General features: G+C 41.3%; 7 protein-coding genes across 20 annotated transcripts in view; 4 read left to right on the top strand and 3 right to left on the bottom strand.

Annotated features, from left to right (window-relative positions):
* Window positions 1-19,891, top strand: part of ArfGAP3 (ADP-ribosylation factor GTPase activating protein 3) — a 41,428-nt gene extending 21,537 nt beyond the window's left edge. For 2 of the 5 annotated variants that reach the window (XM_069304583.1, XM_045750815.2), the window contains 4 exons: window positions 1,877-2,103; window positions 4,031-4,132; window positions 14,287-14,311; window positions 18,543-19,891. In XM_069304583.1, coding sequence (XP_069160684.1) covers window positions 1,877-2,103; window positions 4,031-4,132; window positions 14,287-14,295 — 338 coding nt within the window. In that variant the 3' untranslated portion in view covers window positions 14,296-14,311; window positions 18,543-19,891. Of the gene's footprint in view, window positions 1-1,876; window positions 2,104-3,571; window positions 3,687-4,030; window positions 4,133-14,286; window positions 14,312-18,542 lie in introns of all 5 variants that reach the window. The other 3 variants (XM_045750816.2, XM_045750814.2, XR_011222727.1) reach the window with 2 other exon arrangements.
* Window positions 19,892-26,937: 7,046 nt separating this feature from the next.
* Window positions 26,938-47,135, top strand: LOC123763599 (serine/threonine-protein phosphatase 6 regulatory ankyrin repeat subunit C). Of its 4 annotated transcripts, none has more exons than XM_069304582.1 (10): window positions 26,945-27,116; window positions 33,669-33,915; window positions 34,391-34,703; window positions 36,458-36,770; window positions 36,976-37,391; window positions 38,252-38,566; window positions 39,131-39,424; window positions 39,899-40,077; window positions 41,567-41,816; window positions 42,691-47,135. In XM_069304582.1, the coding sequence occupies exons 3-10, from the start codon at window positions 34,674-34,676 to the stop codon at window positions 44,392-44,394; spliced, it is 3,501 nt and encodes a 1,166-aa protein (XP_069160683.1). In that variant the 5' UTR covers window positions 26,945-27,116; window positions 33,669-33,915; window positions 34,391-34,673; the 3' UTR covers window positions 44,395-47,135. The 4 variants fall into 4 exon arrangements, with proteins under 4 accessions (XP_045606768.1, XP_069160683.1, XP_069160682.1 ...); XM_069304581.1 differs by having other exon boundaries at window positions 30,997-33,915; XM_045750812.2 differs by lacking the exon at window positions 33,669-33,915 and having other exon boundaries at window positions 26,938-27,116.
* LOC138352207 (platelet binding protein GspB-like) lies at window positions 45,213-46,663 on the bottom strand. The gene is made up of 3 exons (XM_069304486.1): window positions 46,637-46,663; window positions 45,902-46,397; window positions 45,213-45,727 (listed from the first exon to the last, which is right to left on the bottom strand). The coding sequence occupies exons 1-3, from the start codon at window positions 46,661-46,663 to the stop codon at window positions 45,213-45,215; spliced, it is 1,038 nt and encodes a 345-aa protein (XP_069160587.1).
* A 2,837-nt stretch (window positions 47,136-49,972) lies between the features above and the next one.
* On the top strand, window positions 49,973-63,347 carry LOC123763597 (dynein assembly factor with WD repeat domains 1). The gene is made up of 10 exons (XM_045750809.1): window positions 49,973-50,129; window positions 52,299-52,387; window positions 52,889-53,395; window positions 54,430-54,565; window positions 55,318-55,429; window positions 56,356-56,525; window positions 58,851-59,067; window positions 59,721-59,846; window positions 61,178-61,316; window positions 63,104-63,347. Exons 1-10 carry the CDS (start codon window positions 49,977-49,979, stop codon window positions 63,321-63,323), a joined length of 1,869 nt encoding a protein of 622 aa, XP_045606765.1. The 5' UTR covers window positions 49,973-49,976; the 3' UTR covers window positions 63,324-63,347.
* A 1,185-nt stretch (window positions 63,348-64,532) lies between these two features.
* LOC123763598 (adenosine receptor A1) lies at window positions 64,533-86,718 on the bottom strand. Its single transcript, XM_045750810.2, has 6 exons — window positions 86,522-86,718; window positions 74,099-74,626; window positions 70,386-70,591; window positions 68,168-68,200; window positions 66,092-66,298; window positions 64,533-64,743 (listed from the first exon to the last, which is right to left on the bottom strand). The coding sequence occupies exons 2-6, from the start codon at window positions 74,598-74,600 to the stop codon at window positions 64,558-64,560; spliced, it is 1,134 nt and encodes a 377-aa protein (XP_045606766.1). The 5' UTR covers window positions 74,601-74,626; window positions 86,522-86,718; the 3' UTR covers window positions 64,533-64,557.
* A 4,811-nt stretch (window positions 86,719-91,529) lies between these two features.
* LOC138352206 (uncharacterized) lies at window positions 91,530-92,802 on the top strand. The gene is made up of 3 exons (XM_069304484.1): window positions 91,530-91,932; window positions 92,057-92,271; window positions 92,416-92,802. The coding sequence occupies exons 1-3, from the start codon at window positions 91,530-91,532 to the stop codon at window positions 92,800-92,802; spliced, it is 1,005 nt and encodes a 334-aa protein (XP_069160585.1).
* Window positions 92,803-95,868: 3,066 nt separating this feature from the next.
* The window catches only part of LOC123763595 (serine-rich adhesin for platelets), a 188,763-nt gene continuing 159,631 nt past the window's right edge, over window positions 95,869-125,000 (bottom strand). For 5 of the 7 annotated variants that reach the window (XM_045750806.2, XM_069304579.1, XM_069304578.1 and 2 more), the window contains 5 exons: window positions 124,439-124,647; window positions 105,893-106,069; window positions 104,651-105,364; window positions 101,742-101,957; window positions 95,869-101,078 (listed from right to left, as the gene is read on the bottom strand). In XM_045750806.2, coding sequence (XP_045606762.2) covers window positions 99,501-101,078; window positions 101,742-101,957; window positions 104,651-105,364; window positions 105,893-106,069; window positions 124,439-124,647 — 2,894 coding nt within the window. In that variant the 3' untranslated portion in view covers window positions 95,869-99,500. The remainder of the gene's footprint in view (window positions 101,079-101,741; window positions 101,958-104,650; window positions 105,365-105,892; window positions 106,070-124,438; window positions 124,648-125,000) is intronic. The other 2 variants (XM_069304577.1, XM_045750807.2) reach the window with 2 other exon arrangements.

Below are 125,000 nucleotides of genomic sequence, written 5' to 3'. Positions count from 1 at the left end.
GAGAGATATATAGAGAGAGAGATATATAGAGAGAGAGATATATAGAGAGAGAGAGATATATAGAGAGAGAGATATATAGAGAGAGAGATATATAGAGAGAGAGATATATAGAGAGAGAGATATATAGAGAGAGAGATATATAGAGAGAGAGATATAGAGAGAGAGATATATAGAGAGAGAGATATATAGAGAGAGAGATATATAGAGAGAGAGATATATAGAGAGAGAGATATATAGAGAGAGAGATATATAGAGAGAGAGATATATAGAGAGAGAGATATATAGAGAGAGAGATATATAGAGAGAGAGAGATATAGAGAGAGAGAGATATATAGAGAGAGAGATATAGAGAGAGAGAGATATAGAGAGAGAGAGATATATAGAGAGAGAGATATATAGAGAGAGAGATATATAGAGAGAGAGATATATAGAGAGAGAGATATATAGAGAGAGAGATATATAGAGAGAGAGATATATAGAGAGAGAGATATATAGAGAGAGAGATATATAGAGAGAGAGATATATAGAGAGAGAGATATATAGAGAGAGAGATATATAGAGAGAGAGATATATAGAGAGAGAGATATATAGAGAGAGAGATATATAGAGAGAGAGATATATAGAGAGAGAGATATATAGAGAGAGATATATAGAGAGAGAGATATATAGAGAGAGAGATATATAGAGAGAGAGATATATAGAGAGAGAGATATATAGAGAGAGAGATATATAGAGAGAGAGATATATAGAGAGAGAGATATATAGAGAGAGAGATATATAGAGAGAGAGATATATAGAGAGAGATATATAGAGAGAGAGATATATAGAGAGAGAGATATATAGAGAGAGAGATATATAGAGAGAGAGATATATAGAGAGAGAGATATATAGAGAGAGAGATATATAGAGAGAGAGATATATAGAGAGAGAGATATATAGAGAGAGAGATATATAGAGAGAGAGATATATAGAGAGAGAGATATATAGAGAGAGAGATATATAGAGAGAGAGATATATAGAGAGAGAGATATATAGAGAGAGAGATATATAGAGAGAGAGATATATAGAGAGAGAGATATATAGAGAGAGAGATATATAGAGAGAGAGATATATAGAGAGAGAGATATATAGAGAGAGAGATATATAGAGAGAGAGATATATAGAGAGAGAGATATATAGAGAGAGAGATATATAGAGAGAGAGATATATAGAGAGAGAGATATATAGAGATATATAGAGATATATAGAGATATATAGAGATATATAGAGATATATAGAGATATATAGAGATATATAGAGATATATAGAGATATATAGAGATATATAGAGATATATAGAGATATATAGAGATATATAGAGATATATAGAGATATATAGAGATATATAGAGATATATAGAGATATATAGAGATATATAGAGATATATAGAGATATATAGAGATATATAGAGATATATAGAGATATATAGAGATATATAGAGATATATAGAGATATATAGAGATATATAGAGATATATAGAGATATATAGAGATATATAGAGATATATAGAGATATATAGAGATATATAGAGATATATAGAGATATATAGAGATATATAGAGATATATAGAGATATATAGAGATATATAGAGATATATAGAGATATATAGAGATATATAGAGATATATAGAGATATATAGAGATATATAGAGATATATAGAGATATATAGAGATATATAGAGATATATAGAGATATATAGAGATATATAGAGATATATAGAGATATATAGAGATATATAGAGATATATAGAGATATATAGAGATATATAGAGATAGATATACTTGAAGTGCATTGTAACTTTACTGTTTACCTATTTGAAGCCTTAATTAATTTTCCAGTCTCAGCCTCGGCCAATTACAAATACACACCAGTTGAGGACAACAAAGCTCAACAAAAGTTTGGCAATGCAAAGGCCATTTCATCTGACATGTTCTTCCAAGATCGCGATCCTAATGCAGAAGTGCGTTCTACTCTGGCTCGATATGAAGGATCAACCTCGATCTCCTCTGCTGATCTCTTTGGTGGGACCCAGACCCAAAGGAACTACAGTGGAGGATCCTTACAGGTGGGCTTATGGGTCAAGATCATGTCACTTTTAGGCTTGCAAGCAAATTTTATCCTTTATCTTTCAAGAATGCATGCAGGAACATAAGGCAGATAGATACCAGGGGCCAGATTCATGAAGCAGTTATGCAAGTACTTACGAACATGTGAATCTTTCCTTAATCTTTGACGATTTTGGTTACATTTATTAAACAGTTTACAAGCATGAAATCTTCCCAATCAACTGTTGTTATAAACAGCCTCCTAGTGCTTCGGAGATCATTAACCGTTTAATAATTGTAAACAAAGCAGCCAAAGATTGAGAAAAGATGGACAGGTTCGTAAGTACTTGCAAAACTGCTTCATAAATCTGGCCCCAGGCCCTAAAGTTATATATATACCATGAATGAAAATCTTGTATTATCTGAATGTTTTTGGCTCTTTAATGCATGTGAAATATTTCTAGATTTTCAAATTTTTGTAGAAAGGAGCAGCTTAGTGTTGCCATCTTTGGTATAAAAATATTTTGGGGAATACGTGTTGAAGGAAGCCTAATTCTTCAATATGATGTTCAGTGTCTGTGTAAAGGCATTACTTAATATTAGAAGTCGGTTATCAACAAGAGTTTAAAATAGTTTAAATCATTTTGTTTTAAACAGATTTTATCATATGGGAATCCAGAACTAAAGACAATGTCTTGTACTTAGAAAGAATTGCTCATGTTAGTGATTGATAATTGAGTACACTAATTTGATTATAGAAGAATGACTTGAGAAGTTTAGTTCTTAAAGAAGAAAGAATGATATTATAAAAATCTAAGACTTGTGCAGAACTGAATCTCATTTTTTGATGCGTGACGCATATTTTTGACTAGTAAAATAAGTTGTGCTCTCCGAGCTTAATATTTAATCCATCCCTATACTGGTAACTTGGGTTTTGGGGACACTACGCATGTACAGTGGAATGCACGCAATGAATGTAGGACTAATATTTGATCAGGTCTACCTTCATGGAGTCCACATCTGCAGTATGTAAGAAAGCTAGAGAATAGTCCAGAGATTTGTGCTGTAAGAAACAAAATGTGATTGACTGAAAGAAATAGTTCAGATCAGGAAACGGTTATGACTGAAAGTGTTAAAAGGGTATCAACAAGGTTGACAAAAGTTAGTAGTGTGAAAAGTTTGGGACTAGTGCCGTAAGATTTTTAGTTCGATGAACTAAAAGTAGGTTTTGTGCTTTTAGTTTATCGGCATTTTTATATCATTTTAAATTGAAAAAAATTTGTTCACTGGCTTTACTATACAGAATTTTGAAATGAAGTTAAAGTACTTTTATTTGGCATTTGTTTGTGGAGGCATAGCATAATTAAAAGAAGTATAAAATTAACAAGATGTTTAAGAAATGACCATACCCATGTAATTTTCACATACACATCTCTGCATTTGGAAGTTAATAATAATATTTTTACAAAAAGTAATATTTTCTTTTAGTTAGTTTCATCATGGTTGGAAATCCAGGTTGAAGAGTGTTGTCTGCTTTAGGGAATGAAGACCTGGATAGGATAAAAACAAAACACAACAATAAGGACAGAGCAGTGCTCTGTAGGTAAGGAGTATGTTAGATTCAGGAGTATTATTATTAATGTTGAGAAATACAGTAGGAACTTCTATTGCTTAAAAAATGTGGATTTGTTCTATTTAGTATTTTTAGATAAATACTACTAATACTTAGGAAATAAATTTATGTAGTACACTATATTTAATTTATCTAAGGAGTAAATGTAGGTAGTCCACACTAATGATATTTTGAAGAATGTCAGGAACAAGGGGGGGGGGGGGAACATTCCTCGTGTGCAACACAATTCCAAATGTCTCGGAAGAGGTTCACTATGTTTTTAAGAAGTGCAAATGTATTTGGTGGGGTCATACCAGTCCATCCTTTACCCTCAGGCTCCAGACTTGGATGAGGTTCGAGAATCTGTGCGGCAAGGCGTTACGAAGGTGGCAGGCCGTCTAGGTAGCCTGGCCAACAACGTCATGTCCTCTCTACAGGTATTGGAATAGTGGTTACATCTACCAGTCAGCTTATGTTAAGACACCTGATCCTGCCACTGCTATTAATTAGGCTTGGCTCCATTGTGGCTGACTTAAGTATGGCTCCTTCAAGTCTTCATGTGATTTAAGTGGCATTGGATTAATGGCATTAGTGGCACAGTTGAAAGGGGTTGGCAGTGAAGAGTTTTGAAAACTGAAGGCACCAATGACAAGGAGGCCTCTTGGTTGTAAAATACAGCAAATATTTGAAATAAAGCAATAGGTTGTGAATGCAGCAGAATTGGAATGTTAACAAAATAGTTTTAAGCAAATAAGAGCAAAAAGTTGCTTCGTGTACACGCAAATAATTACTGCACATGAGCATTAAGGTTCTGAAGCATTTAATATATAAATGCACAATCAGCGATTCACTCTATGCAAGACTTCCATGGAATGGCACTTCACCTTGTCCTAAAACAAATTTCTTAAATCTATAAAGTTTTAACCAATTGTGATCCATTTGGGTATTAATTACCCAAGAGTACCTTTTTTATGTTTAATGTTAACTTTGTCAATTTCAATTCAATTTTTTCTTTATTATACACCCCATACCCATCCCATGGGCAGTGGTGTCTGCAAATTATTTGTTAGCAAGTCTCAAGAAATTGAGTTAGCAAGTTAGTCTCTTGAATATGCTCCTTTATCTGAAATACAATTGCAGTCCATACTAGCATTTAAAGTCAATGGTGCCTTTATTTTGCTGAAACGACTTCACTAATAAATGTTGCCATTATAGATTTGTTGACCCCTGGGGGTAAGATAACATTAGGCCTATACATTATTTGTTGCTTGTTTGATATTAACGTGCTTATCTGATGCCGAGCATGTTTTCTTATACCTTGGGCTGCTATATAACTAGCATTAAATACGTACCTGGGAGGTAGACAACATTTGTGGGTTGCGGCCTGTGGAAGGTCGGTCGGTTCTGGGTCTTGGGGGGGGGGGGGGTGCTCGGTAAACCATACGAGCTTCCTGTCCATGATAACGAGAAACCATTTTTATTCCTCTTGTGCACGCTGTAATTGTGTAGGCTGTCCAAGTGCATGGTAAGTAATCTGCTATTCTGGAGGGTGCTGAAGTAATGTCTGCCCATTTGGACCATGCTTACACACGTTGCTACTCTAAAGTACTGTATACCAGTGCGGCCACTACTCTGGAGCATGTTCTGGTGGGGGACTGGTGCTGCTCTGGAGCATGTTCTGGTGGGATTGGTGCTGCTCTGGAGCATGTTCTGGCGGGGGACTGGTGCTGCTCTGGAGCATGTTCTGGTGGGACTGGTGCTGCTCTGGAGCATGTTCTGGTGGGATTGGTGCTGCTCTGGAGCATGTTCTGGTGGGACTGGTGCTGCTCTGGAGCATGTTCTGCTGGGACTAGTGCTGCTCTGGAGCATGTTCTGGTGGGACTGGTGCTGCTCTGGAGCATGTTCTGGTGAGACTCGTGCTGCTCTGGAGGATATTACATTTGTTAAGAGCATGCTGTAAAGCTAACTTGCTAGTACAGTATGTGTTAATGCTATTACTTCTCAGGTACCACAGCTTTAAACTTAGCTTTTTAAGTGATGTTTCATTTTCTTTTGGAATATGCGAGCTAAATATATTTGTATCATTATGGCATCGTGGGGGAAGCCGGTGGCTGAGTGGACAGAACACTGGACGCATGATCCTGTGGTTCCGGGTTCAATCCCGGGCGCCGGCGAGAAACAATGGGCAGAGTTTCTTTCACCCTGATGCCCCCTGGTACCTAACAGTAAATGGGTACCTGGGAGTTAGTCAGCTGTCATGGGCTGCTTCCTGGGGGTGGAGGCCTGGTCGAGGACCGGGCCGCGGGGACACTAAAGCCCCGAAATCATCTCAAGATAACCTCAAGATGTATACATTCCTCAAGAATGTATGGTAGGAATACCTCATGCTTTTGTAACAATTTGCTGCACCTTTCTGAACACTTTTGATGTTGGTTTAAATCTTTAAAGATTTGTGTAAACGTCTTCTATTAGGTCACGGAGCCCCTGATGGTACAATTTGGTCACTTTAATGTTGGGGGGTGGGATACCTTAAATGATCAATTAATACACATCAAATTTTGTACATAAATATCCAGATGCCAGAGTATAATCACAAACTTTGAGAATGAGTAGTGGACAAATGTAAAACAGATTCTGGCCTCCTGTATAAATTCATTAAAAGCAAACTGCTTGTAAAGGATAAAATCCAGTGCGTGCTTGCAAAATATGGTTTACAGGAAATCGGACACATTGTCTGGTGATTTCTGGTATTAGCAGAGTACATAGACATGCTAAACATTCCACTTAAACTTGTATTCCAGACATCTGTCCACAGGAATCTTGGCAGATATTTGGAAAAAGGTAAACATTGTTCCAGTGTCAGACAATGGTAGCAGACAAGACCTTCTAAGGTATAGACTCGTATAATTAACAAACATGGTAGTAAAACACTAGAAAAGACAGTTAAAACTGAATGGGTAAAACACCTAGAGAGTAATGACATAACACACTGTTTTTGAACAGGAAGATCATGTGTAACAAATGTAGTTTTTATGATAGTCACGGATTATACAGGAGAGAGATGGTTGGGGTTGACTGTGTATCTGGACCTAAAAAAAAAAGTCCCACACAAAAGGTTTTGGAAATGAACATGCTAGAAAAGGGGAGAGGTAGACTGCTGACATGGATGAAAACTTTGACAGAAAGATGGAGTGGTAATCAAAGCCAATGTATCTGGAGAAGTGTTACTAGTGGAGTAGCACAGGGTACAGTTCTCTCTATGCAACGCATCCTCCTGTTTAGATAGTAACCTATTGTGACGATCGTCAATAGTCACGAATTTGTATGAACTATATTTAACTTTTCGATAGTAGTATACTGACTAGTAAGGAATTTTTAGAATAAATTAAGGTAGAAAATAAACTTAAATATTCCTAGGCCTAGTATAGCGCACACATGTACTATATTAGGAGTCGGATATCGTGTATTAGGCCTAGGAAGGTTAGGCTAGGTTAGTTTAGTTTGTCAAAGCAACGCAAGTAATAAAAAAATCCGGTTTGTCCAATTCAGTAGTTCAGATTTCTACCTTCTTATTTTGTTGTACGTTGGTATATATACTATGGTCCTGATGGTTACTATAAGTACAGGTACTACCAAAACAGAAGGATGGACTGCGTTATGGAATGTTGAATAAGAGAAAATAGAATGCGCAACCTACAGATTATGTGGAAAGGAATTAAAGAACTCTAACAAAGAAAGAGATGTAGGGTTGGTTGTGAATAATAGAATGTCATCAGAGGAACATGATATACATTATGCGAGGAGCATATGCTGCGCTCTTCAATTTCAGAATTGCTTTTAATTACATGGATGGTGAAATTGTTAATGATCTTTGTGAGACTAAAGTTGAAATATGCAGCAGTTGTATGGTGCCCATATACCAAGAAGCACATCAGTAAACTGGGAAAAAGTGTGAAGGTATACTACAAAATGGCTTCCAGAATTGAAAAAACAAGTTATGAAGAGAGGCTACAGGTGTCAAATGTGCCAAAGCTAGAAGATAGAAGACATAGGGGATATGATCACCACTTGCAAAATAACGAACTGACCATATTAACAAAAAGGAATTCCTGAAACCTATAACCTCAAGAACAAGAGGTCATAGATTTAAGCTAAGGAAACCTGAGGTGCTGAAAAATATTACAAAGTTTTCTTTTGCAAACAGAGTGATAGACAGTTGGCACAAGTTAAGTGAGAAGGTGGTGGAGGCCAAAACAGTCGGTTTCAAAGCATTATGACAGTGCTGGAAAGACGGGACACCACAAGCGTAGCTCTCATCCTGTAACTACATTTAGGTAATTAGTTGTTTTGGTTGTAAATTATACCCCTAAAACATTCTGCAGTAGTGATAAAACTAGAAAGGGGCAGTATGATCACTACATACAAAATAGTAACAGGAATCTTCAAAATTGATAAAGAATTATTGAAAGTTGAAACTTGGACAAAAGTCATAGATTTAAGCATTGGAAACAAAGATGCCCAAAAACATTAGAAAGTTCACCTTTGCAAACAGAGTGGAAGGTTATATGAACAAGTTAAGGGAGAAGTTGATATATATATAAAAACCATCAATAGCTTCAAAGCATCATATGGCAGAGTACTGGAAAGATGGGATACCTCCAAAAAATAGCTCTCTCAACCTTTAATTATACTTGGGTAATTACACAACACATTCACTTTCACACATTTATCTTGCTCACACTTCACGTTCATACACTCGTAAGTGACAGTCAGTCTTGAAATTCACCACATAGTAACCCCCCTTTACGCGTTTAAGGGCTCTTGCCTGTTCTACCGAGGTGCAAGTCCAATAATGTGTACACACTACCACTGATAAGGTCAGTGATGGTAGGCCATGAGGCTCACATGCATCCATTATATCTATTAACCCCACATTTTTCACAGCCTTTGCCCCCCTCCCCCCACCTTCTCCTTCACCAACCCCTCCTTCCTCCCACCTTTATCATAATCTCCTTCATAATCTAATGTATAAGGTCACAAGATCTGTCTTAAACATCCTTACAAAACACGGAGGTGCTATTATGTTGTTGTTTAAGATTCATTACTTGGAACAAGAAGTCCCAAGTAGCACGGGCTATGGTGAGCCTGTAGTGGACTTTAGGTGCTATTAGAAATTCTATTATGTTGAAAGGGTACTATTATGCTGCCCCCTTATAATCCAGCAATATTGATTGCTATTATCCACATTTTGAAAGTCAGTATTGTAGACCCAATCCAGATTCGTAAATAATTTGGATTTGAGAATACTTTAAGTGGTTTTTTTTTTCCTGCAGTATTTTTTAGTAAATTTTCCGTATTTTTCTTAGAGCAAATGCATGTATTTTAATCAGTTTTTCCATTGTGTGCCTGTCTTCAGGAACCAGTGTTTGTTCCTTGTCCTAGTTATTTCCATGGAGTTGCATTATTAGCATTGCCTCTCCCATTTAATGGTCATCCTAGCACCCCTGCCATTTTATTCAGAAATGGTACCTGTCTTTATCTTTTCCATGGAACATTCATTCCACACACGATTCCTTGCCCAAAAATCCTGTGCCAAGTCTGGGGATCTACTACATCACCTTGACCAGCTGAGCATACAAGCATTTTGAACTTAAGATTAACATGTACCATAAGTGATTTTATGAACCTATTTGTCGCATTTTTTCCCTCCCAATTTGATGTCCACAAGTACTGTATCACAGCCTTGATGACATTCTGGTGGCTTTGGAGGCTGACACGCATAACCCCCTTTTCTGTGGGTAATTTGGTTGTATCAGTCGTTATTGAGTTAGTGTATGGCATTTCCTGGGAAAATAATAATATCTTGGCTCGGTTGCATTCTTTTGAATTTTGAGGCGGTTTGCTGCTCTCCTGTACAGCTTTCCCTCTAGTCATACTTTTTAGGAATACCATAAAACTGCCGTCTCTGCCCCTTATTTCCAATATGACTGCATTTCCCATCGTAGTTTTTTGAGCACTACACTTTTTATCTAGCTATCTTTAACCCCCCCCCCCCACCCCCTCCTCTCTCGACTGGAATATATTCGATGCTTTGTTGATGACCTCACATTCTGATGTAATACTGAGTAAGTTTTTCCCTTATTCAGCTCCATTTAGCGTCCTCTGATTATTCCACACATTTGATGGTGCTACATAGCCTTCCCGGTTTGGTGCCTTCTTTTGATAATTACTTACTTCTGCCCAAGGGACCTTTTGTTCTTCCCCAGCCCAGAGCTTGTTTGTATAAACTAGTGTTCCATCATTGAAAGACGCACAACTGATACTGCCTTTGGTACTGTGCAAGCTATATAAAGCCTTTTATCATTCATGCTTGTACCACTCCTTCACCTTCCTCATTGAAAGTTCTGTTCAATCTCTTTTAGTCTTTTAATGCATGGTTTACCCATTTGCAGGTTTCTATACTCATATCTGTTTTTTAGTAACTTACCTCTGTGAAGGTATTCCACTTGCTAAATTTTGTAAAATTCTAACCAGTATGGTGATGGCTTGTACCTCCCTACTGTTTTGTAACTACTTTTCCACATTCGTTCGCTACTGCTCTATTTATGGAGGGATCAAAGTCTGATAACATTGGGTTCTCAGCTGTATTTCCTGATCAAACCTTTGTGCTGCCTTCCCAAACAGTTTTAAGCAATTTTATCTGCTCTCAGATAGCTGCTTTTCATGTGCCAATGTTTGTTACTGTGGTTAACTTGTATGGTGTAATGGGCGTGGATTCTTTTGAACTTTCACTTTCTATGGTGATTATAAATACTGTACAATATTGTATTTCAATCTTTATCAGATATGAATAGAATTTTGCCGAGTTCTCAGTCCCTCTAATAATCTCGTGGACACTGCCACAAAAGAGGCTGTTCGTACCTGTTGCATTTTCCCAGACGTGAATTTCCCTTACTTGAATTTCTCTTATGATTATCAAATTACTGTACTCTGTTCTTTAAAATGTGACCTAACCCCAAAGTTTTCACTTACATCGAAATAGTGGTGAACGTCTTTGGGTAGGTTACATATTTGGCACCCCCCCCAAATATTTGGGAGCTGGTCGGCCGAGCGGACAGCACGCTGGACTTGTGGTCCTGGGTTCGATCCCAGGCGCCGGCAAGAAACAATGGGCAGAGTTTCTTTCACCCTATGCCCCTGTTACCTAGCAGTAAAATAGGTACCTGGGTGTTAGTCAGCTGTCACGGGCTGCTTCCTGGGGGTGGAGGGCTGGTCAAGGACCAGGCCGCGGGGACACTAAAAAGCCCCGAAATCATCTCAAGATAACCCCCCATCGTCTCCCAAACCACAATTTATTTGTAGGGACTTGATGGAACAGACATACACCTTACCGTCAAAACTGCATTCTTCTGCTAACCATCACAGGCCTTCGTGTAGAATGTTTTAAAAGTCGGGATGATTGGAAATATTACTTTCCAGCTGTACCTTAGTCTTATATCCAAATAAAATCTTTGGTGAATCCGATTCCATTGACATCACTCGGCTTGTGTGTTTTTGCTTTCGTATTTGCATCCTAAATGATATCTAGGAACTTACAAATATTGTGACATGGATGGTTCTATATAGTCTTCTGGACTTGGCACCTTCTTTTGATAATTACTTACTTACTTCAGGAGATCGTGCAAGATGAGCAAATATCAGTAGAAACCTCTAATCTGCCAAAATCCTCTGCAAAAATGCATTAAATCTTCTAAAATGCCAGTAAAATATTTTAAAAATCTCTTAAGCAGAGCATCTTTTGTCACCATGGTGAGTACCCTACAATTTGTCACTTACTTTTTTTGTGTGTGTATTTGCGAAGGAATGACCAATTATTCTGACAATACAATACAGTACTGTACATATTTCTGAACACTTTAGGACCAAGAGAATTGGGTAAAATGAGTTATGTAGCACAGTGATTACACACACTGCTCACAACAGTGTATCCAGAGTCTAATTTGTGAGCAAGACAGTCTGTTTAGCATATTTCCTTTTATCTGATGTCTGTTTACCTAACAGTAAATAGATTTCCGGGAATTAGGCAGCTGTTATGGGTTGCGTCCTGGGGAAGGTCAGTAGGTGGCCAAGGGGGAATCTTGATTTTAATGGCCTTCCTGTCCCAGACTATGGAGAAACTATAAAGTGAACCATGTTTATCCGATTGTTCAGTGATGTGGGGAATTTATGTATAAATACAAATGGTCAGATTAATGATGACCAGACTACACACTAGAAATTGAAGAGACGACGACGTTTCGGTCCGTCCTGGACCATTCTCAAGTCGATTGTGTTGGTCAGATTAATACTGCCAACCTTGTGTCCCAACAATTGCAAAACTCACACAGTATGAACTGAATAAACTTTGGCTATGGCTTGAGGTGGTTTATAACGAGCATTCCCAAAAACTGGGTCCGATGTAGCTAGATATAGGAGGGAGACCTAGGCGGTTAAAAGTAGATTTTGATTTCCAGATGGGTGCAGGTTGAAGAGAAAGAGAAATGAACGAAGTGTAATCATTATTAACCCTTAAAATGGGCATATCATCTAGAAAGACTTGACCTGTGATGTGCATAACATCACAAGATATTTTGAGTATTTTGCAACATTTGAAACTCGTGCTGGTACATGGTTTCCATTGGTATTTGAGGCCTCCAGTAAATATCACCCTAAAAGTGACATAATTTTTAGGATACTGAACAAATCCACTGTGGCCGTGATGAGGGTTCGAACCTACCTCTGAGAGGATCCCAGACGCTGCCTTAACCGATTGAGCTACAACATGGTATAAGAATTGCAACCGGGAAATCATCCTGATTTACCAAAGGTTCCTGCAGTCTCTCCGAGACACAAACCAGGGTTTTACGCAATTCCCCCATGCACCCGAGCTATGTCAATAGGCTCGGGTGCATGGAGGAATTGCATAAAACCCTGATTTGTCTCGAAGAGACTGCAGAAACCGTCGGTAAATCAGGATGATTTCCCGGTTGCAATTCTTATACTATGCCGTAGCTCAGTCGATTAAAGCAGCGTCTAGGATCCTCTCGGAGGTAGGTTCTAAACCTCGTCACGGCCCTGTGGATTTGTTCATTTGATGCATCACGCTATTGTGATTTCTGTGTGTTTTAGGATACTTTTATTATGCTCAAGACATGGTTTTTAACGATAAAATAACTAATTACATTGTTTTGAATACCAATTTTCTGTGTGCATAATAATAATGCCTGATGTAGAAGCATCAACCCAAGAGAGGAAAACAAAATTGTTCATCAAATTGCTTTAATTGATGGTATTTAAATTATACAAACAGTACCTAATTGGACCCAGTTCCTTAAACCTGATTTCTGATAATCTTGGAATTAATTAGGCAGCAGTTGTGGGTTGCATTCCGAGGATTGTTAGTTGTTGATCTGGACAGACACTTTTTCTCTTGACAATAGAAAACAAAGTAGGAACTGTTCTGAACAAAATGCACTCACTTTGTTGAAAATAATGGTGCATAATTTGTTAAATAAAATACTTTTTGGTAAGGAGGGGAGGTACTAGGAGCCCACCAGAAGTTTTTATTAATTATATTCAATGCATAATTTTTGGGAGGGACCTCTTAATAGCTCCCTGAGCTTATAACAGTGCCTTGATAGAGAATGCTGACGTTACTGGAAAATGGAAAAGCTAACTGGACTTGGCCTTGGGGAAAAGAATGGCCGGAGAAAAGAGCTTGGGACAAAGGAAGGTAGCCGTGTGCCAAACAAAGGCACACAAGTGCGTGAAGACGAAAGGACATTCAACAAAGAAAAATGTGCCAACATCAGGAAGACTGCCACAAGCCCTGAGCCTGGAGATAAACTCGAAACAAAAATGGCAAAGAAAGCCGAATTCTGATCGTGGCTTCTGATAGGGAGTGGATCTCCAGCTTGTGGCATGTTGGGCTAAGGCTTGGTGGAACCAAAGTTAAACCTTGAGTTATTGAGGCTCTGCCAAAATATATTTTACATATAATATACTGAACATTCTTTGTTTTTATTATAATTCTCAAAGTAGATTTGTTGATTTGGCGTGAAAATATTGGATTAACTGCAGAAGTCAAATGGGCAAATAAAGGTATTGTACAGGTAGTGCATTAGAGAAGTATGTATTGGTATAGATGAATTTTTTAGATTGTCGATAGCATTTAGGAAATCATTCTTTCAGTGAAGTCTCTTGATGCATTTCTCTGGATTGTGGTTTATGGAGGGAATCTTTCGTAGTTCACATTCATGTACTGTATAACTGTGACTAATTGGTTATAAAAATATCCTCTATCAGTTCAATATTTTTGTGTGTGTAACTTAACATTTGTTACTAATCTTGTATTTATTTAATTTTTTTTATCTACCTCTGTTGAGAATTTGCATACCTAATGAGCATATTTTTTTTTTTAGGTAGTAGCTTTGTAGTGGCAAATTGACAGTTTTTGAATGCCTCTTTTATGCATATAGTGTATATGATATATAATTTTTGTCCTTGATTTGCATGGATATTAACCATGTGCATTTTTATTTTTGCTCTCCAGAGAAAATGATGAAAGACTTAGACTAGTAAGTATAGTTTTGCATGTGCATGCTAACATTGCTCTTTAATGCATGGCTCATTTTAACCGCATTGCTCTATAGATAAATGACAATACATATGAAATTTACACAGTAGAATATTGCTCATAATACACAATGCCAGACAAATTATTTCTAGAACTATACAGTACTTTTTGTCTATCAATGTACAACAGCGACTCCCAATTATCCAAGCCTCAATTATCTGAATCTCCAATTAATTGCTGTGAGAAGTCCTAACTAGTTCAGATAATCAGGAGCTTTAGTTAGTTACCCATGTATTGTATTCAAAATTGATTTTGCACATAATGTACTAGGAACTGCGTAGATTATACATACTGTATTTGCAAGTTTTTACTTATTTTGTACAATTTAAATTTATTTGAATGCACAGCTTTATTTCTGCCTTTTATGCTTTACATGCTTATCCAGCACCTACCTGCCTCTGTATAACAAATATATTTAGTTTTGTTGATAGAGCCAGAGATATTTTACAGAAGAGATGGTTGGGTTGACAAGTCCCACATAAGTTGTTGTGGAAACTAGAACATACTGGAGGAGTGACAGGGAGGCTTCTAACATAGAAGAAAAAGTTTGACCCAGAAATAAGGGCAGTAATCAGAGGCAATGTATCGGACTGAAGAAATGTCACGTTTGGAATATCACAGGGTTCAATTCTAGCACCAGTAATGTTCATTGTCTACATAAATAGCCTACCAGAATGAATACAGAATTTCCAGCCATCGTGGTGTAGTGGTTAAGACGCTCGCCTGGCGTTCCGCGAGCGCTTTGTCCTGGGTTCGTATCCTGGCCGGGGAGGATTTACTGGGCGCAAGTCCTTAACTGTAGCCTCCGTTTAACTCCACAGTAAAATGGGTACCTGGTTATTAAATGATTCTTCGTAGGGGTCGTATTCCAGGGAACATAGGATTAAGGACTTGCCCGAAATGCTACGCATACTAGTGGCTGTACAAGAATGTAACAACTCTTGTATATACTGTACAGTATCAATAAAAAAATAAAAATACATGAACGTGTGTTGATGATGCTAAGATACTAGGGAAGATAAGAAACTTAAATGACATGTTATGCCCTTCAAGAAGACCTTGACAAAATAAGTGTACAGAGCAACACCTGGCAAATATGGTATTTATTCACATTAAATTATGTTCAGTATGTAACAATTCCTTTCACTTTTGTGAACTATAATCTGCTTTGCCTCATTGTTGCTCTCTAGGAGACAATTTCCCCGTTGTGACCCGATATGATCGACCTTCTCCAACATCTCAGGCTTCCGTATTTATTGTTGATTTTAATAGTATTTTGGGCAAGGTGTAGCTACTTGGCTGGTGCATGGGGAAAGGCAATCAGCCTCCTTGTTAAGAAACCTGGAATGAAGGGTACTTTAACTGGTGATTTTGAACCCATTGCTTTCACTAGTTGTGTATGCAGGCTTTTTGAAAATTATGATTAAAGCAAGTCTTGTGTAAATTTACAGATGCAGTAAATACTTGTCACAATTTAGCTTCTGTAAATGTCGTATTACAATACTACTGGTATCCTGGTGTACTTGGAGGTTTATGTTCAAACTTTTTCGGTTATACAGTAATTTAGTGGTGCCAGTGCTCTTCAACCTCAAAAGTGCGTAACATTGTGGAAATATACAAATCAGGATCACTTTATTCTGCTCTTATTAGCAATATTAGAATATCCCACTGAGTTGTTTTAAGATGCTCTTTTTCTTAATTGCTCGTAATGTTATATCTTCATTTCCAGCTTGAGTTTACTTTGCGCTCTGTTGTTGATTTCACAATTTGCTATAATGGTGACAAATTTCCCCTTGGTGCAACAGAGGCTCCTGGTTGCAATTAATTGTATCGTCTTGTGCAACCCACCATGGTTTTTGAATCCTCAGCTTCTAAACATGTGCTATGACTTTCTTCTCCATCTCTCTGCAACCAACCACTTGGGCTGGACGGTAGAGCGACGGTCTCGCTTCATGCAGGTCGGCGTTCAATCCCCAACCGTCAAAGTAGTTGGGCACCATTCCTTTCCCCCGTCCCATCCCAAAACCTTATCCTGACCCTTCCAAGTGCTATATAGTCGTAATGGCTTGGCGCTTTCCTCCTGATAGTTCCCTTCCCTTCTCTCCTAACCCTATAGGTGGTCAATTTGTATATACAGACAAATACAAATTCGTGAAAATCTGACCACGTATATATCATGGATGTCTCGAATATTACCTCCACACTCGTACCAAATAGTAAAGACTTCACTGAAAATATTGCCTCATACTTTACCTCCTGGCATACCAATAAGCATACAGTACACTTATCAAATGACATTACAGTGGTACCTCGGAATGCGATTGTCCCTGTATGCGAGGTTTTCGGAAGGCGAGGTGTATTTACTCCAAAAATTTGTCTCGGAAGGCGATGGTTACTTCGGGAGGCGAGTTTGGACGCGAGTTTGTTGATACGCGTACAGCCGACCTAGCACGTGGTGGTTCGGCGATCGTCGCCCCTCCGCCCCTCAGTTTATTATTGTCTCGCGCTCAGTGACTACCCCCACATCAATTCTTCTCGCGGATTTTCAGTGTTTTGTTGGATTTTTGGTGATTTGTCTATACAATTTGTTATTATATATCTCACCATGGGTCCCAAGAAAGCCAGTGGTAAGGATAAAGGCCAGAAAGCTCATGTGAGGATGACAATAGAGGAGAAACAAGAGATCATTCGGAAGCATGAGAACGGTACACGTGTTGTTGAACTTTGTAGGCAGTACAACAAAGCCACATCAACAATATGCACTATACTTAAGAAGAAAAATAAGATTATGGGTGCTAAAGTGGCAAAAGGAGTAAGAACATTAACGGCACAAAGACCACAAATACTTGAAGAAGTGGAAAAGTTGTTATTAATTTGGATACACGACAAGGAGTTGAGGGGTGATAGTGTTTCGGAGGCCATTATTTGTGAGAAAGCCAGGGTGTTGCACGAAGACCTTCTAAAGAATACCCCTGCAACGAGTGATGCAGATAAGAAAGAGTTTAAGGCAAGCAGGGGCTGGTTTGAAAAATTTAGAAAGAGAAGTGGTATCCATAGTGTTACAAGGCATGGGGTTATGTGATGTGATTATGGAAGGGGACTCCCCTTCCAAACAGTAACTCCTCTCCTCCTCCCCCCTCCTCACCATCTTCCATACGCCTACAGCACTCGACAGCAAGGTAAGTAATAACTGGAACACAGTTTTGTAGGTTTATTTAGATGAATTAGGTAAATTAGGTATAAAAATTTAGTTTGATGTAGGGTTTTTGGGGTAGTCAGGAACGGATTAATTCATTTCCCTTTATTTCTTATGGGGAAATTAACTTCGGAATGCGAGGCGTCTCCAGGAACGGATTAAACTCTTATTCTGAGGTATGCCTGTATTCCTGGTATTGTCTAAACTGGATTATGGCTGCCTCATTAATTCATCAGCTTTAGCTTTGAATATTTGTTTATCTTTGATTTGTGTGCACAGTAAATACAGGCATGCAATTAAGTCCTGACTGTCAAGTTTGTTAACGCTCTGAATCCTAAAATGAAACCTAATAAATACTCTAAAAAAAAATTTTCCTCCGCTGTTTTGAAATGCCTTTCCCTCTGACATTTTAATTGACATTTGCATGTTACTGTACAGCTAATTTCATGGATGCTTCAGTTTATGTATGGAGTAGGTTTTTTCAAATTGTTTTTTTCTCTCCAGATTAATTAAAATGTGTGCCATCTTTCGCTGGTCCCAATTTTTTTATAAAGTCTATATTAGAGTTTAAGGCATGACCTGGGAGTAGATGGGGTAACCTTGTAACTTGTATGGAATATGAGTTTTAAGTACAGGATACCTTTTAAATGTTTTAATATTCATGTGTGGTCAGTGCCAGCAAGTGGCTTGAAACTGGCTTGTAATGTACAGTATATGAATATTGCAACTGTGTATTGTAGTTTGAGGACATTACAAAGTAAGGTAGGTGTTATTAAAATGTTAATTTTTATTCTGATAACACCTTTGTTTTAATTTTTTTATGCCGTAAACACACTTTACTGTACACAACTTTTTGCGTCTTCCGATACAGACTACAAAAATATATGACAACTATTGTATTGACATAATATTCACAGTTTATATACCGATACAATATAGTTTTTTTTTTTTTTTTACCATATTCTCTCTTTCCCAGGACCGATACATGTAAAGGAACACAGACGTGGGCGATGGTGCATTATAACATACCCCTTCTAGCCTCTTTCACATCAGTGTATTTAGGTAAAGAAATACCGTTTGGTGAGCTTATTGGTCGCCCAGTGAGAGAGACATTTTTGTTTTGTTAATCATATTGTGTAAATTATTTTTTTTTCACATTAAAAAAAGGCTTTATTTATAATGTGATACACTGTGCATATATCTTGCTACTGTATAAATTATTTATCGTGCATTACTATTGATTTTTCTTTTTACTTAATCTGAGCTTATAATCTGAGATATATATACATATATATACTATGCAGTGTTTTTGCATTTTAAGGAATTGTATTATTTGTACAGAATGTGATCGTGTCAAACTATTTGATGTTCATGTGAAAAGGAGATTAAATGCATTCTAATAAATGTGAGCTGAGAAATGTATAAAATAACTGCTGGTTATATCTGTGAAGACTATTCCCTCGCTCAAATAACAAAAGCAGTGATACTATTACTGAAATCTTTATTCGGCTATTTTAAAGCTCTAATGGGTAACAAATATACTTTACTGCCATTTCAAGTTTTGTCAACAACATGATTAACTTCTTTTACAATGCTAAAATGTTTCTAAAATATCTGAACATCAAGCATTTTCGATTTTAGTTGGTAAAAGTTATTATTTTAGATTCATAAAGTGCATTGAAATTTAATACGAATCCATTTAACTTGTACTCATTTTGCTCATTGTGAATTGGAGCAAAATTATATATAAATCCCTAGTGTAATCCAGATCTTTGTTTTCTGTTATTTGATATGGAAAAAGTCCAAAATGCATTTAGGATTTAAATTTATAGTTTAGGTATTCATAATGCAACAGATTATTGTATTTTTGTTTAACTCTTGGAATGGATTTATGATATTAAATATATTACTTGGGCAATTTTATGGCCCCAATAATCAGACTCTTAGGATTATTGAAGATTCAAAGCTCAAGTTACAGTAAGCTTCCATATGGAGGGAAATCCAGAAATCAAACTTTAAATTCAAATTTGGCCTTAAAGCCTCCTTTAAATTGTAAAAGCTATTGTAAAGTATCATTCCATGCTACCAAATCCCGAAGGTATCCTATTTGATTTCAATACTTTTTTTCCTGCCAATTAGGTTTACAAATAATTGGCTTAGGCATACAGTACTTTATATAGAAATATTTAAAAGGAATTAAAAATAGTGCCATTGCAATTAAAAAGTCGCATCCCTTTGGTTTTAATATTTATCATTCATTTTATTTTATTGAAAGTATTACCTTGTCCTAGTAATAATGGGGATTGGGAATAAAGGCAGATTTCACATTGCATCTTATTTACCTTCTTCCCAGTTTGGTGCCTTCTTTTGATAATTACTTATTTACCTTCATTCTTATCCCCTCAGTGAATGGGTCCTTGATGTGGTGAGGAGGCTCTTGTGTACGGCCTGTTGGTAGTTGGGGTAGCTCCTCCTTCCCTGACCTGCCTGCTGTGGCTGTGCACAAGTGAAATGCCCTCCTGTGTTTTTGCCATGCATATAGACACATGTATTCCCTTATATTTCTTCATATGATTGTTGAGCCTACCCAGTGGCTGTGGCACCTGGGGGTGGGGTGTATGTGCTTCTTTGGTTGGGGATGGGGTTATAACAGGTTCAGTGTGGCCCACCTGAATGAATTGGCTTGTCTGGCTAGCTTGCCTAGTTAGAAATGGATCGAGTGGGCAAGCCGAGTTGGTATTCCCATTCGTCCTAAGATACTCTCCCAACCCTTCAGTAATGACTGGCATGTATTATATGTTGTCCTTGTTGCCCCTGATGTTGCCCATGTGCTTATAGTTCCACTTTATGACTATATTGTATAGCACTTGAAAGGGATAAGGATTTGGGATGAGGAAGGAATTGTGCCCAGTTACTTTGGCTGAATGGTAGTGATGATCTCGCTTTATGCAGGTCGGCATTCAATCCCCGACTGTCAAAGTGGTTGGGCACCATTCCTTCCTTCCTGTCTGTTACATGTGGGGGCTGAGTTAGGATAATAACTGGGTGAAGAGTACTATTTAATAGGGTTAGGATAGGCGTGGCTTCCAGGAAAACGGTTCCCAAATAAATAATGATGCAAGTACTTTATAGTCTGTTGTCTTGAGCAGAATGCCTAACCCTGAAACAGATGGGTAATGGATACTCCAGATTAAGTTTTACCTTGATATAATTTATTAACCCTAAAACCCCAAAGTACAACAGAAATACTTTACCAACTTAACCTTATGATACATCATTGACCCCACATGTGCAGGAGATAAGATTCACATACAGCAAACTAGTGGTAAAGTCCGATTCCTTAAGGGACAAATCACTGAACCTAAATGCATATAATTATATCATGTGTTAAGAGTCGGTACCTATATCTTATTACATGGAACTGAAGGTTGTGACTACGTATCTTGAGATGATTTCGGGGCTTAGTGTCCCTGCGGCCCGGTCCTCGACCAGGCCTCTATTTTGTTACCCCTTCCCCCAACCATTGTTTAACCATTGTTTTATCCATTCCAGTATTCTCCCATTTATTCAATGTGGCTGTAATTTCCTTGCCAGTGTCTCATGTGGTACCTTGTTAAAAGCTTTAGTAGTCCATGAAAGCTACATCTATCAGAAGTCCTTTGTCAGAGTAGCTGGTTACCGTTTCCAAAAATGTGAGCAGGTTAGTGAGAGAGGATCTATTTTTAACAAACCAATGTTGCGTTTATTTTACAAGATTGTTCTCATTGAGATGTTGTATGATTCCCTCCCTTAGGATTCTCTCCATGAGCCTGCAGATGTGTGATGTCAAGCTGGTCAGACGGTAGTTTTCTGCCTAGCTTTTTCCTGCCTTGTTTTTGAAAATGGGGGGTAACATTTGCATATTTTCAATCCAGAGGGCACTATTCCAGGGATTTTCTGAAAAGGAGTTTGTGGTATGCATAGTGCATTTGCCAGTTCCTTTGACTTTGGATTGAAATTTACAACAAATTGATTAAAATAACACGGATCCAACATACAATCCAACACATTCGGGGCCTATCACACTAAAATACATAGGTGAAAGGTCCCTACATCATATGTAAACAAATGCCAACAATCCTGGGTCCATCTGACACAGTGCAACACTGGATCCAGCACTGTCCCATCCCAAATCTTTATCCAATCTTATTTCTCAGTCCCCGTGGCACAGTGGTAAAGAACTCGCCCATCGCTTTGGCCTGGGTTCGTATCCTGGTTGGAAAGAATTGACTGAGCACCAATCCTTACATGTAGCCTCTTTTTCACCCAGCAGCGAATGGGTGGGTACCTGGTTAAACGATTGGCAGGTCGTATTTCGGGAAAAAATTAGGATTAAGGACCTGCCCGAAACGCTGTGTGCTAGTGGCTTTACAAGAATGTAAGAAGTCTTGTATATACAAGTATATAAATAAATAATTTTTTGTTATCCTGATCCTTTCAAAGTGCAATATACAGTCGTAATGGCTTAGCACTTTCTCCGGATACTGTATATCCCTTTCCCTTGATGGGGCTCCATGGTGGTTGGACGTGTGGGGGTTGCCAAGTCGAATGTATGTTTGCTTGTATGTCTTCCCAGAACAGGCCTCATGCTAATGGGGTGGGTGACCAAACCCCCTAAGTTGGACTGTGATGGAAGATAGAGCTCCATATCTGTGGTAGGCCCAGACCAAGCTTTCTCTTCGACTACCTCTTCTGATCCCCCCTCTCTTTCCCCAGCCTCTTCCTTGGCAAGGTCCACCTCTTGAGTCTCCAGTGGTATTTTGACTTCTCCAATGATGACCATACCTTCCCTAACGATTTGCACAGCCACCTTATGAACTCTGTGGATGCTAGAGTTCAGTTTAATCCCACCGGGACTGGCACCCACATCGTCGAGCCCCCCTCTTAGAAGACGACCATTCGTCTTGCTGCCCTTTCTTACATTAGTGAAGCCCTAGTTCGGGGCTCTAAAAATGTTCATTGAATGCTGGCATCGGTACAATCCTCTTTCCACCTCATATTGAGATGGGACAGAGAAGTTATGCCATGAGGATATTAAGTACATCCCTGAGGCCCAGGGTTATTCTGTCCTGTAGGTTGACACATTCTCTCGGCCCCTGGCGGTCATTGTCGTCATCCCCTTAAAGTGGGCAAGGTATCTTTTGATAGTAGGGGATGGAGCGCCGCCCTGCTCCTTATTGTCCTAGTTGCATTGTCCCTCTTACGGTCGTGCATGTCCTTGAATGTCCTGACTTCCAGGACGAGCGTGTGTCTTGCTTTCTGACCGCCCCTCGCGGTCACCTGTCCCTCAATAGAATTCTTGGTGACTCGGATACTTTTGATATCGTTCGCCTTATGCGTTTTTGTTTTCGTATTGGCATCCTTGGTGATATTTAGCGCCCTCTGATTATTTTGCGCATTTGATGGTGCTACATAACCTTCCCAGTTTGGTGCCTTCTTTTGATAATTACTTACTTACTTTTGATAGTAGGACCCTTCCGTCTTTGGTAATTCTTGTTGGTGTCAGATGCTCCGTTCAGGAATACGTTCATTCAACACACCTCTGCAATAGGTGCTGAAAATTGAGCTTCAAAAATGCAATGAAGTGTGTTTTTGCCCCTTTTGTGTGGTGCGTCAGACCATTTTGGGCGGAATGTCCTCGTGTCCACTGCAACTGCCGTGATGCCCACCCTGTTTTTTTCGCATTCTTGTCATTATAAATTTGAACAAACCATCTTCCACCTAAAACACTGAGATCATTTGTCTTTCCTTGAGACGAGAGACCTTTTATTTGTCTCTGCCGTGGCTTATCAGTACATATTCGCTTAGCTGTTCGTACATGGCTGTGAAGGGCGCATCGCGAGTTTTGGGGGCAAAGGTTTAAAACTGAGCACGGGGCACGAGGCTCAATCTTAGATACATATAACTGGGTAATTATAAGTAATTGTTAATTATTTAGGGTTACTTGTGCATAGGCTATTTGCATCCTTCATTATTATTGTTAAGTGCACCATTTATAATTCTCCGATAAATTCTCTAACCTTGTATACTTTAGTTACGTTCTAGTATGGTCGGGTGCATGTGCCCCTACTTACGTAGAATGGGTATAGAAGGTATACAGTAGTTATAAAGGCCGCTTAACATGTATCCGTACACATGCACACTACAGGTTGCAACTTTCTAACAACCGCGAAGCTGCAATAAATTCCACCAGTTTGTTGCAAAACGTTTCGTGCAACTTGTAGTTGCAAATATTTTATTAATAATTTAAATTAATAAAGTTATATCACCTATGGTGTTTGTTTTCACCCGACGCACAAAAATAGTTTTCGATTCTAAACATAACTCTTTTATTCGCAAAGTGCTTTCTGCTCAGTGACGGCTCCTTGTCATCCTTGTGACGCTGGCCAAACACCAGTGATGTAACATTGATGATGTAATCAACGTTGATACAATGTTACTCAAGCATGTTTGGCCATAGGCAGGACAGAAATGGTTGGCAACGCTGCCTGTCACCAAGTAGTGAACAGATACACATGCAGGCAACTGTATTTGTGGATCGTTCCATACTGGGTCAGGTCAGTAATTCGACCCTCGGGGGGGGGGGGGGGAGGATCTCGATATAGTCTAAAGTATTCCTCGACGACGTGAATAATTATTATTCGCAGAACTCAAGAGGACACATTGGCCACGAGCCCGGGGCCATATGCTGAAAACGTTCCTGTCGTGAGTCGACCGGGAATCCCGGGTCGACTCTCCCTAAAGCGATGACGTGGCCAGCGCAAGAACTCTCACATGTCGACGTAGTGTTTTTTATAGTGGATAAATACAAAGTAACTGTATAAACTGAAGACAATAAATTATGCATTATTACAAGAAAACTGTAGATTAGAAACAATTGTTAGTTTACACACATCACAATAGTGTGACGAATCAAGTGAACAAATTCACAAGGGCCGTGACGAGGATTCGAACCTGCGTCCGAGAGCATCCCAGACGCTGCCTTAATCGACTGAGCTATGACATGGTCGAAAGAGTTGAAACCGAAGTTCTACTAAACTTACTGGATCCTGCAGCCTCTCCGAGACACAAACCAGGGTTTTACACAACTCCCCCCATGGATTTGTTCAATTGTTAATTTAATTCTTATTATGCCCAGTACGTATTGTCTTGGTGGAAGGAGTTAGCCTGTCTTGGTCTTGGGGCCTAACAGCTGAGTGGACAGTGTTCCGGATTCGTAGTCCTGAGGTTGCGGGTTCGATCCCCGGTGGAGGCGGAAACAAATGGGCAGAGTTTCTTTCACCCTGATGCCCCTGTTACCTAGTAGTAAAATAGGTACCTGGGAGTTAGACAGCTGTTACGGGCTGCTTCCCGAGGGGTGTAACAAAAAGGAGACCTGGTCGAGGACCGGGCCGCGGGGACGCTAAGCCCCGAAATCATCTCAAGATAAGAGAAGGATATATTGTCAGGTTCGCTATGTGCATCACGCCATTCCTAACTCAGAATGATAGGATAATTATATTTCAATTTATATATAAATAATACGTGACACAATAAGTCCTCCACAATTCATGCATACATATTATGCCGGAATTTCCGCGCGATTGGGGAAGCTCTGCCGTAAACCCCCAAAGTGATATGTCCCACTTCTGGCAGTAGACATATTGCATAGCTTAGTTAAAATTATCCTAACTCATCTACACTTAATCTCATACGCTGTAGGGCTTTAAGGTTTAAATTCACAATGCACAATTGAGTTACGGGAATGCTGCACATGTAGGCACATGCAAGTCAACTAAGCTTATCTATATTTTGTACTTAGTAACAAATAGATACCCCCCCCCACCCCTTTGTAACTATCTAAATTGTTACTTTTTGGTACTTGTTGGTATTTAATTTACGGTACTTACTTGGTACTTAGTTTATGTGCTTATTTTACTTCCCTTTAGTTACTTTGGTACAGAGTCTAGGGTACATACATTCTTACTTATTTTGTTACTCTATGTTACTTACTATTGTAAGTTAGTTGTTGTTGTTGTTGTTGTTGTTTAAGATTCGCTACCTGGAACAAAAAGTTCCAAGTAGCACGGGCTATGGTGAGCCCGTAGTAAGTTAGCTATATGTTAGTTATCATATCTGTTATGAAACTATTTTACTGAAGTTTAAATGTAACTTTATTGTAAGTTTTCTGCAAGGTACTTAGTTTTATATTATTATTACCATATTTGTATTGTACTTTATACTATAAATTTTACTATTAAAAGTCCCATTGCATGTCGTGTTTCCTTTAACTCAGAAAATAAATACGTGATACTATAAATCCTCCATTGTTCATGTATCCTATGCGTGTATGCAGTCTTGTATAAATAATAAATAATAATAATAATAATAATAATAATAATAATAATAATAATAATAATTTATTATTATTACACAAATAATCCAATAATATATTATATAACAATAATATATTATTTGAACTAATAGTGGTTATTCTGAAATTGGTTTGGCATACGTAACCTTGGTCAGCTAAAGCATGAGAGTTATTAAAGCCATTATAATCAATTATGGCTAACTGAACAACCATCTAGAGTAAACTCAGTGCATATACAAAGATAAAGCCGGGTACACACATGTGCTCTCCCCTTGGTGTGTGGGTGTGTGTTTAGACACAGACATGTGTGTTTAGATACACATTCAGACTTGGTCATTTGACTAAGTTAATTTACATGCAAAAATTTATATTGATGCTATGATGAATAAGGGGATGAGGCTGTATATGTTGTTTCTCGTGTATATCCGCTTAGAGTATATTATAATAGACTATACTGAAGATTTACGCTAATACTTTACGATAAATATTAGGGAATAAAGTATATACACCGAAGGTTAGATACAAAACAGAAAATAGCCATTTGATATTGAAAATATTCAAGCCTTAAAATGCTGCGTATTGGCAACAGTTATTAAAGCACTTGATATATGAACGAAATTAATATTCCCATCCTTAGAGAAAAAGACAGGCAGGCTACGTGTAACATGATGGGAGTGGATCACCCATGTGGGTGAGCCTCACACTATACACTGAACGTATGCAACAATTTGGCACTCTCTCGCACGCACACACAAATATGCCATGTCGTGAATAATTTACATGCTACAGTCATTCAAACTCGTACGCTGCAACAATTATAAGCGACGTCCTTCCCTCCCAGCCATCATTTCACACAAAACAAAGACACGATATGCTTATCACGACAGAGGAATGGGGAAAAAAGAGAAAAAAGAAAAGGGACGGGGAGAGGCATCAACGTATTCCCCGGCGTTATGAGGCTACTGAGCCTGAGAGGTTCAGTCTGGTGAAGGAGTTCCCAGCAGGCAGTCGCTGGGTAACAAGTCTATAGTTCAACACTCACAACTGTGAATAATTCTTACAATATCTAGAACAAAAATAAGAGCATATCCGGGTAAACGTACAATATCTAGAACAAAAATAAGAGAATATCCGGACAAACGTAAACATCTCGGAGAGGTGAGTCTGAAATACACCCACGTTCTATGTAGATAAATCCTGCGACTCGACGAAGTTTAATGTCATTGTGAGCAGTTTGTGAGTATTAAGGAAATCATTAAGACACTGGCGGGCTCCCAAGAAACACTTCAGGTATGTATGTGTAAATGACGGCAAGCAACCATACAATGTGACCTTCTTGAGACTATAATATTACAGAGCGGCCAAGTCAATCATTAACTTACTCTTCACCCTATATATAAAGTCATCATGTGAGCGGTAGTTTATTGTGCACCCCATACTCATCATGTGAGCCGAGTTTATCGTGCACCACATACTCATCATGTGAGCTGTAGTTTATTGTGCACCCCATACTCATCATGTGAGGCGTAGTTTATTGTGCACCCCATACTCATCATGAGAGGTGTAGTTTATTGTGCACCCCATACTCATCATGTGAGCGGTAGTTTATTGTGCACCCCATACTCATCATGTGAGCTGTAGTTTATTGTGCACCCCATACTCATCATGTGAGCTGTAGTTTATTGTGCACCCCATACTCATCATGTGAGCGGTAGTTTATTGTGCACCCCTTACTCATCATGTGAGCTGTAGTTTATTGTGCACCCCATACTCATCATGTGAGCTGTAGTTTATTGTGCACCCCATACTCATCATGTGAGCTGTAGTTTATTGTGCACCCCATACTCATCATGTGAGCTGTAGTTTATTGTGCACCCCATACTCATCATGTGAGCTGTAGTTTATTGTGCACCCCATACTCATCATGTGAGCTGTAGTTTATTGTGCACCCCATACTCATCCTGTGAGCGGTATTTTATTGTGCACCCCATATTCATCATGTGAGCTGTAGTTTATTGTGCACCCCATACTCATCATGTGAGCTGTAGTTTATTGTGCACCCCATACTCATCATGTGAGCTGTATTTTATTGTGCACCCCATACTCATCCTGTGAACGGTATTTTAATGTGCACCCCATACTCATCCTGTGGGCAGTAGTTTATTGTGCACCCCATACTCCTGTGAGCGGTAGTTTATAGTGCACCCCATACTCCTGTGAGCTATAGTTTATTGTGCACCCCATACTCATCCTGTGAGCGGTATTTTATTGTGCACCCCATATTCATCATGTGAGCTGTAGTTTATTGTGCACCCCATACTCATCATGTGAGCTGTAGTTTATTGTGCACCCCATACTCATCATGTGAGCTGTATTTTATTGTGCACCCCATACTCATCCTGTGAACGGTATTTTAATGGGCACCCCATACTCATCCTGTGGGCAGTAGTTTATTGTGCACCCCATACTCCTGTGAGCGGTAGTTTATAGTGCACCCCATACTCCTGTGAGCTATAGTTTATTGTGCACCCCATACTCATCCTGTGAGCGGTAGTTTATTGTGCACCTCATACTCCTGTGAGCGGTAGTTTATTGTGCACCCCATACTCCTGCGAGCGGTAGTTTATAGTGCACCCCATACTCATCCTGTAAGCGGTAGTTTATTGTGCACCTCATACTCCTGTGAGCGGTAGTTTATTGTGCACCCCATACTCCTGCGAGCGGTAGTTTATTGTGCACCCCATACTCATCCTGTAAGCGGTAGTTTATTGTGCACCTCATACTCCTGTGAGCGGTAGTTTATTGTGCACCCCATACTCCTGCGAGCGGTAGTTTATAGTGCACCCCATACTCATCCTGTGAGCGGTAGTTTATTGTGCACCCCATACTCATCCTGTGGGCAGTAGTTTATTGTGCACCCCATACTCCTGTGAGCGGTAGTTTATAGTGCACCCCATACTCGTCCTGTGAGCGGTAGTTTATTGTGCACCCCATACTCATCCTGTAAGCGGTAGTTTATTGTGCACCTCATACTCCTGTGAGCGGTAGTTTATTGTGCACCCCATACTCCTGCGAGCGGTAGTTTATAGTGCACCTCATACTCATCCTGTGAGCGGTAGTTTATTGTGCACCCCATACTCATCCTGTGGGCAGTAGTTTATTGTGCACCCCATACTCCTGTGAGCGGTAGTTTATAGTGCACCCCATACTCATCCTGTAAGTGGTAGTTTATTGTGCACCTCATACTCCTGTGAGCGGTAGTTTATTGTGCACCCCATACTCCTGCGAGCGGTAGTTTATAGTGCACCCCATACTCATCCTGTGAGCGGTAGTTTATTGTGCACCCCATACTCCTGTGAGCGGTAGTTTATAGTGCACCCCATACTCATCCTGTGAGCGGTAGTTTATTGTGCACCCCATACTCCTGTGAGCGGTAGTTTATAGTGCACCCCATACTCATCCTGTGAGCGGTAGTTTATTGTGCACCTCATACTCATCCTGTGGGCAGTAGTTTATTGTGCACCCCATACTCATCCTGTGAGCGGTAGCTTATTGTGCACCCATATTCGTCCTGTGAGCGGTAGTTTATTGTGCACCCCGTACTCGTCCTGTGAACAGTAGTTTATTGTGCACCCCGTACTCGTCCTGTGAACAGTAGTTTATTGTGCACCCCATACTCGTCCTGTGAGCGGTAGTTTATTATGCACCCCATACTCGTCCTGTGAACGGTAGTTTATTGTGCACCCCATACTCATCCTGTGAGCTATAGTTTATTGTGCACCCCATACTCATCCTGTGAGTGTGAGCGGTAGTTTATTGTGTACCCACTACCACCAATTCTATACCAAGACCCCCACCATCGCCCCCCCCCCCACACCATCACCTGACCCCGGTATCCCATGACCTACAACATCCGTTCCAGAGACTTCTGACGTGGCTCAAACGTTCTGAGCTGAACACCCACCTGGTCGCCTGGGGGAGGGGGGAGGTGGTCAGCCCTCAGTCCAATTTGACATTTCAGGATATAGGTTGACGTTACAAACATTATGACTCACTCTGTTTATTAAAACTTTCACCTGGCAAATTAGTCGCCATACTGGCCACTAGGACAAAGTTACAATGTATTTTTGTGAACACATTTAAGTATATCTGCATTTGTGCAGCTACGTCCCTAGACTATATGAAGAGGAGTATAGCGTGTCAAAAAGCTAGCTACGTGATGCTAAAATATCTCCATCACACAGGATGGTTAGTCATACAAAAGACATGCGATAAGTAGTTTGCAGTTTTATTATTATTATTATTATTATTATTATTATTATTATTATTATTATTATTATTATTATTATTATTATTATTATTTTCTACCGCAGACGTGGCCACACATTTACAATGCTAACTAGCATATATACATTTTGTTCTGTCCTCCATGGACAGGGTGAAAGATTTGTCGAACATACAGTTCAGAGATTTATTGAACAACCACAGAAGGTGATCGTAGTGCTTTTAAAATGTTAGGCTAAGCTACATACGTAAATACATAGATACACAGATTTATGACTGCATTAATGTGAATTTATAATGGTGAAATGTAATTCTGATCAGCTTTATACACATACCTACACACACACATACATACATACATACATACATACATACATACATACATACATACATACATACATACATACATACATACATACATACATACATACACACACACACACACACACACATACATACGTACACATATATTTGTCTCTTTTACTCTGACAGAGTGAGATAGCTGACAAGAGAAACTAGTGTGCAATTAAGAACTTAACCACTGAAGGTGATTAAGATGCTTTTACAAGCTCAGGTTATATAGTTACATTACATAGTTAATCTAGGGTACAAGTCCAATATATCATCAAGTGTTCCAGTACTCATATAAAAGTTACAGAGTTCAGCATACCTCAGCCCAGGAGGGCGAAAGTCAGACAATGTGGGACATTCTACAATATAATGTTCAAGTGAGTGCATGTTTTCTTTTTCACAGAGTTGACACATTGTGTACTCGACATTTGGGTTTTGCAGTGGCAGACTCTGGGTGCATTATGAGGATATCATGAACACAAGAGTGAAAAAGGCAGCAGTGATATTGAAAGTCCCCATCTCACAGGATGGCTAGTCATACAGGGGCGTGTGTTCCGTAGCCTGAACTGGCAAATTTTGGGTGCAATATGAGGATATCTTCAAGAACACGAGAGTGAATAAAGTAATTGCAAAGCTCCAAGTACCTCATGCCAACTGGTCTGAAAGGTCTAATATCTGGGCATTCGGTGATGTAGTGTGGGAGATCATGCCGCAGTTCCTGCTCACAGAGTTTGCACCTGGAGTGCTCAGGATTGGGAGATCCGTCACCTGTAGCCACCTGCCACAGGTAACGGTAAGCTAACCTGATCCTGGCAACCACTGTGTCACACAGTCTGGTGGATGTTTTGTGCTGCCCATAGATATAGGTTTCAGATCTGAACAAATCATAGCTTTTTATACTGGTGCTTTCAGGTCGTTGGGAGTCAGTAATTTCTCTCCTATCAGACCCGAGTGTTTGGAACAATATAGTTTTGACAGCAGAGATGGGGATACCTAGATCTAATTCAACTTCATCTTTGTTACACGCTAATTGGACTGCAATGTCTGTCTCCTTATGATGGGTTATGTTTATGTGTGATGGTATCCATACAGAGGAGATTCGAAACTCTTTACTCTGTGCATCAATTAGGTAATTTATAATTGCTAGTATGAGGTTCTTGCTGTCGATCTTCCAGGAGAAGTTTTCAATTGCTTGAAGAGCAGACTTTGATCACAAAATATTATTCCTCCAATGTTTTTTAATGTACTGGTAGCTAATTGTAGTGCTGCTAGTTCTGCTTGTGTGGAGGTCAGCCAGTTGTTTAATCTGACACTGACAGTCTTTGTGCAAATGTTATTTCTATAGAACCTACATATGCGGCTGCAGTCCGTCCAGTAGAAGATTGGACAGAGCCGTGTGTGTAGACACAGTGCTCGTGAGATCTTTATGTTCGATGGCGGAGGCAATTGTTTCAAGTGTGACAGCTTTGAGAAGAGCAAGATTTTCATTATCTTTCTTGGTGACAGGTGTGTATGATACTTGAATGTTGGGGTACAGATAAAGAGGAATATCGGAGACAGGTAGATTGCATTTAAAAGGCATGTTGAGTTTGAAGAGATTGTAGGAATTTTTACTCAGCCATTTATCATAAAAAGAGTAAGTTGGCATGTCAGCACCAGTCAATAGGGTGTTAACAGCACTAAGTAATTTGTATTTGATCAATGCAGGAGATGTAGGGTCTCTCATAACTTTAAGGCAAAAGGTAGTGTTGACTTGCATGATTCTTTCTAGTATGGTTGGAAGCTTCAGTTCTTCCCTCATGTTGATGATTCTTGAGCATCTTGGGGCACCACGAATTATCCTCATGGCTTCGTTTTGTACTACTTCAAGTTTGTCCAACACAGAGACGGGGAAGTTAATTAGGTGCAAAGAATTATAATCAACTAGAGATCTAACAAACATCATATAGAATAATCTAGCATATTTGATATTGATACCAATATTCTTACCAGTAAGTGTTTTCAGTAATTTGTCTTTCTTTTAACCTACGGTGTAGATAGTTTACAATGTCACTGTTGATACCAACTCCAAGGTTTTTGGAGTTTGTATCAACTCCAACTCCAGAACACACAGTAGGCTCCACCCTTGTCTGGAACACCACAGCCAACACACAGTAGGCTTCACCAGTCTGGAACACTTCTCCATCAGTTCTTACTAGTGGCGGCCATTGTCTGGCTACCGGAAGCCCGTGTTACTGGGGGCCCCCAACATTTTCTCCGATAAGTTATCTTGCGTCAGTGTATAGTTTACTTTTATATTGTAGTCTTGGCTCATTATATATGTACAAATCTTTATATATAAAGATTTTAATTACTATATTACATATAAAAATTTGAATTATAATTAATTACATTGCACAACAATTTACCACAGTTAGGCCTACTATTATCTATATCCAGTCATCCAAAAACTGTAGTATCTATAGTTACTATGGGTAAAAGTACAAAGTACTGTTTTACACTCATGTAAGATGCACTTTTTGAACTAAGATGCTTGTAAAGGAAACAAACAAAACAAACTTTCCCTAGGCCTAGCAGAGTGCACTCATTTGTATTAAATAATAATAATAATAATAATAATAATAATAATAATAATAATAATAATATATTCACAAGACGGTACAATGGGTTGGTGACATTACATAAGATTGGTATTTGTATATTCTTGCAAAGCCACTAACACGCATAGCGTTTCGGCCAAGTCCTTAATCTAGCATATCAGGTAAGATGAAAAGGTACCTTGAAGCAAGGTGATATCAACAAATAACTACAATATAAAGGCAAATTAGGCCTACGATCGCGAATGTTAGAACTATAGGCTTGCTTGCTCTGGTAAAGGACAGGTTAGGTTTATAATGTATTCCTATTATTTATGCGCGTATATAAGTATTCCAATAGTACAAAATGTGAATGTTTGGTGGGTACAACATTCTATTTCTGTACACAATCTTCATAATAGCTTTAGGTTCTATTATTTTTGGATGATAATAATAATTCATGATGGTTTTCTATCATTGTGCAAACATTTACTACAAGTGCCATCCGCATCATGTGTCCCCGATGCATGAGGCTTCGTGAGATAGAACAGAAGATGCTTTCTCAAGCTTAGGGGTATAAACTCATGGAACCGCCTACCCGCCGAAGCCGCACATGCTAAAACTCTGTTAACATTTAAAGTACAGCTGGAAAAGATCATTAAGGCAAATGGGGGGAACTTGGACAAGCCGCCGGATTCCTGTCCTCGTCGAGGCCACTAGTGTTGGTGGTTCTCAGGTAAATTCAGGTAAATACGCCTAGCTGCATTTTTTTACGATTATATGTTATTGCCAAGATATAATTACCAGCTAATAATTAATACGTAACCTTGGAGAATAAAAAAACAGCCATAGGTCAAAATAAATCTTTATAGAAATTTCATGAGTGAGTCGAAATGGCAAAACTGAGCCCGGGTCAAGTCCTCTTGAATAGTACATCATATTTTGACGTATAAATCCCTTAAGGACAAGAACTGATGTATTAAAATTCATAGTGGAATGTAAAATTGATGTGATGTGATGTCCCCGTGTTCTATTATTCGTGGGTCCTAGGTTAGGTTAGGTTCGGGCAATTTAGTACATCCGTTTAGTGACGTTATAAACGCTGGAGAAGACGGATTGGACAACCAGCTGCAGTGCTTGTTACATGATTACAATTTTATATAACTATATATTATGTACCATTTTCCACCGCATCTATTTATCTGTTATTATTTCTTTCAGTGAGCAAACCGGATGATCTGCTACCGGGAGCGTCGAGGGGAACACTTACTGACGTTCACCAACTAACAGCTCCTGACTCACATTCCCCCCCCCACCCCCTCACTTAACTTTAACTACCACTCACACTCCGTCCTCCTGTCAAGGCCTCCTAACCCCCTCCCCCTTGTCAACCCCCCCTCCCCCACAACAAGCCAACCCCCCCCCCCCCCCCCCCCCGTAGACAACCTCCTGGCCAAGCCCTAGACAACCCCTGGACAAAAGGCTACTTCCAACGGGCAGGGCCATGCTTCTGGGCCTCTCTGGGGCCACACAGGTGGGTAGAAGAACCACTGTGTGGTTCATGCTTCACATTCTTGCTTCATTACTATTAAACATCCTACACTGTTAGCATATTTTATCGGCGGCTGCACTGATCAGCAGAGTTGTTTGTGACGTCATCTACCCGGGATGTGAGTGCGAGCGGAAGTGCTTGCGCAACGACCAGGCCCTGTTAGTTCAGTTAGGTATTTTATTAACTAAAAGTGATATCAGAATTAACCTAACATAAAATGCCCAAACCATATAAATACTCTATTCACGTAATCAGAAATATACAAAATTTGATATTTGGCCGCGAAACATTAATATAAATAATAAGGCAGAAACTCTGATTCCGTCAATCAGAACTACAGACAGTAATGTGTATTCATTTAGTTTAGTTCATTCAAGTTCAAGTATGTTTATTGAGACAAGTAAAAATACATCTCAAAGGGATAGAGTAGCTTAGGCTATTTCTATATACCCCCTTCATTTTAGTTCATTTATTGTCCGCTCCGAACATCAATTCTGTGAGCGGTGAGGATAGTTACACAGGACATGGATAGGATATCTGTGTACTCACCTAGTTGTGCTTGCGAGGGTTGAGCTCTGGCTCTTTGGTCCCGCCTCTCAACTGTCAATCAACTGGTGTACAGGTTCCTGAGCCTATTGGGTTCTATCATATCTACATTTGAAACTGTGTATGGAGTCAGCCTCCACCACATCACTGCCTAATGCATTCCATCCGTTAACTACTCTGACACTGAAAAAGTTCTTTCTAATGTCTCTGTGGCTCATTTGGGTACTCGGCTTCCACCTGTGTCCCCTTGTTCGTGTACCACCCGTGTTAAATAATCCATCCTTGTTTACCCTGTCAATTCCCCTGTATCCTGTATCCCCCATTCCTATAATTCTCCTGTGTATCCTGTGCTCTGTGCTGTGATTGAGGGAACATCTGTCTGGCTTGAGACGTTGTACTTTGCTTCAAGACGAAACATGGCTTGGCGGTTACCCTTCTTCTTCGGTGGGAAGGGAGGGATATTAATTTGGAAAGAGGCGATCTCCCACAGTTCAAAGAAGTGCCATTATTGTCGCTTGAAAGAGATGATTTACCTGAACTTACCTAAGGACCACTATCTCTAGTGGCTTCCACTGGGACAGGAAGCCGGCTACTTGCGAAAGGTCCCCTCCCCCATTGTTCCTGAGGATTTTTATGAATTTGAATGTAGCTTTTTTATCTCCTCTTATAATTTCCTGCAGTCGATATCTCTGCCTATCCACTACCTTCCCTATCCACTGTTCACTCTCCGCATACATCAAAATGCTGGACTCTCCCTCGTGGCCAGGTCATTTGAGGCACAGCACGTGACTTGCGACAGTGCTGTGTTACATCCTTCCATCCTCATGCTCTGTTCCTCGACGTGTCTCTGCTTTCTTCCCTCCAAGCCTTCCTTCATCTGTGTCTAAGGAAAATAACAAGATGGAAAAATACGCGAAGATGGTAACAAGTTGAACATATGTCCCGTATGTGTAGGGTGGATATGCCCCGTATGTGTAACGTGGATATGTCCCTTATGTGTAGATGTGTAACTAGATGGATATGTATATGCGTGTGTACGTGGGTAAGCCAGATCCGGACACTGAAACCAGACGCATGAAAGAGAGAAAGAAATATTTGTTAAAATGTTAAGATATTTTATATAAAGTTAAGATTATTTTTTAAAACTGTTGGTTGGTAAAGACAACGTTTGACAGAGGTTGGATTGACAGGAGTTGGTGGCAGCGGTGAGGGGAGGTCGACTGGATGACGTCAAGAAGGCCCTGAAGGCTGGTGGTGACCCTGGGGTCGTCATGCCACAAGATGACCCCGACTATGAGAGCGGCACTTTGGTGGCTGTGGCCACGGTCAAGGGACACGCCCACCTAATCCCTGTCCTGGTGGAAGCTGGGGTTGACGTGAACGGCCGTGGCAGGAGAGAAGGGACGCCCTTGCACCTGGCGGCTGAGATGAACCAAGTTGAGGTGCTAAAGATGCTGCTCCTTCACGGTGCCAGCATAGAGGCCTCTACTGCTGATGAATACAGTGAGTGGCACACTATTACACTCACCTCGTGTATTCATTTGTTTATTGTTCCCATTTATATTCCCTGAACACCTCTTTTCATTGTAATATTATGGTCCCCATACCCATCCTGTGGGCGGTAGCGGAAAGGTTAGTCACATAAAAGATTCAGGAAATAGAAGAAACAATAATAAAACTGATGTTGTGTATGTGTGTGTTCTTTCAGAGCAGATGCCGCTGCACAAGGCCGCCTGGACGGGAGCAGCCAGATGCGTGAGGTCACTTCTGGAGGCCGGCGCTAACATTGAAGCCAAGACCCACAACCTGTACACCCCGCTACACAAAGCCGCGCGCAAAAACCAAGTCGAAGTCATCTCCATCCTCATCAGCTGGGGTTGCGAGCGCGAGGCGCAGACGGCGGCGGGGTGGACGGCGCTGCACGTGGCGGGTCTTGGTGGGTGTGTCGAGGCCGCTCAGGCCCTCCTGGCCCACAATCTCGACCCCACGGCCAGGGACGCCAAGGGCCGCACCCCGGCCACCGTGGCCGACGTATGGGGACGCAGCGACGCCCACTGGTTCTTCAGCAAGCTGCCCAAAGTGGTCTTCGATGCCTCCTTGGCTCCTGCGACCGGAATGTTCAAGGTATATGATAACACTGACTCAGTTAAATGAACAAATCCACAAGGGCCGTGACGAAGGTTCGAACCTACGGAATTGTGTAAAACCCTGGTTTGTGTCTCGGAGAGGCTGCAAGATCCAAGTAAGTTCAGTAGAACTTCTGGTTGCAATTCTTTTGACCATGTCGTAGCTCAGTCGATTAAGGCAGCGTCTGGGATCCTCTCGGACGTAGGTTCGAACCCTCGTCACGGCCCTTGTGGATTTGTTCATTTCATGCATCACGTTATTGTGACTTCTGTGTGTAGTGACTCAGTTATCGATATATTCACTTATTTAAATTACCTACAAGTATTATTCACTTTATAGTCCGGAAACAATTAAAAACCAAACAAATATTCCTAGGCCTAGTATAGCAAATATATATTTAACATTAATCCTCAGAGAGTGTATTAGGCGTAGGATGGTTAGGTTAGGTTTTATTAGTAACAATAACAAAAAACTTTTCCAGTTTGTCCAAATTCAACAGTATCACACTTCTACACTCTTGTTGTCCATTACGTCAATATATGTACGATGGAACCCCCCCCCCCCATGGTTATTATTACATGTACAGTACTATCAAAACAGGAGGATTGGGGCCCCCCTCCGCCCCAATCCTTGGTGCATTGAAATTGAAATTGAAATAAGTTTATTGAGGTAAAATACACACAAAGGGATGAGGTAGCTCAAGCTATCCTCACCCCGTTCAGTACATCGTGTTAATACATACATATAAACACATCACAAACAATAAACATATTACCAAACATTCTGAGAGATAAACATCTACATTTCCTATCCTTGGTGCATGGTGACATATTAACTCCCTGGCGTGTACTCTGCAGGAGGACAGTCGCGCCATATATGAGGACAACGAGAAAGCTGTGCTCCGGTGGGCACAAGAGGGCAAGTTCTGGAAGCTGAAGGACAGGATCCCCAACATCCGCGACGGCCACTACCAGGACCATCGCGGCTACACAGCTCTGCACGTCGCGGCCCACCGTGGCGACGAGACCACCGTCAGGGTCCTCTTGGAGGACCGCTGCTTAGTGTACCCTGGAGCGCTCACCTACAGCGGCCACACTCCGGCAGATCTGGCGCGGCTGGGAGGCTTCTCACAGCTGGCAGATCTCATCCAAGATGCTCTACATAGCTCTAAGGTATCGGGGGGCTCTTACCCTATCTTGTAGATATTATCAATGTTATGATCTATCTCCTTGTAGATACTGTTAGCATGTGACATTCTTTCTCAACACATATATGTCTCTCATTGCATAAAATCTCGCCACAGATACTCTCTCTCATCACGTATAGGTAATCTTATCACATAAAATCATAGATACTCTCATCAAGTAGATTTTCCTTCCTTATCATGTAGATACTTTCTCTCATCACATAGATACACTCTCTCACCACATGGATACTCTCTGATCACATAGATGCTCTCTCATGATACAGATACTCTCTCATCACAGAGATACTCTTTCTCATCACAGAGATACTCTTTCTCATCACAGAGATACTCTTTCTCATCACACTAGATACCCTCTCTTTCATCACACAGATATTCTCTCACTCATCACGCAGATATTCTTATATAAACATGTTCTTCGACCCTAAACATTATGAGAAGTCATGTCCCACTTTGCTTAACGACAGATTCGTGTAGAGTTAGTGACGAGCTGTTCCAGCACCTATAATACTAATATATTTTTATGCATCAGTCAGGTGAGGTCGAGGAGCGCCATCTGTACGGCCGCTTGCTGGAGCTCATCTGTCACGGTGACGATGTGCAGGAGGCTTGCCAACTCCTGCTGCAGGGGGCTCCTCTGGAGGCCACGGCGGAGTACCCTACACACGCCCTGGTCCTGGCGGTCACCAGCAACAGGCCCAGGATCCTGAGCCTGCTGGTGGCCGCAGGAGCTCCTCTCACTCCTGTGGTGTGTGGGCTCAATCTCCTCCAGCTGGCGTGGCTCTCACCAGATGTCACCACCTACGTCAAGATGCTGGTTACGAGGGTCAGTTAACCTGTCTTAGTTACGAGGGGGTCAGTTCACCTGTCATATACTTGTAATGGGTGGAGTGACGAAGGGGGGCAATACAGCATTTTTTAAGATATGTGTGTATTTATGTATGTATACAAATGCCTACATATGCAAGTCTTTATACCTGTATGTATGATATACATGATGTAGGTTGACCAGACCACACACTTAGAAGGTGAAGGGACGACGACGTTTCGGTCCGTCCTGGACCATTCATAATCGACTTGAGAATGGTCCAGGACGGACCGAAACGTCGTCGTCCCTTCACCTTCTAGTGTGTGGTCTGGTCAACATATTTTAGCCACGTTATTGTGACTCATCGCCTGCATGATGTAGGTGTGTATGATGTATGTATATATATATTTAGATATGGATGTATGTTTGAGAACCAACTCGACCAAAATAGTTTTCGCCATAAACGTCAAGTCAGACAACGGTTTGCTTCAGGCTATGGAGCATGTGCTCGAGGAGGAAGCAGGTCGGGTGCGCGGCCAGGCCCATGGTCTGTATGAAGGTATCACCAGGCTGTTGGGGGTGGTAAAGGGCCCTCGACCCTGGCTGGCGGCATGGCCCTCCCTCCATCCCCCATCTCAACACCAGCACACTCAAGTCCCGCCATCTCCTCAGTAATTATCATGGGTGTTTACTATTCAAGTTGCCTAGTTTTTTTGTTTTCCATAACTGCCTCAGTAGCTTTCTACGTGGTGATGACCTGTGTACGATATCGGTAGTTCTACGTGTACGATATCGGCAGTTTTACGTGCACGATATCGGCAGTTTTACGTGTACGATATCGGCAGTTTGACGTGTACGATATCGGCAGCACTCCTGTCGCAGCCTGGCCTGGTGCCAGCTTTCCTTTACGGGCTATTCATGTCCGTGCCATCTCTTGGGTGGCCTAATTTCCATCAATCAATCAGCCTTCCTTGGTGATTGCCTGAGCTATGAGGCTCTTTGTCTTTGTAGCCCGCACGGCCCCAAGAGATCAGAGTCAAGCTGATCTAATTGATCACTATTGTCGTCGTCAATAGTTAAACTGTATAAGGTAAAACTTTCATAATTATGTACAAAATAATATTGTATAAGAATGATCGAGATTGTGTAAGGTATTTAGCTAGCTGATCTGGTAACTACAGCACAAGTCCTTAACATCTTTGTTTTCTGTAGCATGCCTTGTGGCTTCTTAGAAGATCCTTGCACACACATGTATGGATGAGGGCCAATCTAGCCTAGTACTCACCTAGGTGCACAGGAAATCTCCCTGATTTCCTGTGCGCCTTTCTTAACACATTTCCCAACTGCAATATATCAACTCATTCTCCTGTTTAGGTTAATAGATTTCGTAACTATGTGCACCATAGTACAAAGATTGCCATTTTAAGCAATTAGATAGAATATTTTAGATAGAACACTTTATAGAGTCGGAAAAATGAAGCTAAAAACAAATTTAAATATTCCTAGGCCTAGTATAGCACACATATGTACTATATTAGGCCCCAGATAGCGTGTATTAGGCCTAGGGAGGTTAGGTTAGGTTAGTTTATCTTTGCAACATAAGTAGAAAATAGTTTTCCGGTTTGTCCAACTCAATAATGCCGATTTCTACTTTCTAATTTCGTTATACGTCGGTATAACGAAATTACTATGTAATTTATAGTATACTATGGTCCTCATCGTTACTATAAATACTACCAAAACAGGAGGATGGGCTGAATATATATATATAATGGGTGATTGAAAATAGTTTGAAGCAGCGTTTTGTGTATCAATTTTGTGACTGCCAAGTACAAAAAGAAATTGTATCCCAAAAGGAAACTTATGATAAGTTCGTTTATAATATATTGCAGTTTCTGTTGTATATGTGATATGAACATCACGTAGGTCTTCTTCATGTTAAGTATGGTCCTGAAGCCTACTTAATTGATGTTCAGTGTGCAGTGACCATCACGTAGGCCTACTTGATGTTCAGTGTGACATCGTGATGTCATATTGGCGTTAATTTAGAGGTGTACTAGATAGCGATGTTTTAATTGAGTTTCATTATTGTTTTCAAACATTTTACATCAAACAAAAAGCTTTGCAATAATTTTCACGAAGTGTTGTCATCTGCTTCAGGTTGATGGTGGCGGCGGCTGAGGCAGACTGCAGGTTAACGACAGTGTTCCTGGAGCAGGCCGGTGCCATGCCCTTCACGGTACACCAGGCTTCAGGGCTCACAGCCATCAATGCCGCCCTCCGTGCCTCCCACTGGCACTTGGCGACTCATCTGGCCAAGACCTCAGGCAGTCTGTACATCCCTAGTGCCCCTGGTGCCATCTTGCCCAGAGACCTCCTGCCCGAGGATAAGAAGCAGAAGCTAGAGAAGGTTGGTATCTTTGGCGTTCTGGCGTGTGGAACAACTGCCTAGACGACTTGGCTGTGAAGCGATTAAACATATAATATAATCATGTTGAAGGGAGCAATAAGTGAAAGTAGTGAATTTTCTATAAATGTTCAGACAAAAGAATCAGTGCAACAGACGAAGACATGCAGCCTAGTGCGAGGCAGGACAGTCGATCTAAGTTCTAGTGATCAATATCACTTGGGAGGATCTTTAGAACTTTTAGCCTAAACGTCTTGTAAGGATGGGAGACGGATAACTGGAAATTTAGAATGGGTTAAGAATCTGAAGTGGTAGGTAAATTCTACACGTGTGGCCATGGTGCATATGCGAGGCGTCAACAGTTAGGAGTGTGTTGGTTGTCCAGCGGGGTGTAATTATTTATGTCTGGAGGAGACCTGCTCGTTCTTGCCACTCTGCTGGAAGGGGTAGATGACTCGTATGGAGGCTTTAGACATTGTCACACACCTATGTGTCACAATGTGTCATCCATCACACATGGCTTAGGTTAAACACCTTCATGGGTCTCGTCATGTGCCAATACACATGGCTTTGGATAGTTACTGCGTGCTCACTAAGAAGATACGTATCTAAATTACCATGCAGCTTGTTAAAAAGTATTATAAACGTGAATTCATGTATTAACATTTAGAAATATAAGAATGTCTTAAGATTGTAGTAAAATACTAGCCTATCCTTGATCATATTTTCATGATTTTTATTTTAAGCATAATCTTTGGATTTAAATGAAGATGATGTTCTTTAACATGTTTTTTTATTGTTGAATTGTTTTATATCAATGATTGCTTTGTATTTGTTATTTTTCTACATTAAAAACAACGATAATTTCATTGTGCAGGAAATATACGACCAAGAGAGGAGGATTCTGACCCACCACCGGGAGAAAGTGAAGGACAGGGAGGATAAGGATGCCATTTCAAGTGTTATTCACTTGCAGACGAAGTTGTATAAAGCTTACTGCAGGTCACACCACACTGGGCAGCAGGAGAGAGTGAGCGTGGCTGCGCGTCAAGTATCACCAACTCTACTGCTGGCGTCTCAGATGGGCCTGGTGCAGCTGACCTTCCTGCTGGTGACAATAGGTGGGGTGGATGTGAACATTGTGGTGGAGCCTCTCACGGGCACTACCCCACTCCACCAGGCTGCTGCCTTTGGCCACACATCACTCCTTGCATTTTTCTTGAGTATTATCGACCCGAGCCACGTATGTCCTGATAATTATAATCGTTCCCCAACCCACTTGGCTGCTTTGTTTGGTCATGACCAGACCTTTGAATATTTATCCCATCACTTCCATGGATATACTTGTAAAGCAGGGAATACACATACGGAGGTGAGAAATAATTTCATTAAATATTTACAACTATACCAGAAAGTTTGTGAGAATGCGGCAGTGGACGAAGACCCGTGGCGAGTGAACAGTTGCTCTGAAGCTGTCAAGCACCACTTTCAGTCGCTGAACATGACTGATATTTTGAACAATAACAAGGAAGTCAACTTCATGGAAGGAGAGGCGGCGGAGGTGCGATCAGCTGTTATGAAGGAGTTGCAGGTTATCATGGAAAGAGTTTCCGATATGAACCCGCTACTCCAAGGGGAACTTGAGCTTCTGGGTAGTTCTGCAGATGGCACTCGGCTCTATGGTCCTGATGAATATGATGTAAATTATGTCATTAAGGACCTACCAGCGTTGGAAGTTAAAGTGGTAAGGTTAGTTGGTAAAAATCCTCTTAAGAAAGGTCATAGTCTCAGTGTCAGAATTAAAACTAAGAATAAAGAAATAAAACATCTACTTAAGAAATCCAATTGGAAAAACATGTTTTTCGAAGCAGTACAAAGTGCTGTGGAACATCACGAGGTCGTGGACCATCGTCTCAGCTTCGTCCCGCCCGGTGTAACGCGGACCAAGGTAGGGGCAGGCCTGGCGCTGGCCTGGCAAGGGCAACAGTACCCATTGCTGCTTGTTGGCGTTGACCTGGTCCCTGTAATGAAAGTCAGGTGGCCTAAGGGGGTAGATAGGCCATTTCTCATCCCACACGACCAGGATCAAGTTTACCTGACCAGCATCGGGGGTGGAGAGTGGAGGTTCTCCTTCGCTGGAATAGAAGCGTCGATATTAAGGCAACTGGATATTCATGAACGCCGCACCTTCCTGTCTTGTAAGACATTACTCTCCTGCATGAAACCCGAGCCATGGATGACCAAACACCTCAAGAGAAGGTTCAGGTGGTGGGACTCAAGGTACTGGAATATACCTGCTCCCTGTGGGTTTGCCCTTAAGAACTGCTTCTTCATGGAACTTGAGAAAAAGAGAAAACATAGAGACATATGGACTGAAGACAAGCTTGTGGAAAGAATGTGTTCCATCTTCCGCAGGATGTGTGAAGATTGCACAGATCCATCAACAAACTCTGAGCAACTCGTTCCGCATAAAGTGTTTGCTTACTTTGGAGGAAAGTTTGAGAGACCCAAACTGGGGGTTGGAGCTCCTGAAATTGTTAAACATTTAAATAAATATGCAATGTCCAGACATACCAGCTAGCCGCCATGTCATAAATATAGTCTTGCTGTTATTAAGATTTCATTATAGTGATGGTTTAATGTCACCTGTGAGAGATGACAGAATGTCTTAAGATTGTATTATCATGGTTAAGTAGACACCAACGAAAGATGAGAGAATGTACAAGATGGTATTACAGTGGTGGATTAATGAGACCCGTGAGATAACAAAATGGCAGATTGGTGGTTTTCGTGTTGGTGTCGTGGAAAGCATTGCCATCACACCCGACAACACATGCTGGCAGCTGCTATCACAATATATCTCAGACGAAACCAGAAAGAATCTCAAATCAGTTTTACTCTTGAGTAAAACTGCACGAATTTGGGAGAAAATATCTCTATGATCTTCAACAAACTCCTTTTTATATTCATATTTATAATGGCAGACTTGAGATTGACATGAGCGTATATTTGTAAATATTTAGGGTAATGTCTCCCACCAACAACAGCACCATGAACTCAGGGACCCGGGTTCAACCCCTGGGCAAGACAGATGCGGTCGGGCACGTTTCCTTTCACCTGATGCATCTGTTCACCTAGCAATAAAATAGGAACCCGGGAATTAGTAAACTGCTGTGGGATCCATCCTGGGGAAATGTCAGTAGGCCTAGAGGGGGGCCTCGATAAGCCTAAGTGCAGGCTTCCTGTCCCCGACAACTGAAATTATTTTAGATATCTTACTGTACGTTATATACTAGCAGGGATCTGATATAAGACTGATATACTAGCAGGGATCTGATATACTAGCAGGGATCTGATGTAAGACTGATATACTAGCAGGGATCTGATATGACTGATATACTAACAGGTATCTGATATGATTGATATACTCACAGGGATCTGATGTAAGACTGATATACTAGCAGGGATCTGATGTAAGACTGATATACTAGCAGGGATCTGATATAAGACTGATATACTAGCAGGGATCTGATGTAAGACTGATATACTAGCAGGGATCTGATATAAGACTGATATACTAGCAGGGATCTGATATAAGACTAATATACTAGCAGGGATCTGATGTAAGACTGATATACTAGCAGGGATCTGATATGAGACTGATATACTAGCAGGGATCTGATATAAGACTAATATACTAGCAGGGATCTGATATGAGACTGATATACTAGCAGGGATCTGATATGAGACTGATATACTAGCAGGGATCTGATATAAGACTAATATACTAGCAGGGATCTGATATAAGACTGATATACTAGCAGGGATCTGATATGAGACTGATATACTAACAGAGATCTGATATGACTGATATACTAACAGGTATCTGATATGATTGATATACTCACAGGGATCTGATATAAGACTGATATACTAGCAGGGATCTGATATAAGACTGATATACTAACAGGGATCTGATATAAGACTGATATACTAGCAGGGATCTGATGTAAGACTGATATACTAGCAGGGATCTGATGTAAGACTGATATACTAACAGGGATCTGATATAAGACTGATATACTAACAGGGATCTGACATGACTGATATACTAATAGGGATCTGATATAAGACTGATATACTAGCAGGGATCTGATATAAGACTGATATACTAACAGGGATCTGCAGATATAAGACTGATATACTAGCAGGGATCTGATATAAGACTGATATACTAACAGGGATCTGATATAAGACTGATATACTAACAGGGATCTGATATAAGACTGATATACTAACAGGGATCTGATATAAGACTGATTTACTAGCAGGGATCTGATATAAGACTGATATACTAACAGGGATCTGATATAAGACTGATATACTAACAGGGATCTGATATAAGACTGATATACTAACAGGGATCTGATATAAGACTGATATACTAACAGGGATCTGATATAAGACTGATATACTAACAGGGATCTGATATAAGACTGATATACTAACGGATCTGATATAAGACTGATATACTAAGAGGGATCTGATATAAGACTGATATACTAACAGGGATCTGATATAAGACTGATATACTAACAGGGATCTGATATAAGACTGATATACTAACAGGGATCTGATATAAGACTGATATATATACTAACAGGGATCTGATGTAAGGCATATGCTAGCAGGTGTATTATGTCAGACTCATGTATGGTCATTTACCTGTAATGGGTTGGGACAAGTTGGCAATAATGGGATGATGTAAACAACGCTTGGAATCAAATGTAGTTAATTATTTGTAGAAACATCATGACCCATACGCTGAGTGTGGGAGGAAGTATTGCCATCAAGGATGTCTGTGAACAGGTGAACAGGTTCACTTGTGCAATGTTCAGAGACTTCAAGTTCAAGTATGTTTATTGAGACAAGAAATAAATACATCTCAAAGGGATAGGGTAGCTTAGGCTATTTCTCAGAGACTTTAATCGTGACTCAACCTTATTGTTGAGGTTCAACAACATCACACAAGAGTTCGATGAGGATTTCGTCTTAGAGTTCGAAGAGCTTAGATATTTATGTGACTGCAGGGGTGGATATTTTGTGAGCAGTTTATTATATTAAAAAGACAACCAAATATGTGTAGCTTTTAAATTGGCTTAAGCTGTAGGGAGTATTTATGTGTGTGTGTGTGTGTTACAATATCAATTGTTTCTATAATATTAAAATTGTATACACAATTTTTTTTCTCTGGGACCATATATATAAGGTAGGTTACTATAGGGTAATAAGGCAGCATAGTAGTTTATATATATATATATATATATATATATATATATATATATATATATATATATATATATATATATATATATATATATATATATATATATATATATATATATTATGTAAATATCCTCAGGGACAGATGTATTTTTCTCAATGTAAGTTATTGTTAAAATTTGTGTATTTATATTAGTGAAGCAGTGTGCTTGTTTTAGATACTTTATTATTTAAAATACTGTACTTAGATTTTAGATAAGAGGAATACTTGACACAAAATGAAATGTCATTTTTAGATACCACATGTGACATAGATATTGATACAATAATTAAAATTATATTTTTTTTTTACATTAAATTCTACCAGTAATGTACAGTGTATTATTATCATGGAGATATTTACACTGGGAACTGTACAGATCATTCACGGGGGTCCTGTTGCACAGTGGCTTAGTCTTCGGGTTCAGCCCCCAGGACAAGACAGAAACGCTTGGGCACGTTTTCTTTCACCTGATGCCTATGTTTACCTATAGCAAGAAAACAGGCAGCCAAAAGTTAGGCAACTGTTGTATTCGCCTAGTTGTGCTTGCAGGAGTTGAGATCTGGTTCTTTGATCCCGCCTCTCAACTGTTAATCAACAGGTGTACAGGTTCCCGAGCCTACTGGGCTCTATCATATCTACATTTGAAACTGTGTATGGAGTCAGCCACATCACTGAATAATGCATTCCATCTGTTAACTACTCTGACACATTTCACGCAGCCTGTCCTCGTAACTCATGCCTCTTAGTTCTGGGACTAGCCTAGTGGCATACCTCTGAACCTTTTCCACCTTCATCTTGTGCTTGACAAGGTACGGGCTCCATGCTGGGGCCGCATACTCCAGGATTGGTCTTACATATGTGGGATACAAGGTTCTGAATGATTCCTTACACAGGTTCCTGAAGGCAGTTCTGATGTTAGCCAGCCTCGCATACGTCGCCAATGTTTTTCTTTTTATATGAGCTTCAGGAGACAGGTTTGGTATTATATCAATTCCTAGATCTTTCTCTCTGTCCGTTTCATGTTGTGAGTTGTATCCTGTGTCCTGTAACTACACTTAGGTAATTACACACCCAGGAAGCAGCCCGTAGCTGTCTAACTCCCAGGTACCTGTTTACTGCTAGGTAAACAGGGGCATCAGAGTGAAATAAACTCTGCTCATTTGTTTCCGCTATTGCCAGGGATTGATTCCCGGTTCATAGGATTACGAGCCACGAGCGCTGTCCACTCAGCCGTCTGGCTCCGTGTGTGGGTAATCACCTACAGTCTTGTAATTACAGTCTTGTAAAGCCACTAGCACGCGCAGCGTTTCGGGCAGGTCCTTAATCTAAGAAAATTTTAAGGAGGTAAATACTTGCAAAATTTATAGACAAAAAAATGATGAACAGATTACATGAAATGAAAAAAAAAAGAAGATGAGAGAAAATTGTAGGTACAGTATATTAAAGCACATAGGTAGCTAAGATTGATTGCAATGACAGCTTAAAATGGTAGTTGACAACAAATTGGTAGGCACAATACAGCAGAAACAATATAAGATTGATTGCAATGACAGCTTGAATGGTAGTTGACAAAAATTGGTAGTCACAATACAGCATATGGCTAGCACATAAAAGAAGACAGCAATGAACACAATGATAAGGTTGTTTGATATTACATAAAAATTAGGAGATTGGGTAACACTAGGTACAGAGCAAATTTAAAGCTCAGTGTAGGAAACTAAATAGATGAAGTTAGGTACTTTTTGGTTTTGCTTTTAAATAAGGCAAAAGTTTTACAGTTTTTCAATTCACTAGGGAGTGAGTTCCATAAACTAGGTCCCTTAATTTGCATAGAGTGTTTACACAGATTAAGTTTGACCCTGGGGATATCAAAGAGATATATATTTCTGGTGTGGTGATAATGGGTCCTATTACATCTGTCCAGGGAGAGTTTCAGAGCAGGATTTGCATTTAAGAACAGGGTTTTGTAAATGTAGTTGACACAAGAGAATGTGTGGAGGGAGTTAATATTTAGCAAGTTTAGAGATTTAAACAAGGGAGCTGAGTGTTGTCTGAAAGCAGAGTTAGTTATAATTCTGATAGCAGATTTTTGCTGTGTGATGATGGGCTTAAGGTGGTTTGCAGTGGTAGACCCCCATGCACAGATACCATAATTAAGATAGGGGTAGATTAGTGCATAATATAGGGAGAGGAGAGCAGAGTTAGGAACATAATATCTGATTTTGGAGAGTATACCAACTGTCTTAGAGACTTTCTTAGTTATGTGTTGAATGTGGGTGCTGAAGTTGAGTCTCTTGTCTAGGAATAGGCCAAGAAACTTGCCATCATTTTTATTACTGATGTTAATGTTGTCTATCTGTAGCTGAATTGCATTTGATGATTTGCTTCCAAATAAGATGTAGTAAGTCTTATCGATGTTTAATGTTAGCACCTAGTGTGCTTGCACGGGTGGAGCTCTGGCTCTTTCGGCCCGCCTCTCAACTGTCAACAAAAGGCAGTAACAAAGCCAAAACGCGAAAACAGGACGTGCTCAGGCGGCTCCCAGGTGGAGGAGGTGTCCAGACGTCCGCTCGTCGTCAAGGTTGAACTAGGAGTTCCCCCCCCCCCCCCCCGATATTCCGACAATGGGAAACTAAAACAAATCATTGTTCTAGAACAAATCTTTGTTTTACGACAAATCTTTGTTTTAGAACAAATCTTTATTTTAGAACAAAGACTTGAACAAATCTTCTGTGTTTTGTATAGATAAATTATTATTATCTTTGGGCTTGTACCCTTCTCTTCACCCCCCCCCCCCCTCGGGAAGATACCCCCAGGTGGTGACGTCAGGTGTTGTGATGACGTCACGTGTTGTGGTGCCGTCAGCAGGGATGGCGGACCAGCTGGGGTCGCCTGCTCACAAGGCCATCAGGAAGATTAGAAAAAAATTGCGACAAATCGAGCATTTGGAACTTTTAGGCAGAGAACTAAACGATGAGGAAGCCTTGAAGGTGATGATTTTTAGTCCTATTTCTTGAAATTAAATCGTTATGATGAGTAAATTATCAGTTTAATATTGTTACTTTTAATACTAAGCACTTTAATAATTTACAATAATATTTAATTGTATCGGGGGACAGGAAGCCAGGTTATACGTACAATTCACGTTAGGCTTATACCGAGGTCCCCCCTGAGGTCGAATTACTGACCCCGCCCAGGCTGCAACCCCACAACAAGCTAACTCCTGAGTACCTACTTACTGCTAGGTGAACAGGGGTATGAGGTGAAAGCCAACGCGCCCAACCATTTCTGTGTCACCCAGGACTCGAACATGGAATTCTCGATTGTGAGTCGAGAACGAGCCCGACTGTACTACCTGGACCCTGTATGATCACTGTTGACCTGTATGTTGTCCTCCGTTCTCTGCGTAGGGGTCACGGTCTTTGTGAACTAAAGATAGTTCTTTGTACATCAAAGACAGAATACTATGAAAGCAAACTGTTGGCTGTGTATAAAACCTCTACACTCGTCAGCCGCAGTTGGAAAATGATTAATGTATAACCACCAGCAATATAGCATGACGAGGATGCTTGCCTACAATTATTACTACTAAACAATATTTACCAAACTAAACCTAAGTTAATCTTTAAGTCAACCTAACACAACCCAACCCTGAGCCACCTGTAATGCTAGTGCTGCTATATATCTTGACAAGCTCTCTTCCAATCCTCCTTATCAATTAAATAAGCCTAGGATTTGATTCACTTTATTTTTAATGGAATGAAGCCTGAACCAATTGATGATCTATACCAAAAGCTATATGTTGACCCCAACTTTAACATTTTTAGCCCACTAATATTGTACACTATTAAATTGAATGATACGTTAGATAGATTCTGTATGCTAAACTGAACATAGCAGTTGAGCAGTAGTATGTGATATGTCACTTAGTATGTATTTCATATAATTTTAGAAAACTGAGCACTTTATAGAATGCACAATGCTCTTCAAGGAGTAATTCAAGTATTTTTTAATTATAATTCATTACAGGAAAATAATGCAAACACCAAACTTATACACTGCTGTTTACATTTTCCTAATTTTATGCTGTATCCGTATTATGCAGCACTACATGGGCACATAACCAGATGGATCAACATCCCATTGACCTGTATTTAACATATCCACAATCCTTAGATTAGTTAAGTGTCCATAATTTAGATGATTAAGTTATTCCTTAAAAATTGCATGTTTTTTCAGTATGGCTCATTTTTTAAATATGTTGGAATATAGTATAAAAACTGCTTTTGATATACTGTACCAATTTGGTTTTGGGCTAAATGGAGCTAACATTTGTATTATATTGTTATATTTTATACAAAAATATATTGTTATATTATATACAAATAGTGCAACATCTTGTGGCACTGTATCCAAAAAACTTAGTTCTGAACAAGGGAAGTGCTGCTTCCCTTGGAAGTTGATATTGGCTCCAGTTGGAGCCAATATCAACCTTTTGATATCCTACCCTCAAATAATATAAAAAAGTTTTATTTATGGTACTACAGTATGGATAGATATTTTGTGAGGCCTGGTAATCATTCTTCTAAGCACAAGTTTCTCCAGGAGGCTCTAGCAACATACAAACCCACCACGTATCACCACCACCACCACATATCACCATTACCAATCATCATGTGCCAAAACCACATATAATCCCCCACTATGCTATATACTGTACTCCAAAAACCTTTGCAATTTTTACAACCACTACAAATATATCACCACTGCCCAATGCACTTTACATTCTCTGTGCACATTGCAACAGGCTGTATTTATTGCAGCTGCTGTACTATGAATAGAGCACAAACTGCTGAACACAAACTAGAGAAACACACAGTTTAGACTTAAATAAAGATGACATTTCACCAGTAAGGGATTTTTTTTCAAATTTGATAAAGCCCTTGTAGAGAAAATGTCATCTTCAGTAATATATTTCTTCTGGTATTTATCTACAATACTCCCTGTATTCATTACAACTTCGGTAGTCATTTCAATTGATGCTAATTTTAATACTGTTTGTATTGCGAGGTGCTGTATGTTGTCTTGGGTATATCTTTTTCAAACACCCTCATGCATTTAAACCATATCTTGTACTTTAATTTTCATAATATTTCCAGGTTAGCAGAAAGATTGATCTACGCAAAGACTTGCGTAAATTACTCAAGGAGCATCCTCAAGATGAAAATGATGTCATGAAGCGGCAAAGGTTGGAATATAACTACACTGTACTGTATTACTTTTTCATTTTTGTTTATTTCTTTACGGGTTTCTATGTCCATCAGAATGTTTTCCATTGTCTAGTATAATATCAAGCTCAATCTGATCCACATCTTCTTATCACCCATGTTCCAGGTCCCACTAAACATTGCATGGACCCCTATGGAGATAAAACTTATTAACTGGATAGTATTTTGTGTACACATATATATATATATAGTACAGTATATATATATATTTTTTTTTACATGTTTATTCAATATTTTGGAATCCAGTGAAGCTGAAGAGATTTTGCATATCTTAAAAAATTACTACATATAAACAGTATGCTTTTATAAATGAATATGCATATGTTGAATTTGCAACCATTCTAATGAAAGAAATTAGATTTTTATATTTTGCAGCATACATGTATTATGTACAAATATAATGGAAATGTGTAATATGTTTATACATACTGTATCTTATTAGTAAATCATGTCTTTTACAGCATTCATCATAATGAAGAAGAAAGTAATATTAAGAAATCTAAGAGTATTGATTCGTCTAATTTAAAGCAAGAGATTCCAGATGAGTTAGAATTGCAAGACTCATCCCACCAATTTGATACTTCAGCATCTGGTCCAGAGCATCAAGAACGTCTGGCAAGTTTATCATCTTCCCGTAGCAGCCCATTTGACCCTACTTCCATCCCTTCACCTGTTTTGTATCCCATTGAGACGCATGCCGAGAAAATTGTTTCGGGTGCGGAAAACACACCTGTAAAACTTCTTGCCTCTTCTGAAACTCAACATCATTGTGTTAGCCAAAAAGCTGTAAAAGTTGAGGGAAAACCTCAGACATCAAAATCAATTCCTAAAGGATCAAATGCTGATAATTTAATGATCAAAGAAAGTGCGCTAAAGAGAGAGAGTGCGTATGAAGTTTTCACTCTTGAGGGCCATAATGATATAATTTTAGGCGTTGACTGCATCGACAACTTTGTGTTATCAGCAAGGTTAGTTGGTATGCTTTTTTACTAATCTTACTTTTAATGTTGTTAAAAATATGATTTTTAATTTTTTTGGATGATTTACAGTTTCTCCACTTTTGGGGACAGGAAGTGTGTTAGCCTTAGTAAGGTCCACCTTGGCCAACTACTGACCTTCCCCAAGATGCAAACCACAACAGTTGCCTAATCTTTGGGTATATAAGTTTTTCTGATAGGTGAACAGAGGCATCTGGCGTAATTGATATTGCTAAGTATGAGTCGGCAAGATCTAGTATAGTAGTACAGTATATGGTACCGTGATGCAATATAATAATACTGTACAAATATTTTATTTCTTACAAATTACAGTGGATATGATTACATTTATTTTATAGTAGGTATTCAGTGGTAAAGTGTCCATAGCTATTCAGGAGGTAGGAACTTTGAGACTTTTCTTAAAATTTTAAAGTGTTGGAATCATCTTGAGGTTATCTTGAGATGATTTCGTGATTTAGCGTCCCCGCGGCCCGGTCCTTGACCAGGTCTCCTTTTTGTTACACACCCCCAAGAAGCAGCCCATAGCAGCTGTCTTACTCCAGAGTACCTATTTACTGCTAGGTGAACAGGGACATCAGGGTGAAAGAAACTTTTTGCCCATTTGTCTCCGCCTCCACTGGGGATCAAACCCGGAACCTCAGGACTACGAATCCGAAGCGCTATCTGCTCAGCTGTCAGGTGCTCTGTCAGGACATACAGTAAAACCTAATGACCTGATTTCTATTTGCATGTCCTCCTCACCAAACATCTAAAAAATAACTACAATACTTAAATGAGTTCTACCAGTTGCTTTCGATGTCATATGAGTTCCACCAGTTAACTTGAACAATAAATGGCCTATGTGAAAATATTGGTGTTTCTAATACAATACTAAGAATGAAAATGATAACTGCAGGTTGTCCCAACAGCTGCATACCAAGGTTGATGACAGTGCCAAGGACTATAACTAATATACAAAGCTAAAAAGAATTACTGAACCCAAAGTTTATGCATATTTCTTGCAGTCGAGACACAACTGTACGTGTGTGGCGAATTGGCAAAACCAAGGAAGAGAGAAGTCTCCGAGGACACACAGCAGCTGTTACTGCTGTAGCATTTTTACCTGAGCCTCTGGCTGCAGCTGTACTAGCGAAACTCGAGGTAAGAGGGTTGGAAGCAAGCTGCAATAAATTCCATTATGTAAGATACAGTAATGCTATAATAAAATTAAGTGGATTACATAATACTTGATACTTTGAGATTTTGATAGTTGAAATAATTAACAAATTGCTTTTAAATAATTGAAGATGTACAGTACTGTAATTTTATTGTTTTGGGCTGTTTTTTCTTTTTGTCATATATATTTATAAAGTGGAACCACTGTCAGATTTCAAAACAAACTCCCAAAATGGAGTAGATTACTTGTAATATGTAATATTTTGCTGATGCTGAATGTTAAACAGCTATATAATTCTTGTGTGAAATGGTACAGCCTGAATTTAGATGCCATCCCATGGTCATACCTCCATTATTCTCAAACAGGTTGTGTATTCAATCTCGTTATGACTGTACAGTGGCATTTCCACAATGCTGGATAGTATTCTCAGCTCAATTTTTATTCAGTTTTGTATTGGATGCTTATTCTATTTTATTAGATTATTGGAGAATATTTGACAAGTTCATGGCATTTATGCGATTCTCATTTTATCCAACATTGCAAGTGCTTTAAGCATTTTTATTTTTAAGCCTCTGGTAGGCCAGATATGGGAGAACCTTGTCATAAGGCTAGTATTATAATGCCACTCATAAAGAAGATAATGAGTGTGGACAAATGCATTTGATTTTCTTGCTGAAAAGTTTTATATATATTTTTTTTTATATATCCAATACTATATCTTAACTTTTTCTCCTAGACAGATTATGATGATCTGCCATTCGTCCAGGGACGAGTTTCATCAGAGTGCCGTATTCTGGCTGTGTCGGGGGGTTTGGACTGTATGCTAAGGGTGTGGGATATATTGTCAGGTTCGTTTTATGGTATTGTATATTTTAACTAAAAGATTTGCATATAGTTGAGGTAGGATAGGTAGTGAATGGAAAGAATCAAGAGATGTCGTCAGTATTTAGAGTCGTGATCCCACCCAGGAAAGCTACTTCTCCATAAAGATTACATTTTTCTTACTGGATTTCTACATCTTTTTTTTTTTTTTAATTGAACATTAAATGAAATTATGTATGGCATTTGTAGGACACTTGAAATTATTTCTTTCAGTTTATAAGAATTTGCAAATTAGTTCATCGAGACTACTTCCATCATAGCCGGTTGTAATGAAGAAGTAAGTGATGTTTACATTTTCTTTCTCTTGGTCCTCATCCTTACATATGGTCCATCACACACAGAGATCACACTAACGTGATGCATTAAATGAACAAATCCACAAGGGCCGTGACGAATCCTCGGTTCGAATCCTCGCCACGGCCCTTGTGGATTTGTTCATATGGTCCATTTTTGAAACTGTGCACATGTATAGCCATAGGCAGGTCCATCATTATGCCTTGGCTGTTGTGCTAGCTAGACCAGCTGTGAGAGGCATCTCATTTAAATATATGCATTACAAATATTCTTCTCTATTTCCAAACTTATCTTGTATTGTATAGAAATTCTTCCTTATTGATTCCAAAGTCTGGGTCAAGTCTTAAGTAGTTAAATGGCACGGGATGTATGTCTAGGAATCTCAGCCTTACTTGAACTTGAAATAATCCTTATTTAGCAATTTTTATTGTCTTAAGACTTCAAATGTGATTTCTTACCCAATGCTAAGTTACTTTGATATATATACATTGACTGCAATTTGATATAAAATTAGTAAGTAGGTGATCATATTCACTCCTAGAAGGCACTAATTGGAGTCCTTCCCTCAATTTTGATTTATAAATAATTTTTCTTTCAGGGGAAAGTCATGGTTCGATCTATACATATAATGGAATAACATGCCTGAGCTGCGGAACATGGGGAGTAGTGACAGGAACAGAAGGAGGAAAGCTTGAGGTTTGGTGTATAGTCAGTGGTCAGCGCCTTGCCTTTGTCAATGCATTTCAGAGTCAAACTACTGCTCTTTATGTAAGTTAAGATGTGAAAAAGTATTTTGACATTTTATGTTTGAAGTCGCATTTTTCTCTCATTTTTTATTTATTTAAGAGAATGTGTCATGGACATTGTAAGACTATACAATATCATTACCTCATCTCCCACTGTCTTGGGTTGGGAAGGCTGTAGCCCATGGACAAATTTAAGGGAACAATATGGGAAGGAAAGGTAAAGACTTTACTAAAATTACACTCATTCATTTGCTGTATTTTACATTTCATAGCATCACTGGTAAACAAACACTCTTCACCAGGGTATCATCTTAACTTGACCAAATTTAACTTGTCCAAATTTAACTTGTCCAAATTTAACTTGTCCAAATTTAACTTGTCCAAATTTAACTTGTCCAAATTTAACTTGTCCAAATTTAACTTGTCCAAATTTAACTAGTCCAAATTTAACTAGTCCAAATTTAACTTGTCCAAATTTAACTTGTCCAAATTTAACTTGTCCAAATTTAACTTGTCCAAATTTAACTTGTCCAAATTTAACTTGTCCAAATTTAACTTGTCCAAATTTAACTTGTCCAAATTTAACTTGTCCAAATTTAACTTGTCCAAATTTAACTTGTCCAAATTTAACTTGTCCAAATTTAACTTGTCCAAATTTAACTTGTCCAAATTTAACTTGTCCAAATTTAACTAGTCCAAATTTAACTTGTCCAAATTTAACTTGTCCAAATTTAACTAGTCCAAATTTAACTAGTCCAAATTTAACTAGTCCAAATTTAACTTGTCCAAATTTAACTTGTCCAAATTTAACTTGACCAAATTTAACTTTAACTCATTTAACTTGACCAAACCATTTCATTACATGTGGTGGACATAGGTTTGACAGACTACAAAGAAGCAGTCATGGTTCTTAATTGTGATTACTATGATTTGTTCACCTCTTGTATATTTTGGAAGTTGTAACCACCTGCACACATTCTAAATCAAAATTACTTTGCTATTTTAAATAATGCGTTCCATGAATGAATACTGTGACAGTGTATTATAGTTAACATTGATTTAAGGTAACATGGGTTTAGGTTGGGAAAGTCGTGTGAGACAAGCACGTGGAATAATGAGGCCACCATAATATGCCAGGAGAGATGAGTAGGTAGATGGTATCTTCCTAGATTGCCAAATACTTTTGACATGGTTCTTTGCAAAATATTAGTGCATAAGATAGAGCAGGAGGCTGAGTTAGCTATAAAAGACGTTCAGTTGGGTATGGTGGAACTTAACAAACAGGACACAGAGTTAGTTAGAAAGGAGTTGTTGGAATGGAGAAATGTAGCAAGGGTAGTCCCTCAAGGCTCAGTCCTGGGCTCTTTGCTATTTATAATCTTGTGTTAGCAACCTACTGGAAGGGTGAATTTGTACACATTACTGTTTTGTCACATAAATGTTTGCTGATAATGTAAAACAAACTAGAGTATAAACTGAGAGAAGACCTTGACAAAATACAGGAAGGTCTTGGCAAAATGCAATGCAGGATTGGGTAGGCAAATAATTACTAGATGTCAATCCTAGCAGGTGGAAAGTATATAATGAAAATGAGAAAACATGACTGGCAGGAAGCTACACCATAAGATGTAGGCAGCTGCAGATATCATTGACACTAGAGGTATATATAAAGAGGATAACATCATTAGCGTATGAGGACCTGGCAACATAAGAATGACATTCAGAAACTTAAACATGAACATTTTCAAGATAATTTACACAGTCTTTCCCAGACCACTCGTATAAAGCTCAACAATGATGAGGGAAGTAAGAAAAGGCTTGTACTGTGTACAATTGCAAGAATAAAGATGATATAGAACAGCAAGAGACTTAAATACACCAGGTAGAAGTAGCCAGGAAGTGGGGCTCGGTGAGCTAATTTTACTTTCTTTAAGTATTTATAGGTAAGTATTTTACATTATTATATTTAGACCTAATTACATGAACAATTGGTAAAACCATAGGGCATGTTGATATGCAGTTCTATGACAAAAGCTAAGATTTGGTATTATATTGGTTTACTCAGAAGCACAGTTATGTATCATATCTATATTGTTATGTACATACACTTGATTACACATTTTGATTACCTCATCCATTGTATCCTCTTGTGCATATACTGTATTTCTGAGAATTATGATACTTTGGAGAGATAAGGCATAAAGATTGCAGTCATATTACATATTATGGTAAAATAACTTTGTATAATAATATTTAGATTAATAGTTTAAATGATATTTTAATTTTTTTTTATTTGCTACAGAGATCGTAATGAAGCAGATGAAAATACTAATTTTATTCCCTTTAGATTGATGGAGATGAGGTATATGCTGGAAGTGCTGATGGTGAGCTGGGAATTTGGAGGTTTAATGCAACCCGTAGAAAGCTGGGAGTTGTTTACATCATGGAGGCTGAATCATCTACCTTTGTTCCTCTGAGACAATTAGCAGCAGTTGTGGCACATAGCGGGAGGTGTTATTTGGGAGACAGTGGTCCAAATATTAAAGTTGTGGATTGGAAGAAGGGTAAGTGAAAATTATCATATGCATGTAATAAATGTGAAAGCAAACTAAACCTAACTATCCCAGTTTCTGCTGTCCATATCATACCACTTGAAGAAACTTGAGCTGACGGAAGAGGAATCGCACACTCGGGCAGAAAGCATTAGTATAAAGATATATAGTCATATGGAAAGCACAAAACATACACCCTGCACTTTGTCTACATAATTGCCAGAATTAGGCTGTAATAGCATTACTTATGGCAGGTATCTACAGGTAATGAATCCTCTCAATAGTAAGCATTCTAATTGCAAGCTATGAAAAGGAGCTAAATCACATTCTGGAACACTATTAGTAAATGCTCGGTTACTAATAACTTTAAACCAAATGGCATGGGATACCTGGAACTTTGTAACTATTTCATTCTCTCACTGATATTGAAGATATGATCAAACCTTACCCAAAGTTTTCTACTGCAAGCTAGTAGACTAGACTCGCACTTCATGTACAACCAACCATTCTGAGAGGAATATAAGGTTAGCTTATAGTTAGCTCTTGACCTGTACTCCATAAAGCCCTTATATAGAAGACCCTCATTCTTTATGTTGTAAGGAATAATATGGAAGAGAAAAGTATTAATATAATTGGATTCTAAGTGTAATATTTCCATGCTTCAGGCCATGTGTCACGTCTGGTGAACCACGTTGGAGACATTGGCATGACAGACAGTCTAACGCTCTCACCAGACGGGTTTCTTCTTGCTGCATCCTACCTCGTTGATTCTGGTAGTTCTTCCATCAATGGTAAGTGGACAAGTGGATAATTTAGATTTTATACTAATGTACACACATAGCGGTCGGCCGAGCGGACAGCACGCTGGACTTGTGATCCTGTGGTCCTGGGTTCGATCCCAGGCGCCGGCGAGAAACAATGGGCAGAGTTATTTTCACACTATGCCCCTGTTACCTAGCAGTAAAATAGGTACCTGGGTGTTAGTCAGCTGTCACGGGCTGCTTCCTGGGGGTGGAGGCCTGGTCGAGGGCTGGGCCGCGGGGACACTAAAAAGCCCCGAAATCATCTCAAGATAACCTCAAGATATGTAAGGGGAAGCATATACATTTATTAAAACCAGTCCACTGGTATAGGGTTCAGTGGGAAACTTGTACTGTACATTATTTAGAAACCTGTTTCATGAACTCCCAAAGTCAACTTATGTCATTTGACAAATATTTTAGAAATAAATACAGTACCGTATATTTAAACAAATATTTACAGCTTTAACTTCTAGCCCTTATTTTGGATTTGTATTTATATAAATGGTATTTATCTATTTTCGTGTTGGGAGGTTATCTTAATTTAAAGGATCTGGAAATACCGTAGCACAGCGTGCTGTCCGCTCGGTTGGCCGAGCGGACAGCACGCTGGACTTGTGATCCAGTGGTCCTGGGTTCGATCCCAGGTGCCGGCGAGAAACAATGGGCAGTTTCTTTCACCCTATGCCCCTGTTACCTAGCAGTAAAATAGGTACCTGGGTGTTAGTCAGCTGTCACGGGCTGCTTCCTGGGGGTAGAGGCCTGGTCGAGGACTGGGCCGCGGGGACACTAAAGCCCCGAAATCATCTCGAGATAACCTCAAGATAGCAGTACAGTTTACCACTAGTGTTGTGTGGCATCATATTTCTGTGTTGATCTCAGGAATTGTTGCCAATAACATTGGGAGTGCCAGTATATTTTTTTTATTTCAGTATGGGCAATAGTATTTTTACATATTTTAGATGTACTGTACAACAATTTTCTATAATTTTGCATTTTTATTTTGAATTTTGAAAAACTCAATATTGTAAATATTAAGTAACTATAATTTTTTATCGTTGCTTTTCTTATTGTTTTATAACTTTTAGTAATTGTTTAGGCCTATAAGATTTAATTATGGTTTAAAACAATTCTTAATTTCCATCAATGACATTTCTCTAAGACTGTTATAAAGAAATAATGTGTTAAAGTTGTTTGAATAGTAATATTAAATTGCTCAATGTTATTAGCATCAAGGATTTTTATTGTATCTTTTAGATTGTGAATTTGTTATGACTAATTTTTAAATTCAAGTTTTGTTTCAATTGCTTTACTTTCATAAGTTCGTGAAGCATCAAGTGGCAGATATATTTGCTCTCTAACTGACAACGACGAGGGTCGCTACCTGACCATGAGCGCATCACCAGGTGTAATTGTGACAGGAGGGCATTTGTTGAAGGTGTGGCTGCGGCAGGATAGGAGGTGAGACCTGCCAAATACATCTGTTGTGTGTGTTGAGGGCATGTCTCTTGCAGAATAGGAAGTAAGACCCACCAAATACATGTGTTATGTGTGTTGAGGCCATGTCTCTCACTCAATAGGAGGTGAAACCAACCAAACATCATTTGTGTGTATTGTGTGTGTGTGGCTGCAGCAGGATGGAGGTAAGACCCACCAAATAAACCTGTTATATGTGCTGAGGGTGAAATTACTTGAGTGTAATTACCTAAGTGCAGTTACAGGATGAGAGCTGTGCTTGTGGTGTCCCGTCTTCCCAGCACTCTGTCATATAACGCTCTGAAATTACCGACGGTTTTGGCCTCCACCACCTTCTCTCCTAACTTGTTCCAACCGTCTACTACTTTGTTTGCAAAAGTGAATTTTCTTATATTCCTTCGGCAGCTTTACATTACATTGCATGAAATGGCAACTCGTTTTATTTTAAATTATTAAATTATAAGAATTATAAATTATTAAATGTATAAAATTCTAGTGTACTATATTTTGCTAATAGTAGATAAAGGAAATATTTATCATGAAAGTTTAAGCTATATAGACTAAAGATTATCAACCCATCCTCCTGTTTAGATAGTCCACATAGTTACAATAAGTACTATCATACATATGCAGGCGATGAGTCACAATAACATGGCTAAAGTATGTTGACCAGACCACACACTAGAAGGTGAAGGGACGACGACGTTTCGGTCCATCCTGGACCATTCTCAAGTCGATTGTGAATGACTTGAGAATGGTCCAGGACGGACCGAAACGTCGTTGTCCCTTCACCTTCTAGTGTGTGGTCTGGTCAACATACTATCATACATATATTGACATACTGAGGCAACCCATTGTTCTTTCAACTGAGGCGATCCATTGTTTTTCAACATATTTTTGTTTATTATAGACAAAATAAACAGGTGGCACTTGCTCCATTATATGTTAGTCAAACATTAGGGAAGCTGTCTTAAAATTGTTTTGCCAAACAAAGTTGAAAGAACACCAAAGAATACTGACACAGTATACTACCATGTCTAGTAACATATCCTAATGCTCAGGGGTTCCCAAGGAATGAACTAGCAAACACTGAGTGGATAAATGCATTGACATGCTGGTTTGCTATGCAGTATCCGCCCATGTGGTGGGTGAACCTGCGAGTACAGTACTTGCTATCTTGTTATACGAATGGTATAGGAATGGTTTGCAATTGTTTCAAAATTATGGCTGGTATAATATACCCTGGCAGATCATAATACATATACAGTACTGTATATATTTATACTAGGGAAATTCACTTACAAATTTATGAGCTGATAATTTGGCTAGACATCGGCAGCCAATGGTCCGACAATTAGCACATGCTCTTAATCTGGCCAGCTACATATTTTGGTTACTATCTCAAAATGTGTTGCATCTACAGAAAAAGTGTGTTGTGGCAATTTATAACTGACTTTTCTTGCTATTTATACCTTAGACTATTCCATAAAAATATTATTTGTATTTGTAAATTAATTTCAACATGAATAATCAAACTGGATGCCAGTGGTCTTATCCTACTATCACATCATTCTTCACCATCCTTTGTAATATCCATTTCTGGTCCTCGTTTCATGCCCCCTACATCAAGGTAGATTAAACTGTGACTCCCGCATACACTACCACACATCTCAATCCCTAGTCTTCCCCTTCAGCAGTCTGTAAGGCTCTTATTTGTTCAAAGATAGTATTATTGTTTCTTATTTCATGGGATCATGATTTATCTTTTTCAGTGCACTTCCGAAGAAAGGGAAAAGAAATTCAAATGAGGTAATTCTTCCAAACATTCTGCACAAACTATCAAGTCCAGCGGTTGACTCGGCCTCGGAGGATGAGACAGATTGGGCATCATCAAGTGATGATGAAGTACAGGAGTTTGTACCTGTACAAAGAGGCTCCTCCCAGAGTGGAGGTAACGTAGACAGTAGTGGGTGGTGGTGTAGAATCTTGTAGCTAATTATATGGTTGAGAGGTAAATTTTGTTTATTTTTCTTTTATTTTGACCATTGAGTATAACACTTCTAGTAACTGGAAAAGTATATAACTGTACTGAAAATATAAATTCATCAAGGACCTGAACTCTAGTTGATCCTCGTGAATTTAACCACATATCTTTGGGGTTAGCTTGAATGTTTTGTATATATTTACTTTATTTAGCAAGATGATTCATCAGTGGTGTATGCATATCCAATCATTCTTTTTTGCAACAGCGCATGCACCTTTCTTGCTCTGCATGTTTTTTTTCCAAGGTGTTGTTATTGTTTCAGTATTAAAGTAAAGGTGCAAGTATGAGAAGAGTACTTAAATAGGCAAGCAGTGGCAGTATCACTCGCATGACATTGGCTCAACAGAGAGGACAGTTTCCTTTTCATCTGCCCAATCTCTACAATTATTGCAAGTTGTCCGAAGTGATTCTAGTGTGATTTCTCCTGGCATCACTTCATACCCCCCCTCCCAAAATCCCTTGGGCACCATCATAGGTTGATTGATGCTGCACTGGCATTACTTATGGTAAGATTAATGTCAGCAACACAGACTGTCAGTCTGCGTTGCTGACATTAATTAGTCTACACTATTAGTTCATGGACTACTAGTGTGGCTGGATGTTCATGGGAGTGCCACAGCACCCAAGAAGTGTGTGAGGGACAAGAGTGGATGCACTGTGAACAGTTTACCTCGGGTTGCTGTTGTGGGCCACTCATCATCATAATAATTCATTGTGTCGGGGAACAGGAAGCCAGAGTGTGTTCATACACGTTTTGGCTTTTATCGAGGACCCCCCCCCCCCCCATAAAGGCCGAATTACTGACCCCATCCAGGATGCAACCCCACAACAAGCTGACTAACTCCTGAGCATCTACTCACTGCTAGGTGAACAGAAGCATTAGGTGAAAGGAAATGTGCCTAACCATTTCTGTCCCGCCTGGGATTCGAACCTGTAATTCTCGATTGTGTGTCAAGAATGAACCCGACTTCACTAATGGGACCTTAATCATATAGATGACGACAGCAGTGGCTAGGAATGCTAGAGGCATTCTGACTGATGCTGCAGGCATGGGTGGGGATAGTTGTAGCTCATGGAATGGTTTTGGATGCTTTGGATTTTGGATGAGGTGTGGTTGTTACAGTGGCAGGAGTAGAAGGCAACAACAAAGAGGGTGACACATTACTAGATGTTTAAATAGGGTTATTGATCTCCACAGTAGAGGACTGTAAGCTTGGGTTTTATCAGAGTTGATGGGGGCAGTTCTTCAGTGTGTTTTGAGTCAAGCTGGCAAGCATCACTTGGCTGAGATTGAGACTCGAAATTCAACTCTGTTGATTGTCGCAGCAGGCGGTGCCAGACGAGTTTCTTTAAGGATTTGTTGAAGTCCTGAGGGGGGGGGAAAACCTCTAGTTAGTTTCTACCGCTGGGTCACTTCTACTATTTCCCTATTTTGTTTGCACCATTTACTCACAACTCTCACAATGTGGAAATCTTTCCTTGTACCCCTGTGGCTCATATGAGTCTCCTAACTTTCACTACCTTGCACTACAGTTTTAAAATTCTGAAAATTGTCCTTTTCATTAATACATTATCAAGGATTATATTGTGCTACAGGCAAAAATGAAAACAGTGAAGATACATAACATGGGGACAGATTAAAGATGATAAATAAATACTTACAATGACAAAATTATAACACGTGACATGAACAAAGTGCGACATAGATTTATAATATTGCCCCCCTAATGCTATGTGGTTTGGACTCAACTCTAATATAAGTTTACTGACCAACCAGCAAGTATACTTTAGTCAGAAACAGAGACCAGGACTAAAGTAAACTGTGTAAATGCATCGAGAATTAGGGTGCACCTGTCAATGTATAAATATCCCTTTGCTTTTGCCACATGATTTACATATTTTGATAATGCTATACCTTTATTTACTACTTTTTTTAAATAAAATTTTAAGATTTAGGAATCTTGAAGTCATTCAAAAATGTTTGATTAAAAATTTATCTGATACTTGTATTGGATGCTTACAAAATTGTTTGTAAATTTTGTAATTAATTCTATGTGGGACAGGACAGGATTCTTAATACATTGTTTGTTCGTTTACGAGGTTCAAGCCATTCAATTAACCTGGATTAATTTTCAGAAAATTACTGCACTCTATGATAATCTCTGAAAGCAATATAAAGAAAATCTTGTACTGAATGAAGTGAACCGTATACAATAATTAAAATATAAGCCTTCAATTATATAAATTAGACAGCTTCATATTGGCAAAATATGGGAGTAATATCGAGTTGTATAAGCAGATATCGTCCGTAACCCGCTGCTCATGTCATGTTAAGTCTTATCCATGTCACCATTTCCATTTAAGCTATGTAATCTGTTCACATGTGTATATATATCCTCACCTTTTACATTTGTCAACAGTAGTTACTAATGCATACATATATATACCGTACATGCATATGCACACAAATGCACATTTGCATATGTACAATAAGTATATAAATGTAGCTATCACATACAGTATTCTTATTTTGTGACCTCATTCTAACAATTCATAAACACACCTAACAGTACATACCCAAATAAACGAACATATGTAAATCGGAAGAACAATTAGAGGAAAAAAAAGGTGTGTGTGTGTCCTATGGAGACACAGGAACAAGATATACATATTGGTAAGCACTAAACCCTAATCCCATTACTAATAAGAAGGTTACCTGCATACTGTAGGCATAGAGGAAGGGGTTGAGGGCTGAGTTTGCATGGCTGAGGATGATGGAGAAGTAGAGGAGCAGCATGGGTACTGGGCAATTCCTGCAGATGGCCTGGATGCAGTTGATGATGTTAATCGGGAGCCAACTCACCATGAAGAAGAGCACTATGATGCTCATGCTCTTGGCAGCCTTCACCTCCCTGCTACTAGCCTGTGAAGGCAAAGCAGGGAAATTTTACACGAGGATGAAAGGGTTACCTATAGGAAAGGGGGTTACCTATAGGAAAGGGGGTCACCCAAAGAAAGTGGGGGGGCATTACCTGAGGAAGAAGGGGGGAACTGAGGCAGAAGTGGGTTATCTGAGGAAGAGAGAAGTTACTTTAAGAAGAGGGAGTTACCAAAGGGAGAGGTATTGCTCATTCCTTTTTCTACTTCTTTCTTTTACCCTGATCTGGCTTAGCAAATCCTTGACATCCTCCATAACAGTGATGACTGCTTTCCGATTAACTCATTCGTCAGTTCTTTTAATCTGTCTATCCCTATTCCTTGATGATATTTTGACTGAGCAGACTGGAAACTTTCTGACCTTTGCCTCTGTTCCTTGATCCCTTCATCAATTTCAACTAACCTGACTGGAAGCTACCCCTCAGTTCTCTCCAGCTCTCTACCTGCCATGTCATGAAAAAGTGCATTCCTTGATAAATTCTAACTGTGCATGCACTCTTCGTTGTAAGCACAGCTCGGAAGAAGCACCTATTCTTGTGCTGAGGCTTGCAGGGGGTCAATTTTCTAAATGAAAGAAATGGAGATCATGTGTCTCCACTATCAATGCTAACACTCCTCTTTCCCATATCTGGAAGATGAGGAGCCATATTGCTGGTAAATTAATTCCTGAATGTTATTGTTCATTTCCATAGTTCTGTTATTGCTTACCTAATGTCAGCCATGAATGCTCTTTTACTCAAACACTTGTCTGTCATTAGCACCAGTCCTCACATCCCTTGTGACTTTTTAACCTGTAAATCCCATGCTGAATCTTGCCCGTTAAACTTGGCACAGACCCTACAAAGATACCAGTGATGCTTGCTCTGAACCTCCACTGCAGTGTCCATTAAAAGCCCTTCCCACACTCCTTTGCAGTCTTTTAATGCAAGGATTGCACACTTGCAGCTTTCTCTTTCTGTACTCATCTGCATGTGTCACCTTGTGGAGAGTTTTACTTGTTAACTATCGTATAGCCCGAACCTGTAAGATGAAATCTGTGTGTCCCAGTTTCCGCCTCTCGCCCCACCCGCCTATTTTGAAATGTCTCTTTCTTTTTGACATTGTTCCTATATTTTCTGCTCTCATATTGGCATCGTGAATGACGAGCCCTCTGATCTTGGTAATTTCTTTTGAGAATTACTTTATCGAGGTGTGTATCATGTAAAGCACTGAAATTTGTTATACCATACATTTTAATGTTAGAGTGTGGGCACTCCACTTACACTCTATACTTTAGACTATGTACTCAGCTCTATATGTGATGTTTAAAGTACTGTATATCATTTCCTACAGGTAAAAAATAAGGAAGGCATACATCCTTTAAAGGGAAACTATAAAATGACTTTAAAACATATATATGAGGTAAACACAATCATATATTTATTACTAACAAGCTGTAGACTAGAAAAACAAGGACAGTAGCTCATTGCGAGTGCAGCTGGTTATTCAAGCTTTGGGTTGCGTGTGATTATTCTCCAACAGTGTCTACTCTGCTGCCAGGGGGGGAGTGCTAGGTTCAGTGATTAAGCCAAGTTGATCGTGATGGGAGATACAAACTCGTTAAAATATGCATTTAAAATATAGAAGTGATGTTAAAGTATACTTAGCTACTGCCAAAGGCATTGTTACAAAGTTGAAAAGTGGAATTATTTATTTTTAGCTCATCTGAATGAGTTAAAAGCAGATAGTGAGGCTTGTGAGATATAAACAAGCTATGTAGGATGCTAGCAGTCTTTTTAATAGATAGTCTACAGGTAATCAAGCAAAAGCAGCCTTAAAGCTTTTATGCAATAAATCATAAATTTATTTGGTATACCTTTTGTTCTGAAACTGCAGATTTTGATTTTTTCTGGAATTAGAACATTTTGACGAGTTGAGACCACCACTTCAAGAGAAATGATAATAGTTTTATGACACCTACTCACAGTTGCAGCAGAAGACTCCATCTGAAACACTAGTTTTTAAAGATGTTAAGACATTAGATTTTTAATGTATGAGCCATATTTGGATGAAGACAAGAACTGGGCTTTCACAGATTAGTATGTCCATGGCACTTAAAGCACACTCCAGAAGGCGTGCCAAGCATATTTTACTTTAAATGAAATTACTCTGTGTGGTGACACTGTCATAATACCCACATGTGTGCACTATTTTTCAGCTCTGGATTTCGGTCTTGATTGAGCCGCCTTCTCGTGTCCCTGTTTTCTGAGACCGATTTTTATGATATAGGCTTCATTTCAGCCCATGTATGATGGGTGGTGCTGCTGCTGATACACAGCACCCTGTGTATAGTGCTGCTGTTGATCCTCCACTCTTTTATGAGACAGTTAGAGTGGCATCTGTTTGCCGCTTGAGCCAGTTATCCGCTGGCTTCCAATGCTGCTACTGCCTTGGCTGGTTTTGTTTGCTCTGCATCTTGGTCTTCTTTATTGGTTAGGGCTTCTAAGTGGTTTCATGCTGTAGACTTATAGGTCCCAACTAATGCAGGATCAGTATTGGAGGCTACTCCTTCTGGGGTTGGAGGTTTGAAGGGCTACTCCTTCACTCCTCTGTGATACAATTCCAGTTTGGGTAAAGATCACAGAACATTGGGGTTGCAGGAGAAAGGGCCCCATGGCTACCCTTGGACCCTCTTTTGTGCTTAATTCCTGGCTCTTAAGGGTTTGTTACTCCATACAATCATGTTTTCTTGTTTCCCATCTTGGCACAATATTGACTCCTCCACTCTTGGGGTGCATTGCCTGGTCCATACTTTGAGCCTGGATAAGTTACTTCCCTGTGCAGGTTCCCATTGTTTTATCTACCTTTAAGTTTGGCTTTAACTCATGGACACTTAATGGAAGAAAGCCCTGTGCTATACTGCCATAACTGCATTGTCCTTCTTACAGTTACACACCTCTTCACAAAATATCCTGATTTTCAGAATGCTTTGAAATGTTTCCTTCTCAATGTCCCATTTGAGTCAATTGTCCCTCAATAAAATCCTTGGTGAATCTGATGCCTTTGCTCTTGTATTGGCATTCTGAGTGATATCTAGGAATTTTATACCATTCTCTGTCACAGATGGTGTTGAATGGTCTTCCAGGCTTGGCACCTTTTGATCATTACTTACTGTGATGACCAGCAATACCTCTCAGCAGTACACACACACCTGGATTGATGAACACCCCTCCATCATTACATTATGCATCTGCAGTTATGAAGATTCCACTTCAGTACATACACTTGTAGCTTTCAGTAAACACATTTAATAATTATTCAACTATTTCTAATGCACATATACACAAGCAATTATCTACACTATTATTTTCAAATCCCACCTGTAATTAGCAACAGACTCTAACCACAAGGTAGTCAGCAGCTGTGACAAGTAACTCTCATACTCGACCAGAACACACTAGAAAGTGAAGGGACGATAACGTTTCGGTCCGTCCTGGACCATTCTCAAGTCGATTGTCAAGTCATTAGACAATCGACTTGAGAATGGTCCAGGACGGATCGAAACGTCATCGTCCCTTCACTTTCTAGTGTGTGGTCTGGTCAACATACTTCAGCCACGTTATTGTGACTCATCGCCTGGAACTCTCACACTCCACTATACACTTGTCACTAGTAACTCTCACACTCCACTATACACTTGTCACTAGTAACTCTCATACTCCACTATACACTTGTCACTAGTAACTCTCATACTCCACTATACACTTGTCACTAGTAACTCTCATACTCCACTATACACTTGTCACTAGTAACTCTCATACTCCACTATACACCTGAAAGAAACAATAAATCCTCTACTCCACAATTGAAAGTAACCATTCAATCACTAGATTGATCAATCATTCAATTCAACGATCATTCAGTGATATTCAATCACAATCAACTTGATAATGGACCAGGACTGACCGAAACGTCATTATCTCATCTTCTAGTGTGTGGTTTGGTCAACATTCAATCACTACTCTTCACATCTGTAACAAAAAACCTTACTAACTCTACGCTTGAAAATAATTCTTCCTCCAATAAATACGCACCTGCTTAAGAATAACATTGTAGATTCTAGCGTAGCAAATGATCATAATTGGCCCCGGGACAAATATGGTGTTGAAGGCGAGGAAGATGAGGTAGCTATAGCTCATGACCTGCGTGAAGATGCAATGGTCGTCGTACTCCTCGTGCCATCCCATCATAGGCATCAGACCCACCAGTGTCCCCGAGACCCAGCATGCCAGGATGATGCCTGCGTGGGGCACCAGTAGGAGCACCAGTAGCAGTGACACCGGCATGCAGACACCACCACCAGTAGGGGCAGGGTAGGAGTAGCAACAGCAGTGAAAAGGAAAAGTGGAAGTTATTATAGATGTTATGAGTTAGTCAATAATTGCAATACACACACATTTTCTAGATTGTTTATGAAATATTACTGTCAGTTTACAAGATTGGTTGTAGGAATAAATTATGATGTCATGGAGCATACACAGTAACAAATTATAAATAGATTAATATGAGGAATGTGTGCAAGCAATGATGTATATTTGCAAAATCTTGTTGGCATAACAGGCAAAACATAGCAGAAGCATGGTGAGTGGGAGTTAACTCATCCTTAGGCAGTGAGTAGCCTATTGCAGATAATAACCAACAATAGCCTATTGTTGGGAGAGTGTTGTTAAGATAATTAGGAGCAAGCCATTGTTCAATTAAGTGCTCATGCGTTAAGCACGTGTGGCTGGTACACAGCTTAGTCTGAGCCATTTCCCACTACTAATAAAGGGGTGGGAGGAAAGCCATCGGAATAGGTCACATTTAAGAGTGCACAGTTTGTTTTCCATAATACCAGGCTAATGATCATTTCAATGGTTACAGATGCTTTATGAGTGACTGGGTAGAAATTTGAATAAGAAATCCCATTATGGAATATGGAACACACATAAGTGGCCTCCTTAATTCTTCATGAGATAGCTTTATGCAATATTGTATGCTCGTTGCCAGCTACTTTTAATGCACAGCATTCCTTTGTTATTGTGGTTAACTCTTACAGTTCCCTTGTGGCTTTAGAGTCTTCTCGCCTTTTGGTGGTCAAAATCCAATACTGGCTGTTTCTCATCTTTAACAGATTTATGACAGTCAATATTTGCTGGGTACCTTATCTGGACCAGATGGGGTTTCACCTTGGGTGAGAATGTTCATCTGAGCTGAGTATTCCACTCCAATTGATATTCCAGACATCCTTGTGCATTGGAATCTTAGCAGATATATGGAAAAATGCAAACATAGTTCCACTACAAAAATGGTGGCAGAGTTAAATTATTGACCCCTCTAAATTATAGACCCATATCATTAACACGCATGGTAGTCAAAACACTAGAAAAAATAGTTAATCCCAAATGAGGTGAACACCTAGAGATTAATGACAATAATGGACAGACAGTATGGTTTTCAAACAGGAAGGTCCTGTGTAATAAATCTACTTTATTTATTTATTTATTTATATATATACAAGAAGGTACATTGGGATTGTGAGGATACATAGCATAGTAATTACATTCTTGTAAAGCCACTAGAACATGCAGCATTTCGAGCAGGTCCTTAATCTAAGAAAATTTTAAGTAGGTAAATACTAGCAAAATTTATAAAAATGATAAGTTACATAGCAAGAAAAAAATAAATGAGAGAAAATTGTAGGTACAGTATATTAAAGCACATAGGTAGCTCAGATGGATTGCAATGACAGCTTGAATGGTAGTTTAACAAACATTAGTAGGCACAATACAGCATCTGGCTAGCACATAAAAGAAGACAGCAATGAACACAATGATAAAGTTGTTAGGATTAAGTACATAAAGATTGGGAGATTGAGTAACACTAGATACAGAGCAAATTTAACACTCGGTGTAGGAAACTACGAAGATGAAATTAGGTACTTTTTGTTTTTGAATGAGGCAAAAGTTTGACAGCTTTTCAATTCACTAGGGAGTGAGTTCCATAGACTAGGTCCATTTATTTTGATAGAGCGTTTACACAGATTAAGTTTGACCCTGGGGATATCAAAGAGATATTTGTTTCATCTGTCCAGTGAGAGTTTCAGAGCATGGTTTGCATTTAAGAACAGGGTTTTGTAAATGTAGTTGACACAAGAGAATGTGTGGAGGGAGTTAATATTTAGCATGTTAAGGGATTTAAACAAGGGAGCCGAGTGTTGTCTGAAAGCAGAGTTTGTTATTATTCTGATAGCAGATTTTTGCTGGGTGATGATGGGCTTGAGGTGGTTTGCAGAGGTAGACCCCCCATACACAGATACCATAATTAGGATAGGGATAGTTTAGTGCATAATATAGTGAGAGGAGAGCAGAGTTAGGAACATAATATAACACACACAGGACCATAACAGGAACATAATACTTAGTTTTTATGATAGAACCTCAGAGATTCTACAAGAAAGAGACAGTTAGGTTGACTGTATTGGGATCTAAAAAAGGCTTTAGATATACTGTAGTCCTACACAAGAGGATGTTTTGGAAACTGGAATATGCTGGAGGGGTGACAGGGAGACTTAACATAGATGAAACATTTTCTAATTGACAGAAAGATGAGGGCAGTATTCAAAGAAAGAGACAGTTAGGTTGACTGTATTGGGATCTAAAAAAAGGCTTTAGATATAGTCCTACACAAGAGGATGTTTTGGAAACTGGAATATGCTGGAGGGGTGACAGGGAGACTTTTAACATGGATGAAACATTTTCTAATTGACAGAAAGATGAGGGCAGTATTCAGAGGCAATGTATCTGACTGGAAGGGTTTTACTAGCAGAGTTCCGCAAGGTTCGGCTCTTATGCCCCAGTAATGTTCATCATCTGCTTAAATGATCTACAAGAAGAAATACAAAATTATATGAACATTTTTCACTTGATGCTAAGATACTGGGGAAGATAGGAGACCTAGAAGATTGTCATGCCCTTCAAATTGATCTAGATAAAATAAGTGCTTGGAGTGCCATGTGGCAAATGGAATTCAGTGTGAATAAATGTCATGGAATGTGGAATTGGAGAAAATAGACCACACACAAATTACAAATTATGTGGAAAGGAATTAAAGAACTCTAATAAAGAGCGAGACTTAAGGGTGGTTTTGGATAGTAGACTGTCACCGGATGAACACACAATGAACATTGAGTGAGGAGCATATGGGTTGCTTTCCAACTTCAGACTCGCTTTTAATTACATAGATGGTGAAATACTAAAACTGTTCTTGACTTTTGTGAGACCAAAATTGGAATATGCAGCAGTTGTATGGTGCTCATATCTCAAGAAGCTCATCAATAAACTGGAAAAGGTGCAACGGCATGCTATAAAATGGTTTCCAGAACTGAAAAACATAAATTACGAGGAGAGGCTAGAGGTGTTAAATATGCCAAAGCTAGAAGATAGAAGAAAAAGAGGTGATATGATTACCACTTGCAAAATAATAACAAGAATTGACCAAATTGACAAAGAGAAATTCCTGAAACCAGCAACTTCAAGAACAAGAGGACACAGATTCAAGTTGAGAGAACACAGGTGCTGAAAAAATATTGGAGTGGTAGATGGTTGGAAAAAGTTAAGTGAGAAGGTGGTGGAAGCCAAAACTTTTGGTAGTTTCAAAGCGTTGTATGACAGAGTACTGGGAAGACAGGACACCACAAGCATAGCTCTCATCCTGTAACTGCACTTGGGTAATTACACACATATAAGCAAAGCATTTGCATACTCACGTTTGGTTATTTTGACATTCAGTATTCTGATGTAGCTTATCGGGTGAAGAATGGCCCAGTAGCGATCCACACTGACAGCCACCAGGCAGAATACCGAGATTACGCATAGAGTAAGCAGTGTTGAGAGCATCAGTAGACATGCCCATAGTGGCCTAGGCAGTCCCACTGACGTTAGGATGGCGAAGGGGATGCCTACTAAACCCACCAGGAGGTCAGCCAGTGCCAGGGACACTATGTAATAGTTTGTGAGGCGGTGCAGTTTCTGGTCTACAGTGAAGACAGCGATGGTGAGAGCGTTGCCAATGATGGATATGATGGCCACTAAAATCTCACTGGTGATGTAGAAGATGTCCAGAGGTGGCAGCCCAGTGACCCAAGAAGTGGAATTAGATAGTGGTTCTGTGACATTATCAGGGAGGATGAAGCTATCTGGTTCAGGCACCTGCGTGACTCCTTGGTGTGTCAGGTTCAGCACCGATGCACTCCATGTGAGTAGATCCATGACCACAGTTGCACTGCTCTTCAACACTGCAAAACAGTCTTCTTTTGTATTTAGATTTAAAACAATTCTCATGTTATATTTTTCACTACAGTATCTGCAATCAAGCTCTGACCTACATGAAAAGTTCACATCACTTACGTGATTCATTAGGAATTTCTCTCATATTGTAATACAAAAATCAGTTTTGCTCATTATCCTTAACAAAGTCATTTGATTTGTGTTAATTCCCTCCTGCTATGGAATGCCTTTTCCGTTAAACAAATTTTCTGCCATTCACACACTACTGCTCTGTTTACAGATGGGTTGGAGTCAGCTCACAGTGTTTACTCTTCTGTATTTCCTGATCAAACTTGTATTGTGCTGCATTTTCCCGGCAGAGCTTTATGCTATTTTGCATGCTTTATGCCAGCTACCTTTTATGTGCCAATATTCCTTTGCTAATAGAGTTGACATAGTGGCCTCATAGATCTAAAATATTTTAACCCTTCCCATCCTATGGTGGTCAAAATCCAGCACTAGCTCTTTCTTATCTTTAACAAATTTATAACAATAGAATTTTGCTGGGTATTCAGCCATATTGGTGTGACCTCGAATGAGCTTATGTTCCCTGCTGTTAAAGTGGCCATTTCTTCCTTCTTGTCCCATAAAAGGATTCCATATTCAGTCAGTCATATTGCAAACCTCAACTATTGGTGTGATCGTTGGTCTGGTATTATAGATAACAAACTGTGTACTGTATTCTTAAATGTGATGTATCTCCTTTCCCATAGCCTTTCTATTATACAGTCTTTCTGGTTTGGCAGTTTCTTTTGATAATTACTTAACACAATATATGAAAAAATTGTACAGCAGAAAGCAGCTTTCTGCATTAAGGTTATGAGAGACTCAACATCTGCAACACTGTCTAGAGACACCATATAGTGCTGTAAATTGGCTAGCCAGTGTTACCAATGCACCAACACATGGCTTGTGTGAAAGTTTGTTGAACAGAAGTGTTGCCCACTTTTTTTCTTTCCAACCATTTGGGGTGGATGGTCTCGCTTCATGCAGGTCGGCATTCAATCCCGACTGTCCAAGTGGTTGGGCACCATTCCTTCCCTCATCCCATCCCAAATCCTTATCTTGATCCCTTCCAAGTGCTATATAGTCTTAATGGCTTGGCACTTTTCCCTGATAATTCCTTCCTTTAAATTTAATATTCCTATTACATGCAATGTACACGTAAGTATTGCACACATCAGCCACTAAAAATAATAATGAAAATTCCCTGCATGTGATATAATTGACTTCTTTGTAAGTAATCTAACTCCCCTTAGCACTAAGCTTATGCTGATTGCTGTGTTTTACAGAAAAACAAACATGCACAGACTACTAGTGTTAAACTAGTGAACTGTCTTTAAGTTCTGCATATAGTTAAAAGCACTACAGCTTGTTACTTAAATACACAGAGTAGTATTTTCGGTTTCTCGAAGTCACCTCCTCAAGCCTTTGCAATTTCAACTTGTTAAATGAAATCCGATAATAGCCATAAATAGTATAATATAATACATGCATATAGCATGGTTTTAAAAATCCCCTTTGTGTAGATACCGTCTCACGTAGGAATATCCATCATAAAATAGCCAAGACAGCTAAAGCTGCATGTAACAAACATGAAGCTGAACTAGATCTACTGTTATAGGTGTCGCCTCCTGTATGTTTTCCTTGGGCTAACATGTATGGCTTCTGCTCTTCTCTCCTACCTGTTGAGATGTACAAGTCAAGACATTTGGTGTGTAAAGGACTCGTTCAGGTCATCGGATCACCCACCGAATGGGCCACCTTGTGTAGGTGGATATGGTTGTTTGAGCCATGGTGTGAGGGGAGGAAGAGGGGGGGTCTTCACACTGGGTTGGGCAAATGCCTGTTGTTAAGGATGTAGTGTATATTGTTATAACAACAATAGGTTCGAGACCAATCACGCATACGGTCTCTAAGCTAAGCAACATGTGTGGGGGAGCCAGTTACATAACTGATATGTTTATCTGCACATCATCTCCCATCCACTGGGCAGCAGTGAAAAGGTTATATTTACCCACATTTACTTCCTGTCCTTTTACCCACCATAATATTCCTTTTATATTTACCCACAATATTCCTAGTTAGCAAACTAGGAATATTTGGTTACAATTTCTGGTAGTAGATCATTTTGAATGAAATATTTACACATTTCTTAAACACTTATTATACAGTTGTATCCTTTTGCATTCAATCACATAGCGACAAAGGATGTGTGAATAATTTTGCTGACAGCTTACAGATGGTCAGGTCTACATCTGCAGGTCATTCAAAGTCCCAGAGACACTTATAGTTGCATCTAAGCCAGCCAGTAACAACTCCTAATAGTCTTTTTTATTTTACTGGATGATCCATAGATGTGTGTCTTCTTGCATGATAATATGTTAGATGGAATTACTAGACTTCATTATGCCTCAGATCTACAAGGTTTTGTTGAGGTTCTTAATGTATTATTGTTCTCAGACTGCTTATTGGCAATCCAAGGTTATAATCAAATCCTTCTTTGCAGGCAGATTCTTTGCCTAACTCATCAGCTTTATCATTTAGACAAATATAGTACAACCAAATTATTAATGATGGTAATAGAGTCCATTTGATGTGGATTCCATCTCATGTTGGCTTCTGAATGCATGACAGAGCTACAGGAAGGTCAAGGGAGGAAAATGATATCTACAACAAAACATGCCTAAAGATAATAGAAAAGGCAGCCAAAGTGGCAGGGAGAACCATAGCAAAGATCCTAGTGCTGTACTTGGGGATTTTAATCAGAAGGAAAAAAAATTGGTTAACAAACAATCCTGACAGTGGAAAGGAAAGAGAGAGAGAGAGCAATATTAGATGCCAAAATAGATAAATGCTTCCTGTGGCAGCATATCATAGAGCCATCATGAGAAAGTGGAAAGGATCTAACAGCTACCCCGAGACCTGGTGTTTGCCAAAAATGAAGATGTATAGAAATTCAATTTTAGGTGCCACAAGAGACCAGTGATCAGTGTGTTACCATGTTTGATTACATTGTAGAACTGAAAGAATCAGACCAAAAAGAAGGATGTAGATAGCAAGAGCACACAGAAGAGAGGGTTCCATAAAAGTTAGGGCTTATTTGCAGGATGTTCAATGGGAGAGTGAAATGGAAAGAAAGTCATCAAAGGAAATTATGGAACTCATAACACGGAAATGCAAAGTAGCAACGGGACAGTTCATACCTCTCGGGAGGGAAGTGGACAAAAGGATGGGTAAAGGAAAAGTAAAAAATAGATATGGAGCAGGTATAGGGACAAATAAGGGGGTACTTATGAGGGCCAGTAATGAGTACACCAGAATCAGGAGGGTAGAAGAGCAGCAGTGTGAAAATGACATTAAGATAAAAGCAAAACTCCAACCTCAGCTATTGCATAGCCATATATGGAAGGAAAATAACTTTACAGTGCCATGTAATCAGACTACTGGGAGAGGGAGGAACACTGTACCACTCTTGGAGAATGATGAAAAGCTATGTGAAGAAGTCAACGAGAAGTTGCAAGAGGTCTACAAACCAGAACTAGATTGATGTCCAAGGAGAGATGACAAATGTGAACCTGAAACAACACACAACATAATGAAAGTTACTATAGAAGAGGTAAACAGTTTTGCTTCACACAGTTCCTTCAGGAACTGTGTGAAGCCAAACAGCGGCAAGACAAGACCAAATATCACTGGTTACTGAAGAAAGCTGCATAGATTTTGAGTCACCCATTAGCTAGTGCATCCAACAGTACACTAGAGACAGGAGAGCTACCAGAAATCTGGAAAAAGGGAGGTCAGATATTCAATAAAGGGGACAGACATGAAGCAGTAAATTACAGACCAGCATCACTAACATGCATGCAAAATACTGGAAAAGGTCATCAGAAAAAAAAATTGTAGAATGTTTGAAAAGTAAATTTTGTAACAGAGGCACTTCACAGCTTCAGAAGGAAAATCATGCTGAAAAACTTGATTGTATTTTATGGCAGGGTCACCAAACTAAAACAAGATAATGAAGAATGGGTAGACTGCATCTTCCTAGATTGTCAGAACGTTTCTGATACAGTCTCTCACAAAAGACAACACACAAGTTCCATTTGAAAAAATGGAACTGACAACATTTTGGTATATCCTGGATCATTATCAAGTTGTGTAATGGACTTGATAATGGTCCAGGATGGACCAAAACATCATTAATTCCTTTATTTTGGGTTGGGTGAAATACACATGATGGAGAGAAGTGCAGATAACAGGAAAAACACTGGACTAAGTACAGGAGTACCTGATGGACAGAAAACAAAGTCACAATTCAGAATATGTCAGGCTGAAGACGAGTAAAAAGTGGTGTTCCACAGGGCTCTATCCAAGAACTGTTACTCTGTCTAATTTATGTAAATAACTTCACAGAAAGAATGAGCAGCTTCCAGCTTCCACTGATGTCTCCTTATTTTATCTTCCTTTAATTTAAAGTCTTCCTTTGCCACATTGCCAATTTTTTCAGATGTTACAAAGTTATCGAGTAGTCAGAACTTAAAGAGATTTGTAAGGTGCTGCAAGAAGACCCTAACAAACTTCAGGAGTGGGCAGATAAACAATGGCTGGAATTCATTTCAAATAAGCATTAAGTAATGAAGGATGAATAAGGGATATACAGTTGTGTGATTACTTACAGGTCTCCTAAGGGAAAGGCAACCACAAGAAATACAAAAAGAAAAAACCTGGGAGTGGATATAAACCCAACACTAATATCAGAAGCTCATCTAAACGATAACATCAGCACCATATGCGAAATTTGAAGACATAAAAGAATCATTTAAGAACTTAAATCAAGGAGGATTTCATGTCCGTATAGAATGCCTATGTGAAACCATTACTTGCAGCACCAGCATAGACCCTATGCCTCGTAAAGCACAAGAAACAACTTGGGAGAATTCAGAGGTTTGCACCTAGATTAATGTCAGAATTGAGAATGCTTAACTATGAGGACAAGTTCAGAGAATGTCTTCTCACAACCTAAGAGGAGAGAAGAAACAGAGGGAACATGATTACTGCATATAAGATGTTGATGGGAATAGACAATGTGACAAAGGAAGACTTTAAATTAAAGGAAAATAAAATAAGGAGATATCAGTGGAGGTTGGAAATTCTTCTTCCTTGTATAGGTGGTCAGCAAGTGGAATGCATCAAAGGAAGAGATTGTCTTAAGCCAATTCCATCTACAACTTTCAAAAAAGTATGATCAAAACTTTAATATTAAGAGATGTAGCTAGTGTGTCAAGTATAAATGGTGGGGCACAAAGGTCTAGATCCCAATCCCTATAGTCGCTGATGGGCAAGCACTTATAATTTATTGTGTTGGGGGAAGGCAGCCAGTGTATACATGTATACAGTATACATGTAATGCTTATGTCAAGGTCCCCCGATGATTGAATTCCTGGCCTCAATTTCCCAAGATGCAACCCCACAATTAGCTAACACCTGGGTAGCTACTGTAATTACTGCTTGGTGAACAGGTACAGTAGGTGATAGAAAACACACACAACCATTTATGTCCCACCAGGGATTTGAATCCAGAATTCCCAGATGTGAATTGAGAACGAGCCCAACTGTACCACTGTATTTGCACTTTGTCCAAAATGAATTTTTCCACTTACACTGCTTGTAGAATGTTCTGATTTTCAGATTGATCATAAATGTTATTTTCTCAATATTCCTCGAGTCACTAGACCCATTATAAAATCCTCGGAAAATTGATATACAGTACAGTGGTACCTCGGAATGCAAGTGTCCCTGTATGCGAGTTTTTCGGAATACAAGCAGGATTTCCTCGAAAAATATGTCTCGGAACGCGAGGGTTACCTCGGGACACGAGTTTGTTGATACGCGTACAGGCCGACCCAGCACGTGGTGGTTCAGCGATCGTCGCCCCTCAGTTTACCACTGTCTCGCACCCAGTGACTACCCCACATCAATTCTTCTCGCGGATTTTCAGTGTTTTGATGGATTTTTGGTGATTTGACTATACAATTTGTTATTATATATCTCACCATGGGTCCCAAGAAAGCCAGTGGTAAGGATAAAGACCAGAAAGCCCATGTGAGGATGACAATAGAGGAGAAACAAGAGATCATTCGGAAGCATGAGAACGGTACACGTGTTGTTGAACTTTGTAGGCAGTACAACAAAGCCACATCAACAATATGCACTATACTTAAGAAGAAAAATGAGATTATGAGTGCTAAAGTGGCAAAAGGAGTCAGAACAATAACGAAACAAACACCACAAATACTTGAAGAAGTGGAAAAGTTGTTATTAATTTGGATACACAACAAGGAGTTAAGGGGTGACAGTGTTTCGGAGGCCATTATTTGTGAGAAAGCCAGGGTTTGGACAGATTTGTGGTGAGGAAATCGAGCAGTGAGCCTCAACCAGGACCTAGTGGCACTCAGATAAAACGTCCCAGGGAGAGCACACCAGAAAGGTCTTCACTGCCTGATGTGATAATGGAAGGGGACTCCCCTTCCAAACAGTAACTCCTCTCCTCCTCCCCCCTCCTCACCATCTTCCATACGCCTACAGCATTCAACAGCAAGGCAAGTAATAACTTGAACATAGTTTTGTAGGTTTATTTAGATGAATTAGGTATAAAAATTTAGTTTGATGTGGGGTTTTTGGGGTAGTCAGGAACGGATTAATTCATTTCCCTTTATTTCTTATGGGGAAATTAGCTTCGGAATACGAGTTTTCGGAATACGAGGCGTCTCCAGGAACCAATTAAACTCTTAAACTGAGGTATGCCTGTACTTGTATATCCATACATACTTATATTTTAAAATGATACATAATAGACAGTACCTTTGTGTCTACTTTGACACACAAATACAACCTGTTAGCACGAAAAAACTAAATACATAAAGTGAGAAACAATGAAAGTAAATCAAAGTTATTTTTATGTGGCACCTCAACTCATTTTACCTAATAACATGCAACTTCTCCAGGCTACTACAGCTAAACCACAAGAGCTAGAGAATTTTTATTTGTATTTTTATGCTTCCTGAAGGCTAATTCACAATGTCACAAGAAAAAAAATAATTGTTTCAGAACAATGTTTATTTTGAGCACACTGGGTGATGTCGGCTATTAACAGTTAGCAGCCAAAAGGTTAAGCTGTGACAGCTGCATTTCCTCTAGATAAGTACCAAACAGGATGTACTACGTTTCCTGTGGTGCTTTGGTTTGTCTAGGCTGGTAAATGTCACTGCAACACCAGATAAGACTTACAAGCTTCCTGATGCGATGTCAACATCCAAGCTCCTTGATGCAATCCAACATCCTGATGTGAAAGGTCCTCGAAGACCCCCCATAACAGTGACCATTTCCCCATCTGCATAGCCCATTTTTCTCTTTCCTCTCCTCTCTTTCCCTTGGTGACGGTTTGACAAGATGGAGTGGAATCTTTTTCACCCTCCATGCTATTCATCTTATCTGATCTGCCCTACCTTCTTTTTCATGACACCTTATTAGACGCTGCCCTCCACACTCTTCCTCACTATTCATCACGTGGCATAAGGAAGTTCATTCCTTGTGGAATTTGTACTGTGCTCGGGCTGTGAACTGTAAGCATGTGGCCTGGAAAAGACACCGGTGGCAAAAGACACACGAATCTTTTATTTCAGGAGTGTGTGGTGGACTGTATGTCGTCTGAGTCTGGCAGGCTCAGACGACATTCACTATAAGATGCTTCATCATTTCATTCAGCATGCTTTTCAGTATTGAGGGAAAACTCCAATCCTGAGGGAAAACTATTTAGGGAAAACTATTCAGAATTCGAGTCCTTCCTTATCAGCAGGGCCACTCCTACTCTCCCTTCCCTCTCTTTCCTTACTATATAGTAGTCCTGTGGAAACACTACATTTGTTATGATGCCAGACAATTTTGTTTCTGTGAGTTCTATTACATCTGGGTTTTCTTCCTTTGCCCTTTTGGCCAGTTCACTTGCTTTATTAGTAATTCCATCAATGTTTGAGTACATTACCTTGAAGCTCACTTCCCTATATTCATTATCACATACACTCCCCAGTGATGTAGGAAACCTTTCCATGGGCAGGGCTACTTGGGTAGGTTCATCCTCCTAGCTAGTGCATGCCACTAGCATGCATTGCGTTTCGGCAAGTCCTTAATCCTATGTTTCCTGGAATACAACCCCGCCAAATCGTTAAACAACCAGATACCCATTTTACTGTTGGGTAAACAGAGGCTACAGTTAAGGATCGATGCCCAGTAAATCCTCCCCGGCTAGGATACAAACCCATGACAAAGCACTCGCAAAATGCCAGGCGAGTGTCTTTACCAACAACTACTTAGATCTTGCCCGGGCTTGCTTGGGACAGAAAGAAGTCTAAGGGGTAGGGGGAGGGGGGGTGCTTCGGGTGAGGGCTTCCTGTGGGGTAGTTACGAGGGGTTGGGGGAGGTGGGGAGGGGGATGGAGGGCTTAGATCTTGCCTGGGCCTGCTTGAGGCAGGAAGAACACCAGGGGATTGGGGAGGGAGGGAGGATTTTGGTGGAATGGTGGACATTGTGTATGGGGAAGGGAGGGCTTGGGGTGGGGGAGGAGCTCCTGTGGGTGGCAGGTGGGGGGTGTTGCAGTACCCTCTGCGGTCCTTGAATTGCTGGTTTGTGGTTTCCCACTTCCCTCTGGAATTGTTGGGTTGGAGGCTGAGGTTCCCTGGCTCCCTTCCCTCTCCCTGCGCCTTTTCCTTGCATATTTCCTTACATATTGCAGTTTGCTCTTCTTTGCTAGAATGTCCTCTTTTGTGGCCTTGTTCCTGAATACTTCCTTTATCAATCGATTTTTGTCTTTGTTGTACTGGCCAAGTCAGAAAACCTCTATGCATTGCTCAGCCCCTTCCATTTGAATCTCTCTCAAGATCCCTGACACTGCAGCTTTGTCTTTAGCCCTCCATTATTCCTGCCTGGAACCGTCTTGTTCCTTAATACTTACCACGACTACAGCTATTTTCCTTTCCATTAGCTAACTCGTGCATCTTGCTGCCTCCTGTGAAGTTTCTGCTTTCACTGCAACTTCCTTGACTGTGGACATGGCTTCTGGCTCTTCCTCAGCATTTCAGAAAAGGTGGCACCGATTGTAGAGGTCCCTGTCATTGCTATATTCCCTGCTACCTGGGGGTTGGTTGCTTGGGTGAGAGTCTGAGGAGGGCTTCTTTTTAGGGTTTTCATCTCCTGCATTGCACTTAGTTCCATCTGTAATTTAATTATGGTTTCCCTCACGTCTTTCAATTCGCCACCAATTAACCTCCATCCCTGAGCGATCATCTCCATGTATGACTTGCGTGTGTGTGATTTTGTATGCTCTTTATCAACTGCTTTTCCGATGTCAACGTTACTTTGTCACTGTTTACCTCACAGTGCTCTCATAGCTCTGGAGTCATTTAATCCATTGCATCCTTTTGTAGCCAAAATCCAATATTGGCCCTTTCTTATCTCTAGCTGATTTACAACAGTTGAATTTGCTGGGTTCTCAGGTTCTGTTAAAATCCTATGAATTATATTGGTATTACCGTAAGTGACCATGCAAACACTGCCGCTAAGGAGGCTATCTGCACTTGTCTTATTTTCCCCCCTAAAAGCATTCCTTATTCATATTTCTACCCAGTCATTTATTTCTCGGTCTGGGACGGCCGGAAGGATCTTTGGTTAGATGTTACAGGTAACAAACTGCACTCTCTTAAGGGAAGCCTGTTCCCTTGGCTTTTCTCCTACCACCATAATCAGCAGTGGGAAACGGCTCTGGCTAGGTCGTGTATTAGCCATACACGCTTAACTTATGGGCACTTAATGGAGCGCCGCCCTGCTCCTCCTCGACCGAACTGCATTATCCCTCTTACTGTTGTGTACCACCGTGTAGAATGTCCTGACTTGCAGGTCATTTGTGTGCCTTACTTTTCTAATGTCCCTCGAAGGTATTTGTCCTTCATGAATCCGATACCTTTGATATCACTCGCCTTGTGTGCTTTTGTTCTCAAATTGGTATCATCAGTGATATCTAGCGCCCTTTGAATATTCGACGACACTGATGGGGCTACATAGTCTCCCTGGCTTGGTGCTTTTGATAATTACTTGCAAAATGAAATCACATCACCATGATGTGTCAGTGAGAAAATCGGTAGGAGCTATGAGGAGGATTCGAAGCCACACAACTGGTACTACCAACACACGCCCTACTACACCACGACATGGTCAAAAGCAATGCAACCTGGGATTCACCTGCATTCTCTAGGTGAGAGTTCCATTGAAACCCAGTGGGGGTTTCACGCATTGCTCCCCCCCCCCCCATGCACTCTGGTTGTGGCACAAGAGCTCTACCTCCAATGGTTCTCTTCAAATGCACAATGAAATCACACTAATGCGAAGTATCAGTGAGGTTGGAGGTAGAGCTGGACCACAACAGAGTGCGTGGGGGCAATGCATGAAACACCTGATTGGGTTTCAATGGAAGCCTCAGGACCCCTATAGGATTCAGGTGTATCCTGAGTTGCATTGTTTTTTGACCATGTCGTGATGCAGGACATGGGGGTACCAAGTGTGTGGGTTCGAATCATCCTCATGGCTAATGATTTTCTCATTACTATTTAATAAAGTAAAATATCCAGCTACGGGTATTTCCGCTTCCTCTGCTGACGTGTTAGTTTTATTCTATCGCGTAGACCATCTACGCCATTATAAACATGACTCATTTTTATATGGTATTTTCTTACAATCAAAGTGATGTTTCTGGTAAAGTTTGAGTTGCTAGTGATAAGGGAACAATCAGGGAAAAGCGCCAATGCCATTACGACTATATTGCACTGGGAAGGGGCCAGGATAAGGATTTGGGATGGGGTTAATTTAGTTCATTTATTATGCACCCCACGCCCATCTTGTGGGCGGTAGTGGAAAGGGTTACAGAGGCACATAATGGGCTCAGGGACTGAACCCCACAATTCATTTAGCTAAGCAAGTTACAATCTTGATGGGGGGAAGGAATGGTGCCCAACCACTTGGACGGTCGGGATTGAACGCCGACCAGCATGAAGCAAGACCGTTGCTCTACCGTCCACTCCAAGTGGTTGTTGGTAGTGATAAAGAGGCTCTGTGTTTAATCAAAGGAGGACGTATATAGATGTCATGCAGGTCTGGGGAATGGGAACAAGTATAGAGGTGTTTAGTATGGATGACGAAGGTTCATGGGCGAGAAACTCTGCAAAATTACACACACAACCTTAAACATGGAACACTGAAACGATGCTGGTATATAAGAGAAAAAAAGTATACGTTAAAGACTATCATGACTCCATTAGCAGCGACATGTAAGTAGATCATAGACAGCTGTTGTTAGGTCAATTTCAGTCTCATCTGTTCTGTATATAACATTGTTATAGGGTTGAATAATTATATTTTGTAGCATTATATGCAATACAGAGTCAAGAGGAACCATCCGTGACGTTCTGGACCATTTTCATAAACTTTTTATTTCATAATTTCCCCCGAAATTAAAAAAATCTTCTCGAAAGGGCACCAGCAACCTTTGACCTCAAAAAGTTATATATATTTTATCCTCTTAATAACTCGATGACATTGAGCTCCATAGTTCATGATTTGATCTTATACAGTTAGCGCTGTAAAGTCGCGCTCAGGTTGTCCACAGTTGACGCCCGACGCTAAAGCAACCAAAAAGGCCCATCTTTCCATAGGTTTTGTCATATAAAAAAAAAAGATCTCTTTGTAATGCCCTAATGTGATCATTGCAGCCAGACCTATTATCGAGCTGGCAAACTATAACAAACTAAGTATATAGTTACCTTCAGATTTATATAGGTGATTGTATAATGTCTCAGTGATGACAGACGACGCCTCGAGCCATCATGCTTCTTATAGGAACAGAACAAAGATAAACTGCTTGACGATTCGCTTATTTAAGAGATCATCGATAGAGGGAGAAGTAACAGTCGGAGGTGAGGACGGTGGAGGCGCTCTGGTCCCATGGTGGTACGGAAATGAAGAGAGAGCTGGAAGCGATAGTGTGCGGGGCGGCGGACTGAGAGGTTGGTGCATCAAGCACCCTCTCACACTTGATTGCTCTGGTCTTTATCCTCGCTTGATGCTGTTATTGGTGGTGTAATTTATCTCTCTTTACGTCTGGCAAGTTACCTATGTTACCTTCATGTACAAGCTGTATACAGCGCGGTTATATTAAAGGCGTATATATATGATACATTAATATCGACGGTGGCATTTAAATATCTCTTATAGTACGTTGCCATAATTATATATACGGTGGGTAACTTTTTTATAATCATCATAATATTATAAATATTTAATAAATTATTATTAATGTTTAATTTATTCAAACAGTTTAATATCGATTTGTTGTTGTTTGGGCAAAGAGTTTGTTACTATTGTGTCAGAGTATATTGTTAAATACTTTCTGGAGAGTTGCTACATACCTCAAAGGTTTTGATTGTCGCCATCAGCGCTTAGTTTATTGTGCACCCCATACTGGTCCTGTGAGCGGTAGTTTATTGTGCACCCCATATTGGTCCTGTGAGCGGTAGTTTATTGTGCACCCCATACTGGTCCTGTGAGCGGCAGTTTATTGTGCACCCCATACTGGTCCTGTGAGCGGTAGTTTATTGTGCACCCCATACTGGTCCTGTGAGCGGTAGTTTATTGTGCACCCCATACTGGTCCTGTGAGCGGTAGTTTATTGTGCACCCCATACTGGCCCTGTGAGCGGTAGTTTATTGTGCACCCCATACTGGTCCTGTGAGCGGTAGTTTATTGTGCACCCCATACTGGTCCTGTGAGCGGTAGTTTATTGTGCACCCCATACTGGTCCTGTGAGCGGTAGTTTATTATGCACCCCATACTGGTCCTGTGAGCGGTAGTTTATTGTGCACCCCATGCTGGTCCTGTGAGCGGTAGTTTATTGTGCACCCCATACTGGTCCTGTGAGCGGTAGTTTATTGTGCATCCCATACTGGTCCTGTGAGCGGTAGTTTATTGTGCACCCCATACTCATCCTGTGAACGTTAGTTTATTGTGCACCCCATACTCATCCTGTGAGCTTTAGAGTAAAACATTAAGAGGGATTACTAGCGACCTTAGAAGGTTCATGTGTGTACCGACGCCATGAACGGTCGTCAACAAGATAATATTAATTACCAGGAGAAAACGCTAAGCCATATTACGATTATCTAGCACTTGGAAGGGAGGAGGATTTGTGATAAGATGGAGGGAAGGAATGGTGCCCAGTCACCTGGACGGGTGCAGGGGATTGGCCTGCAAAAAACAATACTGTCGTTCTTCTGTATAGTCTAAGTGGTTCGGTTGTGTTTAATTTGTTGCCAATATTTGAATTTGGCGAAGTTGTCTAATGGATGTTGACCAGACCACACACTAGAAGGTGTGGTCTTGTAGACAAGTAGTGTAGACACACCACTTGTCTAATGGATCGTGGTGTGGTCAAATTTTGTAAAATCGTACACTAACGATTTAACGAAAATTACTGGCTCACCTTAGCCCGTGCTGCACGGTGGTGCCTAAGCTGCTCTATCCCTTTGAGATGTATTTTTTTCTTGTCTCAATAAACATACTTGAACTTTATTGAACTTGTCGCTCCAGAGTGGCAGAAGCTACAACAACAGATTCAACAAATCTCGTTTTCTGTTAAAATAGTATATATTCTTAGGTTAGGCTCGGTTAGGTATTAAAACCGGTGGCGAACCGTCCTGTATACTAAGTATCCGATGGACCAGCCCGGGCTCTGTATATTACCCATTCCATTATATGCCGGATTATTGGGATTTAATTTAATGGGATTTAGATGGTAGGGATGCTCTATAGATCGGTCAAATTATATGAAATACACTAACTCTCAAAATAATTTATATGAGAAGTTGCAAACATTACTCATAATGTGTGCCTTTTCCTGTTGGTCGTCAGTATTAGCGGATTGTTCTTGGTAGATTATGAGTCAGGGTGTACACTAGGAGGGCGAGCCAGAACGTCATGGAGCCCAGCATATATTAAGTGTTTCTTCCGAAGGTGTCGGTCTGGTCTCTATTATGTGGCCACAACTACTGTTTCAATGCAGTATTGTCAGACCTATTATTTCCCCTTTGAGGTTTTGTTGTGGGAGTGATGGGAGGTTCTCTATTTGATATCGTAGGCAGCCCTCGCATGTGTCGGCAGGAAGCATCGTAGCAAGTTTCTCTCCATGCTTGGAGAGACGCGTCATCTTAATATAACCAGAAGCTTGTGCTTCTGGCTATATTAAGTACGATAATTGCTCCATCGCCATTAAACTTTTCGATGTAGCCAAGCTTTTTTCGAGGAGAAAATATATATATGAGGTCTGATACTCCAGTAAAATTCTATGGTGATGTATTAGTTTTATGAGAAAGTGTTCCATAAGTGATCCTGTTGATCTCTCCAAGCTTACTGCGGCCCTCAGAGTTCTCATCGTGTCCACTTCAACCCGTCCTCCAAAAATGATAGTACGTATAGTAACTTAGTTGGTGCAAAGGACCAATATGTAGTGATGATCCTCCAATAATTTATGATTAGTACTTTTTCGGATTACAAAATTCAAAGCTAAAAACCAAACTTAAGCATTCCTAAGCCTAGTATAGCGCATATGTGTACTTTATTAGGCCTAAGGTAGCATGTATCTAGGATGGGTTAAGTTCTATATTTATGTTGCAATTAAAAAGTTGCCGATTTGTCCAAATTGAATAATACAAAAGTGAACTTTCTGGTTCATCCATCACTACATATTGGTACTTTTGACCAAACGGCTGTTAAAAGTACTTTCACATCAGGAGGCTTGGCTGTCTAAAGTATACATTTCATAGCTGGTATTAAATTATATTTGTTGCAGTAAAGATAAGTCAGAAAATAACATTTATTTTAAATATGTATAAAAAATGGTAACAGGGGCAAAGAAAATTGAAAGGAGACTTAAAATTAACTCTAAGGATGTGCAGGAAATGAACTACAGACATGGTGTGTGAAACCTGATAATATTTGGTTGAGTATTTCTCCATTTGTATCTTGGTCATTGAGTTTAGCCACAGTATAATGTTTGTGTTCTACATCACTTGTTATGATTTATTAATTAAAAAATAATGTTTTCTGTTGAAAATGTTAAAATATTAACAAAAATGGTAAAAATGCATATCACTTAAAAATATTGCGTGTATACATGCGTTGGTTATGTCTTGATAGATTCATTAAATTATTTTACATAATAAATGAGTAACTGAGTATTGACAGTAATACAATTAGGACACACATACGTGTAGATACGCCAATATAGGCCTACAACACTATGGTATGGCAGCTATTGTAGGCCTACAACACTATGGTATGGCAGCTATTGTAGGCCTACAATACTGGTATGGCAACCACTGCAAGCCTACCACACTGGTATGGCAATGACTATAGACCTATAATTGAAATAGGGAACCACTGTAGACCTATAACTGTGGTATGGCAACCACCAGGCCTATAACTATGGTATGGCACACTCCCACACAATATTAACTCCGTATTTGACTAATTTTACCAACCTAAAACTCGCCACCATTGTTTCATTTTTACTCTGAATCTCATAAGTTTTCTGCAAAATATAATTTAGAAATAACATTACTCCCTTTTTTTTTTTAATACAAAATTCTCTCACACGTTCTTGCCCTACTCTTGACATATAGTCCCCCCTATTGTACATGGCTCCCTCTTCCACAATTGCCGTTCAGCGTTGCCTGTTCCATCGCCCACTTCGTCTCCTGTTCCAGACTAACCACTCCTAGAGTCTCCTGTCCCTCTCTGTGCACTACTTGTCTCCTGTATTGTTATGTGCTCTTGTCCAAATTTGTACATTTACAGTTTGTTTTCTCACGCGGCACTACTAATAATCTATTCATTCTTCACACTCTCAAACTAGAACCTGAAGAGCTTCCTTCAGTAAGAGAGAAGCCGTTTAAAAGTTACAGTAGATGAGGTAAAGAGCTCTAGAGAATCTAGAAGTACCAGAATGAAAGGCTGAGGCGGAACTAGACGTTGCTACCCTGGAAATTAAAAAAGAAGGCAACAGATTCTTTGAGGCACTACAAGACGAGGAAAGGACATGGGCGACACTAGAAATTCAGATAAGCTGCTGGGATATAAGAAAACCCTAATTCAGTGGGATGAGCTAATAATAGTAGTTATAGGTCTCACGTGCACGCAATAATGGCGTGCAAGTTTATCCACGGAAATGATGAAGTAGACAGATAAGCGACGCACAGAATAAAGGACATTCTGGAAACTAAGACTGCAGATAACCTGAAAAGGGTCTACGACGGTCCGAAACCTTTTAACTTTTCGTTACAATGGTGTGGGTTGGGTTACTACCCAGAGATGTTTCCCCACTTGTTCCGGTGACGGGAGGAAGGCCACAGGGAAACGGTTAGCTCCTAACCTGTTGAAAAATTGCTAATGTGGTGCCAACAGTAAAGGGTCAATCATCCTCCTGCAAGTTACTAGAGACCGACCCAAAACAGTCTTAAGAGTACTTCGAACAGCTAAATTCTGCTTTCCAACACTAGTTCATATTTAGCAAAGTAGTTCACATTTACAAGAGGAAAGGCAACCGGCAGCCATGCGATAATCACCAGGAAAATTAACTCATCATTGTCCATTGTCCAAGTGTCCATTGCTTGCAAGATCCTGGCTCATATTCTGCTCAGCCGTCTCCTTCAACACCTTGAGCAGGGCCTCCTAGCAGAAAGCCAATGCGGCTTCTGAGGAGAACCCGGAACTGTCGATATGATATCTGCTGCACGCCAGCTTCAAGAAAAATGCCAAGAACAACATAGAGATCTCTTCGTGACCTTCGACGACCTGACCAAGGACTTCGATACGGTCAGCAGAGATGACTTGTGGAAGATAATGGAGAAGTTTGGCAGTCCCGGCAAATTCACTGTCATTGTACGGCAGTTCCACGAAGGCATGATGACAAAAGTATTGGACAATGGAGAGGAGTCAACAGTCATCCCAGGGACGAGCGGTGTGAAGCAGGGCTACGTTCTCGCCCTAACACTCTTCAGCATGGTATTCTCGGCCATGCTCACTGATGTCTTTCTTGACATCAGTGAGCATGAGGTATTCCATCCTGCCAGGATGGAATACCCATCAGATCCAGGACTGACGGTGGCCTGTTCAACCTCAGGTACCAACAGGCCCTTACAAAGGTGAGGGAAACTGTCATAAGAGACTTATTGTTCGCTAATGACTGCGCCGTCAACGCCAACACAAAGCAAATGATGCAGCACGACATGGACTGCTTCTCACAGCCTGCGACAACTTCGGTCTCTTCATCAGCACCAGAAAGACTGAAGTCAAGTACCAACCCGCGCCCAGAATACCCTACCAGGAACCGCACATCAACATAAAGGGGCAGAACCTGCAGGCACTCGACAACTTCACCTATCTTGCCACCATACTCTCAAGAGCGGTGAACATACACGCAGAAGTTAACAACAGAATCGCCAAGGCCAGCGCTGCCTTCGTAAGATTTTGAGAGAATGTCTGGGAGCAGAGCCTTACCTCCAAGCTGAAGGTCTATCCTGCAGTGGTACTCTCCACCTTTCTCTACGCCAACATGACCTAACTGTCGACAGTAGACATACCATACAGCTCTCTTTCACTTTAGCTGTCTCTACTGACTCCATATCGGGTGGTAGAAAAAATCCCAGACACGGAGGTCCTGGAAGGGGCCGGTATTCCCAGCGTCTACACCATCCTACAGAAAACTCACGCCAGATGGGCAGGCCATGTTGTCAGAATGCATGACAGCCGATTGCCAAAACAGCTGCTGTATGGAGAATTATATCGGGGCACGCATTCGGTTGGGGGGCAGAAGAAACGATTTAAGGACTGCCTCAAGATGACCCTCAAAGACCTGGACATCAACCCCAATACTTGGGAGTCGCTTGCTCAGGACCGTCCAACGTGGAAAACAAAATCACCACAGGGACCCTTGCGGCAGAAAATATACGGATTGCAGAGGCCCAAAGGAATGCTCCATGTGCAAAGCTAGAGCAACCTCCACCTCTACAGTAACACCCACCCACATATGTCCCGTGTGTGGGGGAAGTGTTCCATACCCAGACTGGTCTCATCCTTCATCTGACGCACAGCACCGACCTTTGATCTGATATCCTGAAGTCATGGTCCTCTTCGATTCCGAAGTACGATCATCATTAGATCATCGAGGACTCTCCACGTCAGGTCTATATAAATGGAAGAACAGCAGAGAAATATCAATACAGGAAAGTGTGCAAGTGCACAAGTCTACATTAGCTGGCTTGGCGGAATTCAGGAGAGACGATACAGAAACGAGAATGAAAGGTTCTAAAAGACGGCCTTGGTTGACTCAAAGCATTCCCCTAGAGGACATGTAGAGTTAAAATCAACTGAAAGAAGCACAGGCTTTGGTACCACGTTGAAAGGAGTATTTAAGATTGGGAAGAGCAAAATATATGGCAGGAATAAATGGAACACACAATTTACTTGCAAAGATACAGGCGACAGTGGAATGAATGTTCAACTGAGAAAGGAGGGGGGGGGAGAGAAAGGGAACGTCATCTTGGATCAAGAGAGTAGTAGAGGTTGGGGATCCAGCCGAGTGAAAGGAATAACCTCGGAAGTGTTCCGAACGAACACTAAGCATCCCAGAACACTCTGACGAACAGAAGTGAAAACACAAATACTGCTGTATGTGTATTTTCAGAATGAAGAGAAGATAGACTGCTGCCTTAGAAGACCTGGAAGTAGATATAATATTGTACATTAAATTTCCTATCCTACATTGCACACCTAGACTCTCCTGTCCTTTACTGTACAACTTCATAGTGTCCTATCCTGCCCTGTACACCTCCAGTGTCCTCTCCTACACTGTTCACCACAATGTCCTCTCCTACACTGTTCACCACAATGTCCTCTCCTACACTGTTCACCACAATGTCCTCTCCAACACTACACCTCCACAGTCTCCTGTCTTACACTAAATGCAAATACAGGCATTCCTAAAACTATATAAGTCTCCTTGCCGTAAACAGATCCAAGCTTCCGACTTAGAATTTCAATAAGGAGGAAACCTTCAGGTACTCTAAACTATACATTTTGCTAAGGTCTTCAACTTGACACATCTCGCTCTGTTCTCATCTCTATTATTTTTAGTGCTAACTTGAAAGTTATTTTGAGGTTCCCAATTTTGCTTATTTAGACATTTGCACTGTACGGTACAGCTTTTGTAATTTTGAGTAATTTAATACAATACTTATATGTATATACGTGTGTGTGTATGTTAAACATTATGTGTACAACATTTATATAATAGTACATAATATGACCACCCTGGACACCGAGGGGGGGGGGGGGGGGGGGAGGGGGGCAGAAGCGCCCAGTGTAACACAACTTTTGATCCTTGTCACAACAAAGTATGTCAACGCGCGCATGCGCCCCTCTTAACATTATATGCCTGCGCACGCGCGCACACGTGTCAACATTATCGTGTACGTGTTATCACACACACTTAACACTGCCAACACACACACACACTTATGGACACTGTCAATGTGCGTGAACACGCTTGTCATCAACATTGATGTGCAATGTACACACTTGACACCGGTGAACATTGTTCATGTGCGCATGCTCACACGTGTCCACAATACTGACGAGCACACGCGCACACACATGTGTCACTCCCTGACACATCTACAGTGCCATTCCACTGACCACAGATCCGAAGCTCAACCTCCCTCCAAGCACAACTAGGCGAGTACAGTTCGTTGAACATTTAGAACCTGTCAGTAAGTATACTTATCAAAGCACTTAAAGACCCTATCCACTTACAATCTAACATGTTGCTTCTCACACACAAATTGTTGCTTCACATAGGGTTAATTGACGTTCCATGCACTCTCTCTACATATGTACTGTAGATTGACCATCTCTCGCACACACACACACTGTTGCCATAAATATAGATAATAATGACTGTCCACACAAAGTTGCCATTTTGGAGCCTGACTAGTAAAATACTGGCACATTATTTTCACTGACCCAAGAAAATAATGCAAATTAATCATAAACTGTCTTAACACAAAAAAAGCATTACACAATGATTGACAAAGTACTGATTATGTTGCATTTATCCTAAAACAAAGAATATACAGACACGAACACGGTGTGTGTTTTTTACACCGTGGGAGAAAACGTGAGAGGCGGCGCGTTACGTGTAGAGAAGACACCTTAACTTAGGTGTATCCACCTAAGATGGATACACCTAAGGTGTATTGTTATATATGTTAAGGTGTATCCACCTTAACATGGTGTATCCACCATGTTAAAGGTGGATACACATGTTATATACATTCAGAAAACGGAAGTGTATGCTAAGGTAGACAACGTTTCATGATTAGCAATGCAACCCGTTCTAGCACTTTCTATTAGTCAATGTTGACTTATTTAATAAGTGCATATGTGACATACTAATTTATTGTGAATATTTTAGTTTACCTTGAAAAGCTTCATAGAAAACACCGACCTTACCTAACCTTCTTAGTATGTTAAGATAAGCATCTTATTACTTAACCAATACCTATAATAGGTTAAGTAATAATTGTAATTACGAAGCAATAAGATGCTTATCTTAACATACTAAGAAGGTTAGGTAAGGTCGGTGTTTTCTATGAAGCTTTTCAAAGTAAACTAAAATATTCACAATAAATTAGTATGTGACATATGCACGTATTTAATAAGTCAATATTGACTATAAGAGTGCGAGAACGGGTTGAGCAATGGCATATGGGACTGTGTTTTAAGTATGTATAAAATACTGGACACCGGTCAAGATAGGAGAGTTTCCTCCCCCAAGTAAAACAGCTCTCCACAAATATTTAAGGAAAGCTCAGGAACCTGGACTTAACTAGATCACAGATAAATACAATTTTTGTTTTGTTTTGTTATCAAGTGTTTCATAGATGAAGCGATATAAGACAAACACATTGAAGATTCCTGGGGCTTAAGGCTTTACTTCAAGAAAGTTTAGGAAATTGGCAAGTTTGTATTGGTGTGTTAAGGGCGTTTCTGTCTCGTGTTTTGTCCCAAAACATACGAGAATCCTCAGAAATATGACACACACACACACACACACACACACACACACACACACACACACACACACACACACACACACACACACACACACACACCTGGGTGTGGTTAGTAAGAAATGGGAAATTAATTAAAGATTCTAAAAAGCAGTTAAATGGTGTCATGAGGCAAACAAGTGGACCAGGACTAGAGAGTTCTCTAGTCGACTCTCACAAGTCGAGCCGGGCGTCGAGCCGGGCCCCGAGCCGGGCCCCGAGCCGGGCCCCGAGCCTGGCCCCGAGCCTGGCCCCGAGCCTGGCCCCGAGCCTGGCCCCGAGCCTGGCCCCGAGCCTGGCCCCGAGCCGGGCCCCGAGCCGGGCCCCGAGCCGGGCTTGGGGACTAGAAGAACTCCCAGAACCCCATAAACCAGGTATAAACCAGAGTGCAAGAGAGGGAAGAAAACGTGAAATAATATTCTGAGACATACTCAATATTTCAACACATCAATGTAGTTTGAAATACTGAAGTGCAGAAACATACAAATATATACTTGAACTTTCGTACTGGATAAAAAGGGGGGAAATTATGTATAAAGTATAAACATAATGATGTTACCGTGAAGTTACTTTGTCCATGCAAGCTAACAGGATCAAAGTCAACATATCTATACAACCTGCTGGATGAGTGAAATACAGCGCAGGTAAGAGACTGTGTGTGTGTGTGTGTGTGTGTGTGTGTGTGTGTGTGTGTGTGTGTGTGTGTGTGTGTGTGTGTGTGTGTGTGTGTGTGTGTGTGTGTGTGTGTAACAACTGCTAGCCACGGCTCATAATTATCTTAATCACATTTTCTCTGAATTCTTGCATCCGTTTTCTCCCTAACTATAAGGCATAAAGAAGACATTTTAATACAGCAGTTTGATTTCCACTGAGGTTAGCAGCTGAGTGTTCATCACCCGTTTGGGCAACAGGGTAAATGTTGAACGGAAGGACCTCGCAGATAACTGGTCAAGACTCACAATGATGAAATTAGCTAGTTACTAGTGACAGTCACACTGGTGATGACACCAGCAGTGACAGTCACACTGGTGACGACACTAGCAGTAACAGTCACACTGATACCGTAGCCAAGTACAGTCTCATATTAAGCTCCAGGTTCAATTACATTTATCACTTTGAAGAAAATACTTTTAAAGTTTACAAATGACACAAAAATGTATTCCCATGAGCACATCCACCACGTGAACACTTTGCGATTGTGCAGTGTCACTGTATATTGTTTAAACAATTATTACTGATAATGAACAGTTCGAGTGAATGGTGTGAATGATTGGTTCGAATGAAGGGAAGGGAATTATTAGGGGAAAGCGCCAAGCCATTACGACTATACAGCACTTGGAATTGATCAGGTTAAGGATTTGGGATGGGACGGGGGGGGTTGGGGGGGGGGGAAGGAATGGTACCTAACCACTTGGACAGTCGGGGGATTGAACGCCGACCTGCATGAAATGGAATTAATGAGTGGTTCGAATGAATGCGGTGAATGTGCAGCTCGTCCTCATCAACAAAGACCAAATGCTCGTTAGTAAAGCCGCCAAGCCCTTGTTTATGAATGAAAAATGCTTTACACTTCAAAACTGATGATGTTCGAACATTTTTCGAACAGTGCTTAGCTGACGACCCGTGTCCGAATACGTACTTCACCTACGTACTCCAAATGAAAATAATCGCCAACAGAACCTATAAACACCTAACCTAACCTATGCTTAACTATACATCCAACCCGTCCTCAGACCAAGTCCATTCCATCCAGCGGTCTACCCCAAAGACGCATTCATCATCTTTAATATGCTGTTCATTCAAAATAGGAATTTTCTCAAATATAAATTAATATAATTTTCTATTAGCATACTGTGCATATTTAGCCATTGGTTAGGTTAGTTTTGGTGTTTAGGTTCTGTTGACGATTATTTGTATTTGTAGTACGTGGGTGAAGCATTTACAGCATTGTGGTTCGAACAAAAGTCGTCAGTGAAGCACTTGTTCCGGAAGTGTTCGGACGTCATCAGTTGTGAGTCGTGTGTAAACCGTTTTTCATTCATACACCAGCCCGTCCTCCTAAGGTTTCCCAACCACAAGAAAACGGTCAATTTAAAGTGTCCTCTCCTAACCTACCAGAGGACTCAAAACAGAAAACGGAACAGTTCGTCATTTTTGCGAGCCGCTTCCATTTCCTAGTACGAACATTTTTGGCATTATGTAATTGGCCATGCTTCTATGTTTAACGAGTGAGAAGCAACGTTCTTTGTAGGACAGGTTGCATAAACTGGGGGGGTTGGCAGGTGCATGGAATGGACTTTGGCCTTTGTGTATGAGGACGGTCTTATGTATCAGCCCGTCCTCATAAACAGAGGCTAAAGTCCATTCCATCCACCCGCCAACCCCCCTGTTTATGACTGAAAAACGGTTTACACACGACTCACAACTGATGACGTCCGAACACTTCCGGAACAAGTGCTTCACTGACGAATTTTGTTCGGACTACAACGCTGTAAATGCTTCACCCACGTACTACAAAGACAAATAATCGCCAACAGAACCTAAACACCTAACCTATATATGCACAATATGCTAATATATAATAATACTAATTTATATTTGAGAAAAATTCTGTTTTGAATTAACAACATGTTAAAATTGATGAATGCGTCTTTGGGGTCAACTGCTGTTTGGAATGGACTTGGTCTGAAAACGGGTTGCTTTACATAGAACTTTCATATAATATTAATTAATATATATATCAGAACCTGTTTTAAACATTCATTACCTTAAAAATTATGAATGTCTTTGGGGAATGACGCTGCTTTAACGAGCCAAGCCTGAGAACAGGTTATCAATGGCCTTCAAAATATTGGCCAAAAAGCTCATCATTATCTCTGCGAATGAAGAGCATTTTACACGATGACTCAAATGATTATGCTCTAAGTTTTCTATGTTTAACGTATACGTCTCTAATGCTTCACCCATGTACTCTTAGACACAAATAATTACCAATACAACCAAATTATCTACCCTAACCTGACTAGGCCTATGTAAATAATACTAAACATGCAATTAATAATAATAAACATTGAATAAATATTGCTTTACTACACTATATTTGTGGCCATCCCCAAAGGCACCTTCGTAAATTTTCCTGTAGTATGTAATCAAAAAATATATTCCCATTTAAATTAACATTGTTATATATATTATAGTTTTATGTATAGTAAAGCTTAGTATAGTAGGTTATATTAATTGTATTTACCGTACAAGGGTGAAGCATTTAGAGAGGTGCTTGGAACACAGGGAGTGAACGAAGTTTTGTTTACACAAAGTTCAGTCAAAGTTCTGAGGATGAGCCGACGGATGGGTTAGTGAATAAGCAGGTCAAATGAGTGGCTTGAATAAGTGAGCATAATATGAGTTGTTTGGATAAGATAATCTGAATATTGTCAAAATTCAAATAGAACCAGATTTCGATGCAAACAGTGCACTTATCAAAATGACGTGGTGGGTTAGTGCTGACGGTCGTACTTCCTGAAGATACAAAGAACATATATTGGTGAAACACACATTAAGTATATCAAACACGGGGCTACTAAGTTTCTATGGCACCACTGATGCTCTGCGCCCGATCCACGTGCTTTGAACTTTTTAATTCCAAGGAGATGCCGTGGTAAGATCTCTGCCTCATCAACTCTGTCCACCAACTCTTGTTTTTTCTTGAATTTTTACTCCTGAGTCCACTTTCTCTCCTTAATATTTTCGGGAGATATTTACTGAGTTCCTTAGACACGCGCGACTGTTCTGTGGTCCAGCCGGCAGCCGCCCGGCAACTGGGGTCCTCCTCTCGGCACGTCTTCGCCCTCTGCTCCTCCGTGCTCGACCCTAAACAAGGTAGAGTGGAAGCATCGCATCCTGACGAGTTATCGTCACTCTGTGATGTACAGTTGTCCCCATCCACTGGTCTAGCTGAAAAATTACAAGCACTCCCATTAGGGATTGGGAGGGAGGTCTGGTTAATGAGGACAACGTGGTCGTCTGCCAGAGCCACTTCCCTGATTTGTGTTTGAGCTGCTCCCTCTTGTTGTGTAAATAGCTCGGGCGACTCCACCATCCCTACACTTTCTTCATTGCTTCCACATATTGGAATACTTTGGTTAGAAATACTGGTTCCGTCAAATGCACGGCACGCTAGTAATGTCTCATTTGAAGTGGACGTATTCAACTGTTCTTTGCACGGAGGAATTAACAATGCTTCTTTTGCCAAGCTGCCACTGTATGTGTCACTGCTGGAGAGGGTAGAGCTGCAGGTGTGAGAAGAGTACATGGAGGAGCGGGCAGCACCATCACCGCCGCCACACCATGGCTCTGAAGACTGGACATTTTCCTTCTGGTCTATCTTGTGTCTTGAAGCCAGACTCGAACAGTTAGAGCTAGTTGTCTGCAACGATGTTGTGGTGGTTGCTTCTGGTATCACCGCATCACTCACATCCCCTCGAGCACCGTTGCAGATTGTCTCAGAGATGAGAGCTGATGCTGAACTGGTATCACTCGTTGTAAGATTAATGTTAGCCTCACAGCTGCTCTCCCGGTCAGAGTGCGGCAGGATGTTGAGAGAGGTGGCCGTCATATCCGAAGATTGTGATGAAAGCGGAGGCAGCGTGGAGGCGCGACGAACCCCGTTTGTTTCAGGTTGCTGCCGTGGGCCATTCATTGTCACAGACGACGAGAGCAGCGGCTGTGAAGACTCGTCTGTGGAGATTAGAGGTATTGTAGCCGAGGCTGGAGACGTGTGGGAGGTGATGGTCGCAGCCCTAGGGCGTGAGGCACACGAGGAAAGCTCCTGGACTCCATCACCTATGGTCATAACAGTGGCTGGTGAAGGAGGAAAGGATAAAGAGGGCGACAAATTACGATTGGAGGAAAGAGGACCATAGCTGCCAATTGTAGAGGACCGCGACCTGAGCTCGTCCAAGGGTGTGTCTGGGAGAGGCGGCGTGTTGTAAGCGAGGAGCGGCTGTGGGCTTGGCAGGTGGGTGGAGCCGGCCTGGTTGACCCGGTAGATGTTGGAGTAGTTCGCCGAGACCAAGGTGCGGCCATATCCATAATCCGGATCTATCGGCCGTCGAAGCAGTCGGTGCAAGATGAAGGCTTTCAGGGCGTTGCGGAAATCCTGTGGAATATGAAATATAATTAGTTTCTGCTACACTAGTGTGGATCAATGACTGGAAGAAATTATTTCCTGCTTCAGAGACCTGTCCTCTGGCTATCGTTTGTGGGGCACAATAACCCCTAACACTGGAACTTAACTATGGTCTCATCTAGCTGGGTCCAGTCCACCTGCTGACGGGCCTTACACTGAGGTACTCTCCTACGTCCTAATTCGAGTGTGCTCTCATCTTACTCCTGTATGCTCCTTGTTATACTCCACGCTATGCTAGGTAATGATCCCACTTTAGCTTTGATTGTTAAGTTGTGAGGTACAGTGCTCTCATTGTCCTCGTATACCAGCTCCGGTGGTCCTTGGGAAAATGTTCTACACATTTTTGGCACTTTCTCAGTTTCTCTGTGTGGGTGAAAGAGTGCAGCTACCAGTTTGAAGTTACAGGCACAGAGCTAAGGTAGGGGTGGGTGGGTGGGTGGGTGGGTGGGTGTGTGTGTGTGTGTGTGTGTGTGTGTGTGTGTGTGTGTGTGTGTGTGTGTGTGTGTGTGTGTGCCTACATTGCTCCTTACTCCCAACATGACTGAACACCAGCATAACCCCAGCACCACCCCACCACTAACCCCACCTCCATCATTCCGCAACACCCCACTCCCCACTCCAACAAAAAATCACCTTCATATGGTAGGCGTAGAGGAAGGGGTTGATGGCCGAGTTGAGGTGTGTGAGGATGATGGTGAAGGACATGAGGAATATGGGTACGTCGCACTGCTTGCAGAAGGCCTGGACGCAGTTGATGGTGTAGAGGGGGAACCAACTCACCATGAAGAACAGGACGATGATGCTAAGGCTCTTGGCAGCCTTCACCTCCCTTCGACTGGCCTGTGTTACCTGCGAAGAATAGACATTCTTAGATGATGAAGAGTGGGGGGGGGGGTGTTACCTAGAGAGGGACGTTTCCTAAAGGAATGAGAGGGGGTTACTTGTAGGAAAGGGAGGTTGCCTGAAAGAGAGATGGTGAAAAATATAGGAGTTAAGACACAGGGTAGTGGTGGGGGTGAACATTGTTACTCGCTCAGCTGCAAGCCACACACACGAGCGACACACACACGTCAAACAAGTTTAGTGTTAAGCAAGCAAGAGAAACTAACAATCATACGATATTGGTAATGAGTGCGGAAGCTTCATGTGATGGGGTGTCCTCACGCAACCCGTTCTCGCACTTTCTTACAGTCAATATTGACTTTTTAAATACGTGCATATGTGACATACTAAACATACTAGTTTACCTTGAAAACCTTCATAGAAAACAAAGACCTTACCTAACCTTCTTAGTATGTTAAGATAAGCTTTTCAAGGTAAACTAGTATGTGAAGTATGTCACATATGCACGTATTTAACAAGTCAACAATGACTATACGAAAGTGCGAGAACGGGTGTCCTCACGCCCCTGGTGAGGTGAGGACGCTGCCTGCTGGTGTTGGGTTATGACTAGGCCTAGGTGCAGCGTGAGGTGCGGCAGGTGCAGCGTGAGGTGCGGCAGGTGCAGCGTGAGGTGCGGCAGGTGCAGGAGCCGCATGCGGTGTGAGGTGCGGCAGCGGCGAGAGAATCAAGGCCACTAGCACATTCATCCACGTATACAAACACCCTAAGACTGGGTCTTGTATATGCGTCATGCAGTTTAATATTTAAGTTTAAATGGATCTTAAAGCATTCACGTACTGCTAGTGGACGAAGCAAGTGAGACGGTGAGAGGTGTGTGTGTGTGATAAACCAGGAGGCAGAGTATAAACACAACACAGGTACACACACACACACACACATATTACATATATATATATATATATATATATTATACACAAACTGTTGAACATTTGCGACCGTTCCGAGTGAAACAGTTAGCGAACTGTGCTCATTAATGAAGACATTTTAGTTCTCAAATCCCATTCTATTGCATTAAAATAATTCTTATTTTAAGGTCATTCATTATATGTACTTCTACTGAAGCCCGAGTGACTAGTTACTGTGATAGGGGCGGGGATTAGTGGCGTCACTTCTCTTATGCTTGATGAGTGGGAGGGGCGGGGATTAGTGGCGTCACTCCTCTTATGCTTGATGAGTGGGAGGGCGGGGATTAGTGGCGTCACTTCTCTTATGCTTGATGAGTGGGAGGGGCGGGGATTAGTGGCGTCACTTCTCTTATGCTTGATGAGTGGGAGGGGCGGGGATTAGTGGCGTCACTCCTCTTATGCTTGATGAGTGGGAGGGCGGGGATTAGTGGCGTCACTTCTCTTATGCTTGATGAGTGGGAGGGGCGGGGATTAGTGGCGTCACTCCTCTTATGCTTGATGAGTGGGAGGGGCGGGGATTAGAGGCGTCACTTCTCTTATGCTTGATGAGTGGGAGGGGCGGGGATTAGTGGCGGCACTCTTCTTATGCTTGATGAGTGGGAGGGGCGGGGATTAGTGGCGGCACTCTTCTTATGCTTGATGAGTGGAAGGGGCGGGGATTAGTGGCGTCACTCTTATGCTTGATGAGTGGGAGGGACGGGGCTTAATATCATGAGCTAGTGTGTCCGGGAAGGATTACGGGCTATTCATGCCCGTGCCACCTCTTGGATGGCTTAATCTTCGTCAATCAATCAATCCGGGAAGGTAGCACATTGACCCACGTCCTCGACTGACAACCGAGGGACCCGGGTTCAGTCCCCGGCCGGGACAGAAACGCTTGGACAAGTTTCCTTTCACGCGATGCCTCTGTTCACCCAGCAGTAAAATAGGTACCCCAGGAGTTAGTCAACTGTTGTGGGTGGCATCTTGGGGAAAGATAAGTAGTTGGCCTCGGGGCGATCTCGATAACACTTCTCCGATAACTGGAAATATTAATTACAAATGGAGATTGATTTCGACGCAAATTATACCAAGAAGTAAATTTTGCAAAGAAATATCTAAGGTTAGCGATAATGTCGGGACTAAAAGGCTATGGTCCTCCAAGACCAACACCGTCCTGGCTTAAGAGGTCCTCCAAGACCAACACCGTCCTGGCTTAAGAGGTCCTCCAAGACCAACACCGTCCTGGCTTAAGAGGTCCTCCAAGACCAACACCGTCCTGGCTTAAGAGGTCCTCCAAGACCAACACCGTCCTGGCTTAAGAGGTCCCCCTCGCAATACACCAAAAATGTATATAGTGCAAATTTGTCAAGTGTAAAAATGAAGTGCAAATACACTAGGTTTTAACACACTGAACATTGCTATTTACATATATTGTGCTAAAAAAAATAACGTTTGGCAGTAGTCATGTAAGTTGGTTTGTTTCCTGGACAGTGTGGCAATACTGCGAGTCTGGCTACGTGGAAAGGCTAATGTAGAGCGAGTCTAACAAAACAGCTGCCGTGTGGACTGGAAACCCGGTACAAAACGACTTGCTGCGCCTACTGTCTTGGAAAGCGAGCCCCTTCTTCCACCACCACTACTTTTGTGGACTATTAAGCTTTACTGACTCACAGATCCAGTTTAAGAGAGTTTCCAGTCCAGCAGGCGCAGTTTCTAGTCTAGCAGACCAGGTAGTTGCCAAGGTAGACTGACCTGATGACTGACCTGGTGAAGAACGTGCGAGAGGGTACTGCCTCGCCTCGATTCTTCCTCGTTCCCTACTCTTGTGGGGCTCATCGCAACCTCTGCTTCCTCCTTCCTTCTCCGACTCCTCTTTATCATCCTTTCCACCAGCCTCTTCCAGCTGGGTCTGACGCAGCTGTCGTCTAAGTCATCAGCTCCGTTGGCGTGAAGCCTCCTCTCCGCGTCCACCACTATTATAGGCGTTCTGCCCTGCGTCAGGAAGGGAAGGTCGTGGTTTCGACTCGTGCAGCTCTCTGTGCTCGAGCCGCGACTTGCGCACCTCTCTATACTCGCGCCGCGACTGTTGCACCTATCTATGTTCCCGTCGCAACTTACGCTGGTGCCGAAACTCGCGCATCTCTCCTCGTTCAAGGTGCGACTCTCTTCAGCGGCGGAGTTGTCTATGCGATCACCATTGTCAAAGTGGAGTTCCTCTGCGCTCTTCTTCAGCGCTCCCTCGAAATGGAGGCGTAGCAGGTAATGGTGGAGGGTCTCCTCTGGGTGGTGCTGGTGGAGATCACAGTCGTAGCTATGATGGAGACCTGACTGGGGAAGCTTCAAGTGGTAGGAAGGAGACAGTTGGAGATCCTCCAGGTTGTGGGAAAGACTGGAGAAGTGGAGTGTGTTGTGGTGTTGAGGCAAGTTTTTAATGTTAGAGGATTTGAAGCTCCTTGGAAGTGGCAGCTAGAGGAATAAATGAGACAAATTGACATAAGATAAAAGGAAGAAATGTGATTGGTGTTAATAATGCTACTCACCAGTCATAAAGCTTGCGTTGCATACTCCCACATACACAGTCAAGTTACACACAGCCAGCCACGTTAGTACGCCTGAGTGCAAGATCTAAAGTACATTACGTCTCCTACACAAGCAGGTTAAGATGCACTGATGCGACTGTGTCGCTCACGAACCCTTAAGTAAACAATGCAAGATATTTTAGACTCAAGAGGAAGAAACAAGCGTTTAAGACTACAGAAAAGATGCAAAACAAGATTAGATGCGTCAATATAAATGGTCTACATAACCCTATTTTCCTCCCCCTTACATATACCTTCCCCATTCAGCCCTCCGGACACATACCTCTTCCTCGTCCCCTCTGGAGACACATACATGATTATCCGCTACCCCGACCCCCATACACTCACGCCTTCCCCCCCCCCCAGACTCCACCATACAACCGGTTCCACAACTGGATCCGGTAGTGGTACTCACCTGTTGGCCGAGGTTGGTGGCGGTGCTGCAGCGGCGCTGGTCGTATCTGGTGGAGGACGACTCGCTCACCTGACCTCGACTCGCACTCCTGAAGAAGCTGGAGCGCTGCCTCTGGCTGCTCTGAGTGCCCAGCGAGGCTCCGTCCGCCTGGGGCTCTTGGGCTGCGATCTGACGAAGCTGCCGGAGATCAAAACGGTTACTTCAAGGTTACTTGAACCTACTTCAAGGCTGTGAGGGAGGTTTCTCAAGGTTATAAGTGAGGTTTCTCAAGGTTTCTAAGGCAAGATCTGAGCAAAGTTTCTCAATTAAGGCTGTGAGTGAGGTACAAAGGATGCGAGTCTGGTTCCTCAAAGTCGTGAGGTTTCTCGAGGTTGTGAGTGAGGCTCTCTGAGGTTGTGAGGTTCTACACCCTAGAGGATGAACCAGGGAGGTACAGGAGGTGGTAAAGGGTTGCATCAACTACCATTATCGCGAACAGTGTCACCGCGGCCACCATACCGTCTACACCATCACCACCATCACTGCTTCATACACTGTAGTCACCATTAACGGCGCCATGAACACCTGTCATTTGTATTATTGCTACACCTACAGTTAAATACATATTTTTCATACTATACAGAATTATACAAAATTCTAATAATGGCAATTAAATCAAGATTGTATATAGAGGTAGTTATGTAGTGAGAGTCTCCCACTATTGACCGCAGTGCCGGGTCAGGTTGGCAATTTAATGATTCCTGTTTTGAGTACTTAGTCATTCGCATACAAGATTATGAAATGGAGTAACTGTGTGATATGACTGGAACGAGCGTCGAAGCTGCCCTGATGGTGCAAGGGGAAGCATCTGATTGGTTGGTCACTCGTTGAACCTTGGGGCAGTTGAAGAGCACCTCAGTATGGGACACTAGACGTGCTGGTGGGCGGCCAGGGGTGGAGGACCCGCCAGAGACGTGCTGGTGGGCGGCCGGGGGTGGAGGGCCCGCCAGAGACGTGCTGGTGGGCGGCCAGGGGTGGAGGACCCGCCAGAGACGTGCTGGTGGGTGGCCAGGGGTGGAGGACCCGCCAGAGACGTGCTGGTGGGCGGCCAGGGGTGGAGGGCCCGCCAGAGACGTGCTGGTGGGTGGCCAGGGGTGGAGGGCCCGCCAGAGACGTGCTGGTGGGCGGCCAGGGGTGGAGGGCCCGCCAGAGACGTGCTGGTGGGTGGCCAGGGGTGGAGGGCCCGCCAGAGACGTGCTGGTGGGCGGCCAGGGGTGGAGGGCCCGCCAGAGACGTGCTGGTGGGCGGCCAGGGGTGGAGGGCCCGCCAGAGACGTGCTGGTGGGCGGCCAGGGGTGGTGGGCCCGCCAGAGACGTGCTGGTGGGCGGCCAGGGGTGGTGGGCCCGCCAGAGACGTGCTGGTGGGCGGCCAGGGGAGGTGGGCCCGCCAGAGACGTGCTGGTGGGCGGCCAGGGGTGGTGGGCCCGCCAAACGCGCGAAATATTTCGACTTGGAAACGAGTCAATTTTATTATTCAATTTATAAAATCCTCGGCTGTAAGAACTAATATTAAATACATTATTTGATTATTGGAAGCTATGACTAATGACGTTCTACATTAAATTTTGTCCCGTATTGCAAAAACACCTCAACTCTTTAGTTTAGGTTAGGTTAGTTTAGGTTAGGTTAGATTAGGCTAGGTTAGATTAGGTTAGGTTAGGCTAGGCTCTTAATATACAACTATCAGCCATTCCAAAATAAACAGGCATACCCAAATTGTAACCTAGGCCTACGGACAATTTGTTTTCTTCTTTGAACCTAAAATTTGCAAAATGGGTATATAGTTGTAAATTGTACTTAATGTCATACAAATAGCTCATGTATACACACACACACACACACACACACACACACACACACACACACACACACACTGGGGGGACCTCGCGGCTGAGTGGAGAGCGCTCGGGGGTCGTAGTCCTAAGGGCCCAGGCTCGCTTCCTGGCCGAGGCAGAAACAAGTGGGCAGAATTTTTTTAACCCTGATGATTCTGTCCACCTAACAGTATACAGGTACCTGGGAGTTAGACAGTTGATAATGTGTGTGTGTGTGTGTGTGTGTGTGTGTGTGTGTGTGTGTGTGTGTGTGTGTGTGTGTGTGTGTGTGTGTGTGTGTGTTAAGAAATAGATGTAGTAGACAGAGGGAAAAATAGCTATTCTGCAGCCACAAATAGTAAACACACACACACACACACACACACACACACACACACACACACACACACACACACACACCTGAAGAAACACATGTGAAAACTGGAAAAGATTCAGAAGTTTGCGACGAGGCTCGTCCCAGAGTTACGAGGGATGGGATATGAAGAGCGCCTGAAGGAACTGAACCTGACGCCACTAGAACAAAGAATGGAAAGGGAGGGGATATGATAGGAACGTATAAAATACTTAGGGGGATTGACAGTGGAAATAGACGAAATGTTGACACTGATACTAACAGAACAAGGGGACACGGGTGGAAGCTAGAAGCTCAGATGAGTCATAAGAGATATTAGAAACTTTTCTTTTAGTGGTAAATTGGAATGAACTAAAGGAGCAGGTTATTGGAAGCAAAACACTATTCATAATTTTAAAATTAGGTATGATAGGGAAATGGGAGAGGAGTCATTGTTTTCAAAAACCGGTGGCTAGTAAGGCGGGATCAAAGAGCTAATTCTCGTTCCTGCAGGCACAAATAGGTGAGTACACAGTACTGCCAGTAATAACAGACAGATAGTTAAGAGCACTAACTAGTACTGTCACTAACGAGTATTCAGGGCCAGATTCACGAAGCAGTTACGCAAGTACTTACGAACGTGTACATCTTTCCTCAATCTTTGACGGCTTTGGTTACATTTATTAAACAGTTTACAAGCATGAAAACTTGCCAATCATCTGTTGTTGTTGTTATAAACAGCCTCCTGGTGCTTCGCAGCTCATTAAATGTAAAGCGCCAAAGATTGAGAAAAGATGTACAGGTTCGTAAGTGCTTGCGTAACTGCTTCGTGAACCTGGTCCCCTTGCCTTCAAGTGCCTTCAAAATAATTAGAATGAGAATAATGGAACACCTGGAGATGGAGAATACACTTAGTAACGGAAGACCAACAAAGTCATGCATGACGAACTTTATCGATGTCGATGATAAGGTTACTGAGATATGAAAGTAAACTAAACGCTGGGTAGACTGCATCTTCCTAGACTGTCGAAAGGCACTCGATACTGTTGGTAATGGCAGGCTGGTGGATAAGATGGAGAAGCAGGGATAGGTGGGATAACAGGGCACTGACTAAGGGACTATATGAAGGACAGTCATAATGAGAGATGTAGAGTGGAGGGATACTATTGTTCTTGAATCATGTGACTGATCTGGCCGAGGACATGAGCCGGTACATGTCAATGTTGAGAAAGTTATGGAGGAACGTAACAATCAAAGTCCTCTTCAGAGACTTACAGGAAGACCTAAACCTACTCCAGGAACCGGCAGACAAATGCTAAAGTCATCCCCCCAACCAATGAAGATGGGAAGACAACTGACCACAAGGAACTTCACACAACAATGAAGATGGGAAGACAACTGACCACAAGGAACTTCACACAACAGTGAAGATGGGAAGACAACTGACCACAAGGAACTTCACACAACATTGAAGATGGGAAGACAACTGACCACAAGGAACTTCACACAACAGTGAAGATGGGAAGACAACTGACCACAAGGAACTTCACACAACAGTGAAGATGGGAAGACAACTGACCACAAGGAACTTCACACAACAGTGAAGATGGGAAGACAACTGACCACAAGGAACTTCACACAACAGTGAAAATGGGAAGACAACTGACCACAAGGAACTTCACACAACAGTGAAGATGGGAAGACAACTGACCACAAGGAACTTCACACAACAGTGAAGATGGGAAGACAACTGACCACAAGGAACTTCACACAACAGTGAAGATGGGAAGACAACTGACCACAAGGAACTTCACACAACAGGAAGCCAACTGCAAGAATCAGTAACAGTAACAATTAGGAGTGGATATTATTCCAACACTAACAACAGAGAAGAACAAACAGATGAGCATCAACACCATATATGGAAATCTGGGAAAACATCTGAACGACATTTATAAACCCAAGTAACGATTCTTAAGACAATATAACTCCCCTTTAAGTCCATTCTGGCTCTTGTGGGCACCCCACTCTGGCTCTTATAGTGCCCCTCTGGCTCTCGTGGCTCTTGTCCTAATTTCTTCTTTTATCTTAATTGGCGAATCCTTGAGAGGTGATGTAATTACCTGGTGGCACGAGAGAGAGACAGACAGCAGTCGTTAGTCTCTGGAACTGCTGCCCGTCATAAGGGCTCCTTTATAATTACCAACATCTGGAGAAGTGAATAGTGTTTAAGAACACATCCGGCTTCGTCAGAGAGGGAGAGAAGGGGAGAGGGGGAGAGAGAGGGGAGAGGGGGAGAGGGGGAGAGGGGAGAGGGGGAGAGAGAGGGGAGAGGGGGAGGGGGAGAGGGGAGAGGGGGAGAGAGAGGGGAGAGGGGGAGAGAGAGGGGAGAGGGACAGAGGGGAGGGGGAGAGAGAGAGAGAGGGAGGGGGGCGGAGGGAGAGGCAAGAGTCCCGTGTTTACCGTCACAGTGACCATAACCACAGCGGCCATAAACAACTACAACAACTACAACAACTACAACAACCACAACAACAACCACACGTCAGCCAGGAGTGGGCAGGAACCAACAGCGCAAATAAACAATAACAACAACACAATATTTACAATATCACACACACACAATATACTAAACCTCAAGATTAAACATGGAAAACAAAAGATATTTTATCCGTTCAACTGAGAGGACAAACACACAAGAGGAGCTGTAGCTAATCAAGGGAAAAATATATCAAAGAAAACGCGGGTAAGAAATGAGGCATTGAAGAAAACTGAAAAAAATATCGTATGGGTAACTTGTGTATTTCGAAAGAGCCGGCGTAACACCCTTCAAACTATATACATTTTTGTGAACCATTTTTTTAATTATATATATATATATATATATATATATATATATATATATATATATATATATATATAATTTTAAAAATCAATTCAAAGTTTCTTTAATGACTCATTGTATCGGGGGGACAGGCAGCCAGAGTGTATCTATACAGGTTAGGCTCATATCGAGGTCCCAAAGGATGCAGTCCCACAACAAGCTGACCCAAACTCCCGAGTACCTGCTTACTGCTAGGTGAACAGAGGCATTAGGTGATAGAAAAAAATGTGCCCAACCATTTCTGTCCCGCCCGGGATTCGAACGCGGAATTCTCGACCGAGTCGAGAACGAACCCTTATTTCTGTATTTCCATAATTCCACTTTAATAATTCTATGGCGTGATCTACTTCCAAAAATTCCCGGAAAATCAATTTACTCCACAATCGACAGTTTCTTGCAGTACATGAATGGTAAGTCAGTATGTCGGGGGTTAGCATTTATATATATATATATATATATATATATATATATATATATATATATATATATATATATATATATATATATATATATATTATATATATATATGTCGTACCTAGTAGCCACAACGCACTTCTCGGCCTACTATGCAAGGCCCGATTTGCCTAATAAGCCAAGTTTTTCTGAATTTATATTTTTTTCCTAATTTGTTTCTTATGAAATGATAAAGCTACCCAATTCACGATGTGTGAGGTCACATTTTGTGTTAGTTGTGACAATAATCTCCTTCAAGAGATTGAGCCTGCTCTTCCCTTCATAATTACGTCGTCACAATTATATAAAAGACTATGGAAGAAATGTCCAACAACGACAACAACACCAGCACCAGCAAGGCTTGCCAGGGTGAGCAGAAACGTATGCATCCAGCCACCTGTTCGAACTCCAACCACCAAACTACCCGTTGATCGCTACGGCTCCGCTGATTGGTCGCCGGTCTGGCTGCACCTGCACTCGCCCCCAATACTACCTGATGTCTGGGGTCGCCCCAACATCAGTCCTCAGAATGTTCCGTGCTTTCGTAGCCAGCACTCCTCCCAGCTAGACGTTAGCGTGTACTGAGAGAGGTGGTGGCTTTAAGCCAATATTCCAGCACCTCCCACTTAACTTTTGTTGCACTTCTTGTTATTTTGCCTTAACGTAACTTTCATTTTGTCATTTAAGTATTCTTATTATTTTGATTCATTGATTTTATTATACATATTTGTTTGTGCATTATTTTCATGTTTTGATTTATTTAACGTAATTAAAATTTCATTGTTAAAGTTTACTTGTGTTTTGTGTGTCTTCTCCTTACCTTACCACAGACGAAGTTCCAGTTTTTCTATTTTTTTTTATAACTATGTGACGAGGCCATACCCCTAGCCTTAAACAGCCGAACACCAACGCGTTACCGTCACAAGTTATATGGGGGCCTGTCCTAGGAGCCTCACTCAGGTACTGGTGCCAAGTGGTAATTTATGGTAAGCGTATTTAACTTTGTTAACGTAGCTTTACTATTTTTCATTCAATTTCATTTTTTATAAGGTGCGGTGTATTGTGCATTACGAGAGTAACATATAGTGAAGGTGAGACAACTTTGGATTACGTGGTGACTGTAGGCCGCAGTCATACTCTTAATTGGTCATCTCTCCCTCCGTGTTATTACTCGTATTTACCATCTATGTCCCTTGAATATTTCTCATTCTGACAGATCATCATATTGGTACCCTGGTACTGTGGTCTGCCCCGGGTCAAGAGTACCCAATCTTCTGCAATCTGACTGTAGGAGGACAAAGAGGGCCATAGTTCCTCTAGCTCGAACTTTAGTTGCTGAATTGGGACCTCAGCAGCAGTTCTCGTCACCAGTTGACACCTCGCACCCCTACACGTCAGTCAGAGATGATGATACATACAACGGTAGGGAATTAGCTTATTTTTTTCAGAGCACAAAAGTTCGCTAATTCTGTAAGTATCATATTAAATTCAGTAGGAAAAACTTGCTTTATGTCCTATAGAGACTTGGCAAGGTATGCCTACATCCTTGGACTACCAATTTTACTTTTGAAGCATTTAACTGTTTCAGTTGTTTTCGAAACTTTTGTTTCATTTGTTAGTAGGATTTTCTTGCCCTTATTCTCTTACATGAGTACCGGGTACAAGATTTCCTGCGCCCTTGATTTCATTTAATCATTTAATATCTTTCACTTAACGTTAATTGTTAAAGATCACACAGGATAGGTACCAGTTGCCACGTTGTCCTGTTTCTGACATTTCATTATTGAACATTCGTGTACCTTTATTTGCTAATTTCACCATGTTTCGTCTCCAAACTTTCCGTGCAAATCCAGCAGGTGAAATAGGGACTTTAAGTCGTGCCAAGAGGACTGAATTACAAACTCTTGCACATGAGTATCAACTAGAAGTTCCCTACCAAGCCAACAAAAATGACCTACACAACCTGTTGCTGGATTACTATTTAGAGCAAGGTAAGATAGACTCTGAAACTCATGAAACTTACTATATTGCAGAGAAAACTGACTTGGCAACGATGAAACTTAAACTAGAGCTGGCCAAGATTGAACGTGAGCAGCAAAGAGAAGCAGCTGCCATACGAAGGGAAGAACACGAACGCGAAGCCGCTTTGAGGAGAGACGAACAAGAACGCGAAGCTGCTTTGAGGAGAGAAGAACACGAACGTGAGGTCGCCTTGCTCCATGAACGTGAGAGAGTACAGCTTGAAACAAAACAACGCGAGTTGGAAATACAACGCGAACATGACAAGCAACAAGCAACTCTGGCTCTAGAGTGTCGTCAACGTGAAATCGCCTTGGAAACTTCACACTTCACTCAACGCCAACAAGCTACTGCCAATCTTCCCGTCAGTTTTAATATATCACATGCAAGTAAGTTAATGCCATCCTTTGTAGAAGCAGAAGTTGATGTGTTTTTCACCACCTTTGAAACCCTTGCTAATCAACTCAGTTGGCCTGTCGACCAATGGGCCACACTTCTCAGAGTCCATCTTACAGGTAGAGCTGCAGTCACACTCAGTACTTTGGCGTCTGAGAATGACTACTACACTCTGAAACAAGCAGTGTTGGACGCCTACCTCCTCTCTACTGAAAGTTATAGAAGGAAATTCCGTGACCACCTGAAGGCAAGTACCACTACCTTCCTCGAGTTTGCTAACACGAAACGGAGGTATTTCATGAAATGGCTGGAAGCAGCACATGTCTCTACTTTTACAGAACTCGTCAACCTGATGCTTGTTGAAGAATTCTTGAGACGTGTGCCGCCTCCTGTCCGCCTCTACTTAGCAGATAAAGAAGAAACCGACTACCTGAAGTGTGCTAAGTCGGCTGACACTTACAGCCTCATCCACCGGCTGACACCTGAACCATCCTCCAGTAAGAAGTCGTGGTACAGTTACGAGAAGGTGAGCCCCGATCAAGCTGGTTCACAACTGTACTGCAAGTATTGTAGACTCTATGGACATACCATAGACAAGTGTGGTAAGTCTCAATACAAGGGAACCACTGACCAACAACGACCCAAACCAACTCCTCCTAAGTCCGGTAAGCCTGTGATGAATGTTGGTGTTGATGTTAATGATCTTTCTCTTTTCAGTAACCACCTGTATACTGGAACTGTCTCTGCCAACGGTTCAAATCCGGAGGGACGTTTCAAATTGAAGATCTTGAGGGACACAGCGGCTCTACAATCGATCATCTTGAAGTCGGCTGTGCCCAACATAGTCTACACCGGGGAAACGGTCTTCATCACTGACCTCACTGCTACTACTCCATACCCTCTCGCCAGAGTCCACCTGGATTGTCCCTACGTGAACGGGGAAGTCCAAGTCGCCGTCAGGGAAAAGCCTTTTCCCATGCCTGGAGTGCAACTTCTCCTAGGCAACGACTTGGCAGAAGACCTGCAACCAACCAACCTGATCGTCATGGACAAACCCCAGGTGTGTAACTCTGTGCCAAGTAACCCTATTCTTGAGTATGTTCCAGCAGAGGTTCAAGAGAGTGATGATGTTTCTCCTCCGGTTCTCGTGACCACCCGTGCACAAGCCGCACGTCCACAGCCAGCTGACTCTACTGCTACCGCTGTCCCTCAAGACCCTCAGAAACTACCCCCGCATCTGACCAAGTTGGAGTTCCGTAAGTTGCAGAGGGAAGATCTTACTTTAACACCATTGTTTTTCCAGGCTGAGACTCAACCCGACAGTATTCCTGGGTTCTTCCTAGAGAACGACTTGCTCTACCGCAGATATAGACCCAGTAAACTGAAGGAGGAGGACGATTGGGCCAACACCGAACAACTTGTGATTCCCACCAGCCTGCGGCCCACTATTCTACACCTGGCCCATGGAGCATTCTCCCACTACGGCTTCAACAAGACTTACCATGGGATTCGTCAAGACTACTACTGGCCAGGTATGATAAACAACGTCAAACAATACGTAAAACAGTGTCATACATGTCAGATGGCAGGCAAACCGAACGTCTCCATTCCCAGAGCACCACTGATTCCCATACAGGTGCCCGCGGAACCTTTCCACAGACTCATAATAGACTGTGTTGGTCCTTTACCTCGGACCAGTTCAGGTAACGCCTACATCCTAACCATCCTGTGTCCTACCACCAGATTTCCCATAGCAGTTCCAGTGAAGAACATCACGGCTGCTACGGTTATCAAACATCTACTGAAGATCTTCACTCAATACGGATTTCCCAGGGAGATTCAAAGTGACTGTGGCACCAACTTCACCAGTGATCTCTTCAAAAGGACACTGGAGGAGTTCAACATCAAACAGGTATTGTCCAGCCCCTATCATCCTGCTTCACAGGGTTCTCTTGAACGTAGTCATCAGACCATCAAAGCACTCTTGAAAAAGTTTTGTAGTGAAACCTCGAAGGATTGGGATAAGCAGATTGACCTAATAATGTGTATTTTCAGAAGTCTCCCCAATGAGTCCCTAGGAGTATCTCCTTATGAGATGCTCTACGGCCGTAAGTGCCGTACTCCCCTTAAGGCTTTCAAAGACTCTCTCAGAGATGCCACCTTCAGTGAGCATCAGAATGTGCCCCAGTTTCTTCAAAACCTTCAACACATTCTAGAGAGAGTCCACCGCTTTGCTCATGATAATCTATTGAAAGCCCAGGTGAGAATGAAGACTCATTACGACCAGACCAGCAAAGTAAGAAAATTCAAGCCGGGAGACTTCGTCCTTGCTTATTTCCCTATCCCAGGTTCACCTTTACAAAACAGATTTTCAGGACCCTACTGCGTCAAAGAGTGCAGGAATAATAATAATTATGTGATAGAGACTCCTGATAGGCGGCGGAAGACCCAGCTGTGCCACGTCAACCTCCTGAAGCAATATAATGGTACTCCTCCCACTGTCTTGACTAATTATTCCACATTCACAGAACCCTACATCCACAGTGAGACCATCCCGGCTTCTTCTCCCGAAAGCACTGACAAGGAGTCGGCGCTTTCTAATTCCAAAATCCTTAATGATCTTCCCAAATGCTTTCAGGATAATACTCGTGCTCCTATGCCCTCTTCTAATTCCACTCTCACCTCGTCAGATAAGCCCTACATCCTCCATGTCGACGCCAATGGTACCGACGATGGTGGTGTCGTGATGCAGCAACGAGGCGAGAAGAATACACCTGTCAGCGACTACTGCTACAAGGAACGACGGAACAATTGGCAAGGAGCTACTCTTCCTCATCCTGAAGCTTCAGCACTTCACTCCACACCTGAAAAGTGCTCGGTCCACCATCAATACGGACCACACCACCCTACACCTCCTGCAGCACGCCCACTTCTCATCTCAACGTCTTCTACTATGGGCTTGCTAACTGCAGAAATTCAACCTGGAGACACGCTATACCAAGAGTCTGACAACATCTTAGCCCATGATCTCTCCAGAGTTTATGAAGTAGAAGCAACTCCATCTAATACTCCACCACATAACGACGTACTTCTTCCAGAACCGCAGGCTTCGGGGGAGAGTTGTGACAATAATCTCCTTCAAGAGATTGAGCCTGCTCTTCCCTTCATAATTACGTCGTCACAATTATATAAAAGACTATGGAAGAAATGTCCAACAACGACAACAACACCAGCACCAGCAAGGCTTGCCAGGGTGAGCAGAAACGTATGCATCCAGCCACCTGTTCGAACTCCAACCACCAAACTACCCGTTGATCGCTACGGCTCCGCTGATTGGTCGCCGGTCTGGCTGCACCTGCACTCGCCCCCAATACTACCTGATGTCTGGGGTCGCCCCAACATCAGTCCTCAGAATGTTCCGTGCTTTCGTAGCCAGCACTCCTCCCAGCTAGACGTTAGCGTGTACTGAGAGAGGTGGTGGCTTTAAGCCAATATTCCAGCACCTCCCACTTAACTTTTGTTGCACTTCTTGTTATTTTGCCTTAACGTAACTTTCATTTTGTCATTTAAGTATTCTTATTATTTTGATTCATTGATTTTATTATACATATTTGTTTGTGCATTATTTTCATGTTTTGATTTATTTAACGTAATTAAAATTTCATTGTTAAAGTTTACTTGTGTTTTGTGTGTCTTCTCCTTACCTTACCACAGACGAAGTTCCAGTTTTTCTATTTTTTTTTATAACTATGTGACGAGGCCATACCCCTAGCCTTAAACAGCCGAACACCAACGCGTTACCGTCACAATATATATATATATATATATATAATATATATATATATATATATATATATGTCGTACCTAGTAGCCACAACGCACTTCTCGGCCTACTATGCAAGGCCCGATTTGCCTAATAAGCCAAGTTTTTCTGAATTTATATTTTTTTCCTAATTTGTTTCTTATGAAATGATAAAGCTACCCAATTCACGATGTGTGAGGTCACATTTTGTGTTAGTTTGGGTGTATCCACACTACCCTCGGTCACTTCCCTGGCCAAGAAGCCCCATAATCTCTCTATCTGACACTCCGTCAAAAACTACAACTGTTTACCCTAGCCAGAAACGAACGCACCAACCCAAACTACCCACCTAACCTATCGAGGCCGAGTCATAGAATACGTAAATTTTACGGAGTTTTATTTACTAACACGCCGCAATGGTTTTTTTTTGGGGGCGGATTTTGGCAATTCCATACACAAATGTGACGTGCTAAATGAGAGGACATGCATACTATGTATATACCATGTATACTATGTATACTGTGTATACCATGGTATACACAGTATACATAGTATACATGTATACTATGTATACCATGTATACTATGTATACCATGTATACTATGTATACCATGTATACTATGTATACCATGTATACCATGTATACTATGTATACCATGTATACTATGTATACCATGCCTACAATTTCTACCATGCATACTATGTGTACCAACCGTAAGAACACATCATGAACGCCCACTAAAATGAACACTACAGAACATTCAAAAGCCGAGGCAATATTACAAAAATGTGTATAATTCAGTCCATTCAAAATCAAAATATTTGAAACTAAGGCTACAGGCAAACGAAGTCACCCACTGGTAACTAGCTCAATTATCCACTGCTCAGCTTAATTATCCACTGCTCAGCTTAATTATCCACTGCTCAGCTCAATTATCCACTGCTCAGCTTAATTATCCACTGCTCAGCTTAATTATCCACTGCTCAGCTTAATTATCCACTATTACCATGCTCAACCACTCACTGGCAATAAAGCTTAACTAGCCACTGATAAGCTTAAATATCCACTTGTATTAGGCTTAACTACCCACAGGTAACAAGCTTAACTACCCTCCTTAAGACAAGCTTAACATCTTCCTGAAGACAAGATTTACTAACAGGTAACAAGCTTAACTACGCCTTAATAAAAAGATTAACTACACATTAATAAGCTTAACTACGCACTGTTTTACAAGCTTAACTACCCCGCCTCCGAAGACATTCCTTAACTACCCTCCTTGAAGACAAACGTAACTACCCAATCGGCTCCCAGTCTATATGGGCTACGTGTTCGGACTACGGAGTGATTACGTTTGCTTGTTCGGTGTTGGGCTTAAGGACTAGGCCTATCAGCCGTGGCAGCGTCGCTAACCACAACAGTTTAACTCACCAACTTTTAGGCTAACCTTAGAACTAGAGTAAGGTCATAGCGTATATACATGGAAAAGCGGAGTATAATTGTTGGTGGATATATTTCTAGTATATTGGGGGGGGGGGTATATCATCCCTTTATACAAAGGTTCGAGCAGCCTTCATAACTTTATTTTCCACCGCCAGAGGGAGTGCAAGAGGTGGAGAGTATGCCAGGAAAAGTATTAAAATACATAAATAATATGTAACTTGAAATTGTTGTTGATACATATCTACTACAAAAGACATAGTTACAAAGTCCACAAGAAAAAAAACATTCAGAATTACCAAAACAAATTCACAGGTGAGGCAAAAACAAGACAAGGAAAATCAAACGGCAAAATAAAAGCAAACTGTGTTGGATGTCAAAATTCTGGGAACACACATTCACTAAGAGACGTTCTACGTGTAATCAGGCAAAACTGGGCCGTGAGGCGCTGTGCAACAAGGCTCAACTCTCCTTTCGCTTACCGTCCCGTGCTCCGATTTCACAGAGAGTTTGCTCTGGAATTGGAACACTTTGGTGAGTTGAAGAGACCACTTCAAGAGAGACATTTATAAGAGAGGGAGATGTTAATAGTGTTAGGACTTCCGCTCACAGCCCCGGCTCAACACCACCTGAAACATTAGTTTGTAGACATGTCAACACAAAGGTTTAACAAGGTGGGAGCCGTCTGTCAGAGAACACACACACACACGCTTGACAGGGAAATAAAGGATGGATTATTTAACACAGGAAAAGGAGACACAGGTGGAAGCTGAGTACCCAAATGAGCCACAGAGACATTAGAAAGAACTTTTTCAGAGTGGTTAGTAAATGGAATGCACTAGGAAGTGATGTGGTGGAGGCTGACTCCATGTACAGTTTCAAATGTAGATATGATAGAGCCCAGTAGGCTCAGGAACACGTACATTCAGTTGATTGACAGTTGAAAGGCGGGGCCAAAGAGCCGAACCTTAACCCCCGCAAGAACACATGTAACTGGGTTAGAATAAATATATAAGAACGGGGGACAGACAATATTTTTAGACTGCCAGGAAGCCTTTGACAATACCTCATAACAGACTAGTGCATAAGCTGGAAAAGTAGGCATGAGTGATAGGGAATTCTCCAGTGGATAAGGGAGTACCTACGTAACTGAGCACAGTGTGTCACTGTGAGGGCTGGGGTCTCAGAGTGGTGAGATGTCACTAGTGGAGTCCCACAGGGTTCAGTCCTTGGACTTATCATGTTTCTCATATGCAAATGATCTTCCTGAGGGAATAGACTCATTCCTCTCAATGTCTGCTGATGATGCGAAAATTATGAGGAGATTTGAGACAGAGGAAGTCAGCAAGAGGCTACAAGGTGACCAGGACAAACTGAAGACATGGTTTAATAAATTGTTACTAGTTTAACTGCAATAAATGTAAAATAATGAGGCTAGGTGGATTGAGCAGGTCAGACACAAGGTACCAAATGGGACATGAAATCCTCCATGAAACGGACAGAGAAAAAGGATTTAGGGATTAGTCTCACATCGAACCTGTCTCCTAATGCCCACATCAAAAGTATGTCATCAGCGCCACATGCAAGAACGGCTAACACCAGAACTGCCTTCAGAAATTTGTGTAGTCATTTGGAACCTTGTATACCACACACATGTCAGACCAATTCTAGAGTATGCAGCTCAAGCGTTAACTCGATAACTAATTAAGCGCAAAAAATGTTGGAGAAGGTTCAAAGGTAGACCACCAGACTAACTGCTGAACTACGCGAATTGAACCTCGCGTTGCTGGAAGAGAAGAATTAGGGAAGACCTAATTACCCCACAAAGCTCTCAGGGCAAGTGATAGGATCCTAAGGATCACACACGCATAAAGAAGTTGATCTGTTCACTGTTGACGCGTGTATATGGTCAAGTGTGGGAGGGAGGTAGTCACTTGTTGCACGGAGAGGGGGGGGGAGAGGGAGAGGGAGAGAGAGAGAGTGTGTGTGTGTGTGTGTGTGTGAGTGTAAGTGTGAGTGTGAGTTTGTGTGTGTGTGTGTGTGTGTGTGTACTCACCTAGTTGTGTCTGCAGGATCGAGCATTGACTCTTGGATCCCGCCTTTCGAGCATCGGTTGTTTACAGCAATGACTCCTGTCCCATTTCCCTATCATACCTGGTTTTAAAATTAGGAATAGTATTTGCTTCCACAACCTGTTCCTGAAGTGCATTCCATTTTCCCACTACTCTCACGCTAAAAGAAAACTTCCTAACATCTCTGACTCATCTGAGTTTCAAGCTTCCATCCATGTCCCCTCGTTCTGTTACTATTCCGTGTGAACATTTCGTCTATGTCCACTCTGTCAATCCCTCTGAGTATCTTATACGTTCCTATCATGTCCCCCTTCTCCCTTCTTTCTAGTGTCATAAGGCACAGTTCCCTCAGGCGCTCCTCATACCCCATCCCTCGTAGCTCTGGGACGAGTCTCGTTGCAAACCTCTGAACCTTTACCAGTTTCATTATATGCTTCTTCAGATGGGGACTCCATGATGAGGCGGCATACTCTAAGACTGGCCTTACGTAGGCAGTGTAAAGCGCCCTAAATGCCTCCTTACTTAGGTTTCTGAATGATGTTCTAACTTTTGCCAGTGTAGAGTACGCTGCTGTCGTTATCCTATTTATATGTGCCTCAGGAGATAGATTAGGTGTTACGTCCACACCCAGGTCTCTTTCGCGCGTCGTCACAGGTAGGCTGTTCCCCTTCAGTGTGTACTGTCCCTTTGGTCTCCTATCTCCTAGTCCCATTTCCATAACATAACATTTAAGAGGCGGGCACTAAGAGCCAGAGCTCAACCCCTGCAAGCACAACTAGGGAAGTACAACTAGGTGAGTACGCACACCTCACACAGTGTGTGTAAGGTGTCGGGGTGTCACGGCTGAGTGCACAGCGCTCGGGGGTCGTAGTCTCAATGGGCCCAGGTTCGATTCCCGGCAGAGGCCCAAAACAAATGGGCAGTCTCTCTTTCACCCTGATGCACCTATTCACCAAGCAGTAAATAGGTACCTGGGAGTTAGACAGCTGCTACGGGCTGCTTCCTGGGGAAGTGAGTGCGTTTGGTAGACACACATGTAGTAGATGTAATAAGTGGGGAAAATAGATTGGTTAGAAAGGCGGAGTCCAAGAGCTAACAGCTCAAATCTGCAGATACAAATATTAACAGCCGCCCGCGTCCCCGCTAGCAGGAGACTGGCCAAGCCAGCTCGGACTCGCCTCAACACAAGAGAGAGAGAGAACACACCTACCAACTTATAATAATAATAATAATTTTTTATTTAGGTAAAGGTACATACATAAAGAGATTTTACAAAGTTTGTTGGCTTTATAGATAGAGCTAGTACATACAATGCCTAAAGCCACTATTACGCAAAGCGTTTCGGGCACTGCCTCTCACTTGCCGTGAGAGGCAGTGAGTGACGCCTGTGTACTGTCGGTCGAGCAGGCGTAAGGTCGCCATAACCTGGCTGAAAATGATACCTAACACACACACATGGGAAGTGACGGCGGCGAGGCAGTCCTTCCTGGCAGGGCTCTTATCATGACTTGAGTCCAAGATGGACCCCACTTGCTGTCGTTGCCTCTCTTCTCGTGTGTGTATGTGTGTGTGTGTGTGTGTGTGTGTGTGTGTGTGTGTGTGTGTGTGTGTGTGTGTGTGTGTGTGTGTGTGTGTGTGTGTGTGTGGGGGGGGGGGGGTATCTACTCTTAAGCAGAATATAAATAGGCTGTTAAATAATCACAAAATATGACACGAACCAGTGAATGCTTGTTTAAAAATTGTATAAATACTGGTTAGTAAATAGGGGAGTTGATTTATAGAACAGGTTCCCGGGTAACTCGATTGTTTCAAGCGTAGGTTTGACATGACCTAATTACTTTGGTTGTACGAGGGCAAAATCTCGCGTAGGCCAACATGGGACTTCAACAAATTAAAAATATATGTTCTAATACACATATATACAAGGAAATATGACATGTTACTGTGGGATCACACCAGGAGAGTGAGAGAGAGGCGGGACCTAGAGCTGGAGCTCGCTCTTAGCAAGCACGCTAGTTACTGTCTCACTTATCACTCATCAACTGATAACCATTCAACTGTAAGCCATTAATAACACATCCCAATTACCCTTTCAACTGTCAGACACCACCCTTAACAACCAAACCACCAGCTGCTACTCAGCTTAGTGCCAGCTGGTGGTGATGGCGGGGAAGCCATCACCAGCTGAGACCCACATCACCTTACAACTAGTCCATTCATCTCAATAAGCCATCAAAATACACTCTCAAAAAACCAAGAGACACACTCTATGCTCCACAGAAGACTGCCCAACAGCTCTCTAACACACCATATATAATGTGTGTGTGAGAAGGTAATGGATATCAGGGCAGAGATGGCGTCTGTCTGTCTGTCTGTCTGTCTGTAGAGTTCGTGTAAGTTTGTCGACTCTGCATGGTATCCAAGTCGCTCTGGCTAGTCACGAAAGGTGGGGCTAGGGAGCTCAAACTCGACCATGTAAACGCATTTATATGAAAATACACACGCATACAATAACATACACAGCAATCAGGGGTAGTAGTTCAAAGGACCCGGGTTCGATTCCCGGCAGGGGAAGAAACAAATGGGTAGGTTTTTCACCGGATACCTCCGTTCACCTGGGAGTAAATACTGTAGGTATCGGAGAGGTGGGAATCTGCTATGGGTTGCATTCTGGGGATGTGTGTTAGAAATACATAGAGTACATATGATAGAGGAAAATAGGTTGAGTCACTACATTAGATAATCGACGGTTAGGAAGGCGGAGACCAAGAGCTGATCATCCAAGCACACACACACACAACACAAGCACCCCCGACCACACACCCACACACCCACAACACACACACACACACCCACAACACACACACACACACCCACAACACACACACACACACACACAACACACACACCCACCTCATTGAATTCCTGTAATGAGTGTATACACACACACACACACACACACACACACACACACACACACACACACACACACACACACACACACACACACACACACTTGCAATAAACGACACCATCACTCTAAATTGCACAACCTATAATTGAAACACAAAATCCATTACACTCCACGACACGCAACAGCCAGTCTCAACTACGCACTTGTACCAAAGAGTCATTCTATCCTACGCTCTTAACATTACACATCTCTACCCTTAACCCGTCGCTAACCATTCAACCATTCTCTTCTACGCGGATGTTTAGCAGATGAGAAACCACCTGTCAGGCGCGCACACACACCTGTAACAAGACACCGTACACACCTGCTTGAGGACCACGGTGTAGATGTGGGTGTAGAAGACGGCCATGAGGATGCCCGGGCCGACGATGGTGCAGAAGTAGAGGAAGACGAGGTAGTCGTAGTCCATCACCTTGCGGAAGAGGCAGAGTCCGTGGTCGTCATGCTCGTGCCAGCCCATGGTGGGCAGCAGGCCCACTAGTGTCCCCGAGGCCCAGCACGCCAGGATGATGCCTGTGTGGTCGACACCACCACCACCACAACCACCACAGCCAGCAGCACCACCACCACCACCAGCACCACCACCAGCAGCACCAGCAGCAGCAGCAGCAGCACCACCAGCACCAGGGAGAAGGGAAGAGAGAAGCTGCGATTAGTTCGGCATTAGGAAAACGTGTGTGTGTGTGTGTGTGTGTGTGTGTGTGTGTGTGTGTGTGTGTGTGTGTGTGTGTGTGTGTGTGTGTGTGTGTGTTAAATTATATACACATAATACAATATACAAAACACACATCTTTGTAACAATCGTGAAGGAATTTCTTCATTATTACAGATCTGGTTTGCTACCATATTTGACAGTGATCGACACA

Source organism: Procambarus clarkii, chromosome 52 (genome assembly GCF_040958095.1).
Source record: "Procambarus clarkii isolate CNS0578487 chromosome 52, FALCON_Pclarkii_2.0, whole genome shotgun sequence".
Lineage (NCBI taxonomy): Eukaryota > Metazoa > Arthropoda > Malacostraca > Decapoda > Cambaridae > Procambarus > Procambarus clarkii.
The sequence above is the reverse complement of the archived record's forward strand: the minus strand, read 5'-3'. Positions and strand labels throughout refer to the sequence as shown.

What these genes read in the sequence shown, in the direction of transcription:
- LOC123763599 (XM_045750812.2), top strand. Translation starts at nt 34,674, where the DNA reads ATGCTTCTGGGCCTCTCTGGGGCCACACAG. An exon ending in ATGCTCTACATAGCTCTAAG is followed by an intron (nt 38,567 to 39,130) that starts GTATCGGGGGGC and finishes TTTATGCATCAG; the next exon opens with TCAGGTGAGGTCGAGGAGCG. An exon ending in TCAAGATGCTGGTTACGAGG is followed by an intron (nt 39,425 to 39,898) that starts GTCAGTTAACCT and finishes GGTTTGCTTCAG; the next exon opens with GCTATGGAGCATGTGCTCGA.
- LOC138352207 (XM_069304486.1), bottom strand. Translation starts at nt 46,663, where the DNA reads ATGGCAATACTTCCTCCCACACTCAGC. An exon ending in TACTTCCTCCCACACTCAGC is followed by an intron (nt 46,398 to 46,636) that starts GTATGGGTCATG and finishes TTAGTATATCAG; the next exon opens with TCTTATATCAGATCCCTGTT. An exon ending in ATCAGTCATGTCAGATCCCT is followed by an intron (nt 45,728 to 45,901) that starts GTTAGTATATCA and finishes GTCTTATATCAG; the next exon opens with ATCCCTGTGAGTATATCAAT.
- LOC123763597 (XM_045750809.1), top strand. Translation starts at nt 49,977, where the DNA reads ATGACGTCACGTGTTGTGGTGCCGTCAGCAGGGATGGCGGACCAGCTG. An exon ending in ACGATGAGGAAGCCTTGAAG is followed by an intron (nt 50,130 to 52,298) that starts GTGATGATTTTT and finishes TAATATTTCCAG; the next exon opens with GTTAGCAGAAAGATTGATCT. An exon ending in AACTTTGTGTTATCAGCAAG is followed by an intron (nt 53,396 to 54,429) that starts GTTAGTTGGTAT and finishes TATTTCTTGCAG; the next exon opens with TCGAGACACAACTGTACGTG.
- LOC123763598 (XM_045750810.2), bottom strand. Translation starts at nt 74,600, where the DNA reads ATGGATCTACTCACATGGAGTGCATCGGTGCTGAACCTGACACACCAA. An exon ending in GAATGTCAAAATAACCAAAC is followed by an intron (nt 70,592 to 74,098) that starts GTGAGTATGCAA and finishes TGCCCCACGCAG; the next exon opens with GCATCATCCTGGCATGCTGG. An exon ending in ACAATGTTATTCTTAAGCAG is followed by an intron (nt 68,201 to 70,385) that starts GTGCGTATTTAT and finishes TTCTAATTCCAG; the next exon opens with AAAAAATCAAAATCTGCAGT.
- LOC138352206 (XM_069304484.1), top strand. Translation starts at nt 91,530, where the DNA reads ATGATATCTGCTGCACGCCAGCTTCAAGAAAAATGCCAAGAACAACAT. An exon ending in GGTGGCCTGTTCAACCTCAG is followed by an intron (nt 91,933 to 92,056) that starts GTACCAACAGGC and finishes TGCTTCTCACAG; the next exon opens with CCTGCGACAACTTCGGTCTC. An exon ending in CCAAGGCCAGCGCTGCCTTC is followed by an intron (nt 92,272 to 92,415) that starts GTAAGATTTTGA and finishes CTTTCACTTTAG; the next exon opens with CTGTCTCTACTGACTCCATA.